This window comes from Zootoca vivipara, chromosome 15 (genome assembly GCF_965207765.1).
Source record: "Zootoca vivipara chromosome 15, rZooViv2.hap1.1, whole genome shotgun sequence".
Lineage (NCBI taxonomy): Eukaryota > Metazoa > Chordata > Lepidosauria > Squamata > Lacertidae > Zootoca > Zootoca vivipara.
The window spans coordinates 15,335,828-15,475,339 of record NC_142598.1 but is presented as its reverse complement, the minus strand read 5'-3'; the positions used below and the strand labels follow the sequence as shown (position 1 = coordinate 15,475,339).

The following is a 139,512-nucleotide window of genomic DNA, read 5'->3' as shown; positions in this document are numbered from 1 at the left end:
CACAGATGTCGGGATTTTATTCATTTCTGTCTTACCCCACCATCCTGTCTGTCTGTCTTTCTTCTGAGATATCGGCAGGCTCAGCGCCTGCCTAACTGTCAAGCATACATTTTGAGCTAGAAAGTTATCTCCCCACTCCTCTTTTTTTTAAATGATAGCCGAGGTTTTTTGGAATTCTGCATCCACTGTCAGGTTCCGTGAAATCACAACACACTGCCCATTGCAAGAAGACTGCATCTCTTGGTATTCATTGTGTGGGGATGAAAGCCTTGCAGCCTCCAGCCAGTTTTGTGTTCATTTTCTGTGTGGGTAGGTAAGCTCTCTGGGGTGGTGGTAGGGAAGGGGTAGTACCTCTGGTGGGGGACACACTCTGCTCCTTCTGGGGTCGTTTGTCCACATTTGGTCTCCACCTTGCAATCAGCTCTCACCTGTGGCTCCTAGAAGCTGTCAGCATGTGACAGCAGCCACACCCCGGGAAACGACTTTGGCTGGCCAGCTAAACCAGGTGGGGCTCAAACCCTTGGTGAATGAGAGACTTCCCCTGTGTCAGAGACTGGGCAGAGGAGGAATGGTGGAGACCACCTCCCCAGCTTGAAGGAAGAGCAGGACAGTTTAGATTTACAACAGGGGTTTGAGGGAGGTCACAGCTCAAAGGCAGATGAGGGCGAAAGTTGGGAAATAATGGGAGAGGAGGAAGAAGCAGCACCAGGAGGGCGACAGCTGACGGACACAGTGTCTATAGAAAACATTCCAGACCGCCTCCCCTCCCAGAACCCGGCGAGCCTTGAAAGTATGAGAGCAAAGAGCTCAGAGACAGAGGGCACTTAGCAGCACCTGTAGGAGAGACACTGAGCTTGACGAATGAGGAAGTGGGAGAGACGGGGGCTGGAGATTCGCTCGGGACAGCGCCATTATCCAAGACGCTGGGTTCTATAGCCTCTCTCTGTAAACACTGAATAAAAAGCGGACGGTAAGAAACATTTCCTTTCTCTTTGTACTTTCCTGGGCAAGCGGCCGGGAGTCGCTGGCAGCAGCCTGACACCCTGCATGCAAAGACAGGCTCTGGCAAATTGAGTAGACGAGACCAATAGTGGGTCCAACAGTCAAGGTGGCAGTTTTTGCATGTACTGTAGAGGGAAGAGGGGAGCAGACAGGGCTCATCAACCTAGGAAGGTAGCCCATCTAGGAGAAGGAGTAAAGGTAAAAGGGACTCCTGACCATTAGGTCCATTCATGACCGAATCTGGGGTTGCGGCGCTCACCTTGCGTTATTGGCCGAGAGAGCCGGCGTACAGCTTCCAGGTCATGTGGCCAGCATGACAAAGCCGCTTCTGGCGAACCAGAGCCGCGCACGGAAGCGCTGTTTACCTTCCCGCTGTAGCGGTACCTGTTTATCTACTTGCACTTTGACGTGCTTTTCAACTGCTAGGTTGGCAGGAGCTGGGGCCGAGCAACGGGAGCTCGCCCCGTCGCCGGGATTCAAACCGCTGACCTTCTGATCAGCAAGCCCTAGGCTCTGTGGTTTAACCCACAGCGCCACCTGCGTCCCTAGGAGAAGGAGTACTCTGATCCTAAACCTCTGCTGAATTGTGAAATACCTTTAGGAGAAGAAAAGGCTAAGGAGTAAACCCTACACAAATCCAGAGTAGTGTACCTAAGACAGTTTGATGGCGCCTTGTACACTTCCCGCAACTCCGGCAGCTAAGCTGGTGCAGCGTGTTGTTCTGCTTTCCTTTGTACCACATCAGCCAGGCTGAAAGAGAGGCCTTGCCGTCTGGGAAGCCCAGGACCTCCAAACACACTGCCCAGGCCTGTACCCCAGGGAGGTCACTTTGGTGCTGCTAACATAGCAGTTTGGTCACCCTTGGAAGTGCACTCCATTGTCTATCCACACACACAAGATGCCAACAACAACAAGGGAGCTGGCCCTCTGACAGCTCCCATCTTTCCTGACCATCGACCATGCTGGCTAGGGTTTATGGGAGATGGAATCCAGTAGAATCATAGAATCATAGAATTGGAAGAGACCACAAGGGCCATCCAGTCCAACCCCCTGCCAAGCAGGAAACACCATCAAAGCATTCTTGACATATGCCTGTCAAGCCTCTGCTTAAAGACCTCCAAAGAAGGAGACTCCACCACACTCCTTGGTAGCAAATTCCACTGCCAAACAGCTCTTACTGTCAGGAAGTTCTTCCTAATGTTTAGGTGGAATCTTCTTTCTTGTAGTTTGAATCCATTGCTCCGTGTCCGCTTCTCTGGAGCAGCAGAAAACAACCTTTCTCCCTCCTCTATATGGGCCTTTGACCATTTTGGTTGCCCTCTTCTGGACACGTTCCAGCTTGTCAGTATCCTTCTTGAACTGTGGTGCCCAGAACTGGACACAGTATTCCAGGTGAGGTCTGACCAGAGCAGAATACAGTGGTACTATTACTTCCCTTGATCTAGACGCTATACTTTTAATGATGCAGCCCAGAATTGCATTGGCTTTTTTAGCTGCTGCATCACACTGTTGACTCGTGTCAAGTTTGTGGTCTACCAAGACTCCTAGATCCTTTTCACATGTACTGCTCTCAAGCCAGGTGTCTCCTGTATTTGTGCCTTTCATTTTTTATTTTTTATTTTTTGCCCAAGTGTAGTACTTTACATTTCTCCTTGTTAAAATTCATCTTATTTGCTTTGGCCCAGTTGTCTAATCTGTTAAGGTCATTTTGAAGTGTGATCCTGTCCTCTGGGGTATTAGCCACCCCTCCCAATTTGGTGTCATCTGCAAACTTGCTCATGATGCCCTCATCCTGAGCAAGCTTCTAGCTTCTAGCTGGTGTGAAACTAGGCTTTATTTCACCCGAGTCAATGACCCTTTTGGCGCGTGCACACACACACACCCTTGTGCATTTGAGTTCACACAGAGACACTGAGCTTCAATGGCATGCGGCTTCACTTGGGGCAAAACACCAGGCTAGACCCCCTCGTGGCTATGGCTATGGCCTCTAGAGGACTGCAGCTTCCCCACCCGATTTACTGCCTAGCATTGTGGTGGACTGCTAGGACATACTGAAACTCTATAGGTACCAAAAAGTATTACCATAACTAGGACAGTGCTGTGGCGCGACATCTCTGTAATGATGGCTGTTGATGAAGAGATGAGAAGGGTAACTACTCTTCTTCCCTGCCTCTGCAAAGTTTCCAGTGTACAATGGTACAGCTTCCTCAACCTTACAATATGAATTTGGCTGTAAGAAAAGAGGTCTTGGTTGCAGCGCAGCTAGGGGTGAAGTGCTGCTTGAGGTGGCCACCAGGGGGTAGTATAGTCTAAAACGTACATGGGAAAATGGAGAAATCACCGACAGCTCTGCAATGGAGCATAATCGCTCAGGTTTGGGCACCGTTTCACACATTACACAGCAACAAGCATGGGATTGCCACTGAGCATACACTCGACAGGCAGCTGCAATATAAAATATTATATAAAGAAAATAAACCAAACCCAGAACACCGTATGAGAGGCATATTTTCAAAGCACTGCTTGGCACTCCATTTTGGGGTGTACACCTGGACAATGTAATGTCTGAAGCAGCCAAGTCAAGTAATCAGTCACTGAAGGCACCCTGATCTGTGCCACTAGGTTTGCTACATCCCCACATTTGGAGTAAGACCAATGCTGACATTTAGATTTTAATACAAAAGACATTTTTAGAATCAGAGGAGTCAAACATGAACATCCAGGGGAAAGGTGGTTTGTGTCTTGGGCTCCCCCACCTTCCCCCATGAAGTTGTTGTCGTTGTCACATTCCCGCTTGTTTCCTGGGCTTTTTGCTATAATTAATTAAACATAACAATAGCTTTTCTAGATTAGGAACAATCACAAAGCAGAGAGAGGAGGAGGCAGCTAAAGGGGAGAAATATGGTTCCTTTGGTTCTTTTCTGCTGCCCCTCCCTTTAAAGCAAATAAACAAAAAATGCTTGATACAAACACAGTTTGTTTCAGAACAATATCAACTTAATAGTAGATAAGTGAGCAGCGAAATCTTGCAAAGAAAAACCATTTGAAAGGGATACAGCTCAATGCAACATTGCATTTTTTAAATGATCCAGACCCAGGTTTGCTGGTGTCAGGTTTGGGACATCTCCCAATGACTTTATAAGGATCCCAACAAACATGTCTCTCTGAACTGCTGGACACATCTGGGGATTGGTAAAGCGAGAGAGAAATTGGACCCTGGAATTATGCCCCACAGATTTTAGTACATGGTATTTAATTTGAGGTGAGTGCCCAGAACTGAAGTCTCTTCTCCAATTGCATTTCTGGTTACTGGGTCTTTCTTCTTCTTCTTCTTCTGTCATACAGGTAGCTCAGCTGGTAGAGCGTGAGACCCCTTAATCTCAGGGCCATGGGTTCGAGCCCCACATTGGGAGAAAGATTCCTGCCTTGCCTTGGACTAGATGACCCTTGTGGCCTCCTCAAATAAAATACTTGAGGGCCCCCCAAGTTAATGGACATTGTCATTCAGTGGGGGGGAGGAGAGATGGACCAGGTCATGTGATTGATTACGCAGGGCGGGACTTACCTGTCCCCTCCCATCAATATCTTATTCAAGTTGGATCCCTAGTCTGCAGTCTCATCTTCCAAACCAGAGGTTGCCTCTCAACAATTCGGAGCGAGAGCTGCCGCTCTTAATGGGCTTTGAAATGACACTTTCAACCCGCAGGACTGAGGATTTGGGGCCCTACTACTCCCACCCTGCACGTCGAGTCCATTTCGGTGTTTGTATTATACTGTCAACAATCGATCGATTGATTGAGTGATTGATGCTCCCAACCGTCAGAGCGCAGAACTTGGGAACGGGAATAAAACACAGTAGACGTGCTAGACTAGAGAATCCCTCTCGGGCGCTCCACCTAGCCCCGCGGTCTAGACGTCCTTGGCTCTCTGGACTTAAACACGGAAGCGCCTCATCTTCTGCCTCAAATCCTTGAATGCTGAGCAAGATCGAGGGAAGGCGCATTAGGAGCGACGACGGAGCGCGCAGGGAAGACGAAGGCAAACGCAATAACCCGCCGAACTTGCTTGCCAGAAGTGAACGTGGGTTCACTTCTGCCAAGTGTTTGCGATCCCTCCTCCCAGCTGCTCTCAGCTCCCCGATACTTTTTCTCCCCGCTGTTTCTCGCTTGCTCCGATGCAAAGCAGAAGGGAAACACGCGCGCACACAGAGTTTTTTTCTCTCTCTCTCCAAGGCAGGTTATTTCTTTGGAGGGCAGCCACCAAATCCATTGTCTGCAAAGGATGCTTGATGGGTTGGGGAGTGGGAGAGAGAGGAGAGTCGGGGGGGGGGTATCACTTTGAAGTCACACACACACACACACTTGTTGCAGCTCCAGTTCTTTCCCCACCCGTCTTGGGTCTCCAGATGCACGGAGAGAGATCGTTGCTTTGATCTCGGAAAGCAGCAATTCATTCATTCATTCGTTTCGTTTCATTTGGGGTGGGGTGGGGCGGGGGGGGGGAGAAACGTGGTTGCGTAACTGAGAGCATAATAGCAACCATGCAGGGGGATGAGGTCATTGTGGAGGGGGAAGGGGGGCAGAGAGAGCTGGGGCGCGTGAGGGGAGCCCAGCATGGGCGTAGCCAGGATGGGCAGCAGCTGCCCCCCCCCAAAATGAAGTAAATAAATAAAAATACTTAACTGAGATTGTGCCCCCCAACATGAAGCCTATCTCCCCCAATATAAATCCTGGTCACCCCCACGGAGCCGGGGAAGGGGTCTGTGGACGGTGGGGTGGACTGGACCGGTCGGGGTACGGCAGGAATTTTACCTAGTTCATCAGGGTTCGCTTAACCTTCTAGCCTGCTGTCCCCCACCCCACCCCGAGCAGGAGACCCGAAGCCTTGAAACTCAGGTGCAACGATGGGGAGAAAAGAATCTAAGCGAGAGGCTTTGGATTGAGCAAATGTTCTCCTAAGGAAGAACCCCGAACGAAGTTTCCTGCTCCTCGCTGTCTTTTCTCCCTGCTCTGACCTCTGGCTTCTGCTGGAGGCTGGAGCAGAGGAAGAAAAACACTACGGCGGCCAGCTTCCCCGCGTCCACTCTTGCCCCAGCTGTCGAAAAAATCCTGACTTATTATTTTTGCTGGCGTTAAAATCAACCAATCAATCTGCGTATATCGTAATCGAGATTTTTTTTTTAAAAAAATAGGTATAGAAACTTCACAAAAGAAAGCAGGAATTTTCCCCTGCTCTTTGTTGTTGTTGTTGTTGTTGTTGTTTAGTGGTTTAGTCGTGTCCGACGACTCTTCGTGACCCCATGGACCCAGAGCTTGCCAAAGGTTGATTTGTGATTAACTGGTGAGAGTGGGGTACTGTGCAGTATTCTCAAGCGCAGCCGAGTCCGCTAGGCGGCGCTCAAGAGCAACTTGTTCCGGCGGAACTGACCCCATTTCCGGGTGGAGTCTTTAATTGATTTATTTGGTTTGTTTTAATTAGAATAGCTATTGACCTATTGGGGAGAGTTCGAGTTATCTCAATTAAAACTTCTTTATTTCTTACAACGTTTAGGAAAGTTATTTGAGGACACCAAGCAAAATTCATTGGAGCACATTGGATTTCAAAAGAACAGCACCACGATTATAAATCCTTAGCCACAAGTGCGATGAGTTAAATAACAACTTCAGTTAAAAATGCCTGCCACGAATCCCGGCTAAAAAATAAATTGCACATGCGATTTAGTAAAGAAAAACGCTCAGCTGCCATGAGGATCTGCACGTTTGACTCGAATTAACGTATTTAATGGGTATATTTCAATGCCCGTCTTTAAGCCAGTCCTAGAAACTAAGCCTTGGATCACTTCCATGAGCTTTGCGTGCTTAGACTGCTATATCCCTATATAAGTATACTGTACAAACTTTCGCCTTAACAAATGAAAACCTCAGCTCTGCAGATACCGACGTCACTGCCTGAACAGTACCAACCTCTCTGTACGGGAGAAAACCCCATGGAGTCCCTAAGCCGTGCATAGGATCGGGCAAGCGAACTCATCTCACGCGAGAGCTAATGAAAGGGCCGGCCCACCCATGAGACCAAGTGGGGAGACTGTCTCAGGCGGCAGAATCCACAGGAGTAGCAGATCTCAATGTAGATCTTCACTCACCTCTTCTCCCCTAGTGGGGAAGGGGTGTGTGTGTGCCGTTTTGTGGTTCCCTTCAGGTGCCAAAATGTCTTGGGCGGCCCTGATGAAAAGATACTCCCAGCCAGGAAGGGCTTTCATATTCGCATCCCTGAGGTACCCTCAGGGCAGATGCCCAACAAGCAGAACCCTGCAGGTCAGAATGAGAAGCAGACCTGCACACCACCACCGCAGCCAAGCCGAACCCCCAATTTTGAATTTGAAGCAATATTTACCATCTCAAGGGCGGGGGCTCCATTAAGTCCAGAGTCTAAAATTATCTCTTCCCATCGCAACTCGTTCCACCCCCCCCCCGCCCCAAGGATTTTCACCATCAAAGGCGGAGGAACCGAACCTTTATAACTTGCTCGCCGTGCAGCAGAGCTTGGTTTGATCACTTCAACCGCAGCGCGCCTTCGGGGCTGCAGCGAAGTTGTCCTGCGCGCCCCGGACGCCTCCCGGTGGGATCTGCGGCGCTGGCGGATTAAACGCGGCAGACAAAGGCAAACCAAGGCGAGGCAATTGCCTGAGCTCTGGGCTTTGGAGAAAGCTGCAGCCCAGGCCTAGGTTTGCAGGGGGAAGGTTCCTTCAATTTATCACACAAACGTATTAATCCGCCCATTCTCCAGGGGTTTAGGGCGACATGCTGGTATTCTCTCTTCCATCACCCAGGTTTCTCCGCAGTCAGCCTCCTCGGCAAATCTAACAGGGCTCCCCACAACCCAATTCTAGCCACTGCTTCTATTTCCCATTTTTATTCTCTCTTCCTGCACAATTGCATGGGCTTTGCACCCCTTCCTGTAGGTCCGAAATGATCCGATCCTGGAATCACCAGCTCTTAAATTTATGCCCCGCTCCGGCTGCTTTTTCTTAACGAAAATGGTGCGGGGGAGGGGGTGGACCTCGAGGGTATTACCAGCTACGTGCACCAGGGAAATGTAGGGGGCGAGGCAAGATTCCACTAAACCAGAAAAGTGGGGAAGAAAAACCTTGTTTTGTTCTCTTTATCTAGACAGCCTTTCCTAACACCACAATCCGTACGACTAGCCGCTGTTTCTTGCCAGTAAAAGCGTGGATTTGTGTTGTTGGAGCGCAGGATTCTCCTGTTCTTTCGCATGCAATGCGCTCTGCAGGGCGCGGGTGGGATTTAAAGGCTGGGGACTTTAGGTTTATTGGCAACACAGGCTGTCATAAACTCAGTTACCCCGCCACGATCCTGTTCACGCTCGAGACTAAACGCGCAATCCTGACCTGGTCTCAAGGACACCGCGCATCTCAGTTTAGAGTAAAGCGGCACAAACCAACCTGCGGCGTGCGTCCCGTTGAACTTCATGGTGCCCTGCATACTTCCTAAAAGTGGCCTGGAAGTACCGGTAAAAGGGTTAAAGCGAGCGTGCTTAGTTCGTACTACACACTGTTCCAAATCTAAAAACTTCGAGTGAACTGGATAGTCATAGGGGATGAGGCTAAAAACTAGCCCGAACCTCGCCTGATTCTTTCACTGGCCGTTTTAAAGGACAGTTACTTTAAAGAGTGTGATAAATTGCCAGACTGTGGGCTCGCGTAGGCAACGGCCAAACTCCAGGGATTAGGTTTTAAACGCTTTTAAATCCCGTTGTTTCATTGAAATCAACGTTAGATCGCGAGTAAGGTAAGCATCGGTTTATTCATTTTTTAATCCAATTTTGGTTGCTCGGCACAGATTAAGGAATTTAGGCGCTGAGGACCGTCTCGGTATATTTTCATCCCGCTGCCTTGAAGCAATGTGTAGGAGAAGACACGACAGAGACACGCGTCTTTCTGCCGCACGCGCTTGGTCTTGGAAAGAACCAGCAGTTACAGGTAGACACAGGCTGCATCTCGCGGGAAGCCCTATGGAAATGGGTGGGAACGGAGAAAAAGAAGCAGCGATACCCGGGCACTTGAGGGAGCCTGCGCAGGAGAACCTCCTCCCAGATGGTCTCCCCAGTCTGTGCATTTGCTTGGGCAAGAAAGGGGCAAAATTAGCTGCGCTATTCTACCCTAGCAAGATCCATTGGGACTGATTTCAGAGTAATTGCGCGTAGCATTGCGCTTTGAGGGGACGATGGCTGTGCTCATAATACACCTCTGAAGCACATCCCGAAGCGCTTTCTTCCCCTCAAAGAATTCTGGGCATTGTAGTCGGGGGGTGGGGCCCTTACATTTCGCAGCGACCCTGAACAAACTACAGAACCCAGAATTCTTTGAGGGGAAGAATGTGCTTCAAAGATAGTGCGTGGATGGAGAGATGGTAGAACAGGGTGAAAGGAAAGCACCTAAAGAAAAGACGCTGGTTAGCAGAGGGGCACAAGCGTCGTTAGAGGAGCGCATCAAAGGCCCGGCGAGCGGCAGGCAAAGCCCCTGGAGAAACTGTTTCACTGCGATGCCTCGGTCGGCAGGCGATGGGGTGTTTCGGGGGAAGCAGCCCAGAAGCCAGACATTCCCTGGAAGTTGTCGCGCGCCCACGACCAAACAGGGCTGCGCGGACGCGGCCACCAGCCGCTGCCTTCTCTTGTCGGGACGGCCTCCTTGCTGGGCGCCCGGCTCCATTTCTGCCCCCGCGCACGCAGGCATCCTTCTTCTGCAGTGGCGGAACAGGCGCGGACGCGGAGGGCAAGGCAGCGCCCTTTTAAGCGCCCTAGGACGCAAAGGGGGAAGCAATTTCGCCGGCAGTTAGGAGGTGGCGGAGCTCTGCGCCTCTTGCTCCTCCAGCGCAGGGCGCGGAGAGCTCACAGACCAGCTGATCTCCCCGGCAAGGGTGCCAACTTGAATAAAATATTTGGGGGGGCAGGTAGGCCCCACCCCAGTCTCGATCACAAGAGGGGGCGCACACACCACTTGAATGGTAATGTCCATCAACTTGGGGGGAGGGCTGGCCCCCCTCAAATATTTTACTGGCGGGGGGGCGAAGGGACCTTGGCCCCCTGGGAGTCCTGGCAAGCTAGCTGCTCCCCCAGCCAATCGGAGTAGGTGGCATTTATTAACTTACTGGGTAGGGGAGATCAAAGGGGCGGCGCTTAAGTCTATTAATTGAGCCTGAGGCAGAACAAGTAGGGCGCGCGCGCGCACATACACACTGGATCCTATCCTCTAGGAACACACCACCTGCAGTAAAACGCACGCACATACTTCACAACCACCTTTTCACCTCTCTGGCGACTATATAAAAATAAAATTGCAACGATAACAAAATAACAGTTCCACGGTCATTTTATGACGTCCCAAACCAGCTACCTAAGGCTCCTTCCTAATAGGAGTGCCGGCTCTGTGGTGTGGCGTGGCCCTGCTTTAGAGAAGAGGGCCCTCTGTTGTTGTGACAAGCTTGTCAGGAGTGCAAACCTCTCTTTTGAAGGTGCCTTATTTTGAGGGCTGCCCAGCCCAAACCGTTCTTGGCATCCGCTTTTCTCAGGAGACAACGGAAGGCGCCTCCAGAGTTCAAGAACTGCTGGAGAATCACAGCGCCTGTTGTGGCTGCAGAGACCAATATGCAACTGCCGCCTCCCGCGTTTGCTTTTGCTGCTTTAGCCAGCACCTCTAGGGAGCCAGTGACCTCTAGGGAGCAATCTTGGGTGGAGTGTCTCGTTGTCCTCCTGGGCTACCCAGAAGACAAGTCCACCCCCACCCCCAATTCAGCCTCTCCTATGGGGTCCAAAGGAAAGCAGGCCAACTACATTTGCCACCAGCTTGGTTGCAGGTTGCCATAGGGACTCCAGCCCCAAAACAAGGAACCAGGCAAAGGGGGCGTCAGAGCCTTGAAGTTGCCCGTGGGCACTTAGCAGCACTCAGACGTTTCCCATTGCATTTCTATATTATAGCCGCTATTTCTATAATTGCACCTATGCCTATACATCGCCAGGTGCGATTTTAATGGAAGATGCGTGCACAGCCCTTTTTTAAAAAAAAATCCTGGCGATGTATAGGCATAGGTGCAAGTGTAGAAATAGCGGCCACCGGGTCCGTGAGACAACCAGCCAGGGAGAAGAAAATGGCTCCATGAGGTAGCTCTTAGGCTAGTCGTCTAGAGGCCGGATACCTGGGCGGTGGACCGGCGGCCCTTGCAGCCGAATATGGCGCCTGACTCCGGATCCCCCCTCCAGTCCCCAACCTTTCCGGTGGCCTCATCAACCACGGCTCGCCGAGAGCCCGCCAAGAGCCGTCGGCCTAGCAAGGTGGGAAAGCCACACCGGGAGGCCTCTTGCGCTGGCCGACTTCCCCGCGCCTCCTTTCGGGCCGGGAGCAGAGGCCGCGCGGGTCCCTTCTTCTTCCTCCTCCTCGCCCGCCCCGCCATTTTGCCTGCTCCCCGCATTATGCTCAGGCCTCCCCCGTTTCGGAGGCCTCTTCCTTACCGCCGCCGCCTCAGGCCGCTTTGGCGCCACATTCTACCACCCTCCGGCCTCCTCCACCGCCTGGAGGTTTCCGGGCCTCTCCGAGGGCGAGACACAACAAACAGCCTCTCGGGAACCCCAGGCCTCGGAAAGGGCTTCCAGGGGACCGGGCTACTGCCTTACGGGAGGCCGGGTCAGAGAGAGGCCGGGTCGGCCTCTGTTTGGCAATCTTGGGGCGGCCTACGGTCTCTCGCTGCCGGTGAAAGGCGGCATTCAGGGCCTTCCTGGGCAGCGGCGGCGGCAATCGAGCACCGGGAGTGTCCGGCTCGGGAGGGCGGGAAAGTTTGCTCGGCGCGCTGCTGAACTCGGCCTGCGAGTGGGGAAAATGGTGCTGGAAATGCTCCGAGGCCGTTTTTTGTGGACTGGATATGGAAACGGCGAGTCCGGAGTCGCCGGCGAGAAGACTGATCTGCAGCTCGCGCTGTTCATAAGCAGGATATCAATTTGAAAGCGCCATCCGTGGGGATGTTTTGCCATTTAAAGCTCTTAGTGGAAGGGGAGGGAGAAAAGGAAGAGGCCAATTGCTTTCTTCCCTTTTCTGCCCTGCATCTATATAAAGTGTGTTACGGTGACACTCGAAATGCCTTTCCTTCCTCGTGTTGTTTTTTTTAATAATGAGAACCGGAACGATAAGTATGCACATCTTTCCTTTCTCAAAAATAAATAAACCCCCTTTTCTAGATTCACATTCATCCAAATGGCGTCACAGTGGCTCAGAGCCTCTTCCACGGCATTTGCATGCCTGAGATTTAAATTGGCTCCCCCCCCCCTAAAAACCAATTGATATTGCAAAGGTAAAAAGCAAAGACTGGTCAGAAGACTGAATTTTGAGTTTCTCTTCCTTGGCTTTCCATCTCACATTTTCATAGCTGGTGAAACTAGAGTGAGAGAAGCGCTCTTCAAGGGTCTTGTGTGAAAATGTGTTACAGCACAATTCTTTGTGAACTTACTCAGAGGTAAGTCTCAAGTTCAACAGGGTTCCCCCACCCACTCTTTAGAAAATGTGAAGTTTGCAGTTCCGAAGATGCCCAACTTTTACTGGTGATGATGAATTCCAGGTGAAATATATACTTTATTGGCACTACAGGAAAACATCCATTTAACGGAATGGGTAGAATCTCAGTCACAGCTCTCCATAGGCTCAAAGGGGGTCAACTCTCCTCTGCCATCCCATCTTCTGAACAACTCTAGGAAATTTTAAGTGGGAGAGCTGCAGGGAGGGTAGACGGTGGAGGAAAGCATGTCATTTAGGCCTTTTGATTTCAACATCAATAACTCTTGTTTATACACTTACTCTGAAGCTGTCAATTATAATTGCGTGTTCTCCTCTGGCTCAGCTGCATGGCAGTCCGACTGAGATCTGGACAGGATACCACCTGATTTAGCTAATCATACACTTTACTAGAGAAATATAGGTCTCTTCCATCTTCTGGTCTATAGTATAGAGTGGTGAAAGTGGAAATGTAGTCTCACTTCAGGGAGGTCAGAAAAGCTAAAAAATAAAGTAGAGAAGAGGAGTGGAGCAGGAATTCCAATAGTGCAAACCTAAGTGTTTTAACTCAGAAGTAAATCCCACTATACTCAGTGGGATTTGCCTGCTAGTAAAATGCTTAGTGTTACAGCCCCAATCTTTTATTAAAGGAGTTTAATTACTAAAGAGAACATCTGAAACTGATCTTTAAAATCTCTTGAGGTGGAGGGGAAGAGTGTGCTTCCTCACAAATTTCTGCAGCTTCTCAGAAGTCTAAGGATAATATCTACATGATAGCAAACTGGGCCCTACACTATTTGACCCACATCAGTTGTTTTCAATTGCTATGCACAACAATTACTACTTTTATGTTGGCCGGTTTTTCAGAATAGGAATAATTTTCCATGATTCCAATGAATTGTTACTCAGGATGGGAATGGTCTGAATCTGCAGAAGCTCTACAACGTGGACCATTTTCAGAGCCTGGAAACTTGTGCAACATGTGCAAAGGCTTGCAATGTGACACCATCATGTGTGTTTTGCATAGGTTTCTGCCTATGCAGCAGGGCTTGTGGGTCATTGGATGGAGGTCAGTTATAACTGCCTTGGGAAGATCATTCATCCTGATAGGTGGCTTTAAAAAAATCCATTTAGAAATAGTTTTTCAATGGACTTAACAGTAACAACTGTATCTCACTGTTAGTTACCTGGCCCTGTCAAAGCAAAAATGTTAAATATATTTTAGAAAATGTCCTGCTCTGTCACTCTGGTCTGTTGACATACAATGCTGCTGTGTACATGGAATGGTGAGGTTTCTTACTTCAGAACAAAAGTGCCCAAATCAGCTACAGCATTTGCTTAATTTGAAATGTGGAATGAAATCTCAAACTCGGATTAAAAACAAAAATGAAATAGTACTTTCAGAATTTGAAATAATCTTTTGACAGCAACAAATGAAGGGCAGCAGTCTTATGCATGTCAACTCAAAAGCAAGCCCCATTTTGTGCATGGGAGTGCAATTCCTATAAGCATGCATAAGGTAGAATCCAGCTGATAGGCCCCCTTTGCTCTGATGATGTCACATAATGAAATGAATGTGGGAATGCCCCGCGGAGGACCTTAAGGTCCACAAACAACAATACTCTGGAGATTCCAAGCCATAAGGTGGCTAGATTGGCCTCTACTAGGGCCAGGGCCTTTTCAGTATTGGCCCCAACTTGGTGGAACGCTCTTTCACAGGAGACACAGGGATTTGTCAACTTTCCGCAGGGCCTGCAAGACAGAGCTGTTCCGCCTGGCCTTTGGACTGGACTTAGTCTGACCCCTGTGTTTTCCTCCCTCATGGCTTGGATTTATGGACTACTTAAAATGAGGCTGCATTTTAAATTTTAATATTGTATTTTAATCTGTATTGTAATTGATGTCTTTTTATGTTTTATTGTAATTTTATTGGTGTTAGCCGCCCTGAGCCGGGTTTTGACTGGGGAGGCCGGGGTATAAATATTTATTTGTTTATTTATTTGTAATGTCTTTATATTGAGCATTTCAAGAAACTGGATACCTAACATTAGAATTAGTTAACTGAATAGCATAGCGGGAGGAGCCTTCCCTTCTGGAATTTCTGGGGGGCCAAATTGCAAGTGATACTCAGTTGACTTTTGTGACTCCTGAATACCACAACAGTAAAGGAGAAATCTTGGTGGCAGCCAGTAAACTTGGCCAAAGAACAAAAACAAAAAACTTTTTCTCATGCCTACTTATCCATGATCCTTCAAAGATACATTACCCAAGAAAGCATGATAGCATTCAGCCTCAAGCTTTGATAGCAGGTGCTTTGGAAGCCAGTCTAACTAAAAATATAAAGTGTGTTGGAAAAAAAGGGGAAAATAAACAAAACAAAACGGCAATACGATTGCGGGTCATCCAATGAAAAACACAGTGTGCAAATCTTTGCTACAGGCGTAAGTGTGATGGGAAGGGTGCTGCTGCTATCCAGACGGTGTCAGAAGTTAATGGTTATTTTAATAAAACCGAGATGTGCAGAGCCCAAGCCGTTGAAGGTGGAGAGGGAGACGGGGCAATGTGGGGTGCAGGAGAGAGAATGCACGGAAGAGGAATCTCTCTGCCAAGACATTTCGTGCAAATGCTGCGGTGTGCTTCCCGCCATGGAGCAGCATTCGTCAGCTGCAACATTCTCATAAACACTCGGTCATAACGGGCCCACTTGGGCGGTCCTTCAGTGCAAAAGCAAGGAAAGACAGTGAATGTCAGGATCTAATGGTTTACCCAGAAGAAAATCCCACTGGTTCTAGCAGGGCTTCCTGGGATCGTAGCCTTTATCTGAACACACTAGGGAAAGAAAGACTGGGAGAATTGAGAGATCCAGCATCTGCATTTGTGAAATCAACGTTATCACCACCAGAAGGCCGAAGAAGACCGTCGTAACCACTGAAACCAAAGATGAAATTATACATTACTGTCTCCGCCCCTTACATGAGCTTTCTTCGTTCTCCAAAAAGCAAGGAGGACATCTCCATCATTTGTTTTAAAACAACGGGAAATAAACCAGTTCGACCTCTGCCTTCTCCCTTTATTAAGAATGCAGCGCTTTGTCTAAGAGAGAAATTATTTCGCGCAGAAATTCAGCCTCGGGGTCCTGGATGCCCAGTTATCCAGCCACTATCTCAGCCGAACTCTTAGCAAAGGCGTTGCAGGCGCATGCCTCTGGCAAGTTCTCCTGAGACAGCCCCATAGAAACGAACGTCGGTTACTCAAAGGCACCGAGGGGCAAGGGTACCTCTACCACTTTCTCTTGTACGCAGCTTAATTCGTTCTTCCAGATCCGCTAAACCAGAGTTCAGCGCCCCGCTGCCCTTTCTCGCTCTGCGCGACGCTGGTCTGGTCTCTCCCCAACACCCCCTTTCCATAAAAGACGCCGGGGAGACTTTCCACTGCGCGGCTTTCCGCTCGAAAACCTCTAAAACTTTACTGCGGGGAGGGATTGAAGGCCTGAGGGGGAAGGCCGTCGAGATTTCTCACTAATGCAACCTGAAGCAGAGGGAGCCGTCGTTGCATTTGATCTGGTCTATAACCGAAAAGTTCCGAAAGCGCGCTGACCGAGCCTCCGTTCGCACTCTGCGCGGTCCTTGCCGCCACTTATGGATCACCGAGCTTTAGCCTGTGCGCTAGGCCCTCCGAGCGAAGCAGTCCTTTGCGCTCCACCCTGGCCTCTCGCCTTGCTCTGCCTCCTTCCAAATCTATCCTCACCCGCGTCTTGTCCAGCTCTCAGATGGTGACAAAGAGGGGCCGCTTGCCTTTCGCCAGCTGCTTCCACCGGCCTTCGGTTTTGACCACGCCACACCGGACACCCGCTCCTGCCTCCTCGGAAAGCAGGCGCACCTGCCCGCGCACCCTGGGTGCCATCCAACTGGGTAGCATCTTCTCTCGCCATGGCGCAAAGCAGAGAGAGAGGTCGCCTTTGGGATGGCGCTGCAGCAGATCGCGCGGATTCCCACCGGGGCCGATAGGGAGCTCGACACAGCTAGAGAGCAAAGTTCAACCTAGAAACAGCCCCCTCCCTCGGGAGGGGTGCGTGCAGTGGGATAGGAAACTGCGCAAAAAGGCGGCAGTTCCCTGGCCTTTGTTTAAACAGCCCACCGCCCTCACCGCTTCGGAGTTAGGAGGTGGGGCTGCTGACAACAAAACGGCCTGCGGCTGATCTCCCCTCTGCGCTTTTTACTCTTCTGCGCAGTCCCCTTACCCAAAGGTTCCCTAATCCCTAAGCTTGAATAGGGCTGCCGGGGAGCTTGCCAAGAGGTCAGCTGCCTGTGGGTGATGATTCAGAGCCCCTTCCTCACACGCCCAGGCGCAGGGTCCAAAAGGGCAAATGCTCTAGCCTAAGAAAAGCAACCAAGGCCCTGTGGCACCTTGGGTACTTCGGGAGACCTTGATGAAATAGGTCCAGCCCACGAAACCCATTCAGGTCGGGTCGCAGCGCACTACCCTTTCAGGATGTCACGGCTGCTTTGACTGTAGGCGGAGAGAGCGAGAATCGGACGCACAAACTGCTCCAATTTGCAAGCAGTTTTAAGCGAAAGCAGCTGCATGTAAGGCGACTCGGTCCCAGCCAGGTCCATGTAACTAATTGGCCGGAGTCGACCCAGGCTTTGATTCTGGCTGTCCAGTTAAGGAGGAAGTGGGGGGGAGCGGAACAAGAAAAGGCCGGCTGTCTGGTTGCCTCGAAATGAGATGAAGCTCATGATCGCAGCTTGGTAGGCTCTTTAAACTTTGGGCTGACGGAGACCGAATTAATGCTGCGTCTTGGACCCAAAGCTCCGTTTCCAGTGGAACACCCTCCCCTTCCCTCTGTTATCCTTTTAAAAGCAATCCATCTTTTGGGGAGAATATGGGGAGATTCTGCTTTGGGTCTGTAGAAACAGAGGAAGCCCCCAAACATCTCTCTCCCCCCCTGTCTCCCATTTCAGACAATTATGTTTGTCCACAAAAGCGGAAAGACAAAACAAACCCTGGCCAAGTCCTCACCGACGCCTGCTGCTAAACCAGAGGCGGAGGGTGATAAAATCAAAAGGGAACCTGGTGCCGCGGTTTTTCTAAGCGCCCCCCGCGCCAACTCTCGTTTCTAGTAACGCACTCAATCGAGGTTCCCCCTTTCCTGGAGAAAAAAACAGATAAATTTATGAAGGGATAGCTAAGAGAATAATTACAGGGGAAGGCCGTTAAATTTTATTTCGAATCCCCAAAGGCAAAAGCTGACATTTTATTGCAAACATCTGGCGAGCTTAAGGAGGCTGGCATGGCGTTGGTTCCAAACTCTTAATGCCGGTGTGTGTTTTAATTCGGAGCAAAAAAGCAAGAGAAGCCTCGTCAAAACACGCTCCCACTATCCCCAAACCCTATTTGCTCAGTTAACACACAAAGGGGGGGGGGGGTTAGCAAGAATCCTTTGTGAAGTTCTCTTGCGCACGCCTCGCGGAAAAGCCGGGAGAAGCACACAGGCTATTGAGCTGGTGTAGTGGAGCGGGGCGCGGGCTATTGACCAATATGGTCTACTTGGGAGTAAGCCACCCTGAAGAAGCTCAGGCTCTTGCAGCAGATGGAAATGCCAGTCAACGCCCCCCATCCACAACCTCTTAAAATTTCACTCGCTAACTGTCCTTAAGGGCAGCTATCCCTCGATGCCCACCCCATCCTCTCCCCACTGGGCATAATAGAACTGATCTACATTTACGGGGCTCTTATAAGGGGAACTGCCACAAAATAATATATACGACGCCCTTTGAACAACCCGAAGGCGCGACGCAAATAAATGCAGCATTCTTCTTATTCCATGCAAGTTGGGAGGGAAGGAAGAGGGCGAGAGAACCTCCATCATAACTAGCTAATAAGAAGGAGGCACTGGGCTTGGGGGTGTCCCATAAAATTGCAGTCGGAGGCCTGCTCTTTACAGTCCTCATAAATGCGCCCCTTTGCCAGCCGGCGCGGGGATATCAACGTGCTTGACATTCCGAGGGCAACCAGAGCAATTGGGCTGAAATTAATCTCGCCTCTTAAACTAGCGCCGGGCCCGGCTCCTCCACCCCCTTTTAAAGACCATCTAATAAGGTAGTAAAGGACCATAAATCACAAGAACGCTAGCCCACCCCGCCGGCCGGCCCGGCTGAGCGCTCTGCAGTTATTGCGCAAGGTCCCCATACTTAGCCGAGCCTGGTACAAAGCCGGGGGGGGGGCACAAGTTCTCTCCTCCCCCTTCTCCGGGATGGGTGAACTAACCCTCCCCTTTGTGGGGATGGGGTAGTTGTTGGTGGTGCTACTACTTATAAGCGTTTTAACCGGCTTTAGTGCAAAACCCTCTTCTCCCACCTGTGGTTTTACGGTGCGCTTCCCTGCTTCAGTTTGGTTAGGTAGAGGACGCAGCTTTCCCGGGGGCAGCCCGAGCCCCTGCGGGGTCTACTCTGAAGTAAACCCTGTTGGGCACAAGGTTGAGATGGGAAACCTGGATCTGCGCTGCGGCACCTCAGTTCGCAGTTGGAGGCCAGCCTGATGGAATTATCCTTCGCAGCAAATAAAATAAAAATGATATGTGCCCAAAGCATGCCAAGTGAAGTTCATTAAGCGTGCACGTTTTCTTCCTGCTTTGTTTTTTTGCGGGACTCGGGAGAAGCGCACAGGCAAATCAATCCATTCCTGGGGTCTCTGAGCTGGTACAGCCCAGACACAGGCTTACTATCTCAGGGCGAAACGGGCCTAAGGGTGCGCAAGACTGCAACTCCGGACCAGGGTTTCCAGGTTTCAAAATCTAAAGGCATTATCACTCCAGAGAACGTGAAGAGGGAGATAAAGGCTCTCATCTGATATAATCGCTCATCTAATCGGTCGGGGGTGGTGGTGGAGCGAGTGAGTGGCGCTCTGATAGATGTTTCTCCTTTTGCAAGGAAGAAGAAATAGACATCCCGTACAGCAAAGGATTCAGGTGGAGAGATGGGAGCGATTGTCAGTAAACAGCTAATTACTGTAATCCGAAATTAATCCGCAAAGACCGACGGCGGTGTTTATACATAGGCCACCACCTAAAACTTGTGGCGGGGGGGACGACCTCTGGGGTCCTCCCAGTGGAACTGACCTCCATCCTCGCAAAGACTTTCAGGAGGCAGCCCCGCTCGTAGGATGCCGTGCAACCTCGCGGCGCCCTCAAGGCTAGTTTATAATAAACGTGTTAGGTGCCACGGAGCTCTTACTCTCTCACTCCCGGATAAATGTGCTTCGGAGTGGAGGCAGATCTCTCGGAAGTTAAACAAAAGACAGAAAATCCCTAAGGAAGGATAGAGATGGGCTCGGAATCGTGTCCTTGGGACAGGTCTTGTAGGTGAGCGAAGTCTAGGAGAGCGATAGGAAAGGAGGCAGTGAGTTGTCAGCCTGGGTGGGCGCTATCTCACGCACATTAACTTGCCATCAAATCCCATTTAATTCTATGGGATTTACTTCCGAGTAGAAGAGCTGTTCGCCCCCGGCTTTTTCTATTCGCTCCAGATTTGCCAGCAGTCACTGCGGCCCGCCTTTTCCTCCGCGGTTGCCTGGTGGATTTTGACTGCATCGTCGGACCACTTAATTTCGGATTAATTTCTGAAGCGCGTGCGCCGAAGTAATGCGGTCAGTGGAGGTCGAGTAAATATTTGTCACCTCTGGAGCCCTAAGGAAAAATCGACTTAAATATGTTTTCCAAACTGCGAAGAAACAGCAAAGGAATTTAGCGCGCTTTTGGCGTCGCCAAATGAGACTGAAAGAGGCGCAGAGTGGCCATAGTCGCTTATCTTCTTATCTTTTCGAAACGCTGCGTGCAGATTATTATTATTATTAAAACAAAATACGCCCAGACTATTTGCACTTAGTTGGACGTCCGTCGTAGCACAGATTCCCGAGGGTCAGGTACCTTGCAGGCCACTTGTTCTGGGATCGCGATGTGGGCGAATGAAGCGCACAGGCCATAAGGCAACATGCAAGAGTAAATGAGATTTGGTTAAACACATTTTCATTTCTATGCTGGGTTTATCACCAGTCATTAAATGGATAGGGGGGGCAATTAAGGAGTCTCACTCAGCGCCCCCCCCACTCGACCCCTGTTTACTTGCAAATCAGTCCAGGTGACTACCATTGAATTGACCCATGTGCGTGCCTAGAGCATGCTCACGCAAATATAACTGGCTCCAGTGAGCCTTTACTCTCGAGTAAATGTTCTTAGGGTTACAGCATTGAAGTGTCATGGAAATCGAAAGAACTTGCATTCAAGATTTAAAAAAATTGGCAAAGTGTCACTGCCTCTTCTGAGAGCGCTTAAATTTTCCTCACAAAGCTTTCTGTTACATAAACACTATCAAAATCCGCCGGCTTTACAAGGATAAAGGTGAGTAGATAATTCTGTCTATTTTAAAGCCAGGATTTTGGTTTAAGAAAGGGCCTCCTAGGATACGAATGAGCGACTTTTAAAAAAAAGCTAGTCAAAGCGTTTAAAAATTCTTCATCTCTTTTCCCCGGTTGCTCCTATTTTCCTTCGTTTTTGTTTTAAAACAAAAATGAGCCCCTCACCTATCTGCCTACCCGCCCTCCCCAAGCATCTATTCCTCTCCGAAAGAGCCTTTGAATTGCAGAGTCCGCCCAAATACTGAGAGAATCGCGCGCTCTGACGCCCGCCATTCCTTTCCCGACGCACCACGGTTGCTTTTGCGTGGAGGACCCGAGCTTTCGCCCTCCTCCGGCTGCTTTGCCAGAATTTAGCCTCCTGCAAATTTCGTGCGATTCTAAGGCTGGGGAAAGAGAGGATATGAGCGCAAAGGCTGACGAAGAAGCCCCGCTTTCTTGGCATGGTGGGTCACCATAGTCGGGGAAAGTCCAATCGAAAGAAAAAGACGGCGAGAGGGAGAGTTTGGGGCGCGCTCATGCGTTTTTTGGCGCTGTCAACTTCGAGCGGAGCAGCCCGCCTAAGCCACCGCGAAGTACCGCGCCCGCGGGATACCTTACCTGATCTTCGCCAAGCTTTCCCAGCCCCCTCCCCGTCGGTACTTCGGTCTCAGAGGACCTGAAATCCATCAGAAGGGGGTTTGTGCCTTAGGCTGCCTTTGGCCCCAGCAAAAGTCTGGTTTAGCCGTGCCGAAGGACCGCAATGAGACGCTGCCTAGCTAGCCCCGACGTGGCTTTCTAGGAAGCTGCCTGCCTGGATGGCACCGCGTCCTTTCTGCCGTCCAGAGCAGCAGCCTCTGAGCGTCGGCTATGACAACTTCGCCTTTGTCTGCTCTGGATGCTGGAGAGGCTCGGTGCACGATTCGCGCGCGCGGCTGCCTGCCTGCGCTCCCTGCGTCTCTTTCTCTCAACGCTGTGGGATTATTGGGCAGTTTGTTTCTCTGTTTCTGTGTCTCAACATAGAAGGGCGTGTAGGGGGAATGAAATGTAGCAATAAAACAGAGTTGGACATTTTATATTAAATTTACGTCTCCGCTTCGCTTTTGCCCAGATTTATGAACTGGAATACAGTATGTGGTTAAAATAAAATAAAATATCTTCTCCATAGAGAGGCCGATTCCAGCCCTAACCCAAAAACCGGGCAGCTCAAGCCTCTACAATGCTTTACTGGCAAGTAAATTCTGCGGGAATAATTAGGGTTTAATTCGAGGGGAAATGCACAGGATCGCAGCCTGCCTTGATTTCACTGGGACATATTTTTACTGCCGGCTCCTGTGCGCTGATTTCGTCGGGAGGCATTCCCAAGCTAGAGAGTTTAGAATCGCAGCCTTCACGACGGCCTTCACTCTGAGATCAACTTAAAAGTGGCTGCTACCTTGGGCTAGATCCTGCCCACGTCTTTTATCGCATCCACCTTTTTGTTGCTGTTTCCAATGCTCTTTCTCCCCCATCCCCAGTAAACCTATTTGAGTCCGTGGGAATGTGGCCTGTAAGTCTTGCAGAGCGATAATCAGAATTATGCGGATGGGTTATTAGTATGGTCAATACATGCCATACATTATTAGATGTAAAGAGGCGTAGAAAATATGTTTAGCATAGGATATGGAATAGGAAACATCGAATAGTCGTAGCCGTCATACCGTGATATAGAAACAATACTGCGCCTCTGTTGATTTTTGATTCGGTCGTTGTGATTATGCATTTTGGACGCACACCTGAAAGAGTTTTCTAAGGCCGAAGATTTTTACGGACAGTCCCTCCTCCCGTCCACCCATCAACCTACCAACATTGAAGTTTGCCTGGATTGAAACCAGATTAGATCTCATCCAATAACGCCAAAAGAAGCTATTCGCGCTCACAAAAAACTTTGCACTCGGGCGGAATTCCGGATCAGGCTGCTTAAACAGCACTTCGCATGGAACTGCCAACTCTATATCACGTCATACCGTGATATAGAAATATATATATTGGTTAGTACATTTTAGAAACCTCGCTGCTGCTCCCCTTAATTCGCTTGAAGGAAAAGGTAGCATTTGCAGAAGTGGAAAACGATCCCTCCTGCATGCGGTCGTCGGCGTTGTCGATTTTTCTCCGAGCAGCTTCGCATATTTGGGGGGAGCGAGTGTGGGGGGGGGGGAGAATCTTATGCAAGCTGCCAGGGATGAGGGTGGGTAGGTGGGGGCTAGCATCTGGGGCAGGGGGGGGGTCTGGGCGCCCTCTCGGCTTGTTTTTGGAGGGAGAGAAGGGAGAGTGGCTGTGTGTTAGCGGAGGACAGTGCTGCTCGGCTCCCGTCCAGAAAAGGGTTAATTCCGCGCGCAGCTGCCCAGGAGGAGCCAAGCTGGGAGAAGCAGCCCGGGCGCTTGGCCCGCCCCTTCCTCATTGGCTCCCGGGCGCCGAGGTCCCCGGCCTGCGCGCCTTCCCATTGGGCAGGGGCTTTGCGGCTCTCTCCTGACAGGCGCGCACAGCCTGGCAGTGTCGTCGGGGGTGTTGGCGGGGGGGAGAAGAAAGTTCCCCAGAAGTTTGGATCAATCAGAGCGAGAGAAAGGGGGGGGGAGAGAAAGGAAAGAATGAAGCGCAGCCTGCAAGCGCCGCGACTCTGAGCGGCGCCGGCAATCCGGGCGGTCGGTGGGTCGTCTGCGCTGCTCTGCGGATCCATGTAGCGTCCAGGCGGCCGCTGGGCGCTCTCACGTCGGGGCGGCCGCTCCGCTTGCCTCTTGCTGGGGCCCGGCCTCGTGAACCAGCCAGCTAGCCAGCGTCGCCCTACCTCCGGCCAGCGCTTGGGCAGCTGGCGGCGTGCCTGCCCCTCGGGCCGCGGGACTCGCCAGGCACGCACTCACTCCGTCGGGCGGCTAAAATGAGCGAGAGGAGACGCTCGGCAGTGGCCCTCAGCTCGCGAGCGCACGCCTTCTCGGTGGAGGCCCTCATCGGCTCGCACAAGAAGAGGAAGCTCCGTGACTGGGACGACAAAGGCCTGGATTTGTCCATGGACAGCCTCAGCCCCGACGGGCAGCTGCCGGATGCCGACGACCCCGCCCAGTGCCTGGACCTCAACGCCAACGGTGAGTGGCCTGGACAGGGTTGGATTTGGGGAGGGGGAGAAGGAAGGAAGTAAAGGGTTCGCGGACGCGCCTTGGGGCGGCTGGAGAGTCCTCTTGGCGCGTGGCAGCCGTGGCCAAATGCGAGGCCAGAGCCCGTCCAACACGACAAGCGTTCATTGTGGCCTGCGGAGGTTTGACCTTCCGCCGACAGGTGTTGCTGGAGGGGGCCCGGAATAATGGCCGGATTTTTGGAGGTCCCTGGTGGAAACCATTCAGGCTGCAGCCGGCGGAGACATCTTTCGGAAAGGTTAATTTAGCACAGCCTCCCCCGCAGGGCCGTCTCGTCCGACCCCCTGAAATGCAGGAATCGCCTCAATGTTGCTTGTGGTTTTTAATAGCCGTCGGGGAAACTGTATCTCTTGAACCCTGGCCCGGGCGTCCCCAGGGACTCGGCCTCGCCACCTCCTGCCTTGCCTTCCTCTTGCTGCCAGGCAGCCTCTTCGCCCCGCCGGGACAGGAATAGACCGGCTGATGGCTATTAATAGCCAAAGGCATCAAGGCAAGTCTCGCCTGGCATCGAAAGAGCGCCCCCCGAAGGGCCAAGCGGCGCTGGGTGGGCGACGCACGCTACATGCCAGCTCGCCACTGCCGGGCCTGGGAGAGATCTGGGAAAGGGGCGCCTCCATGCGCGCTCCTACCGCGAACACATCCCGGGATGGAGACTCGCCGAGCGCGGAGAAGTCCGGGAAAGTTCACTCAGGGAAGCAACAGGATCAGGCCTTGGGCCCACGGGCGGGAGCTGGGCTGCGGGTCTTGCGGGAAAGAGGCGCCGCGATTGGCAACCCAGCTTGGAGACTTTTTTTCGTTCAAGTGGCTCCTCTCCAGAGTCCTTGGCAGGCGAAGCCAGCGCGGAGCCCGGCAGCGAGGACGGACGGACCCGGGGTCTTGCGGGGCCAGAGCCCGTCCAACGGTCCCCACAAAGCTCCAAAGCGGGTTCGGTGTAGTGTTAGCAAAGACTCATCTACTACTTCACTTCACTTCGGTTCCTCTTCCTCATCCTGGTTTTTCAGGACGCATGCCATATATCTACTATATTTATTTATAGCTGTATCCATAGCTGTATTTGTGATCCGTATACATATGATCCTAAGCAGCCTTACTCAGAAGTAAGTCCCATGTAGTTCATGGGGACTTGCGTGTATGCGTAGGATCGCAGCCTCCACAAAGATTTACATGACATCCCTGGTGATCGTTTTGAATTTTCAGCTTTTTAACCGTTTCCCGTTTTAAGCAATGCTTCCTGTAAATTATATTGTTTCTTCCAATGACACTATTGCGGGAAAGGGTTTTAAAACGCCATTTGATGGAAATACGTCCCCCCCCCCCCTGTTTGGCTGTATGTGTCAAATCACTTCAGGTATAATTCGAACGACGGTTGTTTAATTACTGTAAATATTATTATTTTTTAAAATGAGGACTTCAAAAGTAGGAAAGAGTTGAAAATCTGTAATTTTCCAAAACGTAATTTTTTCCTGTTGCAGTAAAAGCGAAATCCCTTTTCTTTGAGTTAAAACCTTAAGTCAGTTCGTCTGCCTAGGAGTATAAATATAGGACATAATTACCGGTGGATTGTTTAATGAAACTGCCTGATCGAAATCAGTCCCTTGCTGGCGAGCGCCCGCTTCAAAGTGCCATCGAGCCTCCAGCGGGGCTTAGATTTCCACGTAGCCAAGGATCGAAGTTTCTTGCAAGTCCTTTTCCCGCTTCACTTTCCCTCAATGCGATGATGATTTAAAAAACAAAACAAAATCCCTATTCTGAACTGTCCGCTGTAGCCGAAGCCCCGTCGCGGGACGGCGAGTCGCAACTCGCTGGGATTCGGCATGATTTTTGGGATTTTGCCGTCCAGTCTCGGAAAAGCGCAATTTCCTGGGACGTTTTCCAGCCACTTCTTCGAGCAGTCAGTAGAGCTTTGAGCAGGAGAACTGTCCGGTGAATCAGTCTCTGAAATATGATGGCTTTCAGTTCGATTTGCAGTCAGCGGGCCTTTTCTACTACTTTGCCTGACCGGTGAATTATTTTAACTCAGTAGGACAAGGCCCGTCTCCCAGCCCTGTTTCAGCCCTGCTGTGAATGGAACTTATTACTTCTTATTACTTATTACTTCTACTTCAAGTGGGGTGATTTTTAAAAATAAATAAATTTGAGAGCTCGTCTTAATTACAAATGTCTTAATTATGCTCTGCCTCGGAAATAATTATAGAAATTAACGGCTGCGGGCGGGACAGCAACTTCCTTGCCCCTCGTTATAGCCTTCCAAGTCTCCTGGAAGGAACCGTCCGAAAGAGACCTTGCGAAGAAAGGGATTCCGGAGGTGAAAATTGATTTTCTGGAGGGGCCGCGAATCCGGGAATCCAGACTTGGGTTTCGAGAGTTCTTCCACAGAGTAAAGAATATACAGAGATCTATCTGGGGGATTCCTTCCCCGCCCCAACCCCCACCGCTTTACTCCCTCCACACCTCTTGTTCAACTGTTTGCAGTCCCGTAGAACCGTGATGTTTTTCAACTTAGCAGGACCGACGGAGATCCCTGCTCCACCCCAGCGGATTCATTTCGAAGGAATCCCCCGGGCTGAGGGTCGGAAAAGGAGAATTGCGAAGGGAAACGCGAGGTCGAGGCGAGGGGCTTTTGCGCAAAGCAACAAACCAGAACAGAAACAGGGACTACCTGCAGCAAGGAGATAATTGTTACCAAAAAAGAAAAAAATCACAAAAGGCAAATCAAATAAAAAAATTCCTTCAGTAGCACCTTAAAGACCAACTAAGTTTTTATTTTGGTATGAGCTTTCGTGTGCATGCACACTTCTTCAGACCTTCTGAAGAAGTGTGCATGCACACGAAAGCTCATACCAAAATAAAAACTTAGTTGGTCTTTAAGGTGCTACTGAAGGAATTTTTTTATTTTACTTCGACCCAGACCAACACGGCTACCTACCTGTAACCAAAAGGCAAATCGTTAGGGGAAAGAGCCCATTGCAACAGCCGCCTAGATCCCGAGATTATCGCGATCATTATTGACATTTTTTTTCTGACGCCAACAATGTGGGCGGCGGGAGGGAAGTGCAGTACTTGCTTACTTAAACCAAGAATGGGGTGTAATGGGGGGTGGGGAGCTCGCTTCAATAAAAAAAAGCACAAGGCGAGACCTTGCTGTTGCTTTTTAACGAAACCCGCCCTATACACAAGAAGCGTGGCTGGTTTCCTGTTGTCTCTACGCAGCGGGCGGCCACGATCTGCGTTCTGCGCCAGGCCTCAAATTCAGGGTTCATTATATTTGCAGCCGGCAACCATAGTTAAAAGTTCTTAAAGAGCTTTAATGCTGTTGCCGAGCTACCCAACCGAAATGCGTCCTTGAAGAAATGTAAAACACGGCTCTAACTTCGCACATAGTCTTTTCTCCCGCTCCTCCCGCGTGCGCTTTTCACGCGACCCGTAAACCTGGCAAGTCCTCTATTTCCCGGTTCTTGCCGCTGCAAAACGCTTTACCTAAAAGGGCGAGTCCAGTTTGAAAGAAGTTTGGCTGGCTCCTCGGTTTGTCTGGGTTTCTGCCTAACCCAGTCTGCCAATTTCGCCCGGGTGAAAGCGACTAGTTTAGCTGAAGCAAAAACCCTTTCGGGTAGGATGCGCCATCAATCCGGAGGGCTCGGTTAGTCCGAGGCACAGCCATGAAAAAAGAGAAATTTGTTCTTGCTTCTCGGGGTCTTTTTCCTTAAAACAAACAAACAAACAAACAAACAAACAAACAAACAAACAAACAAACACTGGAGAGTCTGGAGGGATTTTTTTTTAAAAAAAATCGAGACATTTAAAAAGATTTCTTTCTGATGCGCCAAGCATCTCCCCAGTCGTTTTGTACACAGTCGACCCTGCAAGAAATGCCAGCAGAAACTAAGGATTCAGAAGTTTCTTCAGAAAACAAACAAACCTGGGAGCAAAACTATATATGATCTTGCGTGTGCTTCCTAGCATTTTTCGGGGGAATGATGATGGGAGGATGGGTACCGTTTTTCACAGCGATTCCACCTTCTATTAATCTCTCAGCCACCTATGTGATTGCGTGTTTCCCCCCAATGTGCTTACGACCGTCTCCTCCTCCTCCTCCTGCCCTCAGCGCCGCACATGTGTCCTAGGTGCAGAGATTTTTCACACATAGTTTATGCCCTCGACTGGTGTATGCAACGTTATCTGGGTGGGTTTGGGGACACCGATGTGGCACTGGCAGTAGAAAATTGAGTAGAACAGGGCGTCGTCGACCCCTTCTAAAAGTTGTCGCGCAGGGGGAAAACTTGTGAAAAGGAAGGAGACGTTCTTCCCAAGTCAGACTGGGATGGTGGGGCAAGTGGAGGAACAGTCCCCCTCCAGGGTCAGCCAGTGAGAGAGGATCTAGCCCGTTTGAATTGTGACAGCAGGAGGCGACTCCATACACACCTCGGGATCCTACCCCGTTCCCAGATTTTCTTCCTCCCGGAGGAACCTGCCCCTTAGTTTGGGATCGGCTCCGATGAATCTGTGGCAACACAGCCCAAACTACTACCCACTTAAGGTGAGCAATTTAGATGCAGTTACAGGTAGGTAGCCGTGTTGGTCTGCCGTAGTCGAAATAAAATAAAAAATTCCTTCCAGTAGCACCTTCCAGTAGCACCTAAGTTTGTCATTGGTATGAGCTTTCGTGTGCATGCACACTTCTTCAGATACTTAAGCTCATGCCAATAACAAACTTAGTTTGTCTCTAAGGTGCTACCGGAAGGAATTTTTTATTTTGTTTCAATTTAGATGCTTTTTAGTTGTGCAGTGCTAATCATAATTATTACGAAAGTTTCATTGAAATCAATGAGATTTTATTCCAGACGCATGCAAATTATCAGGCTTCTGGAATGGAAATTGGTGGGATTTCAAACGAATCCCCAAATGCTGTGTTTATTTTCATTAAGCTCAATGAAAGTCTGGCTTTGTGCTTGGCCCGCTGTCTTGGAAGTATCCATCTCTGGATTATGTGCCCCTAAACACATTTAGGTCAGAGGCACAAAGCTTAAATCTAAGCATGTTTCCTTAACTGGGTGGATAGTTACCACTTCCTGTGCCAAGTAACTGTTTGCTAACCTGTTTCAGAGCCCAGCAAAAGTGCCAAAATATGAGCAGAATTGTACTCCCACAATCTTCACCACGCTGTTTTGGACTAAATTCAGTTGGAGTTAGCTGGCTGTGCTCACCAGTTATATGTTGGGGGTCAAAGTTGCCAGCTAGGACGTATAGTTGATCCTATTCATATTTATGGTTATGTATCGGGTCCCCTTGTTTTTAGTGGGTCTTGCTTCCTAGTGCCTTTTTCCTAGGATCACGTCTTAATCAGCCGCAGTCCAAGAAGCGTCAATTTATCTGGGTTGCAGAGCAGGCTGTGAGTTTGTTATATGCACAGCTGTCCATCATAAAATGTGGACTGTGTAAATGGTGCTGGTCGTCCCAGTGTGCATTAAAACAACCCCCCCTAGAGGTCAGGGCAAGGCAAACGGGAATATTTTCTCCCAATGTGGTTCCCTTTTATCTGTTTTATGTTGATGATAACTCAGAAAGGGGGATTACATAAACCAGAGAACTACCAACTAGTCCATCTGTTTTTGTTAATATAGTTTTAGTGGTTGTACTTTTAGGTCCAATAATCAGAAAGAAGAGAAGAAAATTAAACTTCCTCTTCTTCTTTTTTGCCCAACAAAGGTTTTACTTATTTATTCATTGTGAGTTCACCTTATTTTTTGGTTTCTTTAATGTTCTACCTGCATTTCTCAACTTCATTGTGAACTTGTTTGGTGAAGAGGGCTTTGCTGTCTGTCTTATTGCTGGGCAGCATCTCTCTGTGGCATAATGGTTCTCCTCAGAGAGCTGTAGGTCAAGTTTAATTTTATAGTTTAACCGAAAGGTCATAATGATAAAATGTCAAACAAAGGAGGTATGGTTCAAATGAATGTGTCTGCAGTCTAGCAAGAATATGGAGGCTTTTTTGGCCTCAGTTTCTGAGCAGCCATCACAAATTTTGAGATTCGCTTTGTGGCACATTTCTCCTGATTTTATTTTATTTTTTATTTAAGAAAAACAAGCAATCTTTGTAAAAAATTTTTTAGCTAAGGTCTTCAGGTTCAATACAGATGGTGCAATGGAATACATAATGAAACACTGTTTAAATTTCATTGGCCCCACAGATGCAGCATAATAATAATAATAATAATAATAATAATAATAATAATAATAATAATTATACCCCGCCCATCTGGCTGGGTTTCCCCAGCCACTCTGGGCAGCTCCCAACAGAATATTAAAAACATAATAAAACATAAAATATTAAAAACTTCCCTAAACAGGGCTGCCTTCAGATGTCTTCTAAAAGTCATAGATGTTTATTTACTTAACATCTGATGGGAAGGTGTTCCGCAGGGCGGGTGCCACTACTGAGAAGGCCTTCTGCCTGCTTCCCTGTAACCTCACTTCTCACAGTGAGGGAATTGCCAGAAGGTCCTCGGAGCTGGACCTCAGTGAATGATGGGGGGTGGAGATGCTCCTTTAGGTATATGTTGTTCAACTGGAATTTTCAAAGAACAGCGATCAGGATATTGTGAAGACATTACTTGGGGCCTGAATGGTGCCTGAATTGGTCCCTGAAGCCAGTGGAGGTTGGTCCACTATGGTGAATGGGGCACTGTGCAGCCAATCTTCAGCCAGCCCTCACCTAACTGGCCTAGAGAGCATGGCCTTCTCACCAGCCTCCTCCTGCTTAGTCTCAGTGTTGCCCTCAGCAGGAAAGAGACAGGAGTCAAAGCTAGAACTAGGTGGCTCTGCCTCTCATTGGCGGAGCTGGCTCTTGCCTTTGGCTCTTGCGCCATCTACTGCTGACACCCCTGTCTTCTGCCCTATCAGTCCCAATGGACACCAGCCCACCACAGCTGGAAGCAAAGCAACAATAGCACCCCTCTCCTCAAGGCGAGGTGCAATATACCCAAGGCTAACCAAGGTATTCTGGACCTGAGTCAAGAAAGTTCCACAAATACCTCTCTGCCATTCTAGCAGTAAAAATACAATAATAATAAAAATAAGTATTGAACAACTTGCTGCTGTTGTGCTTTGAATTTCTTGGGAAAAGCGAAACAACAACAACAACAACAACAACAACAACAACAACGTCTCCACCCCCATGGTCATCAGCTGTGTCTGAGGCTTTCTAGTGGTAGGGTCAATCTAAGATAGCAAATTAATTAAGGGACTCAGTAGGTAAAGAATGAGACTCTTATATTTGAGCCCTATGCTGGACAAATGAATGAATGAATTGGTTTATTTCAGTCACTGACCTGATTGTACGCTGAGCAAAAGATTCCTGCATTGCAGAGGGTTTGACTAAATGACCCTCGTAGTCCCTTCCAACCCTGCAATTCTATGATTTTATGAAAATAACTTTCTAAAGCATGACTAGGTTATGTAGGTTGAGGGTATAGTGAAAGTGCTGTGGTTTGACTTGACTCCATATCTAAACTAGGGAGAAAAGGCTTTAATCTCTTATGTAACCAATGTTTTGATTGATCTAGGCTTCAGTATCTTAAATTCTGGGGATTAATGCCCAGTGTCCCTAATTTTAATGCCCCCTTTCCCTGTTTGACTTTCCAGTAACTGCTGCTAATATCACTGCCTCGTTCCAGAAAAGTTTAAAATAACATATAGGCCTACAGAAGGACCTAAAAGCGCAGCATTTTATCGGCATAACTTTCACTTCTGCTCCAATACATGCTGTGGGTGTTCCAGGCAAAGTTGTTAGGAATTTATTTAGTGAGATTTCCAGCCGTTTGGTCTCAATCAAACCCCAAGCCACAGCATCGTAATTGGGGGGAAGAAACCTCTGGTTTGAGCACTCTCGGGGATGGGAGAATGAGACCACTCCCTTTCCTGTGCCAAACCCCAGAATAGCTTGTGAAGACTGAGTAGCTTTTAGCTTAGCTCACATCAGTGCTCCTGTTTCTGCAGATGTCACCCTCGAATCGCCGAAGCGACAAACTTGCCCAACGATTTGATCATCTAGCGCCCGTGTGTGACATGCAGTCCAATCCTGAAAACCAGCCAGTTTTATTTCATTAATATATGTAGGAACGATTTTAGGATCGTGTTGGCAAACCACACAAAAGCACAATTAATAGTATTGCACTGCCAGGCCATGCAATGCATTAATATAAAAGTACAGGTTTCTGGAAAGAGGTTGAAGGGACATAGCAGGGCAGGAGGTCATGACAGATCCAGGGAGAGCTGAGTGGGACCTGTCAGATCTGGAAGAAACGGGTTTGAGCAAGAGAAGCAGGACAGAACCAGAGTGGTTATGCCCAAGTCAGAGGGAGAACAATGGAAAGGTGGTAAGGTTCTGGAAAAACACGAAGAGTCACAAGATGGAGAGGAGGGGGGTGTTTAAGGAGTAGGCATGTGACAGGGAGAGGTCTGAGGAGTATGCGAGGACCAGGCACTTCCTCTATGGCGGAGGTTTAGGGTGTTGGCAGGATGTGACATACCCAGGAACACCACCCCTCTCGGAGTTGTCCAGCTGTCATTGGATGAAAGTTGTGCTGCCTGTTAATCATTAACTTTGTGACAAATTCTTAATAAAAGGGAGCTCCCGCCTCATTTTGGGGGCCGCCTTCCGCAATTTCATCTTGTCACCGTGGTTGCGTTGTTATTGCTAGTGTAGCACCCGCTGCTACAAATATATTCGTCAAATATATATTTAATGAATATATAACTGCTCTCTCTGTTAGATTGCCCCCCCCTCGACCTTTTCAAAAGCCTTCTCGGCCCTGTGTGGGAGTTGTAATATAAAAGTGTGTGTGTGTGTGTGTGCTTGTGTGTAACCCTAGACGACTGTCTAAGCAATCCTCATAATACTACAAGATGTGCCCAAATTAATCTCTCTTGCTCTTCAGCCTGACACCTCAGCTTCAGCAGCTGTGGGAGGGATATTTATAAAGTTGAGTGCCATTCTGCTTGGCCTCTGACTCTTCCCCCCTGATCCGAAGCCGGAGGCTGTTTGAGGCATAGCAGGTGCTTACTAGGGTGGCTGCCTAACAGTGCTCAGAGCCTATTTGTCTGTTTGTTTATTGCTCCCATGGGAAAGGGAAACAAGGAAGGATCTCGAGCACATTCGATCTGGGAAGTCAAGTTGCCCTCAGCACAGTTCTCCCCCCTTCCCTTCCCCGCTCGCTCCATTGCACACCGATACCCATTTTGGGAGGCTGTAGAGGAATCGGTGCTGAAAGCACTAATTCAATCATTCAGCAGATTAGCCAATTAATTCATGAACAGCAGATCAAGGTCGACAGGTTTTAACTGGACTGTCTCCCGTGATTATTAGTTAGCGCTGATGACATTATAAAGAATCTATTTGACTTTCTTGGTCTCAAGTACCGGTACGTTTGGCTGATTTTTCCCAAAGGTGTGTTTTTTTGGTAAACATTAAACTTATTGGGAGATTGTAATGATCATTTATTAGGCTTTAAATGCTGAAGTTGTATTAGACGCTTAATATGAATTTAATATCCTCATGTGCATTGAGATGCACATCTAGTTAAATGATCTGCCCAAAGTAGATCTGATTCACATAACTTTGGCGGCTGCTTATTTTGAACAGGTTTGCTTTTTTAATTATTTTTTTCGGTGACCCATTCTGGAAATAAACCCAAGGAAGGCTGAGTGAGTTAGCTTTTTATTTTCTAAAGAAACATTTAATAGTCTGGGAGATATAAGGAGCTTTGTGTTCGGGGTTTGTACAACCGCCACACAGCTGAACATGTATGTGTAGTATCAAAATAAGAATCTGGAAAATAAGAATCTGACCATAAGGACATATAGGAGTTTGAAATATTGCTGCGGTCAGACCTCTCTTTGTATGAAGAGGTGTGTGAGTCTATGAGTATGATAGAAACTCAGTACAAATGGCTGCCCAAACAAGCAGAAGTCTAGGTTGGAAAGTGAGATGTGCTGATAAAATTGCACTGATGATCCAACTACCAAAATTAAAATGATTTTTAGGAAAATGTGGTTGTTTTTAAGGGACGTGTGAGTAACTGGAATGTTTAGGTAACTCACTTGCAAATAAAAGGGAGATGGAAAACAGAAAGAAACATGTACTTAGTTTTCTGTGCACAGAGAATCAGGGAAAGGAGATCCTTTGCCCCGGGTAATTTCCTGAAGGCAGAGTTACGGTTGTGTGAAAAGAGGGGAGGAGATAGTGAGAACAACTAATGCAACTCCTGCACCTCACTTATATGCCAGACCTTTTGCTTATGTCAGTGATGGGCAACCTTTTGAGCTTGGTGTGTCAAAATTTGCCAAAAAACCGAGCATAACTCGGGTGGTGTGTCGCTTCGAGAAAAAAACCACAATTTCGCGATATTTATAGTTTAAATACGGTAACAAAAATGTATAATTGTAATATATAACTGTATTTAATAAACCAAAAACTAATTATTTAACCAAACCAAACCAAACCAAAACCCCCTTATTTATCACAAAGTGCCCAGAGTTGTTGAGCTTTTTGGGGGGAGCTGCTGACCAAAGTTTTGGAGGTTTTTTGGGGGGTGCAAAAGTTGTTTTGCTTTTTTTGGGGGGGTGCCCCAAAGCTGCTGCGCTTTTTTGGGGGGAAAGAGAACAGAAATAAATGAAGAATAATACCTTCGCTGGAACTAACATGCAGCACCGACATAGTCTGCCGAAGCGCCAAAAACCCCCAGCACAGAACGGGTTAAAAAAACGAACGCTGTTACACCCAATCATCGTCTGCCAAAGCGCCAGAACAAAACAGCACAGAAAAGGTTAAAAAACCAATCTCTGGCTACCAGCAGCAACAACAACAACAAAGAAGGATCCGGGTTTTAACAGCGGGGACAAGGTGTAGCGTGAGGAGGAGCATGAGAACAAATGGGGGGGCAACAACAACAGTGTGAATGGGCTGATGGGGTGCGTGCCAGCAGTGAGGGCTCTGTGTGTCACGTCTGACACGCATGTCATAGGTTCGCCATCACTGGCTTATGTGGTTCATGTTGAGGGTGGCAGGAGAGGATATATTGATTATTACTACCTTCCTAACTTGCACTAGCAAGTTTCTTCACTTAGCAGAATGCATACCCCCTTTATGCAACAAAAAACTGGTTGCAAATTCGTGTGAGTTTCTTAAGACCAGGCTTCTTCAAACTTGGCCCTCCAGATGTTTTTGGCCTACAACTCCCATGATCCCTAGCTAGAAGGACCAAGTGGTCAGGGATGATGGGAACTGTAGTCTCAAAACATCTGGAGGGCTGAGTTTGAGGAAGCCTGCTTAAGACAATAAACAATTCAATCTGGCTTGCCCAGACTGAGATATGTTCTATTATTCCTGGTCAGACCCCTTGGAATCCTTCCTAAAAGAATAAAGACACCAGTATTATTCATATGTAACAAAAAGTAGTTTTACTCATGATCAGGCAGAGCACAGTGTGATCCCTGAAGGCAGGCTTTAGGCTTAAAGTTACAAACAGGTACAAACAGGTTTACCCCATATGGGAGATAAGCTGGGGGACTGCTGGCTGGCAGGTGAATCAGGATGTTTGCAGGATGATAAAGAAGATCAAAGAGAGGAAGGTGGCAGCATGACTTGGCCTTTTACCAGGTCTAGAAAGGTCACGCCCACCCACTAGTCACACGCAAGGAAGGTTGCTCTAGGCCAGGAGGAACAGGAAGTTTCGACTGGCTGGACCAACATCCCCTGCATGGCCGCTCTAGCAAAACAAGGAATGTTGTACTTGACTGCTCCTAGTGGATTACACCCCACAGTTCATTTTACTCATAACTCCGGCTTTTCATACCGACAGATGTGCCTGAAATAACAAATATAATGATGCAATAATAGTGCCTGTTGATGCTCTTAGAGTCTTTGGTAAACCTTCATATCCTGAGAAATAGGCCAATGCCCTTGCTTTCCCCAGTTCTGTAAACGGGGAGAGCCCCTGTTCAGTGTAATCATACATCAAAATACTCTTATTTTTCAGATACTTTTAAGAATGTTATTTCCCTGTAATTTCATGATCAGAATAATATTGTTACACGAATACTGTAAATGTAATGCCCAATCCAAGCTACACGTGCTGAAACTATTGCTTTCAGGGGTCAGGGGTCCCTTTACCTTTACCTTTACCATTACAGTAATATAGATATAACTTTTAAATTCCTTAGCAGAATTCAGGCACAGTTTCTCTTCCTGAGGGAGTGAAGACTGCCAAGTTTCGGACCGATAGCTACAGAGGGTTATGTGCAAGGGGGAGTCCTTAAAGTTCGTTTTGGGGAAAAAGAATTTGTTCCTCCCACTTTGGGAGGAGGAATTTGTATTTAAAGATCTACATCAGGAATGGTGGGGGGGGGGCAGGAGAAATAAATAGCTACACTGGGAACAAGGAGGAGGAAATAAAATCAATCTTACCCCATAGTTGAAGAGGGAATCAAAGGCCATCTCAGGGGAGATAGGGGCCTGGCTTTGAATAATGCCGGGTGGGGACAGACCCCAGGAGACCCCAGAGGGCAACCCCTGCCATTCCCTCCCTAAGGTGGAAGAGACCAGCAATGCCTCATATTTGCCGAGAGGCCACTGTAGAGGCAGCAAGGACGGGCGATTGCCAAGGAGGCAGCAGCCCTTGTGGATCCTGCTGCCCGAGGCAATTGCCTCACCTTGCCTCATGGGTGAACCGGCCCTCCACAAACTGATGTTCCTTCTGCATCCCTCCCCAAAGCAGAATGATTAGAAGCAGAAAGTGGAGTCCTGATAAAATTATTCTCTGCTTGAAAACTCAAGCTCTTAGCCACAAAACTGCACTCACTGTCTGTGTTTCAGAGTCCCTCTAAATCTGTCCCAAAGTTCCAGGAACAGCCCAATTAGCCCTGGAATCCTTTGAAAAACATTAATATCAGATTGCACGAATCCTGTATCTTTTCGTTGTGGCACACTTTGGTTTGGGGTTTGTCCTAAGTGCAAGCACACCTCTAATTAATATGTGATCAACTATGTGATTACGAAGCCCAACAATCAACAGTATGTTTCATATGCTTATTTCTCATGCAAAACTGCCCAAGAAGCAACCAAGTGTCATTTAAAGGATCTGAACACATTAACACCAATGCTCTGGGCATGATCCCCAGCTGAGTTCTCATGCACAAGTCCCACTGAAATTAATAAAGGTTGTGGAAAAGAACAGTGATGTTCTTAGTGTAAGCTCTGCTCATTTTAATGTGAGATGCTTAGGAGAAAATGCCAGGAGAGTGTGCCTTTTGCAACTTCAGCTTCCTGTAATAGTTCCATTTCCTATTTGCTACTGATATTTTCAAAGTTCATTTATTCAGTAACATTAGTCAATGTATTTTCTTTTAAAATCAGCCAGGCCCTTCCAGACTTCTAAAATATATTTGTGCTGATCTATTCTTGTTCATTAACCCAACACAGGCATGTCCAAAGTCCGTTTTGGGGGCCTAATCCGGCCTGGCGGTTGATTTAATCCGGCCCCCGTGGCATTATATGTGCTGGGGGGAAATCCTAAAAAAAGCCCAGCAACTTCAATCCAAAAAAAGCTCAACAACTTTGGGGTAAAATTGTAATAAAACCCCAACAGCTTTGGGCTAAAATTGTAATTGCCCTCACACATGTTCACTTCATCAAATCTGGCCCTCTTTGAAAAAAGTTTGGGCACCCCTGAAAATGCATTTGAACCTGGTTAGACTATCAAATAGGGAAAAGTCTGCCCGTTGGAAATTAAAATGAAACCTCAGCTCTCGGAGACTACATTGTATATATGGAAGCAAACATTTTCTGCAGCAAATAATACCAGCTGACATCCCATGGTTATTGAAAGGACTGTCAACACCAACTACAGAAAGTATTTCCCTAAATGTTAACTAACTAAGGACACAAGCAAATCATTTTCTGTCCCATTGAAATAACTGGAAATGAAAAGTATTTGATTTTGGCCAAATTATCCCCTAAGTATTAATTTGTTTATGGCTTGTGTGCCCTGTCCTTCTTCTAAGGAACTGAGGGCGACACAGATAGCTTTTTCTTCCTGCTTGATTTTCACAGCAACCCACAGAGGTAGATCAGGCAGAGACTGTAGCTGTTACAAAATTACATGGCAGATAAACACATCTGGAGCTGCCCAGATGTGAATCAGTATAGCAGCCTAGGCATGCGCCCCAGATTTTGTCAGGTTCATTCAACTTTGACCTCTGAGTCTTGAGAATGGAGGAAGCGTGGGGAGGGGGGTGGGTTTTTGTTGTGTGTCTCCAGAAGAGATCTGCATTTCATCGTACTGGAGAATCCTCACTTCTAGGCCTCTGAAATTCCTTTTATACTGTAGGAGACCTAGGCAGAGTCTGCACATGTAGCAGAATGAGGTGTGAAGCAGGTGAGAACGTGGTTGTAAAATGCTTCTAGCAACACCACTCAGAGGGGCGCCACTTTCCCTGCTTAAAAAAACTATAGGTAATGGTAAAGGGACCCCTGAACATTAGATCCAGTCTAGACGACTCTGGGGTTTGCGGCGCTCATCTCGCTTTATTGGCCGAGGGAACCGACGTACAGCTTCCGGGTCATGTGGCCAGCATGAGTAAGCCGCTTCTGGCGAACCAGAGCAGCACATGGAAATGCCGTTTACCTTCCTATTTATCTACTTGCACTTTGACGTGCTTTCGAACAGCTAGGTTAGCAAGAGCAGGGACCGAACAATGGAGGCTCACCTCCATCGCAGGGATTTGAACCGCCAACCTTCTGATCGGCAAGCCCTAAGCTCTGTGGTAGTGCTACCCGTGTCCCACAAAAAAACTAAACAAAACTATAGTGATAATACACTGGCGTAGCCCAGGATTTTGCCTGCTAAATACCAGGTTTCTATTTGCAGCGAGGTTTTTATTTTTTTAACGTAGTGAAGCATTAAAAATTGTGATCCATCCCTTTCCACCTGCAGTCCATTCTTCTGTTACCTCATTCTGTTGTAGATTTTTGGATTGCCATAAGGATGCAAGTAATAAGTGTTTTTTTGGTGGAAGAATTCTACAAATGCACTCAAGGCTGCAAGAGGTGTCAACTGATGTCTTCATTTAGAAAGATTACATGCATTTTAAATACACCCCCCCCCCCGGTTTCCGCACAATATTATTTTATTACATCTGTAGGAGCAGGAAGAAGTGGGATTCAGAAGACATTCCGGTCTGGACTGGGATTTCTAAGCAAATCCAAAGAGGTTTGATTACAAGCAAAAGTCAAAGATTGACTTACAAATCATCTATCACAGCTCCCTTTCCCCACTTGGGCCTGAGTTATTATATCAAATATCAACACAACTTGGCCTCTTCGAGAAGCGGCACCCGGCCCTATTCATATCTGTCTTTGGGCGAAACTGATGTTTTTTTCAGATGGAAAAGCTGGGAGGGAGAAAAGGAGGGGACAGCCTCAAAAAACGCCAGAAAATGCTTTATTACTTTGCAGCCTGTTCCTGCAGCCCCCTAAAGCACTGGTTTGAGTGAGTAAGGATTTATTGCATTAGGAGTTTGAAGAGTTTGGCTCTTTAGGATTTATATTTTAGTCTTTAGGATAGTAACATTTCTCTGTCCCCATCTTATGTTTACTGGTTTCTGTTCTGCATTAGAAAGTTTACGCTGCTTGATTGTATTTATATTTCTAGGGGTTTGAAGCAGCTTCACTGTAAAACCATTACCACTACAGTGGTACCTCTACTTACAAATAACTCTACTTACAAATTTTTCTACTTACAAATGGAGCTCCGTCTGCCATCTTGGATGCGGTTTAGATAGGATTTTTTCTACTTACAAATTTTTAGATGGGGTTGCTTTGACTTACAATTTTTTTCTCCCAATGCATTCCTATGGGATTCGACTTACAAATTTTTTCGACTTACAAATGTGTGTTTGAAACGCATTAAATTCATAAGTAGAGGTACCACTGTACTTGTTTTCAGTTGCAAGTTTTCCAGTATAGACCTGCTTCCATAGGTTACTGTAGCATTTGTGCTAGGTTCTCTAATAAACTGTAAAAGATACAGATTAAGATGAATTTAAGTCAATCCCCCCCCCCCATTTTGTCTGTGTATAGGTGCTCTTGTGCTGGAATATATCAAACTATACCAATGAAGTTTTTCTAATGCTAGCAAATATTTTGGAAGTTGCCATGGTGCAAAGGAATGGACAGGTTCCATTAGTATCCAAAATGGATTAAAAATAATAATACTAATACTAATGACACATCTGTAATGCAGACATGTTGTATTTACAAGTGTTTTGTTTTTAGTGCAGGTTGCATTCTGGAGTTTATTTTTTTAATGTAAGTCAGATAAGTACACCGCTTGTCAACTTGAATTTGTGATTTGAATTGGATCATGAATTCTTGTCGTTTCTTGACCCCACTCAAATGGCTGCAGAGAGAATATGGCTTTTGGACTGCTATCCATAATCAAACAATACACGCTTTTACAGAATAATAAAACCTATGGTAGTCTCAACAAACTGGCACATTAAATATGTAAATTATGTTGTATCTATATTCCTTGGGACCTAGCAATTAAAGTACATGTATTTATGTTAAGTCAATTCACATGATTAAAAAAAATCAGTTCCAAGGGTTGTTTCCAGCTTAGGCTCCATCCACACTTTACATTTAAACAAATTATCATGACTTTCTACAAAGATTCCTGGGAATTGTAGTTTGTCAAGGACACTGAGAGCTGTTTGGAGACCCCTATTTCCCTCACAGAACTACAGATCCCAGATTTACCTGGGAACAAGGATTGACGGTAGTTCTTGGAAGAAGGGTCTCCTAACAACTCAGTGCCCTTAACAAACTACATTTCCCAGGATTCTTCAGGGGAAGCCATGACTATTTAAACTGGTATAATACAGCGTTAAATGTATAGTGCAGATTGTGCCCATCATATTCAGTACAGACCCAACTGAAATCAATTAACAACTTACTTAAGTGTCTTGATTTCAGTGGTTCTCTGCTCCAAGTAGGGCTCGGGTAGAGCCAACCCTAAGCACACAGTGAAATTCAAATTCTGGCCATGCAGTAAAGTATCCAGACATTTTGTTTTATTTTGTGCATCATCCTAATAGCTACTTGACGAAAGGTGGGTTGTTGTTGTTGTTTTTTAATTGCCTAATAATAATATAAATGTCTCCATCTCACAACCAAATCAATGTTTAGCATATGATGGGAGTCAGGATTTTATGAATTTGTGCAATTGCATGGAAATTAATCTGGCCACAAGATGGAGCAAACAGTTTCTAGATGTGTGTGAGGTGAGTAGAAAAAAAATATAGGACCCACCATCGCATGCACTTACTAAGAATGTCTCTGTGGGGCAATCAGATACCCCTATTGCATGCAACTGTGTTCTCATAAACCATTACTGGGTTGTGTGAATTAGCCCCAGCTCACTTCGCAGGTTGCCTGTCTCACATCATCCTTTCTTTCAGTTGTTTAAATTTGTAGCATGCTCCTTTCCAAGGGTTTGGGCAGATAGCATAACTTAAGTATAGACATAAGGATAACTTCTTGGTGGATTGATCACTCTTCAGTTGTAAGAAAGGGATCTCACAGTCAGCTTGCAACTTACAAATCCTGCAAGATAATAAATACCTTTCAGTCAGTGGTCCACAAATTGTGTCAAGCATCATTGTGCCTATTTTGGCTTCCACCCTGTCAGCATTCACCGCCTGAGTTCGCGATTAGAAGCAACAATGCTATGCTTTATATTGCCTTAAGATAATAATGGAAAATAATAGACAACCCAAAGGACATTAGAATAATAATTAGAAGATAATTCACTAAGCGTGAGGGTGTTGGGAAACCCAATCAAGAGAAAACGCATCACCTCGTATGTAAACCCCATGGAACTACACATTGCCTTCCTAAGATAATAACAATTAAGCAACATTTATATTATTTTCTGGGAATGAAACCCAACATGTGGATTCTGGCCAATAAAATGCCTATTTGATTGGGTTTCCTACCCAATTAATCTTTTTCTGGAATAATGATTTGTTTTTCAAGCAGCCCGACAGTACAGTGTTTTATGGCATACATTTTCAGGGGTCTCAGGAAGATTCTCTGATTCATCATAGGCTCCTCCTGCCAGAGGCGTAGCAAGCCGAGGTGGTACCCGGTGCGGAATTTTTTTTCTCCCCCCTGCGGCTCTGGCTCTGGCGAAAAGTGAAAAACATGAATTGCAAAAAAAAACTAGAGCTTACAGAACAAAACCGACTTCAGATATGAAATCAGCATTGAAAGAACATACAAGAAAAGTTGAAAAATCTCATGCAACAGAAAATTAAAAAGAAAGTTCCCCAGTGGGGGAGGTGCCGAGTGTCACCCCCCTCCAGGGTGGCACCTGGGGCGACCTGCCCCCATTGCCCCCTTACTACACCACTGCCTCCTGCTGGAGCCCCCCCCATCATTTTTGCAGTTTTCCTTTCCCTCTCCTGCAGCCTCCAGTGCTATCCCACCCCCAGGATGTTCCAGAAGCTCCCCATAACACTCTGAAGTTGCTTTTGCAGAGGGAAGACGGATTCTGCAACAATAATCTCTCCCTTCCTCCAGTATCCTCTTACTGGAACTTCACTCATAGGAAGCCTGGGTGCAGCCCACAGATGCAGTTTTTCCAGGCTTGATCACTGAAACTCTCTGCCCATGGAGTCTGGAAAAGCTACATTTGGGTTTATTTCTTTTAAATCAGAACTTATAATGAATCCAGATTCTGGGCATGTAAGCATACTTAGCTGGCATAAACTCTGCTGGACTCAGTGAGCATGCATCAGTGCCCTTCTTCAGCCAACCAAAATGCAATTTTTAAATTTTTTGTTTGCATTTCTAACAAAGCTCTTTCAAGGAACTTTTATCCTTTCAAAATAAGTGCCCCTTTCTTCTAAATTGCGACAACTGCTTGCCTACCTTTCATTACTATGTGGTGTGTGTTTGTGTGGAGGGGAAGATTGCATTGCGGGGTAGAATGACAAAACCTAGCCAACATCCCTGACATCCAAAGTGTGTTTGTGTGTAGAGTTTCTGCCCTCCCTCAACATCCTGCCTATTATAACGATAAAAATATTTCTAGATTAGATTTCTATATAAAACCAGGAGTGGACCAATGTGAGCTCTTCTTATTTATAAGCAAATGTTCACCTTTATTACGGAGACATTTTTTTCCAGCTACCACAACTTGTAAACCAACTGGGTGCTTGCCTCATGAAGAAAAAATGGGGGACATAGATTCTTAATTCCCTCCCAATTTCTGCATTGCTCTGCTCCTTCAGCTCCTAAGCCTTCTCTTTATTTAATTATTAGCAGGGTTATCTAGTAGACCAGGGGTCGGCAAGGTTTACCTCGCCTGTTCCAGTTCACTCCAGCGGAGATCCCTCTTTGGGCAGGATCGTGTGTGTGTGTGAGTGTGCATGCCCTCGATTTCTGGCCTCTGCGCAGACACGATTTCGAGTGTCTGTGTATGCGTGGACGTGATTTTCAATGCTGTGGAAGCGAGTTCCCGTGCTGCATTGCGCTGGTTTAGTGCAGCGCCCAGGGACTCTCAGAGCGGGCGGCTCAGTTCGGGGGCGGCTTGTGGGCCTGTTAAACGACCCCAATGGGCCGCTTGTGGCTCATGGGCTTAGGTTGCCGACCCCTGTAGTGGACAATTGGTTTAAATGCATTTCTCTCTTGTCTGGATTGCAACAGGAAGGATAAGAGGACAAACGAGACAAAAAATACAGAAGGAATGGAGGATGTTCAAAGAATATTTATTGAACAATGGGATATCTGAAACCCTAATAGCATACCTAGGCTGAACCTGGTATAAACAGTAAGAAATGAAACGACAAGCAGAGATTCATAAATGTGCGATAAAATAAGAAAAACATAAATTACAGAGAGAATAATTGGAAGAGTTGTTTTTTATGGTTATTCGTTTTTTGTTTGCATTTTTTTTTGTAATTTTTGTGTGAATTTTTACATTCTGTGTATTTTCCGTGTGTAACTTCCTTTTTCTTTATCTTGTTTTTGTATTTTAAAATATTAAAATAATAAAGAATTTAATAACCCCCCCCAAAAAACACCAAAATGTTCCCTGCACATAGAAAACTACCCCTTTATTTGTTTATAAATTAAAATAATTATATACTGCCTGCAGGTATCTCAAGGTGGCATACACTAATGTCATTAAAATACGATACAAAAGACAATTGCATTTACAAAACACAATACAGATAAACAAAGAAGCAGTCAGTGAATGTTCTAAGAATGTCTGCAATGCCTGTTGTCAATAGCCAGCAAAGGCTGTTGTTGTTGTTGTTGTTGTTGTTGTGGCACATGACTTACCGTATCTCTAGGGGGAGACTATTCTACTGGCAGAGAAAAGACCTTTTCCTAGCTTAGAGAGAAGGCCAGGCCTCTTTCCTCCTGCCTTGCAAGTTTTTACTGTACGGAAAAGTGTTTAAGAAGGATATTGATAAGCTGGAATGTGTGCAGAAGATGATAAAGGGTCTGAAACCCAAGCCTTATGAGGAACGGTTGAGGGAGTTGGGCATGTTTAGTAGTCTGGAGAAGAGAAGACCGAAAGATGATATGAAAGCCATCTTCCAATATCTGAAGGGCTGTCACATGGAAGATGGAGCAAGCTTGTTTTCTCCTGCTCTGAAGGGAAGAACATTGTGACAGTAAGAGCTGTCCAGTAGTGGTATCAACTTCCTTGGAAGGTGAGGGTTTTCATTGTAGGTTTTAAAACAGGGGTAGGGTGGCCATTTGTCAGGGATTCTTTAAGTGTACGGGGTTGAGCTACATGACCCTTGGGGTCCCTTCCAACTCGACTGTTCTCTGATTCTGTGTGAAGCTCCCCCATGTAGTTGTGCAGGCTAGATGCAGGTAGGCTACCTCAGGGAGAACTAGGCATTAACAAGTCTGGAGAGAGAAGCAGGTAAGAAGAGTTTTATAGTTTTGAAGAGAACTGAGGGCAAGGGAGTAGACGCATGTATCCCCAAACTGCGGCCCTCCAGATGTTTTGGCCTACAACTCCCATGATCCCTAGCTAACAGGACCAGTGGTCGGGGAAGATGGGAATTGTAGTCCAAAACATCTGGAGGGCCGAAGTTTGGGGATGCCTGCTCTAGACTGTGTGTGAACTATGTAGAAAAAAGTAGTCTCCATTCTAGAATAAAATGTGGTTCGTACACAAGTAAGGGAAGAGGTATTATACTAATACTGTGGCTCTTACAGATCTCCTGATTATGTCTGTTTTGGCCTTTAGCAATATGGAGATGTACATACAAGCCTCTGATCAATATACTCTGAGCCTGTTCATCCCTGGTTTTGCTTGCTGATCGGGGAGGAGACCGTTCTTTGCTGCGGGAGAGGTAGAGTTGGGTATTGTTTTCGCATTCAGTTTTCGCACTGGAGTCCGCTTTCATTCAGCATAGCTAGGAATGTCACCAACATAATAAAGCATGCAAATAAGTCTGTTGGCTATTTCTGAATGTTGGTTTCAACTCTACTGACTCACTGAGTGGGGAGAAGGATTTCTCTGACCGTTTCTAATTAGCAGTGCGGATCCTAAAAGGTGAAACTGAAACTGGTATGAGCGTTCAAGACTGTGTGTAATTAGCCACTGCCCATAATGTGATTGCTTTTGGCAATTTCCTGCTAGCTAAGACTAATAAGGGGAACTTGGAAAGTGGCCGGTTTTGGGTTGCTGACAGAAAACGGACATGAAAACGATACTGACTCTCATCGATTAGCTGTGTAAGCTAGACTTGCCATATCTTGAAGAGCAAAAAAGAGGACAGCCCGAGCCACTGCTAGCCTGAGCTGGGGAAAGAAGTGCATGGGCATGTGGAACTGCTGTGCCCATGAACCTCATTTCCCAGCTCGGGCTGGCAGCAGCCGTGGCGTGCAAATTGGATGCTGTTACCTGCAGTGGCGTAGTGTGGGTTGCCAGTGCCCGGGGCTGTGAGGAGAGGGGGAGGGAGGGAAACAGATGGAATATGCATATGCATTCAAGTGCCCAACAGCATCTGTGTCACCGGGGAGTTTGCAGCTGCAGAGATAAGAAAAGAAGAGTCGTTGGGTTGTATGGAGAGGTCACTTCCTGGGTCACACGGAGAAGCTGTTTTCAGCAGAGCCCAGCGACAGAAACACGCAGCTGTATTGAGGCAGCACTGGGTGTTGAAATTTTGTGCCCCTAACAGTTTTGTGCCCGGGACAACTGTCCTTGTGCCCCCCTCCCCATGCTATGCCGCTGGTTACTTGTTCTTCTGACCCGTCAGTTGCTATCTTTCAGAACCGGATTCCTGCCTGCCTTAGTTTATGTTGTCTGTCTCTTTCCCCTTGACTGCCATCTCTCAAACTTGATCTGTGCCTGCATTTGATCACACTTCTCTCCTCTGTTGTCTCACACTGACACCCCCCCACTGGACCAGATCCCCGGCTATTTGCAGGACTGACTCCACTTTCTCATTCTCTATGTGTCTTTAGCATGGCAATTCAGATGCACTGGCCGCATTGAGCTCCCCAACACCAGTTTTATTACAGTGAAGCTCTGCAATATTTTAAACAGGCACAATAACTAGAGCTGTACTTGCAAGTGCTATTAAAGCAAGAAATGAAATAGTCCGTGCCTATGTGTCTGAGAGATCTGGAAAACTATTAAAATAAGTCATTAAAAGAACACATGGGTCTAAATTCTTAAAGCACTTTTATTTCATTCTATAAGTAAAAATAGCAATCAAAAGGTTTCGGGGTAGGGATTTTCTGTGTGCTGGTCTTTCCATGATATGCAAAAGAATTTTTTCTGTTTGCCGTCAAACAGCCTTGGCCAATGCTTCTTTCCTCCCAGTCGTACCTCTGTTGTTTTACTGTTCGCATTTCTTTTCTTCTACTCTCGGTTCAACAGGACTGGTCTTTATAACGCTTATAAAATTCTGAGTGGGTGGTAGGAAGCCTGGGTTCCTAACTCATCTCCATGTACAATTCTGTAATAAAACATAATAAAATAATAATAAACCAAAGTTAGAAGGTAACGGATTGCACAGGTTTCAAAATACAGTAAAGGCTTGAAAAAACCCTTTTAGTTGCAAACTCAGCACTCAGTGTTTTAAGCTAGCCTATAGTCGCTAATATGTTTCTTTAATTTAGTGATTAGTCATGAAGTTATGTAAGTAATTTATACAATGTGTTGTATAAGTTCTCTAAATCAGGGACGTCTCTAGAAAATAGGGACACTTTGAGGGTCTGACACACACAAATCCTGGGCAAAAATCCTGGCCAGCCAGCCCCCCCCCCCAGCTACAGCTCAGCCTAACATTGTTTTTTTAAAAAAATTCCTTCAGTAGCACCTTAAAGACCAACTAAGTTTATATTTTGGTATGAGCTTTCGTGTGCATGCACACTTTTTAAATATATATATAAACAACAACAAAACATTCACAGTCACAAGAATATCTAATCTGATCCAGTCAGCCTTCCAAATATATTTAGGAATGTGCTTCAGTTGGGCAGTGTGTGTGTGTGGGGTCTTTAAATGGCTAGCCTTTTAATAAAGCTGTGCCAAGGTTTTAGGCACAAACAGCCCAGTGAGAATTTCTCCTTTGCTCGACTCATTCAAATGAGTGGGCTCTGTGCAAAAACCTTGCCATTTCCATACGATTTGCAAAGCAGATCTTCCCATCTGCTGATTCGGGTCTTTTTGCTGCCACCAGACCAGTTACAACTTCTCCCTTGCTGGACAACTTTGCAGATCGTTGGCTGTGTCAGTGTGGCTGATGGCAGTACAAATGAAAAGAAAATCATGTGCGTGCCTTTTCTAATTGCTTGTGAAAGTGTTTCACATTCAGGTAGGTCATGGAGGATGAGTCTGGAAGGGCACTAACTAATAGTTAGAAAACACAGGGTTGTAAAAATATGTTTCTTTTGTGAGAAAGCAGTTTTTAAAAGAGTTACGTTAGAGCAAACTCTTGACCCTTCTGACACCTTTAAGTCCCCCCCCCCCGCTGGGCAAATAGCAGCTGCGGGATCCACTTAGATTAGGAAGAGTTAATTCCATCTTTCTGCAGCCCCAATCCAACCAGTCTCATAAGGCTACAGTTAACCTATCCAGTCAGGAGGGGGGCACATAATCTTGCCTAGTTTGACGCTTCCTGTCCCTGCTGCTTTTACAACAATAGCCTCACCCTAAATTGTTCTCGGACAAAAAGTCTGCAGTAACATTTCGTTGCAGGGGGTTGGACTGACCCTCAGAATCACTTCCCATTCTACAGCTCTATGAAAAGCTGTACATTTTAACAGTGTTTGGGACGTGTGGTATCACTCAATCCACAAAGTTCCGTATTTGCATAAAACTTCTTCGGACTGTGCTAGATCCCATTGACAGGAGGAAATGCAACAAAGCTTGCGGCCTTCTGAAGAACTCGGGAAATTTCCTTTTGGCCTCTCCTCCCCTGCTCCCCGCCCCCACCAGCCCCCACCATTTAATGCACGAACAACGGAGAACGGAAAGGGAGTTATGATGTGATTCTGCATCTCTCTCCAGGTTTGGAACAGCGAAAGGTTAAATGACGACGAGATTTGAATGGCAGCAAGCCATCAATTTTGGCTCCTAGGGTTCTTTTCTGTCCTAGCAGTTGCAGCTATTTTATGTGGCGTGCCATTTCGGCAGCACAGAGAGAGATGCTGGCACTGATCTTTAACACATGTGGAAAATACGGCTAGGGAGTGAAGCGTATGGAAAACATATTAATCTTTTTACAACCAGAAGATCCATGTTTGCTTCTTTGCACTCTCCTCGCTGCTATAGACTCCACTGCACATTTGGAAGCTCACTCACCCTCCCTTCCTCTATGAAATAAGCAAGAGACAAGGGGCCCAATCCACCAAGAAGCTCTTGCCCGACTACTGTTCATTGTCGATGGATTTTGTTTGTTTGCACAGGAGAACTTCCTGGCTGATTGTACTCATTTGTACTATTGAAATGGATCAGAGCAGCATAACAGGACGGTACAAACATAAGCAGCATCGCCAACCTAGATTTACCCAAATTGCATGATTGGCTTGCATTAAAAGGAAAACAACAACCAGAATAACACTGTAAAATGTGCATGGTTAGTATGAGTCTTCAGGAAATATAGTGCACGCATAGTATCCAGGAAGGTTAAAACATCTCTATGTAAGGTTTTGGTCTTAGAATGGTTAGATTTTTCACAGAATTATGAGCTGGAAATGTTGAGGAAGATGTGTCTTTCTGTGAATTTTTGCTAAAAATATTTCCAGTGAGGTCTTTCTTTAATTTGGGAAACATTTCTTTCCTATTCTGGATTCTCTGATCTGATGCCCAGTCCAGACACAAGCAGCTGGACAGTAAGCGAGAAGCTTCACATTATCCTAACACCCAGTGGGATTTGATAAGACTGATCGAGCAATCCTGTAAATGTCTACTCAGAAGTATGTCCCATTGACTTCAGTAGGACTTAGTCCTAGGGGAAATTGTAGTACTTACCGTACTTAGGAGCAAGCCTCAAGTGAGCTTGAATTTGCTGGTCCTTGATTCTGATAGGATTTCACTATATCTCAACACCAAATATATCAGATTGTACTGAATAAGAAGAAGAGCCCAGGATACAAATTTTCAGTGCAAGTGGGAAATGACCATTTCATTTCTAAAGGAGAGTATGTGCAAAGGAAATTATCACAAAACAAACCAGGGCTATTCACACCAGTGCTAGAAATAGGTTGGAGCCATGGTGATGTTGTCCCCACCCCCCGGACCTTGTCTATTACAGTTTGTAAAATCAGGTAAGGTAAAGGTAAAGGCACCCCTGACCGTTAGGTCCTGTCATGAACGACTCTGGGGTTGTGGTGCTCATCTTGCTTTACTGGTCGAGGGAGCCGGCGTACAGCTTCTGGGTCATGTGGCCAGCATGACTAAGCTGCTTCTGGAAACGTCGTTTACCTTCCTGCTGGAGTGGTACCTATTTATCTGCTTGCACTGTGTGCTTTCAAACTGCTAGGTTGGCAGGAGCAGGGACCAAGCAATGGGAGCTCACCCTATCGTGGGGATTTGAACCACCAACCTTCTGATCAGCAAGCCCTAGGCTCTGTGGTTTAACCCACAGCGCCACCCGCATCTGTAAAATCAGGTAGGACTGGACATTTGGACCTTGAATGTGGCTAATGCCTCTGTGAGTAAAGGTATGAACCGCAATAGCTTGAAGAAACTTAATTCCTATCTCATGGTTTCTGATCCAGCATTTGGGGGCAAGCTATTGGAGTGTGTGGTTCTTCTCAGCTCCAGGTAGTCTGTGATGTTGCAGGTTGTTTTGATCCATTCCAGTTCAGCTTCACGCCTGGTTTTGGCATGGAAACAGCCTTGGCCACCCTGATGAATGACTAGCCCAGTGGAATGGATTTGAGAGAGTGCCACCCTGCTCATTCCCCTGGACTTCTCAGTGGCTTTCAGTATTGCCAAGCCTAGTATCTCTCCAGAGCAGTTGCCTGGATGAGGCCTGGTTCCAGTTTTTGTGGATTTGAAGTCTCAGAACGTGGTGCTATTGCCCTCCAGGTTCCTTTCTGCCTCCCTTCTACATGAAACGGCTTGGGAAACTCGACTGGAGGTTTGGGCTGATGTGAGGATGATGTCTGTTTGTCTGCTTGTTACTGAGCTGTGTCCTCCTGATGTTTTTTTTTGTTGCTGTTGTTGTACATATGCATTGAATTTTGGTATTTGCGGAGCTGGTTTTTTGTGGATTATTTTTACTGGCTTCTTTAAAATAAAAAACCTGTTGTAACTGTATTAATTGTACTCTTCCTTGGGACCTCTGCCATTGCTCTACTCGGTGAGAGGTGACATAAAAACATTCTAAGCACATAAGTAAATGAATGAATGAATGAATGAATGAATGAATAGATGTCTTTTTGAACTGGATTTGTTTCTCTTTCTGATCTTTGCTCGTTTCCGAGCACAATTCAAAGCGTTGGTGCTAACCTTTAAAGCCCTAAATGGCCTCGGCCCAGTATAGCACTGAGGGCCTTCTGGTGGTTCCCTCCCTGTGAGCAGTGAGGCTACAGGGAACCAGGTAGAGGGCCTTCTTGGCAGTAGCACCTGCAGAGAGAGGAAGTACCTGGATTTCTTGGGGTCAGCATTTTAACCAAGGCCTTATCCACACTTCCTTTTTTTCTCACTGCTTCCTGTGGAGAAACTGCTCTTTGGTGCTCAGCCAGAGAAAACAGTGATTTGGGTTTCCCCCAGATTGCCATTTCCTCTGATCTATGTATAGAGTGGAGTTCCTCTTGGAAAGGAGCAGGGCAAGGGGAAAACTGCTTGGACCCATGCTTTCTAAGCACGGCGCAAGCGGAAGTGTAGATGAGCCCTAAAGTGGCAAAGGATTTGGGAATCCTTTTGCCCAAAGGAAAGATGACAAAACATTCAACCAAATGTACTAGAAAACCTAAGCAAGCAGGGAATGACTTTGAATTCCCAAATCTATTATTTAGCTATGCAGTTCAACAGCAGGCAATATCAGAATGACTAAAAGAGGAACTAAAAGAGGAACGTACGGTAAATTCTGCCAGCTATTATGAAAGCAATAAGCTGTTCTAGGAGCGGTAGACTCCTAATCTGGGGAACCGGGTTCGCGTCTCTGCTCCTCCACATGCAGCTGCTGGGTGACCTTGGGCTAGTCACACTTCTCTGAAGTCTCTCAGCCCCACCCACCTCTTGGAAGTGCCACAGCGATCAGAAACCCATTTTGCGGCTATTTGGAAAAGGGCCTTAAGGTAGTGGCACCCACCATGTGGAACAACCTTCCCTTGAAGTCTCTCAGCCCCACTCACCTCACAGAGTGTTTGTTGTGGGAGAGGAAGGGAAAGGAGAATGTTAGCCGCTTTGAGACTCCTTCGGGTAGTGATAAAGCGGGATATCAAATCCAAACTCCTCCTCCTCCTCCTCCTCCTCCTCCTCCTCCTCCTCCTCCTCCTCCTCCTCCTCCTCCTCCTCCTCCTCCTCCTCCTCCTCCTCCTCTTCTTCTTCTTCTTCTTCTTCTTCTTCTTCTTCTTCTTCTTCTTCTTCTTCTTCTTCTTCTTCTTCTTCTTCTTCTTCTTCTGTATTTTTCTTCTTCTGGGCAACAGTTAATTGAAGGATGGGTAAAAAAACAAACTGCAATAATGGGGCGGTTTCATTAGTTCCAAAAGAATAATAACAATAATAAATTCAACCAGTTTTATAGAAAAGTAATAGCCGGCACGATTGGTCAGAGATTTATCCTCCTGATAGGCTGAGGGATATAGCGAATTCTATCCAACGCTTCCCATTGACGCAACCACAGAAGCATGCAAAGTAAAGAGACCTGTAGGCCCAGAAATAATTTGCATAGCTGGAGATCTCACCTTGTTAAGGACCTTTCTCGCCAGAGCTCAAAGCTGCTTCTAGCATTGTCTTGGCTCCTGCAGCTATTTTTGGCGCACAGTCTTGCCTCGTGTAGCTTTATGAGTTGGCTCTTCCCTTGGGCAGGAGAGAGTGGCTTGGCTCAGGCGGTGTCTTTTGGTAACTAGTAAGGAGCGATACATTATCAATTTATTATATATACAGTATATATATTTATCACTGCAGGGATTTTCTGCCATTTGGATTTGATGCCCAGGCACCAACATTCCTGCTTTTGGGCTGCAGCAAAGCTCATGGGACTCTGAGAATCCCAAAGAATATTTGTTGGTGAAGCAACAGCATGCAACCTAGGGGAGTGTTTCCTGTGCTCCTTGCGTGCTCCTGGCATGGGCTCACATGTATGCAAAAGCCACCATGAGTCACAGATTCCCATATTAAAATGTTTGTTTTCAAGGTTAAATTTATACCGGGTGTACCACTATAAGCAGTTAAAATTACACCGTGGCCTTTAAATGTTTTTAATAGCATTAACCTCTGTTCAGCTAACGTACCTGAAGCGTTTCAAGCAGAAAATGCTGAAGTGCGTATTTAAACCCCACGCCGAGGGGTCAGCTATGCATAAATGTGCAAAAATGTACCAAGCCAGTTGAGTTTGCCCATGCCTTCCTCTCTGATTGCCCTGTTATTGTTTTGCTAGTTCTCCCTTATCTCTCCCCTCTTCTATCTCAACACATCCCTATCTATGGCCCTCCAGTGCCACCACATCTCAACAGCCTGAAGCGGAGGTGCCAGGTTGCCCCCAAAATTGAGGGGTCCCAGCGTGTACTTGATTCAGAGTGGGCCCCTGTGATGGCCTTTGATTCCCTCCCTTGTTCCCAATATAGATCTTTATCCAGTGCCGGATTTACGTACAGTGGTACTCAACCCAAGTGGTGCTTAGGCACATACGCGAAGCGCCGATAGAGTGCTTCTGCACATGGGCGAAGAGCGCAGTACGCTTCTGCGCATGCACGCGCGGCGGAACCCGAAAGTAAAGACTTCCGGGTCTGCCGAGTACACAACATGAAAGTATGCAACCCACAGCATACGCAACCCGAGGTATGACTGTATAAGCTAAACAAGCTCTCTTGGGGGCCCCCAAAAAAATTTAAAGGAAAAAAACCACTGGATGTACATTTCCAAAATATCAGATAAAAAACAAATAAAATAAAACCTACGTACAGCAACAGTGTTTTGTGTTGTGTAGGCTCCTATGATGTAAGTAATGGACCCCACCTACTAGCCTGCTCCCTAAAATATCACTGGTTTGCTCATTTCTATATATAGGGTGCCTACATTCTGCATGTGCAAATGGCTTTAGATATCTCTTTGGTCCATAAATTACCATATAGCATATATTCAACACAAAAAACAGCTGCAATTTGTTGTTGACAAAGGACAGCTGGACATATAAAGGGCCCCATTACCTTCAGTAGCTTAGAGCAGTGTTTCCCAACCTTGTGCCTCCAGCTGTTTTCGGACTACAATTCCCATCATTCCTGACCACTGGTCTTGCTAGCTAGGGATGATGGGAGTTGTAGTCCCAAAACATCTGGAGGCACAAGGTTGGGAAACACTGGCTTAGAGCCTCATCAAACTGAAATCCTGCCCTGGATAGAAAAGAACATTTTATGTCTCTTCTACACTCCCTGATATAGTGAAGGTAATATGTCACATGTACCTATTCTCTTCAAGAGGGTTGTGGCCTTCCTCTAACAATGCAAAAATTAGGGTTTTTAGAGGACAGCCAACTGGTGCGTGGATGTGTGCATGCGCACATGCTTGCATGCTGGGATCAAGGCCATAGTCCTAAATAGACATACCAGGGAGTGAGCTACATTAAACACAATGAGACTGACTCCCGAGTAAATATGCATAGGATTCAGTGGCGTGCGTGGACTAGGGAGGCTATTGGGGGACTGGGCTAGTCCCCTAAATGTTCCCCTGGCACCTCCTTCCCAAAGCGTGGGAAGCCTCTGCCCAATTTAGGGGGGAAAACATGATACTCCAGCACAGAGGAACCAACTCCTAGGGGCCATGGGGCACAATAAAATATTTGAAAGGGCTGGACCCCCACAAAGTTGATGCGCATTCCCATTCAAATGGTGGGTGTGCACTGTGTCATGTGATAGATTATGTGGGGTGGGCCTTACCTGTTTGTTTAGTCGTTTAGTCATGTCTGACTCTTCGTGACCCCATGGACCATAGCACGCCAGGCACTCCTGTCTTGCACTGCCTCCCGCAGTTTGGTCAAACTCATGTTCGTAGCTTCGAGAACACTGTCCAACCATCTTGTCCTCTGTCGTCCCCTTCTCCTAGTGCCCTCAATCTTTCCCAACATCAGGGTCTTTTCCAAAGATTCCTCTCTTCTCATGAGGTGGCCAAAGTATTGGAGCCTCAGCTTCACGATCTGTCCTTCCAGGGAGCACTCAGGGCCTTACCTGGGACCCCACAATTTGTTGTTGACATATAAAGGGCCCCATTACCTTCAGTAGTTTAGGGACTCATCAAACCTAAATCTGGCCCTGTCTTTATCCCACTCCCTGCTCCTAATGTAGTTCTTCAGTCGCCCCTTCTTCCCTGGCAGGATGTGTGTGCTATTTTGTGGTTTGCCTTAGGTGCCCAAGTATCTTGGGCTGGCCCTGATTCAGATTCCCCCAATGTATCCAGAGTTTTTACTCTCTAAAATACAACAAGCTGGAAAATGGAGGCTCTCTCCCAGCCGCTGAGAGGCCGGGCCATTGGAAAGATGTCTTGCCCTTCTAGGACAGGCAAATTCATCTTGTGCTCCTCAAATGATGCAGTCAGATTAGGCTTTATTAAACCTCCTGGGCCTTTTAGGACAAGGATTCAAAATTCTCCTGTTTTCCTTTTGTCCATTCCATCATTGCATGGGATTCTCACTTATCCAAGTGAGCGCAGGATGTGTGTATTTTCTATTGGCTGGAGCAGAATCACAATTTCCTCTTCCGAGCGTCCAGTGCAAACTGATATTTATAGACTTTTTCCTTTCCTCTTCCTGCTGAGCAGCCTCCCAGCTCAGTACTTTGAAGTGTCATCTATGTTTACCCACTTTTTATTGCATGTTATGGCTAACCCCTGCTGCTGCTCCTTTTTTTAAACCTGAGCTAAAACCAGTTTCTGGAGGCTGCAGTTGGAATTGTTATGAGAATATACTGCCCAGCGGATTTCAGACGAAAGACTTTGCACCTGTTTGCCCAGTCAGGCTGAAAGCACCTGAAATTTAATGTCACTGCCCTGTGTTAAATGTACCGTATATGGTAATTTTAAAATTTGGGCTGTACCTCCAAGGAAAAATGACTCCTTTGTGTAAGTGATGAACTATTTTCTGTTTGGAGTTTGCCTCTTGCATCAGGAAGGACGAATTAGGGAGGCTTGGATTAATACGTGAAGTAAATGAACTTCCTCTCCATCTTGGCTTTTTCTTCTCCAAACCAAGATCCGCAAGCCTCTTGACAAATGCTTTTAAGATTGCCCATGGCTACTATATATATTTTTTCAATGCTGGAGATCATAGAATCATAGAATTGTTGAGTTGGAAGGCACCACAAGGCTCATCTAATCCAACTACCTGCAAAGCAGGAATCTTTTGCCCAACGTGGGACTTGAACCCACGACCCCGAGATTAAGAGTCTCATGCTCTACCCACTGAGCTATCTCTCAGGGGTAATCTGTCTAGTGATTTCATTGTGGTTTCATTGTCCTTTTTGTATTATGTAATCTGCCCTGGGGCCTTTGGGTAGGGCTGACATATGTCTGGAATTTTTTGCACACATATGTGATCCATCGGTCGGAAATAGCGTCCATGCGTAATTTCCGAAAATCGGCAAAACTGTCCAGGGAAACATGGGCATATGGATATGGTGAATTTCCTAATAAATAGCTCAAAAACTTCTTCCTTCCTTCCTTCCTTCTTTCTTTTTTTATTAAGGGGGGGGGCAATCTTGTCCTTGCTCAGGACTCCATAATATTGAAGTCCATACCTGCTGTCTGAATCCATGGGGTGTCCCCCCCCCAAAACAGACCTCAATGCTGGGTCCAGCTGCCACTCCCATCTCGGAGACAGTATGCAGCCAATATAGCCAACATGCCTAGCAGACACTGATATTCTTTTCCTCCTTGAATTAGGGCTTTTGAGATATAATAATAATAATAATAATAATAATAATAATAATAATAATAATTTTATTTATGCCCCGCCCTTCCCAGTCAAGACCGGGCTCAGGGCGGCTAACAACAAATAATATCAACGCAAGTATAAAAGAAACAATTCAGTTAAAACGCAGATTGATACAATGTTAAAATTCAATTTTAAAATTAAAAATCTACGAATAAGATAAAACCATTATGAAATAAAACCTTAGGGGAGGGTAACCGTGGGGTCAGGTTCACTATAGCTGTTCTTTCAGTTTTGCACAAGCCTATTAATAATCACTGTTCAGTTTTCTTGCTTTTTTTGGGGGGGGGGGAAGTGGCATCTAAATCTTCAGTATTCTTATGCAGCTGCTGTTCCTTCCAATGGGGCTTCGGCAGAGGCGGTGCCGGATTGATGTATAAGCTAAATAAGCTATATAAGCTTAGGGCCTCACTCTCTTGCCCCCCCCCCCAAAAAAAAATTTAAAGGAAAAAACACACACCTGGATGTACATTTCCAAAATACAAGATAAAAAACAAATAAAATAAAACCTACATACAGCAACAGTGTTTTGTGTTGTGTAGGCTCCTATTTTGTGATGTGCAAATGGCTTTAGATAGATATGAGGTCCATAAATTTACCGGTAGATCATTGAATGTCTGTGTTAGATCACTGGTAGATCAGTGGCTCTCCCCAAAGAAGCTCAGCAACTTTGGCACCCCTAAAAAAGCTCAAAATTTTTGTCCTGCACCCCCCCAAAACGGGCCTTCCTCTTTCCTAAAAAAAAAAAGCTGACCTGAACCCACCAAAAGGGGGTAGATCACTGCCAGTTTTTAGCTCCGTGAGTAGATCGCAGTGACAATTTGCTGTTGGCAAAGGACAGCTGGACATATAACGGACCCCATTACCTTCAGTAGCTTAGGGCCTCATATCAAACCTAAATCTGGCCCTGGGCAGGAGAAAATAAGTGGTCCCTGCTAGATGCTTTCTTCCTTGATAAAATAATAAAAACAAGTCCTCACAATGCGCTCATGGGATTTAACTCTTGCAGATCCACTTGGGTCAACATCAAAGCCTAAAAATGGTCTGGCCAGGTGCTGTTGATCAGATAAAGGATCTTGGTTTCCACCGCAAAGGCTTTGGGTGGCCACCTCGCTCCGCACATGCTCCACATGGCTCTCTGGGTAAAAGAGCAAAGGAAGGTGTTTTCTGAGCACTGCTGTAGGACTTTCACCATCTCTTTTTCTTGTCAGGGCAAGGAAGGCACCATGCAGAGAGAGAGGGAGGGAGGGAGAGAAGCATGAGGCAGAGATCTGTTGCACAGGCGGGAAACTTGCTGTTAAGAGTCGTATCCTCCAAGAACTCCGCATTCCCAAGTGGCAGGAACAGGGGATACTTTGGGAGAAGCCCTTTGAGGTTCAGAGCCTGAGTCTCGGTGGGAAGAAATGTGTTCCAAAGTGGGAGGAACTCCTCTGCCGTAGGCTTCAAAGAGGAAATCACTTCTGATCGCCAGAGTCTGAAGCTGGTAATTTAATAGGGAAACTCTGCATCTCCTATTGGGTTGGGGTTACTTCCACGTGTATTGATTTTTTTCTACCCCCCCCCCCGTGAGCCCGTTCCAAAAAATAATAATAATGCATAAGGATATTGAAAGCAGAAACCTCTGGTGTACGGTTTGGATGAAAGGGAAAATGGGATGGGGGCGGGGAAATGTGGTGTGTGTGCCCACGTTCAACTTTTGCTGGAAAAGTCACGTCAAGGCCTTTAAACACTGCAAGATGCAGAGAAGCCAAACACCCTGCTGCTTCTCCCCTGGTCTTTCCATCTGTGCCTGCCGGAGGAGAAGGAGGAGGAGGAGGAGGAGGAGGAAGAGCAGGACCCACTTCTCTCGTAAAGATGAAGCAAACTGACAAAGCAGCCAAACCCACAGCTGGGTGCAAAGACAAAAATCTCCTGCCTATTGAAAACATAATGAAAATATAAACACCGCTCCCTCCCCCCTTAATAACATTATTTGTTTTGCAATTGATATAAGAAAAAAACTTTACTCCTTTCCCTTATGGGGTATGCAATAGCCCGTATATAGAGTCCTTAAGTGGGCTCCCTATCGGTAGGAGAAAATAACAGAGGCCAACCAGAGAATATTGAGAAGCAAAGCTGCTACATAGTAAGCCTGGTCTTTATGAAACTGTTGCAACAGGGTCCTCACATGCAGAGAGGGAGGAGAACCCAGAACAATGGTGCGCAAGCCCTTATATAGACTTTTGAAATTGCCCACCTTGTACGCCAAGACCACCACCCCAAAATATCATACATACATCAAAGAAGGAAGCAGTCTGCAGCAGAAATCCTGTCTGCCAGGGTACCTGATAATGATCACTGATTGCCTTACCTGGGCAGCTTCACCATTCTTTTGTGTTTTGTTAATACTTTAGTTCCTGAATCCTTTTTTTTTAAAAAAAATATTTTTATTAATTTTCCAATTAAAACCAATTATATCACATTCAATATTTCAAATTATACACATATATATATCAATCAAACCGAATGTTATGCCAAATCATCTAAAGAATTTTTTATTTGGGTTCCCATGCTTCAAGAAATTGGGAATTCCTCGCAACTGTCCACTGCCGTCTTTTTTCTAAAGTTCAAATCGTCCTCCAAGTTCATAATAATCCAGATCTTCCCCTTACAGTCACATAGATGTTTTCCACTTTCATCCGATTGTTTCCCAGCTGCTGAGATAAATATCAAACAAAGTTTCACAGATGTTCTTTCTCCTGTGTGAGTTAATCAGTCCAGCCTCCCCATAAATCTTCTTAATGGAGCTCCCTGTTGCGTCGAAGCAGCACGAAGCAGCGCCATCTTAAAAAGCTCAAATCACTTTCGTTTTCTCTCATAGCAATGAAGATTTACGATCATTATAGAATTTACAGCTTTTCCAGGCAGGAGACCCAAACATCAAACCATAAACTCTTGGTAAATTAATGGATCTCCTTGCCCTATAGCTGAACTTAACTTCAGGTCGCTGCTCCAATTTAAAGTGCGTCACAGCTCATAAATCCTCCGAACGCGTCCAGAACTCCTTCCGTCCGACTAGGGGGGGGCTTTTCTCATCGGCAACTCCACATCTTTAAAAAATATGCTCAGTAACAACAGTTATAAAGTTCAACTCACACAGTCTTTTGCTTCTCTTTCACTCCAAACAAGCCAGGACATCGCGTCCGGGAAGGTACGAGGCAACAATATGAAGAAAAATAAATAAAAACTCACTTCCCTTATCGCTCCGTCCCCATCAATCCTTCTTCCAGATGCTGTACAATCTTTGACTCCTCTCCCTCAGCAGCATAAATTTCTCAGCAGTAAACAGCGCTTCTTCCCCTCCTTCTGAAGTATGTCCATAGATTTAAGCCTAATTATCTTCTTTAACCATGGAAATCCCCGCCATGCAGATTAGCGTCCGGGAGTCCTGGCCCTCGTAAGTGCTCAGCCCAAGCTCCCCCCCACTCCAAAAACAGTCGGAGTGGGTCTGGGGGCATCGCGGGCCAGCGGCCCCTCTCCGTAACCCCCGGAGAGGGTAGGGGGTTGCCATTTACTCCCCTAGCAACCGCCAAATTCCTTACGAAGGTCAGAGAGATGGAAAACAGGTCCGCCATTCCTGCAGGCGGAAACCGGAACCTTCTTTTTAGTTCCTGAATTCAGGTCACAGACTCACCCTATTCATGCCCAAACACGCCCTTAAGACAGGAGTTGTGAGTAAAGAGACTTCCTCACTGAAGAGGAATATTTGAGGTCCTTGGGAGAGTCAAAACGGCTTCAGGATTGCTCTCCTGTACTATTTCAGACACCTGGTTTATATACTTACATTTGCCTTGTAAATTTATGAACATGTATTTTATATTTGAGACCTTAAAATTCTTATAACACAATTTTATTGATTCCACCAACACTTTAAACAGTTTGGGGACACCAATACCTGTAGGAGTCACAGGAACCAACTCCTAGGGGGCCAAAGTTCCTTTAGCCCCCCCCCCAATAAAATATTTTAGGGGGCTGCCCCCCTCAAAGTTGATGGGCATTGCCATTCAAATGGTGTGCATGTGGAATGTCTTGTAATCGATTATGCAGGGTGTCGCTTACCTGGGCCCCCCAATATTTTATTCAAGTTGGCACCCCTGGTAGGAGTGCTTCTTCCTAGACTAGCTTGCTTGTGTCTTAAGTTCTTCAGAGGAGGCTTCTAGCTGGGTAAACTGCATTAGGTGACAATGTTGGACAGAGCCTTCTCTGGGGTGGCACCGCCTCTGTAGGAGACCTTTTTATTAGGGGCATGTGTGACTGGAGCCAACACAACAATCATGTAAGCAGCAGGCCAACACTCATTTATTTCCCCGGGCATTTTAAAATCCAAAATTGACCTGTCTGTTCTAATCTAATCTAATCTAATCTAATATCTAATCTACAGTAATCTAATACTGTTCTAGTCTGTTCTGCTTCTGTGCTTTGTAATGGCCTCTGTAGTTTTCATGGATGGTGCCCCCCCCAAAGGTCTTATACTGGATTTGTTTGTTTCATTTTTCTTCACCTTTGCATGCTACAGGGGTATCTCTGCAGATGAAGGGCAGTCTAGAAGCCTGCTCTTGCTTCTTTAAGGCTGCCACCTTGCACAAACTTACCTTGGTAAAAGACAAACTCCATATAGAAGGCCATATATACTGTGGTACAGAGAGGGACACGGGTGGCGCTGTGGTCTAAACAAAACAGCCTAGGGCCTGCCGATCGAAGGTTGGCGGTTCAAATCCCCGCGATGGGGTGAGCTCCCGTTGCTTGGTCCCAGCTCCTGCCAACCTAGCAGTTCGAAAGCATGTCAAGTGCAGGTAGATAAATAGGTACCGCTCCAGTGGGAAGGTAAATGGCATTTCCGTGCGCTGCCCTGGTTCGCCAGAAGCAGCTTAGTCATGCTGGCCACATGACTCAGAAGCTGTCTGCGGACAAACGCCAGCTCCCTTGGCCAGTAAAGCGAGATGAGCACCGCAACCCCAGAGTTGTCCACGACTGGACTTAACGGTCAGGGGTTTACCTTATACAGTGGTACCTCAGTTCTTGAATGTCTCCATTGTCGAACATTTCAGAACCCGAATGCCGAAAACCCAGAAGTAAATGCTTCAATTTTTGATACACACCTCAGAAGTCGAACAGCTTCTGCTGCATGTTTTTTTTTATTTTCTCAATTGCATTTGCAGCTTTGTGCCTCAGTTTTTGAACGTTTCGGAAGTCGAACGGTCTTCCGGAATGGATTATGTCCGAGAACCGAGGTACCACTGTACTTTCCTGTAAACACGAATAGGCTTGTGCCACAGATATTACACCAGGTCAAAAGCCCTTTAATTGAGATCTGGAGAGAAATGTTTTCCAGTGTCCCAATAGCTATACTTTAAACAAGTTGCCACTCAGAATAACTTGCCACCCAACGCCTTTGTATGCAATAATATAATTAATATATTGCCTTAGTCACCATTGTTCCTGAAGTTCAGGAGTGGAAAGCAAGCAGCTACTGTATATGTATATAGATCAACTGTAAGCCATAATCTTCCTCTTTCAAAACAGCAGATATGAAGTGCTAGTTTTCAAATACAGTGATACCTCGCAAGATGAATGCCCTGCAAGACGAATTTTTCACAAGAAGAATGCATCTTGCTATCTGATGGTGACTTGCAAGACGAATTCATTTTGCAAAAAATGTGTCTTGCATATTGCGGTTTCTTTTTCTTTTTTAAATAATTTTTATTAATGTTATATAATAACACAAAAAGACCAGACATAAAATAACATTTCTATCCACCTTCCCTCCCTCTCCCCACAAATCCGCTTCTCCCACCAGTGGATCCTGCGGGTGTTGAGAGTCGAAGGTAGTCCATTTTGCAGCTGGGTTTGTCCTCACCCTCCTCTCCTTAGCTCCTGAATCCCTCCCTGCCACCAGGAGGCCCCGAGACATAAGGAGAGATTGGGATGGGGACCCCCCCAGCCATTTATATCCTCAAATTGTGGTTTCCCATAGGAATGCATTGAAATTTAATTAATGTGTTCCTATGGGCAAAAAAAAAAACTTTCAATGCATTCCTATAGGAAACCGCGATTCGCAAGACAAATTCTTCGCAAAACGAATTGACCACTGTAACCTCCGCTTTGGGCATTGACTGATTGTGTGATTCCACCAGGGGGCAGTGGTGGCCACCATTCCAACTCAGATGGCTTTAAAAGAGGATTGGGCAAATTCATGGCTGATAAGGCTACCAATGGCTTCTACCCGCAATGGATAGGTGCTACCTCCACCTTAGGAGGTCGTATGTCCCTGACCACCAGTTGCTGAAAATTGCAAGTGGAAAGAATGGTTTTGCAGTCAGGTCCTGCTTGCAAGCTTCCCATGAGTGCTTGCAAGAATGCTGGATTGGGTGGGCTGCTGTTCTAGCAGACTCTTCTTGTATATTTATGCCCTCCAGATGTTTGAAATGGCAACTCCCAGCCCCAGCCAGCACAGCCACGCTGGAGGGTACCAGGTTGGCTGTAGTAGTAAGGCATGGTAAAAGGTAAAAGGGTAAAAGGGACAGGGGTGGCGCTGTGGTCTAAACCACTGAGCCTCTTGGGCTTGCTGATCAGAAGGTCAGTGGTTCGAATCCCCACAACAGAGTGCATCCACTCCAACTCTTAGGTGAGATGGTCCTATTGATCTGGTGCATCTTTAGCAGGCATGATTGGGCACATATATAGAGATGACTTTCAGAGCAGTTTCTCATAGCTGAGCAGATGTAGTACACAATAGCTGTTGTGGTCAAACTGCTTCCCATTCACCACCTGGGATGGATAACTCCAAGTCTGCTTTTGTTTTCCTTTCCATTGTACCCACGGACCATTGCAGTGATAGCTGCCACTTTCCCATACAGGAGTGGGTGGCACTGTGGTCTAAACCACTGAGCCTCTTGGGCTTGCCGATTGGAAGGTCGGCGGTTCAAATCGTTGAAATCCCTGCGGCGGGGTGAGCTCCCGTTGCTCTGTCCCAGCTCCTGCCAGCCTAGCAGTTCAAAAGCATGCCAGTGCAAGTAGATAAATAGGTACCACTGTGGCGGGGAGGTAAACGGCGTTTCCGTGTGCTTTGGCTTCTGTCACAGCGTTCTGTTTTTGCTAGAAGCGGTTTAGTCATGCTGGCCACATGACTCAGATATCTGTCTGTGCACAAACGGCAGCCCCCCTAGGCCTGAAAGCAGAGATGAGCGCCGTAGGACAAGAAATTAAAAGAGAAGACAATGTATTATTTTTATATGCAACAACAGCGGCCAGGACTTTATTAGCCCAAAAATGGAAGACACAGGACTTACCGACAATAGGAGAATAGCAGACAAAAATGATAGACTATGCTGAACTAGCAAGACTTACTAGTGGGATCCGGAACCAGGGGGAAGCAAGGTTCCTAAAAGACTGGAGCAAATATGTGGAATACATGGAAAAGAACTGTAGAAGTTTAAAAACTCTTGCAGGGTTGAAGTAAATCCTGTGACTTGAACTTAAGGGGAAGAAATAAAGAAACTGCGAGATAAGTTTTGGTTAGAAAACCTTATGAGGGGAGGGAGGGAAGTCACAATAGAGTATATGTTATTTGTTATTTGCAAATTTGATTGGATGTTTAAATGCATATTAAATGGAAAATTTAATAAAATGTTATATATATATATAAAAAGAAAGCAGAGATGAGTGCCGCAACTCCATAGTCGCCTTTGACTGGACTTAACCATCCAGGGATCCTTTACCTTTACCTTTAGTAAGGCATAAGGCTCCATCCTAGTAAGATGGCACAGGCTTGAGCCATGGCACCCAAGGGACCTTTGCTGTTTGATAGCTGAGCCATTTCATTTGGTAATTCCAAGCAGAGACAAATAACTTGATTCCACCTTTAACATAGCTGTCAACCCTCTCCCCCCCCCCCCTGGGAAACTCCCTTATTCCAAGCCACAGCTGTCAACTTTCCCTTTTTTGTTGGAAATTCCCTTATTCTAGCGCCATTTCCTGCTGCTATCCTGGATTGTTAGATATACCGTAGACTGTCCCCAGGACAGGTGAGGCTGCTGATCCCTTATTTTCAAATCCGAAAGTTTACAGCTATGCCACCTTGGTCCCAGTTTTTGCATTCATAGCTGTATTAGGTATGCAATAAAATTGTGGCCAGCTTAATTCCCACACCCACGCCTCGCTGCCATTCTGCAGTGCTAGAGCTTGCAGTCATGGCAGCTATACAAAATCAGAACAGTGCAGCCAATGGCAAACTGAGAGATACCTTAAGGGATTTCCAATCGTTTGTGTTGAAATTTTGCCCACTATGTATTTGATAGCTTGGAATTTTTAAGGGTAGCGTATGAAGTTGTTGCAGCTGTAGAAATTTACTTGGTGTGTGTGTGTGTGTTTGAGTTTGATGGCAGTTTCCTTCACCCCACCCCCCTTTTAACTTGCTCGGTTTGAAGAAGGAAGAATCTCCCCAGGGATTTGATTGATATGGATTTGGCAGCTGTAAATTGCTCACAGCATGCTGCAAAGTCTGTCCTGCGAGGTATGTTCATGTCGGTTCCATTGAGATTTCATGGTTGGGGAAAGGAAGCTTTGTAAGAGAACAGAGCAGATGTGTCTTTCAGCTGGCTCATGCCTGTGCCCTTTGCAGCGAGCATTTTCCTGGACTGCGTTGATCTCCTGGCAAGCTTGTAGAAAAGATGGCTCTGAAGAATCATATTGAGGATGAACTTTTAACTTGGGGTGTGGGTGGGAAACCAGAGTGCTACAGAAATGTTAATGCAAGCAGATTCAATGTTAGAGAACTTCCCAACAGTAGTTGCTCAGAACAGTTGTCCAGAATCTTGATACTCCCCTAGTGGCAATTTTTAAAATACATATCTTTACAAACACAACATTGTGTCAAACAGTTAAAAGGAAGCTTGTCCTGGCTGCAATTTAAAACTCTTTCAAGGCATTGCATTATTTTGCAGAAGGTCATGCAAGGGCATTGTTAATACAGGGTTGTGTGTAACATGAGAGAAACAGCTAGATTTTTAAGATTGTGGTGTCCCCGTGATGTGAAATGCAACTGGAGGGGCTATGATCTTTGCAAATATAACTGCTAAGCAATAAACACCAAGTTGTGCTCTGAGTGGGGAGTGCACTCCTTTGTGCTTTTGTTACGTGTATGTGGTGGGAAGGCACTGGTAGTTGAGGTGAAGACGCCTTGTCACAATTGTTGTGTCAGCATGTGAGTTGTGGGTTCAGGCTACAGATGCAACCCTTTCAGAGCAACCCACCCCCCTTTAAATTATGTTGGTTGTAGCTGCAATCCTGCTGTGGCAGCTGGGAAAGCTGGACAAATTCAGTGAAGATGACGGAAGTGTCTTGCTTCAATGGTGGGTGCAGGAACTGGTTTGCTCCTTTTTTAAAGGTCATTTTAATTTTGCTATACATTATATGTACACAGGTTAAAATAAAGTATGTAGAGTTTAAAAAATCAGGTCCAAGCCGTATCTTAACAGTTATACTGTAGGAGCTTCACTGGTTATCAATTTCTTTTGTGGTGCTGGTTTTTACTTGGAAAGCCCTGACTGGCCTGAGTCCAGGATGGCTGAAGGGTCATATCCTCCCAAGTGTAGATCTGTGACATCCAGCTATGGTATGTACAACTTATACTGCTTTTTAGCCTGAAGGTTCCCCCCAAAGTGGTGAACAACATCAATATTAATACAAAAGAAACACACAATGGAAGTATGATACATAAAAGACAACAATCAAAACAACATAATATGGCAGCAGGATTTTCTTTTTCTTTTTTCGAAATCATTTTTATTTGGTTTTACACATACAAAAGGGACGTGGGTGGTGCTGTGGTCTAAACCACTGAGCCTAGGGCTTGCCAATCAGAAGGTCGGCGGTTTGAATCCCCACACCCACGGTTCGAATCCCTGTGACGGAGTGAGCTCCCGTTGCTCAGTCCCTGCTCCTGCCCACCTAGCAGTTCGAAAGTGCATCAAAGTGCAAGTAGATAAATAGGTAAGGTAAATGGCGGGAAGGTAAATGGCATTTCTGTGTGCTGCTCTGGTTCGCCAGAAGTGGCTTAGTCATCCTGGCCACATGACCTGGAAGCTGTCTGCGAACAAACGCCGGCTCCCTTGGCCTATAGAGCAAGATGAGCACGCAACCCCAGAGTCATCTGTGACTGGACCTAACGGTCAGGGGTGCCTTTACCTTTACTTTTACATACAAAATTATACACAAATAAAAAATGAAAAACATATCCATATAAAGATTCCTTCGAATCTCCAGACTTTCTCCTACCCCCTCCATGGAGTCCCCTTTCAAACATTTATTACTGCATACTCTTCCATACTCCATACGCCGTTCTACCTGATTTTCGGTGCCCAGGCTTGGGCGGAGTAGCACCGGAAGTCGCTTCTACGCATTTCTGGACACGCGTAGAAGTGACTTCTCGTGCCGCGCTACCCATGTCTGGGCACCGGAAATTGGGCGGTGCCAGCACCCAAAATGGAGCCTCCCTGGCAGGTAGGAAATCTGGGGGATTTCCGGGATTTTTTTCAATTCGGGAGACCAGCGGGGAACGGATTAAAATCCGGGGGAGACTTGGCAGCTATGACGGAAGAGCAGTCTGGGGAAGGAGTGAGCTGGGAGGGGTTTTGAGCAGTCAAGTGGGGTCAAGAGAAGGTGGTCTTCCAGGATAGGGTTACAGGCTGAAAGTCACAGTGTGAGTGAAGACTCAGAAAGAGAGGAGTCAGAGGTTGACCTTGCTACACAGCAGCAGGAGAATCCCAGTCCTGCTGGCTCTCCTTTCCCTCTGACACTCTACTCAAGGAGAGCCCTGAATGTTGCTGAGCAATGGGCCACACAAGGCCCAGAGTTTGCCCCCTCAACGCAGCCTTAGTCTGCTTGGGAGGAATCAAACGAGGACCTACTATGTTGTTATTTTCTGTTAATTAAAAGCTAATTGTATTCCATGTCTCCCATGCTTCCCTGCCCTGTGCTTGACCTGGGCTCACTTGACAACTCCTTGACATCTGGCAGACTTGGAGAACGAGAGGCTCCTGTGCTCTTCTGTATTACTCAAACCTGGCGCATCACTGAGGGGCTTGCTTTAAGTAAAGGTAAAGGGACCCCTGACCATTAGGTCAAGTTGTGACCGACTCTGGGGTTGCGGCGCTCATCTCGCATTATTGGCCGAGGGAGCCGGAGTACAGCTTCCAGGTCATGTGGCCAGCATGACAAAGCCCCTTCTGGTGAACCAGAGCAGCACATGGAAACGCCGTTTACCTTCCTGCTGTAGTGGTACCTATTTATCCACTTGCACTTTGACGTGCTTTTGAACTGCTAGGTTGGCAGGAGCTGGGACCGAGCAATGGGAGCTCACCCCGTCGCAGGGATTTGAACTGTCGACTTTCTGATCAGCAAGCCCTAGGCTCAGTGGTTTAACCCACAGCGCCACCTGTGTCCCTTGCTTTAAGTACATGAGTGGAAAAGACTGGCTGGTTAGCAGCTGGTAAAGAGACATACAGCAGCTCCCTCCTTTGGATGACTCCTCTTGCAGAAGCCAGATTGCCCTCAACCATAGAGCCATTCTCTGTTTTGGTTCTGCATTGATAGGATTCATTCCCACTCAAGATCTTCTAGATCTTCAGATTCTTGGATCATTTACTCAGATTTTTCTTTTGAGCCAGGCTTTTAGCCTTCATAATTTAGAGAGTTCTGCTGGCTTTGCGTCATTCTCCCTGCTCCCTTAAGATAATGCTGCTGATTCCGTTTGCCTTTTGTTTTGGGCTGTTTTAATGGGGTTTGGTTTTTCTCCTTGTTGGCCATATTATTAGCCACTTTGAATGCTCATTTGAGCTGAAAAGCAAATGATACATCCTAAAATCAATTAATAAAAAGCCCTTCCCCAAAGGCTGACTACCCAAGCAAAGATGAGATGCAGGAGAGAACAGGAAGGGATGATGGGAAACAGGAAGTAATGTGAAATTAAAGTTGTGTGCAGTTGTAATACATTAAGAAGGCCTTCCTCCTTACCATCATGGAACCTTCATAATTGTTGGAATTGTTGGCATCTGTCAAACAATCATAAGAGTGGAAAATAATGACAAGTTGAGGGAAGTTCCCTCATTTGCTTTATGGAGACATTAATCTGCCAAATGCCAGGCCACAGAATCAATCTTATCTCCATCCTTGTCTTTGGCAGATGATGGAGGTGGAAGCTGGAGAAGCGATCAGCCTTCCACAACCTAGTCTCTTCCAAATGCTTTGAACTACAGCTTGGACTACTGCAATGCGCTCTATGTGGGGCTACCTTTGAAGGTGACCCGGAAACTACAATTAATCCAGAATGCGGCAGCTAGACTGGTGACTGGGAGCAGCCGCCGAGACCACATAACACCAGTCTCGAAATATCTACATTGGCTCCCAGTACGTTTCCGAGCACAATTCAAAGTGTTGGTGCTGACCTTTAAAGCCCTAAACGGCCTCGGTCCAGTGTACCTGAAGGAGCGTCTCCACCTCCATCGCTCTGCCCGGACACTGAGGTCTAGTGCCGAGGGCCTTCTGGCGGTTACCTCGCTATGAGAAGCCAAGTTACAGGGGACCAGGCAGAGGGCCTTCTTGGTAGTGGCACCCGCCCTGTGGAATGCCCTCCCACCAGATGTCAAAAAGAAAAACAACTACCAGACTTTTGGAGGACATCTGAAGGCAGCCCTGTTTAGGGAAGCTTTTAATCTTTAAGAAATTAGTGTATTCTAATATTTCTGTTGGAAGCCGCCCAGAGTGGCTGGGGAAACCCAGCCAGATGGGTGGGGTATAAATTATTATTATTATTATTATTATTATTATTATTATTATTATTATTATTATTATTATATTCCACCAGCCCCAACCAATTTGACTGTGCTGGCTGAGGCTGATGGGAATGGTAGTCCAAAAGATCTGGAAGAGACCAGGTTGGTGGAAGGCTGACCTATCGGTAGAGCCAGGGGTTGGTTGATCGGACAGATACCAAAGTGCAGGAGCAAACTTTCGGTTAAACTGTAGTCTCTTAGGGTTTTTGCTTTTTTTATTTTAAGCTTTCACTTATTGATTGAACTGGTTTTGGGCAGCTGTAAATGGCATGCTGCAAAGCCTCTCCTAAGAGATGACTTCAGTTCCATTGAAGACTTTGAAACCCCTCCTTCCCCAAAAGGGACTTTTAGCAAGGGAGAAACACACTCTGTGCCATTGGACACCTGTTTTGAGGCATATTGCAGTGTGCTCAACATATGTGCCCAGCTGAGGGCTGGCAAAGTGGGAGGGTGGGAAAGGCTCAGTTGACTTCCTATGGGGATTGACATCTGTGTGCATTTAATTCTGTGTGGAGGGCTTGTGCCCTAATTTTGGATGCAGGTTTGCATTGGGAATTCCAGGTAAATTTAACACATAAACTGCCACGGGCTTTGCCCTAATGTTGCACGGGTTCGTGCATCTACAGGAGCCCAAAATGTTAGAATGCATTATGTAAACATTAGAACAACCTATATTGACACACAGTTTGACCCAACAGACAGAAATAATTTGCTGAATTCCTTTTCTCATGAGAAACAATATAGGAGTCCATTCTTTCTTAGGCAGAGAGCTTGCTTAAAAATCCAGAATAATTAGGTGATGTTTCATCAGCAGAACATTTTCTGTCAAATGACAAAAAATTCGTTTTGCCTTCTCGAACCCCATGACTCGAAAACAGCTTTTGATAGTAGTTTTTAAGGAAACAACTGTGTAGTATATTTCAGTCACACCCATGTCTGCCTGTCTCTTGTTCAGCCTTCTCTGATCCTGGGTTTACTACGGAAAGATGCTGTTACAAATGAAAACTATTTGATAAATTAGATGTGGCTGAATCATGGCAGTCTTGAGCACATTATAGCTGCACTGGCATAGTGCCTAAGAGATTAAGCTACAAATGAGGGATTCCCCAGCGGAAAGTCCATTCATTCTCCCATGAATTTGTAAGGCTGGCATTAGGCAGGCTATAACCTCTCTGTCTTAGTCTCCATTCACAATAATCCTGACCTACCAGCCTGAGCTATTGCAAAGGTTATGGCCTTATAAGCTATCTGAGGTGTTTTGACGATCCAAACAAGTCAGGTGGGAGGCACAGAAACCCAAAAGAATGCAAAAAGAGAGCAACCGGTTCTCAAAAGTGCCAGCGATGGATGTTTATTGTAGGTTTCTTTCTTCAAATGCAGACTTAGAGCTTCTGAAACAGGCTCCCTTTGGAGCCAAATGGGCAACAAGCAAAACTTAATATCTTTTCCCTTTTAAAAAACAAAACCAAGACTTTTATCTAGATACAATAAATACACAAAAAGGGAGGGAGGGAGAGGAAAAAATAGAGGAAGGAAGGAAGGAAGGAAGGAAGGAAGGAAGGTAGAAAAGAGGTTAAAAGAGAAACAGAAAAATAAGATTTGGAAAATAAAGAACTTCCCGTTCTTCATCTGTCCGCTATATAAAAACAATATTCATTTTCTATAAACAAACATTATCTTCAATCCTCAAATCCCTATATCATTATTTCTGTTTCTTGCAAAAAGTCTATGTGAGCTTTCCAGTCTTTAACAAATGTTAAAGAAAATGACTTTTGTCCGATTAAACATGTCAATTTCACTTTTGAAAACTAGCTTCTCATTTTTTCCATTTTTTTAATTGAAAAAAGCTTTATTTCGTTTAAAAAGACATACACAAATATACAAAAGAAAACAGAACATTAAAATAAAAACACACATAATCATACTAAATGAAAATAACATCATACTCAAATCATAACTACATTAAATCATGTCATAAATAAAATTAAATAATATTTAAATCATATATAAACCAAAATTTTACAACATTAAACAGAAAAAAGGGAACATTCTTTGTGAAGTGTTTTGCTCTATATAAAAGCCAAGTATTATCCTCTAATCCCTGGGACATCTTTCAATTGGTATGAACTGCTTACATTTCCTGCACTTGTACTCCAATATATTCTGTATGAGAGTCATGCATTTTGGTTGCTTGTATATTTGTATTCTTGTTATAATGACTTGGATAATGCTTGTTAGATGGTTTATTCTCATGTTTTTCAACATGATCAATAGTTAAGTTAATGAAACATATTACGCATGCAATATGGGATGTGTCATTTCATATTGGTGTCCTTGATATTCAGGTTTTGTTTAATGTGTACAAATTTTCTAGGCTGGTGCAAAATCATTTCGTTGCACTAGCAATACATTGCTGAAGTTCCTATCTGTGCAAACGACCAATAAAAGGAAAGAAAACCGAATACTGCTTGCCTGTTTTTATTTATAAGTAGAAGAACTGGAGGCATAACATTTTATCAAAATGAAAATCCTAGGGAGGTACCAGTGATAGAGCTTGGAGTATATCCTATTTTATTTATTATACTTGTATACCATCCAATAATACTTTCAGGGCGGTTGACAAGTAAAAAAACATGTACTCCTCCTTTTGGTTCACAAGGCAACTCACAATAATAAAAAATGAAACTGGAAGACAAACGTGGAAACGATCACATCAAGAAGTAGCAAACAGCACTATAACGGAATCCAATAACATCACCTTGTGGGGAGAGAGTCACATCATGCCAAATGCTTGGGGGAAACAGAACTAGTTCTTATGGCTCACTTGAAAGCCTTAATGGAGGGAACCAGCTGGGCATCTCTAGGAAAAGGATTTACCAACCAGGGGGCCATGACCAAGAGGGTCCTGTGCTGCCTTCCAGCTCACCAAACCTCAGAAGGCCATTGAAACATTCACACCATGTTTGTGAATATCCACAAACTTTCGGTGTTTGCAGAGCAGTTTTTGAAAATGGTTTGGCACAACTTCGAACGTGCTGAAGCATCAGCACTTAACCTGAAGGCACTGTTAACAAAATATGCAAAGGAAAATAAGATTTTGATTTGCTTGAAATTGAAACATTAAAGAGTCAAAATTTCAGCATCACATTTAACATTTTTCAAAGTGAGTTCTTTACTAAAACTGTATTCTGTTTGAGAAAATAAATCAGAAATTGTTTTATGACTTGTTTTCACAATTTTTAAAAAACAAATTAACAATTGCAAATTCTGTGCTTTTCATTCTTCCTATAATACATCTGTGTTTGAAATATGATTGGTCGGGGGGGGGGGGGGGGGAGAAGGTGATCTTGCCTAGGGCGCAAAAAACCCTAGCACCGGCCCTGGGCACAAGCCATTTCTTTCGTTAAGCCCCATTGTTCTGTTTCCCCTCTCCTTTGTTAGCCAGACTTTTATATCCTAAGACCCCTGCAAAAATCTAGGTGTCCCTTGAAATAACAATTACTTTCCCAATAATTCTTCCCATATGTTCGCCATCCTTCCTTCTTCAGCTTTGGTGCAATGTGGTTATTTTCTGAAGGGAAAAAAAACATTGTTCCAGAAATTATAATAGAGGAACAAATAACATATATTTGCAAAGAAAGCTCTGCCAAAAATAATAATAACCCAAAACCAAAAGCAACAGCCATTATTTCTGAGATACTAAAAAGAAGGAAAACAAGCGTTTTGTCTAAAAATACCTAACAGCAAGAGCAACATTATGTGGCATGACATATGAGTAACCAGAACATTATTTCTCTGGTGTTGAGTGAATTTTCTTTCTTTCTATTCCTCCCATCTCCAGTTGGAGTGCTCCAATATTGTGCATCCTGAATACATCTCTTGCTATTTATATTTTATATTGTGGGCAATTTCATACAGCTGCTTTAAAACTTAACGAAAATTCCAGATGTCATGTTAGGAACAGAAAACCAGAAACCAGATTGTAAATCACAACAATAGCATGCATATAATAAAAGAGATGCTGTTGCACTAGTCTTTTTTTTTTAAATATACTTAAAAAAATCCTTATGCTGCCTTTTCTTTATGCCTTCCTTCTGGGGAATTTTTAGAAATTGATAGTTTGATCTGGTGTGCTCTCTCATTTGTCTAGATTCAGAGCAGAGTACGGGTTCAGACACTGAAGCATTGGCTGAGAGGACATCCTGCTCATTTGACACGCACTCTGACCTCACATCCAGCGGCCCCATCTCTCAACCACCTCCTACCTCATCCATGGAGGAGATCCAGGTGGAATTGCAGTGCGCTGACCTCTGGAAAAGGTTCCATGATATTGGCACAGAAATGATCATCACTAAAGCAGGCAGGTAAGATGAAGGCACAAGACCCTGAGTTTCAATGTGAAGTTGACTTAATGAAATAGAAAGGTTGTCACAGCATCGTCCGTGCTTTGTCACAAACACATTTCCCAAGAATGACAAGGATTGAGACTTGGAATGGGACTTTCCCCATACCATATATATGTATACCTGAAGGAGCGTCTCCTCCCCCATCGTTCTGCCCGGACACTGAGGTCCAGCGCCAAGGGCCTTCTGGCGGTTCCCTCGCTACGAGAAGCCAAGTTACAGGGAACCAGGCAGAGGGCCTTCTCGGTAGTGGCACCCACCCTGTGGAATGCCCTCCCACTAGAGGTCAAAGAGAACAACAACTACCAGACCTTTAGAAGGCATCTCAAGGCAGCCCTGTTCAGGGAAGCTTTTAATGTCTGATGGATTTCTGTATTTTAATATTTTGTTGGAAGCAGCCCAGAGTGGCTGGGGGAACCCGTCCAGATGGGCGGGGTATAAATAATAAATTATTATTATTATTATTATTATTATTATTATTATTATTATTATTATAATATCCATGCCTTAGCTTTACATCCATGCTGCTCTGGAGGCAGCCCTGTCTGGTACAGTATGTTTCACAGCAGACATACAGTGGAACCTCGGTTTTCGAATGTGATCCGTTCCGGAAGACTGCTTGACTTCCGAAACGTTCGAAAACTGAAAACAGAAGCCTCAATTCAACAGGGAAACTCTAAACCAGGCAAACTCGGCCCTCCAGATGTTTTGGGACTACAACTCCCACCATCCCTGACCACTGGTCCTGTTGTTTAGGGATGATGGGAGTTGTAGTCCCAAAACATCTGGAGGGCTGTGTTTGCCTATGCCTGCTCTAAACGGAAGCCGCATCAGACGTTCGGGTTCCGAAAAACGTTCGGAAACCAGAACACTTACTTCTGGGTTTTCAGCCAAATGGAGCCGTTCGAGAACTGAGGTTTGACTGTACATAGGAAATATGAGCCCTCATTGTACATAAAACCTTTCATATTCATCTCTTAGTCCTAGCTATGGCTATACCAAAGCAACTGTTGCCATATAGGTACATGTTTAAGTGTGTATGCATGTATACGTATGTGTATTATCATTCAGAAGGGTGATTGTTAAAAAGAATAACACTAAATAATAATAATAATAATAATAATAATAATAATAATAATTTTGTATACTGCCCTTCATCTGTAGATCTCAGGGCAGTTCACAGCCTAAAAACACAAGATAAAAACAAAAAAAAAAGCATAATAAAAACAAGAGCAAAACAATAAGTTGCTCCCTCCAGAATATATATTATTAGTACTGGTGCCTTACCACTGGCCAGCATGAAACCTTTACAGTAATACCTCCGCGAAGGTCCGCCTTGTCTAGCGTCCATTCTGGCGAACACCCGCGGCAAACCCGGCAGTACCGGAATGGGTTACTTCCAGGTTTGCCTCTTGCGCATGTGCAGAGGTGCTAAATGTGCTCCATGTGTATGCGCAGACACGGCGCTTTGCCCCGCATCCTTTTCAGCTAGTGGCCGGGGCTCTGGAATGGATCCTGGTTGCAAAACAAGGTACGACTGTAGTGCTGGTTTTCAAAGCATTTCCAATGGTAATCTATATATGCCAATACAAAAAAACTCACAGCATTTGGAAGCTTGTAGAACTGCAGCGTTAAAGTAATAATATTAAAACATCCATTAAAAGCAATTGGGTGATGATATCTTCAGAGGCACCCAATGGTCTGTTATCTTTTAAACTGGCATTGCATATTCCAGCCAGTTCCCATTTTAATTCCAATTAATTTTCATTTTTGGAAATAATCAGCACCTTGGACAGAGAAAAGACTCACCAGGCTGTAATAGTGTTCAGTCACTTAACATGAAGGAAAGTTGGGGGGGGGGAGAGATTCAGACCAGCATAAGAAAAACATAGGAATAAAATAGCAGTTAGGATTTAAAAAGATAATTGTTAAAGCAAATAAGGGCAAAGAAACAAGCATAGGATAAAATATGTGAATAGAATACGAGATTAAACACAGATAATGGCTGGATAAGAACTAACAATTAAAACAGAGGTGGAGCTTAAGGGAATACAGGTCTTACAATATGGGCCTTCAATTTAGGACTGGTTTGTAGCACAAACCAACCATTGGCGAATGTCCATCATGGCAGCGCAAAATTTAGCAACTGAGTGTGTGACATCTGGGTTTTCATCCTAGAATAGTAGGGAGATGTTGAGTTGTTCTGTACGTCCTGGGAATTTAAGTAGGACAGGCAGGATAAACCTGGCTTGTATACAGTATCTATATAGTACTGGCGATGGAAACAGGCATGTTCTGAAGTTCCATTGAATTAGCTGGATGAAACTTTGAGTGTGTGTGTGTGTGTGTGTGTGTGTGTGTGTGTAAGATGCACATTGCCCTATTAAGTTGCTAGTTGTTGCACAAGACCTACCCACCACTTGGGGGACCTCCTGATGTTTCCATATAAGAAGCAGCTGTGTTACCGTATATTATTGTTGAATGGTGATTTTGGAGTGTGTTGTATTTGCTGCTGTTCTTTTGATTATGATTAAGAATTCTATTACTGTATATGAATCCTTTTTTTTTTTTTTACTGTACTGTATACGAATCTTAATGTCCTTTCCTATTTGTTGTTGGGATATTGTTGTACAGTGGAACCTCTGTTTATGAACACCTCGGTTTATGAATTTTCGGTTTATGAGCACTGTGGACCCATCTGGAACGGATTAATTCATTTTCCATTACTTTCAATGGGAAAGTTCGCTTCAGTTTATGAACGCTTCAGTTTATGAACAGACTTCCGGAACCAATTACACCCATGTTTCAGTTTATGAACGCTTCAGTTTAAGTACTCCGCAGACCCATCTGGAACGGATTAATCCACTTTCCATTACTTTCAATGGGAAAGTTTGCTTCAGTTTATGAACGCTTCAGTTTATGAACAGACTTCCGGAACCAATTACACCCATGCTTCGGGTTAAGTACGCTTCAGGTTGAGTACTCCGCAGACCTGTCTGGAACGGATTAATCCACTTTCCATTACTTTCAATGGGAAAGTTCGCTTCAGTTTATGAACGCTTCAGTTTATGAGCAGACTTCCGGAACCAATTGTGTTCATAAACCGAGGTACCACTGTACGTTGTTGTTTTGTTATTCTGGTTTTCTTTCTTTTTTCTAATGAAGAGTAGTCTATAAATGAGATTATATATATATATATATATATATATATATATATATATATATATATATATGATACTTGAGTACAGGTAGGGTTGTATGAGGCCCTACTATTTAAAACTCTTTTAACTGCGTACTTGTGCTGTGTTCCATGCTGCTAGTCTGGAATGTACAGTACAGTGGAACCTCGGTTTATGAACACCTCGGTTTACGAATTTTCGGTTTACGAACGTCGTGGACCCATCTGGAACAGATTAATTCACTTTCCATTACTTTCAATGGGAAAGTTCACTTCAGTTTATGAACGCTTCAGTTTATGAGCAGACTTCTGGAACCAATTACACCCATGCTTCGGGTTAAGTACGCTTCAGGTTGAGTACTCCGCGGACCCGTCTGGAACGGATTAGTCCACTTTCCATTACTTTCAATGGGAAATTCGCTTCAGTTTATGAACGCTTCAGTTTATGAACAGACTTCCAGAACCAATTGTGTTAATAAACCGAGGTACCACTGTAATGGCGTTTGTGTGTGCCAGGAGCAAAGCCATTGTGCTTTTGCACTGAACTTGCACAGTTTGTTTGTGTAGATTGCTCACACTGGCTGCATGAAGGCTGCCCTGTCTTAGCCTGAAAAATCTTAACAAATTGACATCTATGGCAAATCTCCCATGACTTCACTTAGGTCAGTTTTTTTTTTACTGGTTTCCCATCATTTGAACTATGTTTGCAGCTGGCTCCGTTCTCCCCCTCAGAAATCTGTACTGCAGTGAAAAGTCTCTTGGGGTTCTGTATAGTGGTGATCCCAGGCTCCAGGGCCAGCTGGCCCTAGCAGCCGCTTTTGCCGTCCTGCGCCTGATGCTTTCTGCATCCACGAAACTCTTTGGCATCTCACCCACTTTCAGGCAAGGCGTGCCTGATGGATTTGTAGGACTTGTTGCCCTGTTAGCACCGCTTAGGTTGTATCTCTTGCTGCTTTGTAGACACTTTGCGGACACAGGTCTCTGAGCAGGGGAGCTGCTCCTGCGTAGGGAGAGAGGAAATCAGTAACCCGAGACTCCATTATGCTTACATGCCATTTCTGTGTCTTATTTCTCGGGTAAAACATTCATGTGAAATGAAATATTGGAGTCAGGGCTGGATTTAGGTTTGATGACACCCTAAGCAGCTGAAGGTAATGGGGCCCTTTATATGTCCAGCTGTCAACAACGAATTGTCGCTGTTTTTTTTGTGTTGAATATGAGTGCCACAACCCTATAGTCGTCTTTGACTCGACTTAACCATCCAAGGGTCCTTTACCTTTTTAAATCTGACAATGTTAGGGGCTAACACCACTGAGGACCTGCTGAGGTGTCCACCCCAAGCCTGGGCAGCAGCTGCATCTTCCACCAGTTCCCTTGTGACCCTCGAATTCGACTGGACTTAACTGTCCAGGGGTCCTTCAACTTTACCTTTTACCTACCCTGTTTCTCATATTTTAAGACATACCCATAAAATAAGCCATAGCAGGATTTTTAAGCATTCAAGGAATATAAGCCATACCCCGAAAATAAGACATAGTGATAGGCGCAGCAGCAATGCCGGCCGCGGCAGGAGGAGGAGGAAAAAAATAAGACACCCCTTGAAAATAAGTCATAGTGTGTTTTTTTGAGGAAAAAATAAATATAAGACATGTCTTATAATATGAGAAACACGGTAGGTAGTCTGAGTTTGAAGTCAGCAAACAATTCTTCTTCCATGAAGGGACCTTTGAGCCATGTCTTGACACATGGAGCTATCTGTAGGCAGGCGTCCAATGCAGCTACCGTTGCCCCACTGCAAGGATATTGTACAGCTGTAAAAAGGCTCAGAAAAGGGCAAGCAACATTATTATGGGAGCTGGAACAACTCCTCTAAGAGAAAAAGTTACAATGCCCGGGGCTTTTCAGTTTGTAAGAAAGGCAAGATTGTTCACATCACGGTGGTATATAAAATCATGTATAGTCTAGAGAAAACGGGTAGAGATAAAAACACCCTGGAGCTAAGGGTGGGAAGTCAACTTCTAAGGATATTTTAAACTGGAAATTAATTTTAATTTTAGAATTGTTAATCTGATATTTGCTAAATTTGTTAATCTGTTTTTTTATATATATATATATTTAAAAAAACTTAATACAATTAATTGGCAAAGAGAGAAAACAAAAGAAAAAGTGACTAGACAGAAGTTTTTCTCCCCCCTGCTTAATTCTAGCAGCTAGGTCATTCAATGAAGCTGAATGTTGAGACATTCAGGAGAGACAAAATGAAGTGCTTCTTCACAACAGGGCATGGTTAAAGATATGGAAATCATTGCCACAAAATCTAGTTATGTCCACCAAGTTGGACAGCTTCAAAAGGCACATCAAGGGAGAATAAGGCTATCAATGCTATGATTTCTATATATCACAGTGCAGGAGGATTTTCTGCTGGGCTGCCTCCCAGACTTGTCTGACTCTGGCACCTTCAGTCTTGCTTCACCTTGTCTATTAGGGCTACTTCTGGATCAGGCCTCTGAAACCTGATACGGTACATCCTTTAGCTGTTCTCCAGCCTCCTCTCTCCAATTAGGGAAACCTTGGCTGTAAATTGCAACTTCCTGTACCCATTTGACTTGGCAGGTTTAACAAGCCGGTGTGGTGGAAATGAGGCAAGGCCCCCAAGCCACTCCATAGTAATTTATCTTGCCTAAAGACTGTGTCCGGCTATGAAGCTAACCTCATCAAATAGACAAATCCTCTCCCTCAATATGGGGCTTTGGAAAGGTTCCTCCTCTCCGCCCCGCCCCCCCCGACAGTTTTATGCTCTTAGCTTTAACAACCCAGAGCCTTTCTGGCAAAAGCAAGGTTTCCTTGTGCTCCTACGAATGTTGCTTAAAAAGCAAATAAGATGCAAATGTCACCAGATACCTCATGCTTAAAAAATGCAGACTTTAAGGTGATGAAATGGAGGAAGCGACAGCTAGGGGGAGCAATAGATCGCAAATGTTCCATGGACAATTCCTTCTGTGCCATTCTGAACTGGTTTGGAAAGAACTTTTCCACAGTGCTTATTTCCAACCCACAACCCACCAGTTTTAGCCGATCTCTTTAGAGCCCAATAGAAAAGACAATTGTGATCAATGACATCAGAACATATCATTATGTCCTTTAATCATGCCCTTTAAAACTAGTACTGCACAACATTTTGGGGGGGCGCGTGCCTGGAGTCTATACACCTGGTGCAAAAGAGATTTGGAGTGTGCCAGATTTTTTCCTGAACCCCACTCGAATGGTTTGTTGATGACGGTGTTTTGCATCTGTTTCCTGTTATTTGCTGTCCCGATCAGCTATTGCTTCAGCGCGTTGAAAACCCCCAGCCAGCTTCCCTCTTTAAATACTGAGGTCAGGCGTGCCAACTTGAATAAAATATTTTTTGGGTAGGGCCAGGTAAACCCCACCCCCATAATCGGATCACATGATGTGGCACACACACACTATTTGAATGGCAATGCCCATCAATTTTTTGGGCTCCGCAACCCTCTCAAATAGTATATTTGGGGGGGGGGGGTTAAAGGGACTTTGGCCCCTAAGAGTTGGCTCCTATGACTGAGGTTATCATGTAACCAGTTAGATTTTCCTAGGTGCTGAGACTATAGAAGGCAAACAAAGCTTTTGAGGTTACTGTCCATAATCTTTGTTTGTCCACAGGCCCTAGTCAAAGTCAACTGGCTATATGAAAACGTTGCTGTTTTTGGGATGAATGAAATATAAACCACTCCCCATAATAGGCAAAAAAGAGATCTTTAATAATTGGAGAAAGGAATTAAGTAAATTTATCTGGATGGGGAAAAAAGCGAGGATTCAGTTTAAATTACTTACGGACACTAAAGAAAGGGGAGGCTGGGGGGTCCCGGACCTCAGACTATATCATGCATCGGCCTGCCTCTGTTGGCTTAGGGAGTGGTTTACATTAGAAGATGAAGAAATTTTGACAGTGGAAGGATTTAGAAACATGACTGGATGGCATACTTACCTGGTTCAGGGAGAGGAGAGCAAATTTAAAAAATTTTCGGACCATGTGTTAAAGAAAACCCTTTTCAAAAACTGGCTGGAATTTAGAGATTTGATAGAACCTAAAACCCTGTGGTGGGCTTCCCCACTAGAAATGACAACATTGGGAGGTAAAAACAAGAAGGGGAATTGGCTAACTTACCAAGATTTAATAGAAAAAAATGGAGACCAATTAAATTTAAAGACTTGTGATCAGTTAAAATCGAATTGTGCTAGCTGGCTACAGTATATGCAAATTCAAAGTCTATTTAAGGAACATAAAGCCAAGGGATTTGCCAAAGAAAAATCCAAATTACAGGAGTTAATAATTGATAATAAGGTCAAGTCAATTTCTAAGGTTTATAAATATCTCTTGGAATGGGAATTAAAAGATGAGGGGACAAAGTGTGTTATGATTAAGTGGGCACAAGACCTAGGCAAACCAATTTATACAACCCAGTGGGATCAATTATTGAGAAGAACATTGAAATTTACAGCCTGCGAAGGAATTAAAGAAAATATGCTGAAAATGTTATACCGATGGCATCTTACTCCGATGAAGATAGCTAAAATATACAAAACTGCTGATGGAAATTGTTGGAAATGTGGTGGTAAATTAGGAGATTACATGCATTGCTGGTGGGGTTGCATTAAAATTAAAAAATTTTGGGGAGAGGTTTATGAGGAATTAAAAAAGATAGTCAAAGTCACCTTTAAGAAAAAGCCGGAATATTTTTTGTTAAGTTTTCTCCCGGAAAATCTTCCTAAGGATAGAAGAGATGTCTTTCTTTATGGGTGTGCGGCAGCACGTTTATTGATAGGTCAGAAGTGGAAAAAAGAAGAGATTCCTGGAATAATAGATTGGCAGATGAGATTAATCGAATTTATGAATTTGGATAAAATGACTGCCGCAATAAGAAATATATCGAAGCAAAAATTGATTAAAAAATGGGAATATGTAGAGGAATATTTTAGAAAAAAGAATGTTAAAATGGAACTAAGGGTCTGTCTTAGCTAGAGGAGAACAGGGGTTTGTTTTAAAGAAGAAGATAAGAAGAAACTAATATGTATATGATATTTGTAATGAAATGACAACGCAAGATTAAGGAGAACACGAGAATTAAGCAGTACGTTAAGAGTTGGGAAGTGATTTTACATGTATGGATTTGTTGTGTAGATACTGTGTGGATATTTTTCTTTTTATGTATTTGTATTTCTTTTTAATGGAAGAATTAATAAAGTTTGTTTTTAAAATTTAAAAAAAGAAAAAAAGAAATATAAACCACTGGCACCTAAGAGCTGAATCAGGCTGTAAATGAACTAAGAAAGGGATGAGGGAAGGGGATGCACTGCCAAGAAGATGGGATAAGCAGCTATTGGGGTCAAGCTGGCATTGGGAGGTGGCTATACACCCCCATAAATATAACTCCTTCATATTTTGCAGGAGAAGAAAATGTGCACATATATCCCAAAATTTAGCTTAATACAAGTAAAATAAATTATTTGATGTTGTTTGTGAGAACATTCACATCATTTTTTTTAAAAATAATATTTTTTATTAAAGATTTCTTAGTTACCAGAAATATGTGCATTGTCTCCTTTTTCAAGTTGTGTTTTCTACAGATCAGTTACACTTGTTGTGAGACATTAGTGTTGCATGCAGTATTAGGTTGGGAGGAAAAGAGGGAGATGGTATGGCAATGCTTCTATTGTTCTGCTTAGTTGTATGTGTGGGCGTTACTTGTGTGAGTTTCTCTTTCTATTCGCTTGTTATATTTCCTTGGTGGTGAGAGAGGTTGGGGGTGATCTGGGGTGTGGTTGGTTGCCTTTGGTTGGCTGTAGTGAGATTTGTTTATGTGTCTGAATGTGTGAGAGGGTGGGGTTTTTGGGTCAGGTTAGTCATATTGATTCGTATGCTGTCGGATTCTTGTTGTTGTCTTGTTGGGCTGTGTATGTGATATAGGGGAGCCATACTGGGGTGAAGGCACCTTCTTCTATTTGTCCCTGTGTCAGTTTCAGTTCATTGGTTAGTTTTTCTAGTAAGGCTGTTTCCCAGACTATTTGATACCATTGGTCCATGTTTACTCCTGACAGGTCTCTCCAGTGTCTGGCTATTATGCTTCTGGCTGCTGAGAATAGGTGGGTGATGAGCTCTTTATAATGTGAATGGGCATTATTTTCTTGGAAGTTGTTCAGTAGGGCCAGTTCTGGGGTGACTTCTAAGACTTGTTTAGTTATTTTGCTTATTTCTTGTATGACTGATGTCCAGAAGAGTTGGATTTCGGGACATTCCCACCACATGTGGGTATATGTGCCTGTGGAGGTGCATCCTCTCCAGCATTTTGTTGAGGCTCCTGGGCATATCAGCGCTAGTTTCTGTGGTGTTAGGTACCATCTGTAAGTGAGTTTCAGGGTGAGTTCTTTTCTTTTAGCTGAGATGGATTTAAAATGGGGTTTGGACCACATTCTAGTTCATCCAACTCTGCTGGATTTACTCAAGACCTGCTAAGCTATGTATTTGTTTATACTGTTTCTTAAAATATTCAATAAACGCGATCGATTCCTCCTTGTATTACTTATCTTTGTTTTCTCTTATCCTGTTTGTCAGACCAGCCAGTTCAGCATATTCAAACATTTTACACTGCCGTTCTTCTTTAGTGGGTACTACAATGGTGCCTTGCTAGACGAATGCCCTGCTAGACGAAGATTTCGCTTAACGAAAGGATTTTCTGATCGGAGGTTGCCTCGCTATACAACGAGGTTTTCTATGGCCACCGCTTCATCGTGCGAAGCGTGGCCACAAAAACCTCTGATCAGAAAATCAGGGCATTCATCTAGCGAAAGGGGAACCAGCTGTAGCAAGGAAAGAAGGCAAAGGAAGATCAGCTGAGAGGCGCTGACAGCTGTCAGCGCCTCTCAGCTGATCTTCCTTTGCCTTCTTTCCTTTCTGCAGCTGGTTCTCCTTTGTGTTCCGTTGGTCTCTGCCCCAGCAGAGACCAGCGGAACACAAAGAGGAACTAGCGGGGGAGAAGCGGAGGAGGGGGGGAAAGAGGAACAAAGGAAGGGAAAGCAGCCCTTTCTCTTCCTTCCTTCCTCTCCTTCTTCCCCGAGCTAAGGGGGAGGCAAACGGCGAAAAGCCCCCTCCCGCGCCGCACTTCGGCTCAGGGACTGGCTTGGCAGCAGCGGGATGAAGGGGAGGAATTCCTCCCCTTCTTCCCACCACCGGCAAGCCAGTCAGCAGTGGGGGCTTTTCGCCATTTGCGTTCCCCCAAGGGGGAGGCAAATTGGCGAAAAGCCCCCTCCCGCACCACACTTCAGCTCAGGGACTGGCTCAGGGAACCCTCCCCTTCTTCCCGCCACCGCCAAGCCAGTCCCTGAGCCGAATTGCGGTGTGGTGGGGGCTTTTCGCTGTTTGCCTCCCCCTCACAGCGCCGCAATTCGGCTCCGTCCCCCAGGCGCTTCGGCTCGGGGAAGCAGGCAGGGAGACGGCAACAGCCCGCAGCTTCCCGGGCTTTTAGCACTGTTGTGGCTTTGAAATTCAGGTCTCTACTGAGTATTACAGCTACTCCACAAGCCTTTCCTGAGTCAGGTGCAAATCATTGTTGACTGAAGCTGGGTTCGCTCATGAGTTTGCTTCCTTTAGGCGAATTGTGTATTTCTTGTAGGAAGGCAATGTGTGGTTTCATGGTGTTTACATACGAGGTGATGCATTTTCTTTTGATAGGGGTTCCCAACCCGCTCACGTTTAGTGTACAGTCATACCTTGGTTTAAGTACGCTTCGGTTTGAGTACTTTCAGTTTAAGTACTCTGTGGACCCATCTGGAACGGATTAATCCACTTTCCATTACTTTCCATGAAAAAGTTTGCTTCAGGTTAAGTACGCTTCAGGTTAAGTATGGACTTCCAGAACCAATTACACTCATACTTCATATTAAGTACACTTCAGGTTGAGTACTCTGCAGACCCGTCTGGAACGGATTAATCCGGTTTTCATTACTTTCAATGGGAAAGTTCGCTTCAGGTTAAGTACGCTTCAGTTTAAGTACAGACTTCCGGAACCAATTGTGTACTTAATCCGAGGTACCACTGTAATTGCTTTTAAGCTAGCCATTCTGTTTGTCTACTTTATAGGATGATTCCCTACCAACCTGTTAGGGTTGTCCTGTGTCTCTTACCTTATATTGTCTATCCAACCTATTTTGTTGCGTTGGCATAAAGTGTGGTGCGTGGGGGAAGATGGGGGTTAGAATGAGATTTGGGTTAAAGAGTGGGTGGTAGATTACAGAAAGTAGCCTATAGGTAGGTGTTTGGGGGTAATTTGAAACATCTGGCTTCCAACCCGTTGGTCCTGGGTCTCAGCTGTCATGGAGGGCCTTGTTTAAGAACACGCCATTCTCCATGTTGTTTGTGATAGCGAATGGTGAGTGAGACAGTGTTAAGAGCCTTTGTGACACTTGTGTTGGGTATAAGGTTTATAAGCAATGTTGTCCGTGTTGTTAACAACATTATTGGTTTATTGGGGTGTTGGGGGTAGGGATATGGGTATTGGCACGCTCTGGCGCCACCATTGTGGTGGTTGTGTGTCAGATTTTAGCCTGTTTGTTTATTGTTTTATTGAGGTGGAGGGTATTGTTTTAGTTGGTATGGGCTTCTCTCTTTGCTTTTAATTTTCTTTTACCTACTGATTTTGTTTGTTGCCTTTGTTTGGTGAAGGAAGAGATGGAGAGGTTGGTGGGGGAATTCACATCATTTTAATTCTTTTTGTTCAGTATTAGAAATAACTATCATGAACACACTGAGGGAAATAAGGCTACTGGTTTGTCTTCTGTGAGTGGTCATTTACCTTGTTGCTCTGATGAATAGTCATACCTCGGTTTAAGTACGCTTCGTTTGAGTACTTTCAGGTTGAGTACTCCGTGGACCCATCTGGAATGGATTAATCCACTTTCCATTACTTTCAATGGGAAAGTTCGCTTCAGGTTAAGTACGCTTCGGGTTAAATACGGACTTCCAGAACCAATTGTGTACTTAAACCGAGATACCACTGTATTGTTGTGAGGTTGTTCATATGACCCAAGATAGCCCAAGATAGAAGCATGTTGACCAAGTGTTGGTAAGAACGTAAGAGGTTTGCTGAATTTGGGCCCAATGTCCATTGAATCCAATATTAATGTTTCCAACTATAGTCACCAGGAGGCCTTGGGGATGCCTGTAAGTAAGGTGTAAAGGCAATACATGGTTTTGTCCTGAGTTGCTGTTATTTGGTGGTAGAATGTTTCTGAAAATGGAGGTACCATCTAGCTAACATGAGAATGCTGGCTAAGAATCAAGGCCGCAGTTGAAACCTCACCTTAGCTATAAAGTCACCAGGTGGCCTCAAGTAAGCTGCCATTTTCCTCTTCAGCCCCTCTCCCAATTTTACAGCACAGATCTATAAATAGTGCAGTGAGGATTCCTGAGGTAATCTGTGTAAAGCACACTAAATGCTATATAAATAGGAAGTATTTTTTCCTCTTATTACGTTTGAGTAGAAGGCATTGCGGCCACCGCTGAAAATCATTTCTTGCTTCCGTTATATTTGTTGTTGTTGTTTAGTCGTTTAGTCATGTCCGACATGGACCAGAGCATGCCAGGCACTACTGTTTTCCACTGCCTCTCGCAGTTTGGTGATTCCAGTGTGGTCGGAGTTACCTCTTCGATGACCCCAGAAGCGAATATTATTTGTTCATAAAGCAGGGCTACTGTCTCCCTTTGGTAAAATACCAGGGTGGCACTAGGAAAATAATGTCATTATAAATAGAAATTGGTGTCAGATTGCCATCAGTGGGATGGCTGCACACACTGAAGAAAAGTTGATGCGTGAATTAGACAGGGCGCATCAGTCCTTCATTGAAAAAAGAATGCTGCACAGCATGTGTCATATGTTCTCCTAAACCAGGGGTAGTCAACCTAAGGCCTGGGGGCTGGATGAGGCCCAATCGCCTTCTAAATCTGGCCCACGGACGGTCTGGGAATCTGTGTGTTTTTACATGAGTAGAATGTGTGCTTTTATTTAAAACGCATCTCTGGGTTATTTGTGAGGCATAGGAATTTGTTCATCCCTCCCCCCCCCCAATATTGTCTGGCCCACCACATGGTCTGAGGGACAGTGGACCAGCCCACGGATGGAAAAGGTTGCTGACCCCTGTCCTAACCAAAGGAAAGAGGATGAGATCTGAGGGGCAGAGAGGAGAGACCAGGAGGCTGGGTTATATGTAAGGGGGGTGGCAGTTGTCCTCATCAATGGTTGGGGGCAAGTTGTATTTGCAACACCTAGAGAACACCATGTTAGTTGTCCCTGGTATTATGACATCAGGGTGTGTCATTTTAGGGAGTGAAACTTACTTTGTTGCAAATTTCTTCAGTGAGGGGGGTGGGTCTTGAAATTATATTGTTAGGTGTGCGGGATTCAAATCTGCTATCACTTTTGTATTTAACTTGGTAAGCCTACATATGAGGAAGAAGCACACAAACTGCTTTCGGAAAACCAAAGCATGTTAATTTTGCCTTCTGAAAAGGTCAGACCAATTCTAAATAATACCAATCAATAAAAATAATATTAATCTATAATATAATTGCAAGTACAGTCGTACCTCGGGTTGCGAACACCTCGGGTTACGAACAACCCGGGATACGAACTTCGCAAACCCGGAAGTATTTTCGCCGCGGGTGCGTGCACAGAAGCGCCGTGCGCCTATGCGCAAAGTGCGCAAATAGCGCAAATAGCGCTTTGCGCATGCGCAAAGCGGCAGTTCGGGCCCTTTTCAGGTTACAAACTTTTCGGGTTACGAACTGCGACCCGGAACGGATCGCGTTCGTAACCCGAGGTACCACTGTACTTGGCAACCATTTGAAATGATTTCTGTGCAGTTTTACACACATTTTCCTTACCAAGCAAAACTAGATAATATTAATTTAACCAAAATATTTTTGAATTACCAAGTCTCTTACAACATTTTAGCACCCCTCATTTTTTGAATTTGAAAAATTCAACATGCCCTAATGTAGCATTCTAGCCACAGGTGTGACCTGAGCACCCATCTGCATTAACAGATCCCAAAGCACATCGCTTATTTACTTCTCTCTTTCATTCCGGAGATTCTGTAAAAACTTGGAATGAGCGAGTGAGGGGAGGCGAGAGTTTATTGGCATGTTTGCTTGAGGAGTTTTCTGTGCCGAGAGTCCCTTTGTGTCCCTTGACACTGAACACAGAGCAGCGGGTTTCAATGTTTTAGCAGACTTCTTCCTCTGTCATCTTTACAATCCTACCTTTCCCCATCCTCTTTCAATGATGTGCAGATTGATTTTCAGAGAAATTAAACACTTTTTATTGGTGCTGGGTGGGTGGGGAAGGAAGGATTGCAGCCTCAATTTAATTTAATTTATGGGGAGGGAATGACGTGGTGATTGATGAACAGGGGTAATTTTTTTTTGGGGGGGGGAACTGATGTTACAGACACAGATGTTCTCATATTATATTTCTTATAATATATATATTAATCATAGGGTCACTAACTGCTGGAGTAGCTGCATGTATGTTTGGGCAAAGAACTGAGGAGAAACACACTCTCTCTCTCTTTCTGTGTGTGTGTGTGTGTGTGGTATGATCCTGGGGGAGAGAAAGAGATGTGGGGTGACTTATTTGCACAGAGAAAATGAGTGGACTGAGGGTTAATTTAGGATGAATTCATTTGGACAATGAATTAGGGGAAACGTGGGGGGTATGATAAGGTTACCAGATGTCCCCGCTTCCAGGGGACAGTCCCCGGATTTACAAATCAGTCCCCATACAAAACCCATTGAAGTTGAAAAGTGTCCCTGGATTCATTGGGAAAAATCTGGTAACCCTAGTGATATTCCCAATAGTCTTTCCCTCCCTGTGGAACGCCCTCCCATCGGATGTCAAGGAAATAAAGAACTACACAACTATTAGCAGACATCTGAAGGAAGCCCTGTATCGGGAAGCTTTTAATGTTTGATGTTTTGTTATGCTTTTTACATTTCCGAGCACAATTCAAAGCGTTGATGCTGACCTTTAAAGCCCTAAATGGCTTTGGCCCTGCATACTTGAAGGAGCGTCTCCACCCCCATCATTCAGCCAGACACCCAGTGGCGGAGCTTCATGCTCTGGCACCGGGGGCGGAGAGCAGGCGGGGGCATGGCTGACGTGTGTTCTGGGGGCGTGGCACACTGCCCGTAGGGGCGTGGCATGCATTCTGGGGCGTGGCGCGCCGCCCGTAGGGGCATGGCGTGGCACGTGTTCTGGGGGCGGGGACCGCCACCTGTGGGGGCGGGGCGGCAGCCGCGATGGCGCTCTCGGGATCGCACTGCCCGGGGCGGAGCGCCCCTATGGCCCCCCCTCCTACGCCCCTGCAGACACTGAGCTCCAGCTCCGTGACGGTTCCCTCACTGCGAGAAGTGAGGTTATAGGGAACCAGGCAGAGGGTCTTCTCGGTAGTGGCACCCGCCCTGTGGAACGCCCTCCCATCAGATGTCAAGGAAATAAACAACTATCTGACTTTTAGAGGACATCTGAAGGCAGCCCTGTTTAGGGAAGTTTTTAATGTTTGATGTTTTATTGTGTTTTTAATATTCTGTTGGGAGCCGCCCAGAGTGGCTGGGGAAACCCAGCCAGATTGGCGGGGTATATAATAATTATTATTATTATTATTATTATTATTATTATTATTATTATTATTATTATTGTAGAACAATAAAATGTCTCCAAATGCTTCTGTAGCGGTGCCAGCCAAATACCTTTGACTTTCTTAAACGTGGTCGGTGAACAAGGCATGCCCTGTTTGTCCCCAGTGTTTGTTAGGAGAGAGTATGAGTTTTATCACTGGTTGTGTGATGCCTGTCTGTGCATGATAGAGAAGGCTATATAAAACCATGTGAATTGTCATTTCAGGCTTGGGTGGTATGTACACCCATCTCTAAAATGGGTGTACATGTAAAATGGGTACATGTTTTTTTTAAAAGAGGTTCATGTGCAATTCCACCATCACACAAGCATATCATGTGTGATATGACCTGAAGCCTGTGGTTCACTTTCTTGATTTTTATTGTGCGCTTTTTGACTGAAGAATGACTAGTCTTGTCTGAGTTGTATTGATACCATGTGGGAATAGTTATTATTTAGTATGCAGAGGATTTATAAACACGTAGCTAAGAAAGGATCTGTGCGGCCAACGGAATGTGTTGGGCAGTGTTTCTGCAAATTCATATCCACTGTGGAAGAAGACTTGGTTCAGGCCCTGTGTCGCAGAACTTTTTTAAAAAAATGTGCAACATGACATAAAACATTCCAGGAGGAAATTAGCCATTCCAAATTCAGGTTAATTAAATTTAGTTACTGAAGAGATAGGTATCATGTTGCCAAAATAGTGCAATGCTTTGTCGTGTCGATAAAGAACATAGAAGCTTAGATAGTTACTTTATACCAATTCAGACCACTGGTCCATCTAGCTTTGTATAATTGGCACTGACTGGCAGCAGCTCCTCAAGTTTTCAGGCAGGGAACACTGCCATCCTTACCTGGAGTCTCGAACTTCCAGGGAATGTAAACCTTGGACCTTTAGCATGCAAAGCGTGTGCTTAGAAATGGTTTTAGCTTTTCCAATCAGCTCTCCACATTTCTGCAGGAACTTGTGATTATTTTTTTTAAATCCTCATGATAATTCTTCATCATGTTAGTGCAAATCTCTCCTAATAAACACACTTTTGTTTGCAGTTTTGACTGATGTACACTCTTTTTGTAAGCATTTTCTTCTAATATGTAATTTTCTACACTGTTTTCACCTATATACAGTGGTACCTCCGGTTGCGGACGGGATCTGTTCCGGAGGTCTGGTCGGATCGCGAGGTTTCCGCAACCTGAGGAACGCTTCTACGCACGTGCGCACGGCGGTAGACTGCTTCTGCGCATGTGCGTGTGGCAAAACCCTGTAAAATACTTCTGGGGTTGCCGCTTTCGCATCCTGAAGTTTATGTAACCAGAGGGACTGTACTACTGTACTAATTTTTCTGCACACTTACCCCCTAGCAAAGGCATTTCTGTGATGGGTGCCTTAGTTGAGATTCCTGCATTGCAGGGGATCTGACTAGATGATCCTTTGGGTCCCTTTCAACTCTACAATTCTATGATTGGTTGGGGAACTGCATCACAAAATTCAGATAAATGTGAATTTTCGCAGGGTGGCTGCGTTTTGGGTCCTATAGAACCATAGAAATCACAGCACTGTAGAGTTGGAAGGAACCACCAGGGTCATCTAGTCAAACCCCCTGCAATGCAGGAATCTTTTGCCCAATGTGGGACTTGAACCCACAACCCTGAGATTAAGAGTCTCGTGCTATTTTAGAATTTGATAGATTCAGCTTTAAATGGTTCCCCCACGGCCACCCTGACATGCGCTCCATCACTGAGCTAAGGACCTCCCCCTTAAGTGTGATGCTTAAACAGAGAGCTCTTCCCTAACACTGTCGAGAGTCTCAGGTCGGAGGATTTCCTGCCACTTTCTGTAGGCAGAACTCTCAGCGACAAAGTATGGGCACACAAAGAGACAACGCACCTGGGGCAGTTGTGTGAATTAAGAGGCACTTTATAGCGGGGAATGAACTTCACAGCTTGCTGGTAGAAACTAATACTTTGTCACCAAGCCCAGCCATAATATGTAAGCCCCTGCAGAGTTCTGTCTCGACAGAGCAGCTCTCTTAGCCTCATCAGGGTGACTTCATTGACCACTTCCTTCCTTCCTTTTCGACCTTCATATTTCTAGGAGAATGTTTCCAGCAATGAGAGTGAAGATTACCGGACTGGACCCCCACCAGCAGTATTACATCGCCATGGACATTGTGCCTGTGGATAACAAGAGGTACAGGTAAGAGTTGCTAAAGAATGGGAACTATGAACTAAGTGCTCCATTGAGAACCAGAGAGCCTGAGCGAGCAAGAGAGAAAGCTCAGCATCAGACCCAAAAGGTCAGAATTGCTTTTTAAAAGAGAAGAGAGACTCTTGGATATGAATTTGAGTATGCCATAACACACCTGGTTAAAAAAATAGCACCTCTCTTCTCTCTCTCTCTCTCTCTCTCTCTCTCTCATCAATGCTTTTATTCTTAAAAACTGTTTAGAGGTACTCTCATTTTCCTACTCATATTGAAATACTGCCCCTCAATGAGGCCAAACTTAGATTCACAAAATGTTTAGGGGTATGCGTCCCCCTGCGTCCCCCCAGACAAAAGCACTGATAATAATAATAATAATAATAATAATAATAATAATAATAATAATAATAGATGGATAGACAGATTTTTAGGTTCAGTAATGTAGACCTGACACACACAATTCTAACTATAGAAAACTGGCAGACCTTAGATCAGGCATCCCCAAACTGCGGCCCTCCAGATGTTTTGGCCTACAACTCCCATCATCCATAGCTAACAGGACCAGTGGTAGGGGAAGATGGGAATTGTAGTCCAAAACATCTGGAGGGCCGAAGTTTGGGGATGCCTGCCTTAGATTGTCTTAACTTACTGTCAGGATGCTGTCAGCAGCTCCCAGCTCGTTGCCCAGGAAAGTATAAAGACAAGGGAAAGTTTCTTACAGTCCTTTTTTCATTTCAATCTTTACACAGAGAGGCTATAGAACCCAGCCTCTTGGATAATGGCATTGTCCCAAGTGAATCTCCATCCACCCCCTGTCTCTCCCACTTTCTCATTCATCCCTACTACGGGTGCTGCTACGTGGCCTCTGTCTTTGAGCTCTTTGCTCTCCTACTTTTAAGGCTCGCCAGGTTCTGGGAGATGGAGGGTCTGGGATGCTTTCTAATGACAACGTATCAGCCACGTGTTCCACTGGCATTCCCATGGTTCCCCAGCCTTCCCCCTCATCTGCCTTTGAGCTGCAACCTCCCTCAACCCCCGGTTGTAAATCTATACTGCCTTCCTCTTCCTCCCCCCTGGAAAGGTCAGAACAGGGAGGCGGTTTCTATCGTTCCTCCTCTGCCCAGTCCCTGACACTTGCATTCAGTGCTTTTTTTTCTGAGGGGACACATACCCCTTAAACATTTTGTGAATCTAAGTTTGGCCTCATTGAGGGGCAGTATTTCAATATGAGTAGGAAAAATGAGAGTAACTCCTATTTCATTCTCCTCCCCTGTGGCTCTGAGCAAACAGAAACAATTGAACATGTCTCCTCTCTCCCTGCACTGCCAGCATTATACAAATATACGTGCTAGCTTCATTCTGCCAATAATACACAAATTCCCAGGATACACACAGCAATTCTCTATCTCTTTCCTGCTCCAAGATATAAAACCTGATATAACATACCCCGTTGCCAGATATTGTGCTGCTATGTTTGACATATGTCGGAGGAAGGTGTGTGCCACACAACGGAAGGTTCACACCTACAAATTTTATATTTTGTTTGATTTATGCACCTTACGTGCTTTTGATTTTATTCTGGACTATCATAATTGAGAGAACGGGGATGTGTACCCCCTACCTCTATAGTTGCCCTATTGCCTATTTAGCATGCTCTACTTATGTATGTGACGCGGTACGCAGGTGGCGCTGTGGGTTAAACCACAGAGCCTAGGGCTTGCCGATCAGAAGGTTGGCGGTTCGAATCCCTGCGGCGGGGTGAGCTCCCGTTGCTCGGTCCCTGCTCCTGCCAACCTAGCAGTTCGAAAGCACGGCAAAGTGCAAGTAGATAAATAGGTATTGCTACAGCGGGAAGGTAAACAGCGTTTCCGTGTGCTGTTCTGGTTCGCCAAAAGTGGCTTTGTCATGCTGGCTACATGACCTGGAAGCTGTATGCCGGCTCCCTTGGCCAATAACACGAGGTGAGTGCCACAACCCCAGAGTCGTCTGTGACTGGACCTAACGGTCAGGGGTACCTTTACCTTTACCTTTACTTATGTATATAGGTTCTTTTGCCTTATTTTGGTCTGTGGCTGTAATAAAGATTTTGATTTGATTTGATTTCATATTCTGATCAGGAGTATGGGTTTGGAATAGGTGTAACTCTCTCCCACCCCAGCCACACCCCCTATTTGTTATGCTGATTTAAGTTCCATTGGCTGAGCCGTCATTGAGCCAAGGTGTATATTTATACCAGTGTATCTCCAACACAGCTGGGGTAAGGGTCTCACTCTGGTGTAAGCTTGGCTGAGCTCTGGCTCAGCTGAGAAAGCCCAAGACCTGCCAAATCCAAACTCTCTCATCCCAGCGGATTCTGATGTTAGTAACTTTCACTGAATAGAAAACTTTCAGCTTGCTATCATCTCCATCAGTTATATATATTTTTACTCGCCCTTCACCACGAGATCTCAGGGTGGGTTAGAACAATTTAAATATACTATATTAAAAACAGTTGAAGCAGATTACGATCAAGATAACAGGGTGGACACTAAAATGTTCGTGGCCAGTGTTGCAGCACACCGAAATGGAGTCTGAACTAAGGATTTTTAGAGATGAAATCATGGAACCTCCGCTGTGTAAACTGAGAAGCAAATGGCATTTGCAGGTGCAGAGTGTGTTAGAAGAGTCATCTGCAAGCAATGAAATATTCCTATTATATCTCTAAAGGCTTTCATCTGTGGATTAGTAGGGTTAACCAATTAGTCTGTCCCATGTGCAAAGTTTTCTAGGGACAGTAATTGAAAAAGAGGATTAATAGAGATGCAAAAGTGAGGAACTAGTTCCAGGTATCATCTGGTTTCCATTAAAGATGAAGCACACAGTTTCCTTCCTGTGCATATAATCTGAGCCTGAACGCTGTTGGGTGAGTGGAAGGAAAGCTCTTAAGGGGGGGGGGAAAGAAACTACAGGTGTTGTCTGTGTTTGCACTTTAAATAATAACGCCTCCTTTCTCACATCCTTGTCTCTCACAGGTATGTGTACCACAGCTCCAAGTGGATGGTAGCGGGCAACGCAGACTCCCCTGTGCCTCCAAGGGTTTATATTCACCCTGACTCGCTGGCATCTGGGGACACCTGGATGCGGCAGGTTGTCAGTTTTGATAAGCTCAAACTGACCAACAATGAGCTAGACGACCAAGGCCATGTAAGTTATTAAGAAGCGCATTCCCTTTTCACCAGCCTTTTGCTTCGGCCCTGCCCCTTTCAGCTCTGGGCACTACCAACTATGGTTTATGTATTCCTTAGCTCAAAGCCCTTCCTCCAAGCAGGGGCGGAGGGAGGGATGTGCAGTGGGGGCGGGCCGCTCTGCGTGTCACCACTGAGCGTGCGTGTGACAAAATGCCAGGTGACACCGCGGGACCTGGGAGTGACACAGTGATTTGGGCGCCCACAGGCTCTGCGCTGCCCCAAACGGTCCCCCCACTGTAGGATGGCTGAGTGGGAGGAGGCAGGCAGACTCCTCGGAAGCCACATGGAGCACCTTGCCCCGGCTTGCCCTGCCCCTGGGCACGCGCCCCAGGTGCCCGATCACTGCCTTCAAGCTGCAGCTTCTGATCTTTCTGCAGGGCCATAGGAAGGCAGGGGCACAGTGTTTGTGTAGGGGTGCCCCCATGCAGGCCTAGCCCAGTGCTCCTTTCCAGCCACCAAGGGTCATATCGGCCGGCTGGACTCCCCCCTGCATGGGTGGGAAGGTGGCTCTGTGAAGCCCTGCATTGCTCTGGTGGGGGTGGGGTCATTCCGGCAGTGAGGGCTGGGCTGGTGTTTGTGTTCCCTTGCCCAGTGTGTGCGTGCTGTCCCACCCTGGACACTGGCAACCACCGGTTAGAAGGTTTCGGACTAGCTCTACTGGGGACTGGGAGTGGCTGCAGGGAACATAAAACACCGGTTCTAAAAGATCTACACAGCTTCTCAGTATGTTTCCGCGCACAATTCCAAGTGTTGGCGCTGACCTTTAAAGCGTATCCACCCCCCTTGTTCAGCCCGGACGCTGAGGTCCACCCCTGAGGGCCTTCTGGAGGTTCTCTCACTGCAAGAAGACAGAGGGCCTTCTTGGTAGTGGTGCCCGCCCTGTGGAATCCCCTCCCATCAGATGTCAAGGAAATAAACTATTTGATGTTTAGAAGACACCTGAAGGTGGCAGTCCTGTATTGGGAAGCTTTTAATGTTTGATATTTTACTATGATTTTTATATGTGTTGGAAGCTGCCCAGAGTGGTTGGGGCAACCCAGCCAGATTGGGTGGAGTATTATTATTATATTATTATTACAAGAGTACAATTCTCTCCTTATCGGGCTAATAGTTTGGGAGTCATTTGTTCAATACCCATCCCCAAATGTCAGCTCTGAAATTTTTAGAAGAGTGCATTTCTGGTAAATCTCCCTTGCCTTTTCTCTGTTTCCCCAAAGATAATCCTGCACTCAATGCACAAGTATCAGCCCCGCGTCCATGTTATCCGCAAAGACTTCAGCAGCGACCTGTCTCCCACGAAGCCAGTCCCCACAGGTGATGGGGTGAAAACCTTCAACTTCCCAGAGACTGTCTTTACCACTGTCACTGCTTATCAAAACCAGCAGGTAATGAAAAAGATGCTCTAGCAGCCCATCTATTAACCGTCGCCAGGTTTCGATCTGCTCTTAAATGAAAGCTGTGCTCTCTGTGCCAAACTATGGCCCACTAATCAATACATTTATAAACAAATCTATCAAACAGGTGGCGCTGTGGGTTAAACCACTGAGCCTAGGGCTTGCTGATCAGAAGGTCGGCGGTTCGAATCCCTGCAACGGGGTGAGCTCCCGTTGCTCGGTCCCAGCTCCTGCCCACCTAGCAGTTCGAAAGCACATCAAAGTGCAAATAGATAAATAGGGACCGCTCCGGCGGGAAGGTAAACGGCGTTTCCGTGCGCTGCTCTGGTTTGCCAGAAGCAGCTTTGTCATGCTGGCCACATGACCCGGAAGCTGTCTGCGGACAAACACCGGCTCCCTCGGCCTATAGTGCGAGATGAGCGCCGCAACCCCAGAGTCGGACACGACTGGACCTGATGGTCAGGGGCCCCTTTACCTTTAAACAAATCTATCAGCAAAAATGTCACAACAAGCCAAGTACTGTTACAACACATGAGCAGAGTGGTGGTCTCAGCAATAAGTCAGCAGCGCAAGCGAAAATGACAGCATAAGTTAGCTTTGAAAGAAAAAGACAGGTGGTGTAACCCAACTTGTGGAAAAAAAGCCCCCCCCCCTCCGCAAATTCCACAGAGGAACAGAATTTGTCATAAATCAGGAACAGAAGGAGATTTGCAACATGGACAGTTGAGTTTACAGGCTGTTGATATGGAAATATTAAGTCTTTGGAAGAATTCCAGTAGGAACCAACCTAATATTAATGTCAAGATAGCCCAACAGCGTTTTGACTACAGATGTATATTTCAAATCTTAAAAATCATAAATACACGCTGAATTTTGCAGAAGACAAAGAAACCCTTTCTGCAACTTTATGACTTTAAGCTACTTACACAGCTATTAAAAAATGGTTCGCTTTAGGAACTCGGGAAAACATGGAGAAGTTTCCTCATAATGGGTATCTGTTTTCTTTTCCCAAGTCCTTCATGAAATCTCTCTCTTGTGAGGCCAACCAGCTGCAATGTAAGATGCACAGTGTCATTACATAGTATGTAGCTTAAAGCATATGAAAGCAGAATCTGTTTTCTTTACTTGGTCCCCTGACAAGATAAAAACTCTTTGCCCTGTACTATAGATTCTACAAAGTACTGTATGCTGGTTCCAGTTTTAACGCCACCAGGCATTGTTCAGCAAATTTCTGAACAGGACAGGAATTGCCGTCAGTGAACTTTGCCATTCTCCCAGAAACAGCTGACATGTGAAGGGAATGAGTGTACTTTGCTGCCTTCTTGATGCTGGAGCTCACTGTAGTTGAAAAATAATAATACAAAGATTTGAAAGAGATGGAATCTAGAAACACCAATTGCAGCTTTGAAGATAGAATGCGTTTCTGAGATTTGCTATTTTTATAGCAACATAACTGCACCTCCTAAAAGCCGACACAGCATTTCAGCACCAAGAGAAATGATAAAAGGAGCTGAGGGAAGGATAAATATGGTTAGGTGTGAGCAAATGCAGTCTTCATTTTAGCTATAGACCAGTGTTTCCCAAACTTGGGTCTCCAGCTGTTTTGGGACTACAGTTCCCATCACCACTGACCACTGGTCCTGCTAGCTAGGGATGATGGGAGTTGTAGTCCAAAAACAGCTGGAGACCCAAGTTTGGGGAAACACTGCTGTAGATGAAGGTGGCAGGGATGCCTAAAAGTCTCATAGAATAAGCGAGATGAGATTTTAGGAATAGCAAGGGGTGTTGATCAGGGATAGCTGATTTACAAGTTGAAGAAACAAATACACACACACACACACACGCACCACACACAATATACAATACAAGGTGTGTGTTTGTGTGTAATTTAATTTTGAGTAAAATGCAATGGAATGCAACCCAGAATTTACAGTGACATAGAACTGTTAATTTACCATTTATGGAAGCAATAATTCATTGTGCACATGCCCCTAACTCAACTGCAAACTGTTTATCTGGGGGACAGTGTGAAATGGCATCAAGCACCAATGAAAAGAAGAGTAATTGTGGAACGATCAAAGCTATGCAAAGTGTTAAGGAACGAAATGTTCTCCATAGAATCTAAGTTAATTTACATTCTGTTACAGATTACAAGATTAAAAATTGACCGGAATCCATTTGCAAAAGGGTTCAGGGATTCTGGAAGAAACAGGTAAGAGAGTCCCTTTAATCACCCCTGATTTCCTTTATTGTATCATCCTTCTCTGGCAAGGGTGCTGGAACAGGTCCCCCAGGCACAATGTGGTGCATTATGTAGTTAAAAGACCCTGGAATGAGCATCTGGGGCAGCAGATGGATTCATTTGCACCTTCAAACATTGCTGTGGTCAGTTTTATTTGTACCAGTCACATTTGCCCCCCCCTAAGACGTGGCTGATATCAAATCTAATGACACCATCTGCTTTGCTCTGCTTTTTTTACAATCAAGAAATATATAAATGTTATGAAATAAATAAATCTGCTGGTTGATTCCCCTCTCAGATCCTTGTTCATAGCCAATGCTATGTGCATGAATCGCTGGATCAGGTCATATGCTTTTGGTAGGGCAGTGTACAGAACAGATATAGGCTGTCGTGCTGCTTTAATTGCCCTGGTCTCAGTGGGTAATTCTGATCAGGTTGCCCAAGCTTGATAGCTCGAGTTCTTTACAACACTTTTTGAAACAGGCACTGCAAACAAGAATTGCAGAAAAGGTAATTGGTTCTAGTTTGCCTTCAATAGAGTCACTTCGTGCTATCCGAACTAGGAAGAGAGCAAAGCGAATTGTAGCAGATCCGTTGTATCCCAGTCATCATCTGTTTGATTTGATCTGGACATCGCCACAGGACTCTATACACAAAAACGGCTAGGCACAGGAACAGTTTTTTCCCTTGTGCCATCAAATTGTTAAATTCGTAGTTGTGTAGCATAAGAGGAGGCCAGTTATGGGTGGGGTTCCTTTGTTGTGTTATTGTATTGTGCAACAGTGTTTGTATAAAGTACGTTTATACAAGTACATTTATACAAGTAGGTTGGTACTTGGCCAATAAATAACAACATCAACAACAATTTCCTAGCCCAGTACTTGCTTTCCTCTTCACCGTGCTGTGCCATCCATCCCACTAGTGGGAGCAGAATGACTGCATTCCCGCTGCTTAGAATCTTGTAGGCCATGTTTCTGGTGCCGCTCTGCCCATTTCAAAAATGGCTGCGGCGGCAGAAGTCGCTTCTACGCATGTCCGGAAGTGCGTAGAAGCGACTTCTGGCGCTGTGGACATTTTGGAAATGGGCAGAGCGGCATCGGAAGTCGCTTCTACGCACTTCCGGACGTGCGTAGAAGCGACTTCTGGCGCAGTGGCCATTTTGGAAATGGGCAGAGCGGCACCAGAAGTTGCTTCTATGCATGTCCAGAAGTCGCATAGAAGCGACTTCCGGTGCCGCGCCGCTGCTGGTCCCGGATACAGCTCTCCTTGCCACCTTCTAGCAAGTAGCATAACTCAATATGAGAGGTGGCGTCAAGGAAAGTCATAGTCTGAAGGCCAAGGAAGGCCTCATCAGTTGGTTCTGGTGTACAATGATGATATCATGACTGATAGGCCTAGGAGTCCAATCTGAACTCAGTCTGGAGGTTGGATGACCTTCCCATGCACCTGGGAAATTAGTCATTTCTGACAATAATTTCTAGGATGGGCTGAAGGGATTTGTCCCTTCCCTGATGAAGCATGGTTCTCAGGAGGACTGATACATTCAATACCCTTGTTTGGGAAAAATTGGGAAGGGCCAAGGAAGTTTGTGTCAATAAATTAACTGCATCCAGCAGGTCTGAAGGTGCCTGTGAGTGATGAGAATGGTCCATGAGCATGTGGCTGGGTGGCTGAAGTCCAGCATATGAATGAGACATCCACAAGGTTTTGGCCTGGTGCGGTCGGACTTTTCCCCTCTTGAAAACTCTGGGAATCACAGAAACTTGTGGCTCATTAATATTAGGTATAGGGGAGGAAATTGCTACATGGTTGTGGCTGTGGAGAGCTCAGCGCAGCTTTCTGCTGACGTCAAACGGAACTGAAATCTTTAAGGTATTACACATTTAAGAGAGTTGCCCTGGGGAGGCTTATTGCAGGAAAGCCACACAAATAGTTGTGAGGGTTAATGAAGATCCTGCCAAGATTTTGTTGCAGTGTTCAGCCAACGAGATGCTGTAATTCTCGGAGGCATTCTGCAAAGAAATTGCACACCGAATGCACTTGGGTGGAGCGGCTAAAGGGAAAGGCAGAATAAAGCTGTCTGAAGAGATTTTCTATTGCACTACATACACATTAATTTTGTTCAACAGCCATCCCCTCACCTGGAGAATTAGGGAACTATAGTGGGGGGAGCATTATTATTATTATTATTATTATTATTATTATTATTATTATTTATATATCGCCCTATACCTAGAGGTCTCAGGGCGGTTCACAGAACAAAATCAAAATAGAAAACCACAAAACATATAATTAAACTAAAAACAACAACCCATTACCCCCTCCCCCCCAACCCCCCACATTTTAAAAAGAACATAGGATGTCAGTCAAATCAGCCAAGAGCATGGCAAGGCTCTCTAATACTACAGTTCCCAGGATTTTTGGAGGCAGTGGGAGAGCCATGACAGCTTAATTGCTATAAAATTGATATACATTTCAAGCGTAGATAACCCCACTGTGTACTTTGATTTACTCTGTCTTCTTTCGTTCGCCACAATTTTCAGCGTCATAGTTGTACAGAACCAGCAGGGGGCTCTGTGATTATTCTCAATTCACCCAGACCCCCCCCTACTATTATATGTTTCTCACCATCGCCATATAGGTGTGGGTGGGTGTATTTGGGTTGCCACCATAGCTGCCAAGTATCCCATATTCCCTGGGAAACCCCCTTTTTCCAGCTGTTCCCAGCCGAAAAAACGGATTTTTTTGTTCCCCCCCCCCGTTTATTCTGGCACGGCGACCATTTTGGAACTGGGCGGAGCATGCTCAGAAGCAACTTTTGATGCTGCTCTGCCCAGTTCCAAAATGGCTGCAGCGCGACTTCTGGTGCGACGGCCATTTTGGAACTGGGCACAGCAGCATCAAAAGTCACTTCTGAGCATGCTCCGCCCAGTTCCAAAATGGCGGCAGCGCTACTTCCGGTCTGCTACTTCCGGTCCGGTCCCTTATTTCTCGGGCTGGAACTTGGCAGGTATGGTTGCCACATATCCTTTCCCCCAGGAAACACCCTCTTTTTTCATGGGTATGTAAAAAGAGAGTCATCATAGTGATCCATAGTTAAAAGTAGAAGTCGGCAAATGTGTCCTCCTTTTTGCTCTTCAAAATATGGTAACCCTAGTATGTATGTGGGTACATGCATGTTCTCTCTCTCTCTCTCTCTCTCTCTCTCTCTCTCTCTCTCTCTCTCTCTCTCTCATTGTAATTATATATGTCCTTCCTTTCTGGATACAAATCCTCACAAGTAACATGAAACATACGTAAACAGAACACCAGTAAACATTATCAAACAAGTGATCAGAAATATTGTCGTGTGGACAGCAGAAAGGGATGTACAGTGGTGCCAATTGCACAGAAGGCATTGAAAATACAGGCGCCCCAAATTGCTTGTTCAAGTTCAAGTTCAAGTATTTCATTATGGTCACAGACCAGCATAAGCAAAACATCTAAATAAATAACATAACCGTATGAATCTAAGCGAATAATTATTAAATAAATGGGAGCAAGAACCAATCGTACTGTATCATGGCAGCGCAAAATCTGGCGACTGAATAGGTGACTTCTGGGCTCTCATCCTGTAATAATAGGGAGGATGTAATCATGAAATCATAGAGTTGGAAGGAACTGTGAGGGTCTTCTGGTCCAGTCCCCTGCAATGCAGGAATCTTTCGCCCAATTTGTGGCTCAAACCCTTGACCCTGGCATCTTGCTCTACTGAGTGAGCCATCTCAGTTCTATTAAAAATAATAATGTTTTTTTTTAAAAAAAATAAAAAACATAGCCACAAGTTAAGCTTCACAGTTCTAATTTCAATTAACTATCATTTGGAAAAGGTCCCTAAAGATTACTTGAGCCACTGCATTGCATCGTGAGAACCATCCTGATCTGGCCTATATGCGCCCCACACACTGTTCAGTGGGAGTAGGGGGAGGAGGAATGGGCATGTCAGTCACTTTCTCACTGCTTGTGGTTCCCAGTTTTCAACCTATGATTTGCAAAAGCATAGCAAAGCTTTGGATTCATAAAAACAAAAAAAAACAAAAACACAGTAACATAAATGCAGGCTGTTAACATATGACACCAGTCCTGAAAGACCTACATTGGCTCCCAGTACGTTTCTGAGCACAATTCAAAGTGTTGGTGCTGACCTTGAAAGCCCTAAACGGCCTCAACCCAGTATACCTAAAGGAGCATCTCCACCCACATCGTTCACTGAGGTCCAGTGCCAAGGGCCTTCTGGCGGTTCCCTCACTGCAAGAAGTGAGGTTATAGGGAAACAGGCAGAGGGCCTTTTAGGTAGTGGTGCCTGCCCCGTGGAACGCCCTCCCGTCAGATGTCAAGGAAATAAACAACTATCTGACTTTTAGAAGACATCTGAAGGCAACCGAGTCTTGAGAGTCCCATGGACTGCAAGAAGATCAAACCTATCCATTCTGAAGGAAATCAGCCCTGAGTGCTCACTGGAAGGACAGATCGTGAAGCTGAGGCTCCAATACTTTGGCCACCTCATGAGAAGAGAAGACTCCCTGGAAAAGACCCTGATGTTGGGAAAGATGGAGGGCACTAGAAGGGGACGACAGAGGACGAGATGGTTGGACAGTGTTCTCGAAGCTACGGACATGAGTTTGACCAAACTGCGGGAGGCAGTGGAAGACAGGAGTGCCTGGCGTGCTCTGGTCCATGGGGTCACGAAGAGTCGGACACGACTAAACGACTAAACAACAACAATAACAATGATAATAATAATTAAAGCAAGCAAGCTCGGAATCTGCGGATTGTGTCTCATCTGAGGGGGATCAACAGCTATCCTTCCCCAGTCTGGGGGTGCACCCATGACTTTTGCCTTCTGTTACAAACTTTCCTTTGTTTAAAACTCCACCAGGACTGAAAAACGAGTAGCATACAATCAAAAAGGATTACAATATTGGTATCCTCTTTCATCAAGCCTTTGCTTTTAGAAATTGTGTCTCTCCCCCACACTTTACACTGGGATAATTGAGGCCTTCTCTGGCCCACAGTGTCCAGGTTTTGTTTCTTTTTATTAGCTACTGCAGCATTCACACGGTGTAACGTTGCCATTAAAAGCATCGTTTGCTTTCCATTTATAAACATACAGGGCAGGCTCCAATACTGAGTCAGGCATGCCGATTCCCATTGGTGTCAACGGGCTTAAGTATGCTTAGCTGCACCCTGGATTAAAGCCATGGTTTTTATTTGCTCATAAATTCTACCAACCCTCAACCCTCCCCCCCCCTTCTCTGGGTAGAACCCTGCACAACCCTATAAAACCTGGCTGAATTAATTGGTGGCTTGGGAACACCAACAGAAATGTACTACGCCACAAAACAAACTTAGCCCAGTGTGGTACAGTATAGTGGTTAGCTGGGGTGCTCGACATAGCTGTCAAGTTTTTGCTTTTCTCGTGAGGAAGCCTATTCAGCATAAGGGAATTTCCCTTAAAAAAAGGGAGAACTTGACAGCTATGGTGCTTGACCTGGGCAAGAGGAGAGAGAGAGGGAGAGAGAACAGGAGAGAACCCGGGGTTCAAATTTCTCCTCTAGCATATTAAATTTTAAAAGATGATGCTGTTAAGGTGCTACACCCAATATGCCAGCAAGTTTGGAAAACTCAGCAATGGCCAGAGGATTGGAGAAGATCAGTCTACATCCCAATTCCAAAGAAGGGCAGTGCTAAAGAATGCTCCAACTACCGCACAATTGCGCTCATTTCACACGCTAGCAAGGTTATGCTTAAAATTCTACAAGGCAGGCTTAGGCAGTATGTGGACCGAGAACTCCCAGAAGTGCAAGCTGGATTTCGAAAGGGCAGAGGAACCAGAGACCAAATAGCAAACATGCGCTGGATTATGGAGAAAGCTAGAGAGTTCCAGAAAAACGTCTACTTCTGCTTCATTGACTATGCAAAAGCCTTTGACTGTGTCGACCACAGCAAACTATGGCAAGTTCTTAAAGAAATGGGAGTGCCTGATCACCTCATCTGTCTCCTGAGAAATCTCTATGTGGGACAAGAAGCTACAGTTAGAACTGGATATGGAACAACTGAGTGGTTCAAAATTGGGAAAGGAGTACGACAAGGTTGTATATTGTCTCCCTGCTTATTTAACTTATATGCAGAATTCATCATGCGAAAGGCTGGACTAGATGAATCCCAAGCCGGAATTAAGATTGCCGGAAGAAATATCAACAACCTCAGATATGCAGATGACACAACCTTGATGGCAGAAAGCGAGGAGGAATTAAAGAACCTTTTAATGAGGGTGAAAGAGGAGAGCGCAAAATATGGTCTGAAGCTGAACATCAAAAAAACCAAGATCATGGCCACTGGTCCCATCACCTCCTGGCAAATAGAAGGGGAAGAAATGGAGGCAGTGAGAGATTTCACCTTCTTGGGCTCCTTGATCACTGCAGATGGTGACAGCAGTCACGAAATTAAAAGACGCCTGCTTCTTGGGAGAAAAGCAATGACAAACCTAGACAGCATCTTAAAAAGCAGAGACATCACCTTGCCGACAAAGGTCCGTATAGTTAAAGCTATGGTTTTCCCAGTAGTGATGTATGGAAGTGAGAGCTGGACCATAAAGAAGGCTGATCGCCGAAGAATTGATGCTTTTGAATTGTGGTGCTGGAGGAGACTCTTGAGAGTCCCATGGACTGCAAGAAGATCAAACCTATCCATTCTTAAGGAAATCAGCCCTGAGTGCTCCCTGGAAGGACAGATCGTGAAGCTGAGGCTCCAATACTTTGGCCACCTCATGAGAAGAGAAGAATCCTTGGAAAAGACCCTGATGTTGGGAAAGATTGAGGGCACTAGGAGAAGGGGACGTCAGAGGACAAGATGGTTGGACAGTGTTCTCGAGGCTACGAACATGAGTTTGACCAAACTGAGGGAGGCAGTGCAAGACGGGAGTGCCTGGCGTGCTGTGGTCCATGGGGTCACGAAGAGTCGGACACGACTAAACGACTAAACAACAAGAAGCATATTAAATCCAGCCAAGCTGTGGTATTATCCCTACTAGATATCCCTACTTGAGATAATGCCACAGCTAGGCTGGATTTAATATGCTAGAGGAGAAATTTGAACCCCGGGTTCTCGTTAAATGAGTTGCTACAAAATAATGAGGCACTAGGTAGCCAGTGTGAACTACAGTCTACAGTTGGTGAGTAATCAGCATGGCACAAGCAAAGTAAGGAAATAATTCTACAAAATGCATTCAATGTGCCTTGAATATTTCTTACCATCATCATCATCACCACCGCCACCATCATCAGTGTTTTTTTTCCTGGGGGTACGCAGGGGTACGCATACCCCTAAACATTTTGTGAATCTAAGTTTGGCCTCATTGAGGGGCAGTATTTAAATATGAGTAGGAAAATGAGAGTACCCCTAAACATTTTTTAAAGAAAAAAAAGCACTGATAACAATAATAACAATGTTTGGAAAGATGGAAGGCACAAGGAGAAGGGGACGATAGAGGACGAGATGGTTGGACAGTGTTCTCGAAGCTACGAACATGAGTCTGACCAAACTGTGGGAGGCAGGAGTGCCTGGCGTGCTCTGGTTCATGGGGTCACGAAGAGTCGGACACGACTAAACGACTAAACAACAACAATAATAAATTCCCCCTTTTTTGCCTGCCTCTTAAGAAACAGAAATGGTGTTTGTTTTTGTTCTGGGGATTTTTATGCCACTCCGATGCATTTTGTTTAATGTCTGTAGAGAGATGAATGTGAAGACCAGAAGACATAAGGCTATGAATCCTTACAGAGAGTTGTCATCCATCTATCTGGTTTTAAAATACAGTTTGGAGGGTGCTCTTTTCCAGCCCCTTCCCTAACGATAGTCATCTTCACCTCCCCACTCCTGCTCAGCTCCCCTAATTTGCTCCACCTCGCTGTTGCCTCTGCTGCCATTCCCTCATTAGGGATTGTTGTTGTTGTTTAGTCGTTTAGTCGTGTCCGACTCTTCGTGACCCCATGGACCAGAGCACGCCATCTTGCAAATAAAAGCAGAAAAATATTACACCAGCTTACTTTTCTGTATAAGTGCTTAAAAATATAGCAGTTCTCTATCCTTGACTTGCTTCTGTGAGAACCAACCCATAGCTTAAGCGGAATACTGGATATTGTGATTATTCAAATGGTATTGAAAGTGTTAAGCTGAAAGGGACAAAGTGTATTTGTGTTTTACCAAATTGTATTCTTAATTTCATATAAAATCATTTGGAAAACACTCTATGACATATGTCAAAACAAAACAAAAAGCAAATCCTCCCCAACTTTCGCAACAAATCTTTGACAGATTGCTCTCATGGCCACTTTGCCTTGGAGAGATGCTACTTTCCACCAGAGAAGGCTTGACATTTTCAAATAAGAAACAAAACTGTTATGTACTGAGCTGAATCCTAGAACAATAGGATTCAGAAACAGCGGGAGCTACCCAATCCAACTCCAGGTGGAAGTGAATCCGCAACCTGATTGGCCTGCTGGAGCAGCCAATCAGGCGGCTGGCAGAAGTGAATCTGCTACCTGATTGGCCTGTAGGAGCAGCCAATCAGGCTGCAGGCAGAAGTCAATCCACAATATAATTGGCCCACAGGGGTAGCCCTGAAGTAGCCAATCACGCAAGGCCCATTGTGTAAATAATGTATATAAGCAGATGGTTTTGGGAAAAGAGCCATTCTTCTTCTCCTCTTCTCCTTGATGACTATGAGCTGAATAAAGAGCATGAAATTCACTCTCGACTCCGAGTACATTTCACTGGCGACGAGGGTGGGATCCTGCTGAGCTGACCGCCACCACGCACTGCACCGCAGCACCGCCACCTGCTGCACCGCTGCATCGCACCGTGCATCCAGGCTTCAGCTCCAGGACCCAAGGAACCCAGAATGGCAACCGACAGCAGCTTCTCGCCATTCAAACCAGCATCAGGAGACTGGGAAGGGTACGCCGCCCGTTTCAACTTCCTCCTGCAAGCGAAAGAAGTCACCAACGATGCCATGAAGAGGGCGACATTCTTCAGCGTCTGTGGAGAGGAGACGTTTGAAATCGCCCGGGCTCTCCTTGCACCTAGAGATGTCGCTACCGTCTCTTACAAAACAATAATGGAACGGCTGAAGGAGCACTTCTCACCACAGCCCTCGGTGGTAGCTTGCCGAAATGCCTTCTACGCAAAGCGGCAAGCCCCGGGGGAAACCATAACTGGGTTTGTGACCTCCCTCCGCCAAGCCGCCCTGCTTTGCAACTTCTCAGAGTTGGAGAACATGCTTCGTGACCGCCTCGTCGGTGGCCTGAGGGACGAGATGTTGCAACGACGCCTCTACGCCAAAAAAGACCTCACGTTCCAGATTGCTCTGGAGGAAGCCCTGGCAACCGAAGCCGCCGAGAGGTCAACGCAAGAGGCACGACCGGCCCCGCCATCCCAACCGAGGGTCTACCACGAAGACCTCACCGACGAATCCGAATCTGACAGGGAGGAAGTACACCGAGTACAGCGGCGCACTCAAGCAGCACACACACCACAGCAGCCTCGACGAGAAGGAGGGAACTGTGCAAGCTGCGGGGAGAACCACAAGAGGAGGACCTGTCGTTTCCGCAACGCAGAGTGCAGGCAGTGCAGAAAATTGGGACACATCGCCCGGGTGTGTCGGGCTCGACTCACCCGTCGACAAGCATCAGATGACCGACCCAGGAGCCCCAGGTCACACGGCACCATGCACCAAGGCAACTCGACGGAGATCACAGACTACCAGGTATTCCAGTTGCCCCATCCCAGCACAGAGAAAATTTATATAGAGGTACAGATAGAGGGAGCCCCATGCCGCATGGAGCTGGACACGGGTTCAACTCTATCCATAATCTCGGCCCGAACATTAAGGGAACTGTGCCCTAATGGGGGTCCCAAACTAAGGCCGGCCCCATTCACCCTCCGGGACTTCCAGAAACGTAAGGTCCCTACAATGGGGGTGGGGACCTTCAGGGTGCAATATCGAGGGCGAAAGCAACAATTGGACTTGCTGGTAGTTAAGGGCCCCTACGTTAGCTTACTGGGACTGGCATGGTTTGGACCTCTGGGGCTAGCCGTTACCGGGGTGAACCGCACTAGCTTACAAGTGGACGTGGACGCCATATGCAAAGAGTTTCCAGGGGTTTTCGATGGGGCATTGGGACGATATACAGGACCCCCCATTGCCCTACAGCTAGACCCCGCGGTACGACCCATCAGGCACAAGGCCCGCCGGGTCCCGTTCGCCCTGAAACCCCGCATAGACGAGGAATTGGACCGACTCGTGGAGCAAGGAGTGCTGGAGCCGGTGCCCAACGCCCCCTGGGAAACTCCAATTGTCACACCCGTCAAGCCTAACGGTTCGGTCCGCATCTGTGCAGACTACAAATGCACCATAAACAAGGCTCTCACGGCCCATGCATACCCAGTGCCAGTGGTCAGCCATGTCCTCGCCACCCTGGCTGGGTCAAAAATCTTTGGCAAACTGGACTTGGCCCAAGCGTATCAACAGTTGCCTGTGGACGAAGCCACAGCAGAGGCTCAGACGATTGTGACGCACAGAGGGGCATTCAGAGTAAAGCGGCTGCAATTTGGCGTTAGCGTGGCACCAGGCATATTCCAGAATCTAATGGACTCTCTCCTTAAAGGGATTCCTGGCGTCACCCCCTTCTTCGATGATGTACTGATCGCCGGGCCCACACCAGAGGAATTTGAGGACCGCCTCCGCTCCGTCCTGCACCGTTTCCAGACGGCGGGCCTCAAGGTGAAGCGGGAAAAGTGTTTACTGGGAGTGCCGCAGGTGGACTTTCTGGGATTTAAGGTGGACGCAGAAGGGGTCCATCCAACCGGTGACAAGGTACGGGCCATTTGTGAGGCCCCAGCGCCCAAGAGCAAGCCCGAACTTCAGTCATTCTTGGGACTATTGAACTTTTACCATGCCTTTCTTCCGCATAAGGCAGCGGTAGCGGAGCCCCTACACAGACTCCTAGATAAAAGGGCCCCTTGGGTGTGGGGCCAGCGACAAAGGGCCGCATTCCAGGCAGTCAAGGACTTGCTCGTCTCGAACTCGGTCTTGGCACACTTCGACGAGAGGCTGCCAGTGGTGCTGGCATGCGACGCCTCTCCCTATGGCATCGGCGCTGTCCTGGGACACCAACTCCCGGATGGAAGAGAGGTGCCGGTGGCATACTTCTCCCAGACGCTTGCTGCAGCCGAACGAAACTACTCACAGATTGACAAGGAGGGTCTGGCAATCGTGAAGGGCGTAAAAAAATTCCATGATTTCTTGTACGGGCGGCCCTTTACCATAGTGACTGACCACAAGCCGTTGCTTGGCCTGTTTGCCCCCGAGAAGCAGACCCCCCAAGTGTTGTCTCCACGTGTCCTCAGGTGGTCAATTTTCCTTGCCGGCTACCAGTATGCACTAATCCACCGCCCTGGGAAGGCGATGGGCCACGCAGACGCCCTCAGCAGGCTACCACTACCAGAAACAGGCCCCGACCCAGCGCCTGCGCAAGAGGTTATGACCCTGGAGCTGCTTCCCGACCGACCCATTCAGGCACAAGAAGTTGCGCACCATTCCACAAAAGATAGTGTCATCTCCCGGGTCCTGGACTGGGTGTGGCGAGGATGGCCCAGCAGCAGCCCCGGGCCAGAATTCGCTGGCTACACAAACCGCAAACATGAACTGTCGGCCCACAAGGGGTGCCTGTTATGGGGAAGCAGGGTTGTTGTTCCCCAGCCCCTCCGCAAAAGGGTCCTCACAGCCCTACACGAGACACACCCAGGGGTAGTGAGGATGAAGGCCCTTGCCAGGAGTTATGTGTGGTGGCCGGGGATTGACAGAGAGATAGAGGCCTGGGTCCAACACTGCCAGACCTGCCAAGAATCCCGCCCGGATCCCCCAAGGGCCCCAGTCCAGCCCTGGGAGTCCGCCCGACATCCATGGTCACGCTTGCACGTGGACTTCGCTGGCCCCTTCCAGGGAAAAACATTCTTCATAGTGGTGGATTCCTACACCAAATGGCTGGAGGTCGCACTGGTACCGTCCACTTCTACGGCGGCAGCCATCCGGGTACTACGTAAGCTTTTTGCAACCCACGGGCTCCCTGACACCCTCGTCTCGGACAATGGAACCGCATTCACGTCAGAGGAGTTCCAGACCTTCACAGCGCAGAACGCCATCCGCCACATCCGCTCAGCACCATTCCACCCTGCCACCAATGGCCAAGCGGAGCGCATGGTGCGGACCACCAAGGACAGCCTCCGCCGCATGACACAAGGGGACTGGGAATACCGCCTTGCCGCATTTCTTCTAGCACAGCACAGCACCCCAAGCACAACGACGGGCCGGAGCCCAGCTGAACTACTAATGGGCCGGCGCCTTGCAACTAGACTGGACCGACTTCACCCCGACAGAGCTCAGGATGAGGTAGTGGTGGGGAAAGGCAGGAACCCCCGGACATTTGTGGCCCAGGACGCAGTGTACGCAAAGAATTTTGGGGCAGGCCCAGCATGGGTACCCGCCACAGTCACCAAGGTGACCGGTCCCGTGTCGTACGAGGTACTAACGGAAGGGGGGCAATGTTGGCGCCGCCACTGCGACCAGCTACGGCGACGATTCCCAGGAGGAACCCGGGAGGAGAGCGGGACAGAGGGGTCCCAAGGGGACAGCAGGGCAGTGAGGCCTGTAGAGCGAGAGGGGTGGGCAGGGGAAGCAGAAGCAGTAGGCACAGAGGGGCGCCCCGAGGCTGGAAGGACACCGGAACCAGAGCCACAACCTAGTGGTTCAGTGGCGCCAGACCAGACAGCCCCGGCACAGCCAGCAGCCTCGGAACACGAGCCAGAACCAGAACCCCTGACCAAGGAACACCCCAGGCCACAACGCACACGGAGGCGGCCAGCAGACCTTGGGGACTACGAATGCAACTTCCCGGGCAGGACTGGAACTTAGAGGGGAGGGGTGTTATGTACTGAGCTGAATCCTAGAACAATAGGATTCAGAAACAGCGGGAGCTACCCAATCCAACTCCAGGTGGAAGTGAATCCGCAACCTGATTGGCCTGCTGGAGCAGCCAATCAGGCGGCTGGCAGAAGTGAATCTGCTACCTGATTGGCCTGTAGGAGCAGCCAATCAGGCTGCAGGCAGAAGTCAATCCACAATATAATTGGCCCACAGGGGTAGCCCTGAAGTAGCCAATCACGCAAGGCCCATTGTGTAAATAATGTATATAAGCAGATGGTTTTGGGAAAAGAGCCATTCTTCTTCTCCTCTTCTCCTTGATGACTATGAGCTGAATAAAGAGCATGAAATTCACTCTCGACTCCGAGTACATTTCAAAAACCTTTAGATATGTAGTTGCTTTCGGACAACTGAGATTGGCGGCGTATCCTGGGGGTGGGGAAAGCTTTTCAGATCAGCTAGGTGGGGTGGAAAATGTAGCAAGATATTCCAGATGCCAAGGAATGGGCTTCTTGCAAGAACACTCAGAAGACAGCAAAAATACTGTATGCTAGCAGATGCGGTGGGAGGAGGCTGGCCATATGGAAAGAGTTACTGAAACAAAGAGATATGTGGAACATCTTTTCCCTTTTTGGGGAAACAATGGGGTCATTTAATATATTACCTATTAATAAAATGTAATGGCACTAAAAAAAAACCCTAAAACCCCAAAAGAAAATCAAACAAGAGACAGTAAATTCTGAAGACCTATTAAAGAGGCTAGGTTTTTAAAAATGAAATGGAGCCTATACAGTTTCCCTCTTTCTCCTTCCAGCCCATCATTAATGACAGAAAGAAAAACGAGAGTTTGTGATTGAACAGACAACATCAGTCCACAATAGGACTGGGGGGAAGGGCAGAGAATAGGAATCCTGAGCTGACAGGCAGGCAGTCTGCTTGGACCAGGTCGTGCATAAGAGCTTCAGTCTTGGATAGGAATTCAAATCTGCAACCATTTCATCAAAGTCGGATATCATCTTGTGAAACTCGTTCTCCATGCAGTAGCAGCCCATTTGGCAAGGTAGAGCCATGGAGCCATCTTCCTGAGACCGGTGCCCCTGGAGCTTGCCAAGGGCTGGGCTGGGTGGGGGCACCCAATTGGTTCTGCTGGTGCACAATTCAAAGTGTTGGTGCTGACCTTTAAAGCCCTAAACGGCCTCGGTCCTGTATACCGAGGAGTGTCTCCACCCCCACCGTTCAGCCTGGACACTGAGGTCCAGCGCCGAGGACCTTCTGGTGGTTCCCTCACTGCGAGAAGCAAAGCTACAGGGAACCAGGCAGAGGGCCTTCTCGGTAGTGGCACCCGCCCTGTGGAACGGGTCAGAGGTCAGAGAGATAAACAACTACCTGACATTTAGAAAATACCTAAAGGCAGCCCTGTTTAGGGAAGTTTTTGGTCTGTGATATTTTAAGGTATTTTGATGTGTGTTGGAAGCCGCCCAGAGTGGCGGGGGAGACCCGGCCAGATGGGTGGGGTATAAATAATAAATAATAAATTATTATTATTATTATTATTATTATTATTATTATTATTATTATTATTATTATCATTATTATCTACTTAGCCCCAAACTTGCCCCTGCCCTGCTCCATCCCACCACAAGGTCCACTATTGCTTGAGAGTAACAGAGGTCCATGAATACCTGAGGTTAACTTTAAAGTACCCTTGGTGGTAGGGTCTGAAGTGAGTTGTCAAAAAGAGGAGCATTGCTGGATCAGGCCAGTGGCCCATCTAGTCCAGCATCCTGTGCCCACAGTGGCCAACCAGATGCTCACAAATAGGTTTTGAGCACAACTGAAAATCCCTTTCTGGAATTTCCAGAAAGATGACTGTCTTCAGCAGAGGAGAAGTTTCAGTCAAACATTCCCTGACCTTGTGCTCTTGTCCAAATGTTTTCTTGGACCACATTATATCTGTATGCTTATTCCCTTGCCATAGTTAAGGTTTGGAAATCTGAAGTAAGCCCTTGCCCTGGATCTGAAGCAAAGTGGAGCTTGTTTTAAGTGAAGAGGCCCTTTATCCAAAGGAGGTTCTTAATATACACTATTTCTGGTTTTCAGATGTGTGAAGCAGCTCTCTTTAAAGTTTCTTTCTGGACTGTGTTAGTGTTAACCATGCAAGTTCACATTATTGTGTCAACTTGAGCCTTGTGCGACTCCTGTGGCCTTCACGTTAACCAGAAAGGTTTGGGTTTTTTTTGTGGTGCTATAGCCTGTGTTGTTCTGAGAAGGCAAGGTGGAAACATCTTCTGTTCTTACACTCAGCAGCTTAGCAGCTAATAAACACTGTACAGCAACTTCTCGTCTCTTAAACTTGCTATTGCAATACAGAGTTTTGCCAGGCGCTATATATTTTAAACATCCACACTTCCGGGGTGACTTTGGAAAGTCAACTGAGCGATGGCATGCATGTTCAGGAAACCTTTTTAGCTGCAGCAACACAAGCCAACACAAGCTCCCTTAAGAGTCTCGAGGGACCCGAGGGCTGCAGAAATTGAACATGAGCAGGTTCTCAAATTTAATGAGCCACAAGAAAGCAGGCTAGCGATAGGAAATAAAACAAAAGAGGGATGAGCGAGTAATGGAGGAAGGTTAACTGGTCTCCCCTGATTCCTCCTCACTTTTCTTGCTGTTTCTTTCCCCAGTCCTCCTTTAGCTTTGTGGTCAATAATGAAGGCTGTTAAGCCAACTCTGAGTTTGAACTCCAGCTCTGCTACAGGTCTTGAATGTGGCCTCTGGCTCATCACCTTCGGCATCACTTTCTGCATGTGCTGCTTCATTTTTATTTATTCATATCCCTTCCAGAGGTTTTCCCTGTTCAGAGTCTGAGGCACAGCTTGGAAAGATCAGTTTTTCTGATCAAAGAGGCAGTGCCAAATGAATCACTAAAGCCGCTTCTCACAAAGGAGTGGATGATTTAGAAGCCAACAAGAAAATATGAAGGGGAAAACCTGTATCATTAAAAACGTGGGTGATTTTTATTTTTAAAAGCACAGGTGTGCACAACATAGCAATTCAGAAAGTTGCTGTTGACAGAGAGAACAATAAAGCTGAAATAATCTCATTTATTAAAGTGGCTATACCTACTCACTGACATTTCTCTCTCTCTCTGTCTCTCTCTCTCTCCCTGTTTTCATTTCACAGAACTGGCCTGGAGGCCATTATGGAAACATATGCATTCTGGAGGCCTCCCGTGCGCACGCTCACCTTTGAAGATTTCACCACCATGCAAAAACAGCAAGGTGAGCCATTTTTTAATGGGCACCAGAATGGTGGCCATGAAGCAACTGCAGAGCCGCTCTAATGGGCATATGGTATCCAGCTGAATCCCTGATAGTCCTGTGACTCTTGACAGCCGTGCAGAGATATAAACCAGAAAAAGTTCAGCTACTTGTTTCAGAAACAGGGGAGGTTTCGTCACAGGGGCACTTTATAGCCATCCCAAAGCCCTCTGTATGGCTAGTTCATATTCGGGCTAACACCCCTACTGTATGGGAGAGAGCGGCACATGTGCTTTTCGTTTGGAATATCCCAAGCTGAAGCTCCCATTTAAGCAAGATTTCAGGCAAAAGGCCTAGGAAAGGCCTCTTTGCCTGAAAACTCGGGAGAATTGCAGCTGGTTGGAGTAGGGCAGGGCTGGGGGAACCTGGGGCCCTCCAGGTGTTGTTGGACCCCAACAACACTTTGTTGTGGGTGTCCATCTGTCTCTCGAGACAATGGAGTGCTCCTCAAAGGGTGAAGACAAATTGAAGTGGCCTCCCCAGGGCGCAAGCCTGGGCTGTGTGTATGGAGGTCCTGGGCTTCCCAGGTGACAAGACCTCCCTCTTGGCCTCACTGATGTGGTCCAAAGGAAAGCAGAGCAATATGTTTGGCACCAGCTTGGCTGCAGGAGTTGCTGGAAGGAGGTGTACAAGGTGCCTTCCAGCTGTCCTAAGGACTTCACTCCGGATTTGTGTAGGGTTTGCTCCTTAGCTTTTTCTTCTCCTGAAGATATTCCACAAGGTAGCAGAGGTTCAGGGTCCTTTTTCTAAATGGGCTACCTTCCCAGGTTGACGAGCCCCATCTGCCCCCCATTTCCCTCTACAGCAGGTGCAGAAACTGCCTTCTTGACCACTATTAGTCTCATCTGCTCAATCTGCAAGAGCCTGTCTTCGCATACAGGGGAAGTTCTTAAGTCACCGAGGGGTTGAACCCCATTGGCTATCCTCACCTGGTTTATCCGGCCAGTCAAAGCCATTTCCCGGGCATAGCTGTCAAGTTCTCCCTTTTTTTTAAAAAAAGGGAAATTCCCTTATGCTGAATAGGCTTCCCCATGAGAAAAGGGAAAACTTGACAGCTATGTTCCCGGGGTGTGGCCCCTGTCAAATGCGGACAGCTTTTGTGAGTGTAGGGTAGAGACCTAAGGTGGGCAAGCTACCCCAGAAGGAGCATGATGTGTCCGCCATCAGATACTACCCCTCCCCTAGCACCCCATACATGGGAGTTGTAGCTTGACAATATCTGGAGGGCCATAGGTTTCCCATCCCTGGAACAGACAATGCTAGGCTGCAGGAACCCATGGGCTGAATCAATATAAGGTTTCTTCCTGATAGAGAAAGAGGATGTCTACTTAAATGAACTTACAATGAAAGATGCCTGGTCAATGTAATGGTGGTGGTAGGAACATAAGTGCATTTTCAATTCAGCATTGGGTTTTCTTGTATGTGGCTGACTTCTTGCTCTCTTCCGCCTTCCTTATTCCTTCCCTTGTTCATCTGCCAGTTGAGGCGAAGCTCCTTGTTTGTAAGTTTACTGTTCCTGCTTCCCTGCTGTTTTTTTCCATCTCCTTGTCACTGCCAAGGAACATGGAGCACCGATAGATGATCCCGGCCTTTAGCAAAGGCCAGGGCTGAAATAAACCTTTGCTGTTATTTGTTCCTGGGGAAAGTGGCAACATTTCCAGTGTGTTTGTCACAATATCCCCACTGTGGCTGGCATTCTTCCAGGCAACTATGCCCAAGGGTGGTCTTTTGAGTGATCACCATGAGGTTCTGCCCCAGAGCCAAGGATTGCCTCCTGGGTTGTGACCAAGAAAGCAAGGAGGAGCTATGCTGTTTTGCTGCCTTCCCTTGTCAATAAATATAAGGCATATTTATGCCATAAACTTCCATCAGATCCATGCCAGCCCAATGATCATGGTTTCCCTTGAAGAATCCTAGAAATGGCAGTTTGATGTAGGTGTTAAGAGTTCTCCAGAAGAGAGCCATGGCTCCTTGTATGGAACTAGACCTCTCAGAGTTTCTTTCAATAAAATTTTATGCCCTGCCTTTCTGCCTTGTAGGGCAGCTCACAATCACACAAAAGCCGTTAGCAAAAAACAAAATGAAAGATAAGACCAATTGAAACAAATAAGCAGCATAAATATCAGCAACCAAGGTGGCAGAAAACCTAAGGGGAACCATGCTTTAAAAAAACCACTCTCTTGTGCTAAATTTCATTGGAAGACTTTACTGGGAGAGAGGGAATGGCTCTTTAAACCAGTTGGAGCTCCCTGCCTATTGATACCTTCACTGTACATGTTTCTGGCACTTGCTAAAAACATTATTGTTTAGGCAAGCCTACCCTAGTGCTTAAAAAGTTGAGGTAGTTTTAATATCTTTAAGTATTTTTTTAAAAAACTTTTGTGTGTGTTTTTTAAAAAAATGTATTTATTAAAGATTTTCTCAAACAACAAAACATACAAAAATACAAAACACACAAAGAAAAGTACAAAGCATAAAAAAGAAAAAACAAGAATACAAAAAGAATACAAAAAGAAAAAATACATAAATGCAAAAACAAAAATTCTAACTATAACCCTTATTTCCAATCTATTGACTTCCTCATTCCACCTCCTTCTGCGATTCTTTACATATCCTCCGTAGCAAACTCTAAATCTTATATAAATACTAATTGTTACTTTAACTATACCTTAATTCTTTAATCTTTTATATCTTATCCTTTTATATTCTATCTAGATCTTACTTCTTAATTTAATTGTCCTTAACTTCTATCAATACTTATTTCACACCATTGTATTATCTACAACCTCTATTTTATCTCCCTCACTTCCACTAATTCTAATCCATTATACGTTTATTCTTTAAATAAATTTTAAATTTCTTCCAATCTTCTTCCACTGCTACTTCACTCCGATCCCGGAGTCTCCCGGTCAGCTCAGACAGTTCCATAAATTCTATCAACTTCTTCTGCCATTCGTCCAATGTTGGTAATTCTTCATTTTTCCAATTCTTTGCCAGTAGAATTCTTGCAGCTGTTGTGGCATACAAAAAGAAAGTAACATCCTTCCTAGGTATTTCATCTCCCGTTATCCCAAGTAAGAAGGCCTCTGGTTTTTTAACAAAGGTGTTTTTCAACACTTTTTAAAATTCATTATAAATCTTTTCCCAGAAGTCTCTCACTTGGGGGCACATCCATCCAACTTTTGTGTGTTTTAAAGTACTTTTGTAAATTGTTCTTGATTTTCTTGTGTTGTCTTTTTGTAAACTGCTTTGAATTATTATTATTATTTTAAAAAACAATTAAGCGGTATATAAATCTTATGAAATAAATAAGTAAAATAGCTAGTCCCCCACTTCATCCATAGTGCTTGAACTATGAGGGTTGGGTGGGCAGAGGGGACCACTGCATTTTGTGAACTCTTCTTAGCTCCTGTGTTCAAAGGCTATTGGGGGATGAGGGTGATTCATGTTTTGGATAAAATTGGGAGGAGTCAGCAAGTGCTTCTGAGGCTTATTAAGTCCCATGGCCCCCACTGTTCTGATATAATTTAACTACTACTTCCTCAATCCAAAGTTTAATTAAAATGTATGAGAAGGAAACTTCTGTATCATTCTGTTTTCTCAGATGTGTGACCTATCCAATGCTTCCCCCCCCTAAAAAAATGTTTAGGGGTACTCTCATTTTGACTCAAGAAAAATCTCCATTTTATAGTTCAAATCAGGAAAAATAAATACAGTAAGTGGACAAAAGTGCAAAGATTCACAAAATGTTTAGGGGTATGCATCCCCCCAGGAAAAAAAGCACTGCACCTATCCAATTTTCAGAGGTATTTCCTGGATGCTGCTGAAAATCCTCTCTCACCCAGTCCAAGGCTCTTTCAAGAATTTAACACCAACCCCAAAAACATAAATGCAAAAACAAAAATTCTAACTATAACCCTTATTTCCAATCTATTGACTTCCTCATTCCACCTCCTTCTGCGATTCTTTACATATCCTCCGTAGCAAACTCTAAATCTTATATAAATACTAATTGTTACTTTAACTATACCTTAATTCTTTAATCTTTTATATCTTATCCTTTTATATTCTATCTAGATCTTACTTCTTAATTTAATTGTCCTTAACTTCTATCAATACTTATTTCACACCATTGTATTATCTACAACCTCTATTTTATCTCCCTCACTTCCACTAATTCTAATCCATTATACGTTTATTCTTTAAATAAATTTTTGTGTTGTCTTTTTGTAAACTGCTTTGAATTATTATTATTATTTTAAAAAACAATTAAGCGGTATATAAATCTTATGAAATAAATAAGTAAAATAGCTACTCCCCCACTTCATCCATAGTGCTTGAACTATGAGGGTTGGGTGGGCAGAGGGGACCACTGCATTTTGTGAACTCTTCTTAGCTCCTGTGTTCAAAGGCTATTGGGGGATGAGGGTGATTCATGATTTGGATAAAATTGGGAGGAGTCAGCAAGTGCTTCTGAGGCTTATTAAGTCCCATGGCCCCCACTGTTCTGATATAATTTAACTACTACTTCCTCAATCCAAAGTTTAATTAAAATGTATGAGAAGGAAACTTCTGTATCATTCTGTTTTCTCAGATGTGTGACCTATCCAATGCTTCCCCCCCCCCTAAAAAAATGTTTAGGGGTACTCTCATTTTGACTCAAGAAAAATCTCCATTTTATAGTTCAAATCAGGAAAAATAAATACAGTAAGTGGACAAAAGTGCAAAGATTCACAAAATGTTTAGGGGTATGCATCCCCCCAGGAAAAAAAACACTGCACCTATCCAATTTTCAGAGGTACTTCCTGGGTGCTGCTGAAAATCCTCTCTCACCCAGTCCAAGGCTCTTTCAAGAATTTAACACCAACCCCAAAAACATACAATCTCTTTTGCTAGTTACAAGTAGGTAGCCGTGTTGATCTGACGTAATCAAAACAAAATAAAAAAATTCCTTCCAGTAGCACCTTAGAGAAACAACTAAGTTTGTCATTGGTATGAGCTTTCGTATGTATCTGAAGAAGTGTGCATGCACACGAAAGCTCATACCAATGACAAATTTAGTTGGTCTCTAAGGTGCTACTGGAAGGAATTTTTTTATTTTGTTTCCATCTCTGTTGCTGATTATCTTCCTTTAATGTTACATACAAAGACCTCAGGGACCATGGATTTTAGTGATTTGCCCCCTAGGAGTGGAATATCTGTTACGGCATGTTCTGTTTGATTGATGTCCTTGGTCAAAACATTGTAAGTAAATAGTACTTTTTACGACTTACATGTGTGGCCAGGCTAATAGCAGTTTTTTTTTTCTGGAGGGGTGGTGGTGTCAATACAGAACTTTATAATGCAGGGGCATAGGAAGATAGGGGCGGTGGGGGCGGTGCGCCCCGAGTGACACGATCCCAGGGGCACCATCGCCGCTGCCCGCACCGCCCCAAAACGTGCGCCATGTCACCATAGCTGCCAAGTTCCGGCCTGGGAAATAAGGGACTGGACCGGAAGTAGCAGACCGGAAGTAGCGCTGCCGCCATTTTGGAACTTGGCGGAGCATGCTCAGAAGCTACTTTTGATGCTGCTCTCCCCAGTTCCAAAATGGCCGCCGCACCAGAAGTCGCGCTGCAGCCATTTTGGAACTGGGCAAAGCAGCATCAAAACTCGCTTCTGAGCATGCTCCGCCCAGTTCCAAAATGGCCTCCGCGCCAGAATAAACCAGGAAAAAACAAAAAAAATCCGTTTTTTCGGCTGGGAACAGCCGGAAAAACAGGGGTTTCCCGGGGAATACGGGAGACTTGGCAGCTATGCGTCACTGCGCACGGCGCGCCCTGCCCCCAAAATGCGTGTCACGTCACTGGGGGCAGCGCGCCTGCTCTCTGGCCCCAGTGCCGGAGCATGAAGCTCCGCCGCTGTTATGGGAGTAAAAAGTTGACACCCCACCTCAATATATTTGCTCTGATCAAATTCAGAATGCCCCATAGCTGTTTTAAAATAAAACGTTGGGAGATCAGATCACATATCTCCCTCATCCCATGTAGCTACTATAAGACTGTGAAAGGTAGCCCTGTGCCTAAAGGCTTTGACTCGGAGCCTGGGGCATGTTTTAGCCGCACATTTGTTTGTGAGCATCCTTGGATTATCAGGCCAAGGGTGGCATTCTCTGCACCAGTGATTAGATGGGCCACTAGGCCTTGAATCCATAGCTGCACTGATAACCTTCCGCCCCAGTGCTTATCAAATGACATGTTCATATCAGCCGCAGCAACTGCTGACATAGTCAAGTAATATAAGGAAAGGAAAATATTTCATGTATTTTTAGCTTCTTTAAATGCAATTTGGCAGCTGAGAAACCAGGAAGCAAGCCAACACCATGTGACCGGTCAGCTCCCTGCAGACTTACTACCAACTGTTGCCTTGGCTGCTCATTCAGGATGGCATCAACTAAAATTTGTCCCTAGTTCAGGACCCATTTGCTGAAGTCATAAATGGCTTTACGCCTACAGCTTTTATGGTCTTCATTTTGTGTGCAGCTTTCCTAAGAGACCCTCAAAAATAGCTAAGCTCAAGCAAAACGGGAAGTTTTAAAGGCATGAGGATTTGACACCCTGGAAGAGACAGGCGGTTTTGCATTTTTCCAGCTATTATGGAAACCAACAGCTAAGAGCAATTTAATAATGCTGCCTATGCTAGCCCACGTTGCTAGCCCTGGAAACAACAATCTGAATCTTATAAGGGACCGACTGAAGACCTCTGGCACATTGCTAAACAAGATGCCTGCACTAGAATCAGGCTCGACACAATGTTTGCCCCCTGGACTCCTGCTGATATGTGGAAGATTATGTCCTTTGTGACTAACTTCCTTATGATTCAGCTGGACTTTTATGGCCACTGTGCAAAACATGAATTCAGTGCCTTCTGAGTTGCTGAACAGCATTTCACAGGCTCTTCGACAAATATAAATTATTATTATTAATTACATTTATATACCTCCCTTCATCTAAGGATCACAGGGCAGTTTGCAATATAAAAACACAAAAATGCATAACCTGGTAAACAAAAACAACAGCCCTCTCACAGTTTAAAAGGCTATTATTATTATTATTATTATTATTATTATTATTATTATTAAATGTGTTTCATTGGTTTTCAGTTACAAATGATTGTCTAATTAGCCAAAGGCCTGGAAGCAGAGGAACATTTTTGCTTGGTGCCCAAATATAAGTACAGTGGTACCTCTACTTACGAAGTTAATGTGTTCCGAACGCACATTCGTAAGTAGAAAAAAATTGTAAGTCGAATCCCATAGGAATGCATTGGGAGAAAAAATTCGTAAGTCGAAGCAACCCTATCTAAAAATTCATAAGTAGAAAAAAAATCCTATATAAACCGCATCCAAGATGGCGGATGGAGCTCCATTCATAAGTAGAAGCATTCGTAAGTAGAGTTATTCGTAAGTAGAGGTATCACTGTAATGAAGGCGCCAGGGGAACCTTCCATGGGAGAGCATTCCACAAGCAGGGAGCCATAGCAGAAAAGGCCCGATCTCATGTTGTCACTCTCCAGACCTCTTGCAGAGGGGGTACACTTAAGGCCAGGGGTGATGATCACAGGGTCCTGGTCAGGGTATGGGGAGAGGTTGTCCAAATTAATCCCTACAAATAGCTTGTAAAAGAATGGTCGTTTTCCGTTCATGCCACTTCCCTTTAGGAGAATTAGGTCAGAAAGTCAAAACTGATTTCTATAAACAAAGACAAGCAGGCTGTTGCCAAATAAAATAAAATAAAATAAAATAAAATAGACTAACACAATATTCCTTCCATCTTCTGTGCTTTTTACATAACTGTAAGTCGCAGCCCACAGTCATTATAAATGTTTTGTAGTTGGTTTCTTTTTTTCTAGAGGGGCTTAGGAGGACATTAGCAGGATTATGCCGTGAAACAATGTGAGAAGCACAGCCCAGACGACAGATTCCGGCACGTCCATTTCACTAAGAAATTCTCCTGCGCAAGCCTTTATTTATTTATTATTGTCTATATTTTTCTCATCTTCTAGAAGCACTCAGAGTGACAAAGTACAGTGGTACCTCGGTTTATGAACACAATTGGTTCCGGAAGTCTGTTCATGAATTGAAGCGTTAATAAACTGAAGCGAACTTTCCCATTGAAAGTAATGGAAAGTGAATTAATCTGTTCCAGCTGCGTCCGTGGCATTTGTAAACCAAAAATTCGTAAACCGAGGTGTTTAAAAAACCGAGGTTCCACTGTAATCGTAAGATTCAGCAAACAGTTTCTTGAAACAGTAAGAAATACAACCACCACTTTAAAAGCAACAACTGTGAAACTCCTAAAAGCCTATTACTGTAGCAGCAAAGGGAAAGAAATGATACATATTAAAACTGGCTACAGTAAAGCTATTTGTGTTACACTTTAGAAAGTCCCTTTGGTGGAAAAGACTCCAGGATCAGTTCTAGGAGGACCCCAAAACACCACTCCTGTTTCTTCACAGGGAGTGCTGCTCCTCTCCATCCATGTTTTTGTAGTTATCTGCAAACTCATCATGTTCTGTGTGTGACTGCTTGTTTGATTTTTAAAGGCTTGCTCATCAATAACATCACTGAGCAAGTAAGTGGCGTTTTGTCAGACCAGGACATCGTGTCTTTCTCCTAAGAAAGCTGTCATCTCTCTGGCTGAAAGAGATCAGGAAAATGACAGATGCAAAGGACCTTCTAGAACCATGTTTGTTTTACAGAAAAAAAGAAGCATCTAGCTGGCTTAAACCAATAACCAGGCTCTACCCAGCTTTTTTTTTAAGCAGCCAAAATAATAGAGATACACTTCAAAACATAAGGGCTCTGGAAGAGCTGAACTCTGTACGCATGACGTCACCGACACTGAGGTTGGCTTATTCTTGGGACGAAGCAGGTTTGAGATTAATTAAATGCACATGGCAATGAGATGTTACGGGGTTGGACTGGGGAGAGCCAAAAAACTATTAAACACTTTAAATGTTTTGGGGGTATTTTTGAAACCAAGTTGAACCCTATCCAGATTCTCATTATTAAAAATATTTGGCTCTGCTTCTTGACTTTAATGAAGAACATTTAGGGGGGAGGGGGGGAGAAGAGTTCCAGTAACTCTGCGCTATGTCATTTTCCAAGAGTGCAGAAGCGGTTGCTGGCTCCTAGACACAATTCTTTTTCTCACACAACACAGATAGGAGGTGCTAACAATGGCTCTGTGGGTGTAGAGGGTTTGCCAAAACCCATTAACCCCAGCCCCAGCCTTACATATTTGCAGCAAATTGTTTAGAATCCTTCACTTGAAGCACAAACGATTGAGAATGATTACCATCCTCAGGTAATTCTCAGCTTGTGCCAAGCCTGCAAGGAGCAGGCTTAGTTCTCCACCCCTGTGGCATCCATGAGTGCGTTGAGCCTTTTTCACACTGCGATGGGAGTAGGACCAAGACGTTGGGCAGTTTTGCCTCCAGCAGGGGATCTTCATCTGTCACATTTATATCCTGCTCTTCCTCCAAGGAGCCCAAATCAACGCACCCTAAGGCTTGCCCCAATTTTATCCTCATAAAAACCCTGGGGAGGTGGTCCAGGCTGAGAAAACCATGCCTGGCTCAAGTTTACACTGTGGGCTTCATGGACTGAGCAATAATAATAGTAATAAAGATGATAATAATTTATTATCTAGATCCCACCCATCTGGCTAGGTTTCCCCAGCCACTCTGGGTGGCTCCCAACAGAATAATAATAATAATAATAATAATAATAATAATAACAATAATAATAATAAACGCCTGGGTAAGATTAGAAGCAGGGCAAATGAGGGTTGAGGCTCATATCAGACTTACCTCAATTTATAAATGGCTGACCCTACAATCACACCCTCGAGGTCTGGCCCCTCTGATTCTTCGAGACCAATTTCAGTCTGGCTGGCAGTTTGAGGTCCAGGCCACACTCCGGAAACTGGGCTTCTCCCCCCAAGGTCAGACAAAGAATTGTGGACACGGAGAGACAGCTGGACAGCATGAGGTCCCCGGATTTCAATATAGCTGAAAACAAGAAATACGTTGCTGCCCCGACAGCGTATCTCTTTTACCTTGAATCCAGAAACTCAAGAAGAGCCTTCACGCTCGCCCAAAGCTCGGCATTGCCCTCGCCAGTGCTGCTAGGCTCCTTCAGAAAGATCCCATATGAGCAGAGACTCTGCTCCTGCCCATTGGGGGAAGTAGGCAGCCCTGAGCATCTTTTTGTAAGATGCCCTTTGTTCAATAAGGCACGCAGAGATACCATCGCCCCCATTCTGGAGAGCCTGGCCAACCTCCCAGATAAGGCCAAACTAAAGGCCCTAACTATTAGGAAAGGAGCAAAAGTTAACTCGGACGGTAGCCAGATTCTGCACGCAGATCTGCAGGACCAGCCTTCCCCCCCAGAACAAGAGAACCATTGGAATAGCAAACTCGGTATTGGACTGTGGGAAGTAGTTCCTTCGCTCGGGTACGAAACTGAGAACTTTGAGCAGCACCAGGGGAAAGGCCAGCTGGACCCGCCCTCTGGAAACATAGCCCCTTCAAACTCATAGGCTCTTATATCCACCCCGAATGACAACTCCCATAGCCTTGTAAAGCATTTTTATTTTTAATAGCTGGTATATGACCGTAATAAAACTTGATTGATCGATAATAATAATAATAATAATAAAGCAACAAAACATCAAAAAACTTCCCTAAACAGGGCTGCCTTCAGATTTCTTCTAAAAGTCAGATAGTTGTTTATTTCTTTGACATCTGATGAGAGGGTGGGTGCCACTACTGAGAAGGCCCTCTGCCTGGTTCCCTGTAGCTTCACTTATTGCAGTGAAGGAACCGCCAGAAGGCCCTCGGAGCTGGACCTCAGTGTCCGGGCTGAATGATGGGGGTGGAGATGCTCCTTCAAGTATACCGGGCCGAGGTATACTGGGCCGAGCAAGGACTTGAAGGCAAGTATCTTTAGCCAAAGTCTAATGCTTTAGCCCTTCTGGCTCTCCAAAGCACATTGCTGGCCTACCTTCTGCACGTACACCTGCCTGTCAAAGTGATGGGTATTTCGCAAGTGTTTTATAATTCCCAGGTTATATGTGTAATAGCTCCAATTTGTGACCTTCTGTAATCATCTGGTGGAAAATTCCATTGACGGTGTGCACAGGAAATGTGGGGGTTGAATGCCAGTGACTTCCAAATCCAATACTCAGCATTCTGTGGATAATTGCTGGAGGAATGTCAGCCTGAAGGGAACTGATAAGCATCGGCTACTGCTTTTGTGAACCTTGTTGATTCCCCTGGTCACATGGAATTGCACCTGCTGGGTTTGATGAGGTTAGAGGAAAAGGCATGGATGGATGCAGTGTAATTTCTTGCATTTCCACTGGTGTGCAGAAGGACAGGAAAATCTCTCAGTCGCTTGCTCTTCTTAGAGGTTCTCTAGCATTGTCCAGAATGGTACTCCCCATTGTGAAGTTCCCTTTCCTGGATCTCAGGCTTGACGTAGACAATAACTTGGAGGTTGTATAATCAGACACATCCCCCCCCCCCATAGTGTACATGCTTCTTTCTTTTATTTCTTTCTTTTATACTTCTGCTTTCCTTCTGCCATATAGAATTTTCAGGTTTTGAAATGCTAAAAAGGCAGCAGCCTAGCAGCCCTGCACCACACAAACTCTTGTGAACACAGGCAACAGTAGATTGAGTGTGTGTGCCCCATGGATTGGAGTAGAGCATTCTGACAATGTTGGTTTCTTTCAGTTCCTCATTCCCCCCCCCTAATATTAAGCCAGTTTGCCACATTTCCACATCAGTTTGTGATATATTTTTTTCTTAACCAAGTCCTTGTGGGGAAAAAACCCACAGTATTTCCCCAAATATACGCATTTTCCTCTGCAATTTTGCAAAACACACAATTTTTTGCAAGCTATTTTCCATCATCTGTTCATTTTTGTATGCCTTTTTTGGTTGGAGGACTGCATGGCAAAATTTGGAGAAGTGTGGAAGTATAGAGGCAGGGCTATTTTTCTAGAAAAAGAGGTGCTGGAACTCACCACGAATGCCTTCCTCGTTTTCTTACAATGGCAATGGCACCCAGCTGAGAGGTGTCGGTACTGAGTTGTGGCAGGTCCAGCTGAAAAAAAGTCTTGGACAGCTGTTTTTTGGTTCAAGTATTGTTTTAGGTACTGTAAATTACATTCGCTCACATTAAAATGTGAACAGATTCAAGTTTCTCCTCCATCCTTCACTATGAGTAACACTTAGTGTTTCCAATAACTTTCAGAAACTAGTTCAGCCCAAGAGTACTGATTAATTGATCTGCGGCCAACACTTCGCAGAGCATCTTAGTATGGATTCATTTTTTGATGCTCCTGAACAGACATGTCATTTCCTATTTTCCATTTTACTTCTTCAATCTGCTTACTTCTTTATTTTTGACAAGTTAACAGGACAACAAGTCACAAGGTTCAGAATTTCAGAGGTACTAGAAGTATCTTAGATGCAAGTGTTCTGAATAGAAAGCTAGCTGGGTCTTGTATACTGGAGACTTTATTAGAGGCAGCAAACATTTTGCTTACCTCTGTGCAGTAATCTGGTTCTCATCCATGTCTTTGATCTGCCAGAGTCGTCTGAAAAATATTTTTAACAAACATCATTATGAAGCCAATTTCCCCCTGCCATTATGTCAAAAGCCAGATACAAAATCAATATGCTGGGGGGGGGGGAATTGACTTGTCACTAACAAAACATGTAGTAGAATCCTATCAGTGGTGTGCGGTGAATTTCTTTGTAGGGGAACATTGAGGGCCAGAGGCGCCAGCTTGTAAGGACGATTGGGCAGGGGGTTGACGTCATGACATCATGCATGTGGGCATTGCACCTCCCTCCCTAAGCCAGGCAGAAGCTTCCCAGGCTTTGGGAAGATGGCAGGAGGGCTCTTGGACCCGTTGAAGCAGGGGTGCCAACTCGAATGAAATATTGTGGGGTGCCAAGTAAGGCCCACCCCACATAATAACTCTCGTACCTACGGGACCGCCTCTCCTGGTATGCCCCGCGGAGGACCTTAAGGTCCACAAATAACAACATTTTGCAGATCCCGAGCCATAAGGTGGTTAGATTGGCCTCAACTAGGGCCCAGGGCCTTTTCAGTACTGGCCCCAACTTGGTGGAACACTCTCTCACAGGAGACCAGGGCCCTGCGGGATTTGACATCTTTCCGCTGGGCCTGCAAGACGGAGCAGTTCCGCCTGGCCTTTGGTCTGGACTCAGTCTGACCCTTATGTTTTCCTCCCTTATGGTTTTGATTTGGGCCATTTTAAAATGAGGCTGCATTTTAAAATTTAAAATTTAAATTGTATTTTAACTAATTGTTTTTCTTTTTTACGTTTTGTTGTGGTTTTGTTGGTGTCATCCGCCCGGTTTTGACTGGGGAGGGTGGGGTATAAATTAATTTATTATTATTATTATTAATCACATGGCACAGTGCACACCCACCATTTGAATGGGAATGCCCATCAACTTTGTGGGGGCCCAGCCCCTTCAAATATTTTATTGTGCCCCATGGCCCCTAGGAGTTGGCTCCTCTGCTCTGGAGTATTGTGCCTCCCTCCCTAAATTGGACAGAGGCTTCCCAGGCTTTGGGAAGGAGGTGCTAGGGGAACATTTAGGGGACTAGCTCAGTCTGAGATAAACCCTACAGCGTATAATTGATGGAGCATTCTATATGAGATTATAGAAAGAATCATGTATAGATATGAACTTTATGCTGATATAAATCAATGTGTAAATATTATTGTGTGGAAACAAGAAAACCGGAAGAGGGGTAGAGGGAAGTGGTAATACTGAGAGTTTTAGGTTACTAATATTGTAAGAATGTATAAATATATAATATGAAAATCAATAAAACAATTGGGGGGGGGGAGAAATCAATTCAGCTGTCACCAAAAGTTGAATTTACACTTTATGAAACAGTACAAGAACTAGAATGCAGCCATCCTATGAAATTTGCATTTATCTGACATTTGCTATGCAATTCGCGAAACAAAGTATGTTTTCAGTAATGCACATATTAAGATGTGCATATACTGGTACCTGCATATATTAGTTAAAATAACACTCACAAAAATGCATTATATTAGGAGAAATTGCTTGTAAAAATGTGTAGTTGAAACTGCATACAAAAATGTGCTTATCAGAAGAAATTCACACTAAAATGCTGGAGAATTTTCATGATAAAGGAAAATTCATGAATTGCTTCAGAAATGTGAAGAACTGGACTTAAGATTAGAAAAATGGGAAAATGAGAGAACCAAATGGACAAATTCTTCAACCCCTACTTCTGGCCTTGATGTAAAATGAAGCAGATGGGTGGAAACAGACGTAGCATTTTTAGCACTATGGGAATTTTGGACACATCTTTGCTGCCGTGAAAACAAATGCCATGAAAACAATTAATGTGTTTTGAACTACTTCCACCAGACTTATAAAGCAACATCTGTCTTCACGTTCCTTCTAGTTATCCTATATGACTTCCTCAAAAAGAACACTGATATAATTTGTCAGTTGACCAGTTCCTCAATGGCTTGTTGCAATAAGGAGGCTTTGCAATGCATTCTTGCATTTCCAAGTTGAGTTTCTATTGAAGCTGCCCTCTGCAAGGGGAGGAGTAAATCCGTCAGATGGGAGCCCAGATTCTGACCACTTTGCAAGGCAGTGGACCTGTATGGTGCTCATACCTGTATGTTCATTGTTTCTAGTTTTGGAGGAGGGCAACCAAAATGGTCAAAGGCCTGGAAATGATGCCTTATGAGGAACGGCTTAGGGAGCTGGGTATGTTTAGCCTGGAGAAGAGAAGGTTAAGGGGTGATAGGATAGCTGTGTTCAAATATATAAAAGGATGTCATATGGAAGAGGGTGAAAGGTTGTTTTCTGCTGCTCCAGAGAAGCGGACACGGAGCAATGGATTCAAACTACAAGAAAGAAGATTCCACCTAAACATTTGGAAGAACTTCCTGACAGTAAGAGCTGGAATTTTCTGCCAAGGAGTGTGGTGGAGTCTCCTTCTTTGGAGGTCTTTAAGCAGAGGCTTGACAGGCATCTGTCAGGAATGCTTTGATGGTGTTTCCTGCTTGGCAGGCGGTTGGACTGGATGGCCCTTGTGGTCTCTTCCAACTCTATGATTCTATGAGAACAATAATTTTACAGGAGACAAGAAAAGGGAATGGGGGAGATGACAAGGGAAGATAATGCAAATTCATTAGGCATGAATTGCTTGCTGGTTGTTCTGCATTATGCCTCAGAAATGTTTGTTGTTGTTTTTGTTTTCCAGGGGGCAGCACGGGCACTTCCCCAACCACATCCAGCACAGGGACACCTTCCCCTTCTGCCTCCTCTCACCTTCTCTCTCCATCATGCTCGCCGCCGGCCTTCCACTTGGCCCCCAACTCTTTCAATGTCGGCTGTCGGGAGAGCCAGCTTTGCAACCTCAACCTCTCTGATTATCCTCCATGCGCAAGAAGCAACATGGCCGCCCTGCAGAGCTACCCAGGCTTGAGCGACAGTGGATACAACCGGCTGCAGAGCGGCGGTGCGCCTGCCGCTCAGCCCTCTGAAAACTTCATGCCTCAGCGGACTCCATCTTTGATCTCAGGAATGCCGGCTCCTCCTTCGCTGCCCAGCAATGGCAAGATGGAAGCTTACGGTGGCCAGCTGGGGTCATTCCCGACTTCGCAGTTCCAGTACGTCATGCAAGCTGGCAACCCTGCCTCCACTTCATCTTCCTCGCATATGTTTAGCGGCGGCCACATGCAACAGGGCTCCTACAACGCCTTTTCCCTTCACAACCCTTACAACTTGTATGGATACAATTTCCCAGCTTCTCCGAGGTTGGCAGGAAGCCCCGAGAAACTGGCCAACACCCAAAGCACTTTACTCTGCTCTTCGCCTTCCAACGGGGCCTTTGGAGAGAGGCCATATCTGTCGACAGGAATGGATCATGGGATGCATGTGATCAGCAATCCCAGCAACAACCAACCCCCAGCCAATGCTTGCGATAATAGACAATACGGGGCTGTACCAGGGTCCTCTTCACAAATGTCAGTGCACATGGTTTAACTGGTGCTTGGAGTCACCATCCTGGTCGACAGTGAGCGAGGATCTCATCATCTCTATTGGAGATCTCATCCCTGTTGCTTTTCAACTTTTGAAGGAAAAAAAGAGACTCGTTTGTGAACAATGAATGGAAACACAAGCCATCTATAGCTAAATCCCAAAGAACCTGATAGCAGCAGACTGGAATCAAGACCGTCATGTAACTGAGTGGCTTCTGTTTCTAATGGATTTTAAAAAAAAATAAACAAAGAATATGGCATTGTTTGCAGAAAACCTGGGGTGGGGTGGGGAGACCTATATAGTATATGCATTAACTATCTGAACTTGGTGCGAACTGCTCACAACAGAGGAAGTCCAGTGTGGGAGTGCTGTTCCTTCCATGTTTCCCAGCTGCAAGCAACAAGATTTCGTTTCCTAAAACTGCACTGCAATTAAAAGGCCCTTGTTGTAACATCATCATCTTTCCCTATCTTGTCATCTACAGTCATTAAGTTGAATCTACCGCTTTCTCTCACCCACTGTAGGAAAAGAACATTGTGTTTGAAGTACAGATTCTCTTCCTTGAGCAATTTTTTTTTGGTGTTCTTGCTGTTGGGGGCCTTTCACTCTCCCTAGACGGCAATGATTTTCCTTACAAAAGCATGTCACCAAAAAGAGGGCGAGGGAGGATTTAAACCATTAAAAAGGTTTTCTTTAACTTTGCAGGGAAAGGCTTCTGTTAAACATGCTTGGTAGCAAAAAAAAAAAAAAGCAGGATCTCTGTCGCACAGGATTCCAGTGTTGAAAATGCTGTGTAAGGGGAAACGGTGCTTAACGTATTTTTTCATGTATAAGACACCCCCATGTATAAGATGACCCCTATTTTTTTAACTCGAAATTAAGAAATTAAGTTGTTTAGCTTTTTTTGGGGGGTCACTTCCGCCAATCGCTCACCTGCCTGCCTGCCACGGCCGATCGCTTGCCACAGCCACTGCCAATCACACACTTTGCCGCAGCCGCCAATTGCCTGCCCTCTTGCCGCCACCAACAGCCCACCCGCACACTTGCCGCAGCCGCCAGTCGCCAGTCGCCTGCCCAATTGCCACAGCCAATCACCAGCAGGCCTTGTCGCAGCCATTAATTACCTGCCCAATCGCTGCTGCCAATCTCCTGCTTGCACTATCTCAGCATTCACTATTCGTGTAAAAGACGACACCCAATTTTTGCCTATTTTTTTAAAAAAGCAAAAAGCGCACCGTCTTATACATGGAAAAATACGGTAATTCTACGTTCAGTGCCTTTGAGCTATTGATAGCCTAAGTAGCATTAGCAAAGCCATGGCAAGGCATGCTTAAAATATATATCACTCAGAGGAGTCAACTGGAAGGGAAGGAAGTCTCCAGACTGTGATAATGTCAAATGACAAGTTCTGTAGGAGGCCAGGCCTGTTCTGTGAAGGTATGCAGCCTAACCCCAGACATCTTGCATGTACCAGGGAAGTGGCGAAAGCTAGTTTTTAACACCAGGGGCAAGTCTTCTTATCCCCTGTCCAGCCTGCCAATTGGACCATGAAGTCATGGCCGATTTTCTTTCTTTCTAAAGTACTGTTCCCTTCTGGTTTTACTTTTCCTTCAGCTCTTTTAAAAGTAAGCAAACAAGTGATTCTGAGCACGTACTAAGGAGTTTTAAAGTCGCGTGGAAGTCCAAACGCCGAGCAACAGAATACAGAAACTGCAGTATAGAGATTTGTTTTGATGTGTTGTAGATAAATGTATTTATGTCTCTAGCGTGTGGGGGAGGGAGGGGAATCAATATTATGAATATTAAAGAGGGTAATAAATGGGTATGTAAAATATATATTAAGAAAGAAAATGTATAAAGATTTGCCCTCTGCAGGGGACTTCTGTTTGTAGGTGCCAAGCACATAACTAATGCAAAATAAACCTTTGTTCCTTTTGTGTTTTGTCTGTCTGGAAATAATGCAGGTGTCCAGTTCCAGAGTGCTGGGATGGTTTTACCTACCGTAATTCATCCTCCCTTCTCCTTAAAAAAACACAACACCAGCTTTTAAATACAGCTGTCAAACACCTCTAGGGTTGGGTGGGTTTCATACCATTCAAATGGTTCCTCCCTACTTAACACTTCTCAAAAACTCCATCTACGTCTTGTCCACCATGAAGCTGAGCCACTGGCGAGTCAATGGTAAGGTTGCCACAAAACAGCCCATGTTCACAGCAGAATCATTGGGGTGTTTGGGGGGTGACCTAAGCAGCAGCACCTCCCCTCTCTTAGTTTGAAGGAAGCAAACATTTGTTAGTTACTGATGTATAAAGCAAGTACAACCAAACCTCTCCTCTGAAATACTCTTCGTGTGTATGTGTGTGTAACTTTTGAAGCAGATTAAAACGGCATTATAAAGTAAAAAATAAATAAAAATGGACCTTCTCTGGGCATATTCCAGCCATATAGCAGAATTATCTTCATAACAGAACACCAGATCAAAGCAATTTACAGGGTTGGAAAAGGTCATTAAAATGATATTTTCTCTTCCAGGACAACCTTCTGCATGAAGAATGGGAGCTGTGCATTAGCAGATGTGCGCTTGCACAGATCCTATTAATTTCACTGGGGATTGTACAGAAGAACTGGTACTGCGCCTATTATTCCTATGACTGGGTAGATGGACCAGCAGTTAGGCCAAATCATTTGTCTGAAAAAGTACAGGGAAACGGGCGTTGGGGGTGGGCAATCAGGAAACCAGTTAAGGCGACTGCTTTCAGAGAAATAAGAGCAGCATCTAAGTTGAAATAATTTGTTAGAGAGAAGATTGCTGAATATTTGGATTTGAATATCTATATTATAATTGACCAAACTGCGGGAGGCAGTGGAAGACAGGAGTGCCTGGCGTGCTCTGGTCCATGGGGTCACGAAGAGTCGGACACGACTAAACGACTAAACAACAACAACTATAATTGGCCGAGCACTTGGTAATAAGGTCTCCATTTATAACATGCACTTTATATATTTTAAAGCACTTATCTGTACTGCTTTATATTTAGAAAATTCCAAAGTGGTGTGCAGAAATCATAAAGCAACAGATGGCATTTAAAACAGCATAAAGCCAAATTACAAAGATGCATACCTGCCAAGTTGCTGTCAGAGAAATAAGGGACCGGGCCGGAAATAGCAGACCGGAAGTAGCGCTGCCGCCATTTTGGAACTGGGCGGAGCATGCTCAGAAGTGACTTTTGATGCTGCTTTGCCCAGTTCCAAAATGGCCGCCGCGCCAGAAGTCGCACTGCAGTCATTTTGGAACTGGGCAGAGCAGCATCAAAAGTCGCTTCTGAGCATGCTCCGCCCAGTTCCAAAATGGCCGCCGCACCAGAATAAACCGGGGGGAAACAAAAAAACCCGTTTTTTCAGCTAGGAACAGCTGGAAAAACGGGGATTTCCCGGGGAAAACGGGAGACTTAGCAGCTATGCAAAGACAATATCCACTCCAGCACAGTATCCTCCATAGCTGTTGATTTGTGCCAATTCCATGTAAATGGCCCAGAGATGCTTGAGCAAACAGATAAGCTGAATACAGTCATACCTCGGTTTAAGTACGCTTCAGTTTGAGTACTTTCAGTTTAAGTACTCCACGGACCCATCTGGAACGGATTAATCCACTTTCCATTACTTTCAATGGGAAAGTTCGCTTCAGGTTAACTACGCTCCAGGTTAAGTACAGACTTCCGGAACCAATTGTGTTTGTAAACCGAGGTACCACTGTATGCTGAAAAAACAGAACAGCCAGTTCACTCCATATTTCCAAGGGAAGAGAAGAGTTTGGATTTGGATTTGATATCCCGCTTTATCACTACCCTAAGGAGTCTCAAAGCGGCTAACATTCTCCTTTCCCTTCCTCCCCCACAACAAACACTCTGTGAGGTGAGTGGGGCTGAGAGACTTCAAGGGAAGGTTGTTCCACATGGTGGGTGCCACTACCTTAAGGCCCTTTTCCAAATAGCCGCAAAATGGGTTTCTGATCGCTGTGGCACTTCCAAGAGGCTCTGAGAATATGACTGGCTAACAAGAAAAGCACACAAGAGCACACACAGACCCAGCTACCAGGAATTAAGGTGAAGAATGGAAGGTTTTGGCGCTATGACAACATGTCTCCAGCCCCATAGGGACCTCTCTTTGGGAATTGATTCTGTGTGCGGGAAGCTGTGTCTGTGAAGGATGCATTAGAAGGGTAAAAATGTTAGAAAAAGAGGGTGAAAATAAAATAATCAACACCCACCCACCCTGTCTTGTTGTGGTGCTGATTCTGGAATGGAAACCTAGACTGGTACCCTTGCCATGTGTTTGCACCAGCTAAATGCAGCCCGTACCTACATAGGATAAGTAATGATAATAATTAATAATCATTTTATTATTTATACCCCACCCATCTGGCTGGGCTGCCGCAGCCACTCTAGGCGGCTTCTGACACATACAAAAGCATACTAAAGCATCAACATTAAAAACTTCCCATACAGGTCCTCCCTTCAGATGTCTTCTAAAAGTTGTGTGGTTCTATATCTCCTTGACATCTGATGGGAGGGTGTTCCACAGGGAAGGTGCCACTGCCGAGAAGGCCCTCTTCCTGGTTCCCTGTAATCTCACTTCTCGCAGCGAGGGAACTGCCAGAAGGCCCTCGGAGCTGGACCTCAATGGATGTCATAGAAGCATTTAGCGAGTGTCACCTAGGACGGTGGGGGGGGAGAAGAAATTAGTTCATTCTCCATTTGGGAGGGGAACTTGTACTGCTGGGATTCTTGCAGAGAAGGCCGGAGTAGCTGAACCTTAATTGAACTAGTTGAATCCACTCAGTATCACTCAGTACTTACTAGCTCATGCTTTGGCTGTTTGGAGATATTGAGTCTGCAGTCTGCTTTATCCATTTAAAATAAGCCATTGGATCACAGGGATTCCAGCAAAAAAGAAAGTATGTAGACCGAGTGAAGGCTGAATCAACATACCTGGAACTAGGAGATAAAATGGCAGGTGCCCAAACAGAGCCTTCAAGCCCCACCTTTGTTACAGAGCTATCCACAGTAGCTTCACACAGTCGATGGGAACGAAAGTAGCTGCTAGAGAGGAACTCAAGGGGCCACTTGGTGCATTATTGCTCATAAGAAGGGCTGTGAACAAACTCGTCGCGACAAAGGGATGGATATAAAGAAGTCTAACTTCTCTGTGCTAATATTCGGTTCTGCCTTCTCATGCTGCTTATTCATTCAATCAAACCATGCAACTGTCGCCATGTTTAAGTCACCCCAAGTCTTCATCAGTTACTCAGTGACACAGCACCATGCCCTGCCCCTCTCGGTCATTGCCAGTCAGCCCCTGCTTGGATCCCAGCTTGACATTTCTCATCTCACAGGTCCTTGGCACTGGCTCCCAAAGGACAGCTGCTAATGTTCTCACTCAAGCACACATTGTCCTTTCACCCTCTGCAGATGCTAACCATGTCTTGTGGCAACTGCCATGGGAATACTGCCACCCCAACAATAGACGTATTGGATTTTGAATGACACACATCAACCTGCTCTCTCTCTCTCTCTCTGTGTGATTTTAGCAGCAAAAAACAAGTGCACGAGGAAAGGGTTACTCATTCCTTCCCCTGCTACTGCTACTTGCAACTTCACTGCCAGCTCCTGGATGGTACCACTGACTAGACTTCATTGTAGGGTGGTGTACACCATCTTATTTTATTTTAAGACGGTTTTTATACTGCTTAATCATTTCTAAGCATTGTGCATTTGCAAAAAGAGAAAACGAAACAATAAATGATCACAGGGCGGTTTGCACGATAAAAATACAAAACGAGAAGGAAACATGCATAATAAAAACAAGAACAAGAACAAAACAATAACCCTCCCTCCCACAAACACATTTAAAAGGACATAGAATGCCCATTAGCCAAAGACTTGGTCATAGAGAAACATTTTCGCCTGATGCCTAAATATATGCAATGAGGTGAGCCTTCCTGGGGAGAACATTCCACAAGCAGGGAGCCACCACAAAAAAGACCCATTCTCATGATCCTACCCTCCAGACCTCCAGGGACTCAAGTGATGATGATGTTGATCATATGGGGGGAGGTGGTCCTTGAGATATTGCAGTCCTGAGCTATGAGTCCTGAACCAGGTCTTTTATTTTTCACTGAGACCCAATATTCTCTAAGAATGCAGAATGACAGACAGCAGGGTAGTGCAGCCATGGGGAAAGTCCTTTTACTAGTTTCAGCAACAAACGGGCTTTTCAAATGGTGTGGCTGGCATCGCTGAAACTTGTTGAGACTGCAGTGGCTGAGTGTCAATGTCAGCTTCCGATGTGTGAGCCCATCAGCAGAACAACTATAAGCGCAATTCCAGGGGGAAACCCCATAGCAACAAAGTTTATTAGTCTGTCGGATAGTTAATTTCCTAATTTCACTGGGGAGTTCGAACTATGTTGTTCTAAATCCTGGAAAGTGTTCTCAAGGGACCAATTCTGTATGTGCAGGGAAAGGGCCGGGGGGGGGGGTCTCTCTTCAATTGTTCCATGACAAGGCAACATGACTAAAGACTCCATTGAGCCCCACTGTATATGTCAGTGTATATCTTCAGTTGCAGTTCAATTGAAGTTGAGTGTAATTCCCAGAAATACCCTCCATTCACCCAGCTGTAATATCTATATTTCCCCTTCATCAGTTGCTGCTACAATTGCACCGCTGGGAGATTCTTAAATTCAGTTTTCTGCTACTATTATTCATTCCCCCCCGCATTTTAACAGCTAAAATAGAACATGATTATTTATGATGTCTAAATATCTCGCTCTAATGCTTCTCCCAGGCTAGGAAAGGAAACGGGAGCCATGAAGATTTCATTGAACCACAGCTGCCTATGGCGCTCCCACCAAGCCCCGTACATCTATGTGAACTCTGCCTTCCCAGGCAACTCTGCCATTTTCTCTAAACATAGGCGGAGACGTTAGGATAAAGGGAAAAAAGCACCAGAGGCAGCATTGTCTGTCTCTGTTATATCTATCTATACATAAATGTAAACTGGGCATGTGGGTTACTATCCACTTTTCTCCAAAACCGCTTCACCGATTGCGTTCAAATTTGAACACAACATCCAAAGCGAATGTCCGAAGGCTCTTATAAGGTTTTCAAAGATAGATGTCACACCTCTGCCAGGTGAAACCCCAAAAATCCCCTGTTCCAGAACGCACTACTCAGCTGAAAGTGCATGCTGGGAAAAGAACCAGGTTGCAAACCAGCGCCCTCTAGAGGCGGCTACACTGGTACTACACCTATAGAACCTTCCCTCTCAACAGCACCTCAGCTGCCGTTTACAGTTCCAGATTTACAGAAGCCATCCAGGGGTCCTTTACCTTTGCCTCCCCCCCCTTTTACAATACAAGAACAGAAGGGGAAAGGAAGAAATGCAACTGTATGCCAAACAGAGCTGAGCTGAACCTAGTTACCAAATTCTGTGTTCATTCTGTGTCTGTGTGTGTGCATCGTATTTTCAGCCATTTTCACTTGCAAACATAGTGTTCAGTTGGTTACGGCATGGTGCTGATAAGGCCAAGGTTGCAGGTACAATCCCTGCATGGGACAGCTGCCTAACAGGGGGGTTGGACTAGATGATCCTCAGGGTCATTCCCAACTCTACAGCTCTATTATACTCATCCAAATGTGTTCTGGTTATGTTCTCTTGGCTTCTGCTGCTCACCTGCACTATACATTTAAACCAAACAGTCATGGTTCCCCCCCCCCCAAAGAATATTGGGAAGTGTATATTGAGATTGGATTTGGAAGTTTATAGAAACTGCGGGTTTGAGAATCATGTTAAGTAAATAGATGTATGAGAGATTTGAAATTGCAAGAAGTTTTAAACAATGAATTGGAAATTGCTAAAGATGAATGAGAAATGAACCGCAGATAGAGGGAACTCGAGGAAGGCCCCTTTTACAATGTT

General features: G+C 45.5%; 1 protein-coding gene across 1 annotated transcript; it reads left to right on the top strand.

The window, feature by feature from the left end:
* Positions 1 to 23,239: 23,239 nt before the first annotated feature.
* Positions 23,240 to 133,470, top strand: TBX15 (T-box transcription factor 15). Its single transcript, XM_035141024.3, has 8 exons — positions 23,240 to 24,066; positions 73,819 to 74,032; positions 92,091 to 92,192; positions 95,210 to 95,381; positions 96,643 to 96,810; positions 98,967 to 99,031; positions 115,266 to 115,363; positions 130,752 to 133,470. The coding sequence occupies exons 1-8, from the start codon at positions 23,862 to 23,864 to the stop codon at positions 131,534 to 131,536; spliced, it is 1,809 nt and encodes a 602-aa protein (XP_034996915.3). The 5' UTR covers positions 23,240 to 23,861; the 3' UTR covers positions 131,537 to 133,470.
* Positions 133,471 to 139,512: the final 6,042 nt, after the last annotated feature.

Coding starts and splice junctions, on each gene's coding strand:
- TBX15 (XM_035141024.3), top strand. CDS start 23,862: ATGAGCGAGAGGAGACGCTCGGCAGTGGCCCTCAGCTCGCGAGCGCAC. Junction 96,811..98,966: donor CTGCTTATCAAAACCAGCAG/GTAATGAAAAAG, acceptor ATTCTGTTACAG/ATTACAAGATTAAAAATTGA. Junction 99,032..115,265: donor AGGGATTCTGGAAGAAACAG/GTAAGAGAGTCC, acceptor TTCATTTCACAG/AACTGGCCTGGAGGCCATTA.